This window comes from Schistocerca piceifrons, chromosome 2 (genome assembly GCF_021461385.2).
Source record: "Schistocerca piceifrons isolate TAMUIC-IGC-003096 chromosome 2, iqSchPice1.1, whole genome shotgun sequence".
Classification (NCBI taxonomy): Eukaryota; Metazoa; Arthropoda; class Insecta; order Orthoptera; family Acrididae; genus Schistocerca; species Schistocerca piceifrons.
In genome coordinates this window covers 495,331,655-495,475,833 of record NC_060139.1, presented here as the reverse complement: position 1 = coordinate 495,475,833, position 144,179 = coordinate 495,331,655, and the positions used below count along the sequence as shown (strand labels likewise).

The following is a 144,179-nucleotide window of genomic DNA, read 5'->3' as shown; positions in this document are numbered from 1 at the left end:
TTCAGACTGTACTTCATTGTAGATAACTGCCTCATTGGCATAAAGTCTGAGGTTGTTATCAATATTGTCCACAAGTTCAGTCTGTACTTCACTGTAGATAACTGCCTCATTGGCAAAAATTCTGAGGTTATTATCAATATTGTCCACAAGTTCATTAATATACAACATGAACAGCAAGGTCCAAACACACTTTCCTTAAGTACAAGCAAAGTTACTTCTACATCTGTCAATGGTTTTCCATCCGACATAACATGCTGTGTCCTCCCTGTCATGAACTCCTCAATCCAGTCAAATATTTCGTATGATACCACACGCGATCGTATTTTTTATAATAAGTGTAGGTGTAGCACTGAGTGAAATGCTTTTTGGAAATCGAAAACTACTGCATCTACCTGACTGCCTTGATCCATGGCTTTCAGGACATCATGTGAGAAAATTGCGAATTGGATTTCACATGATCTACATTTTCGTAATCCATGCTGGTTGGCACAGAGCAGGTCGTTCTGTCGAGATACCTCATTATGTTTGAGCTCAGGTTCTACAACAAACTGATGTCAAGGACAATGGACAGTAGTTTCATGGATAACTTCTGCTGCCATTCTCGTAGATAAGTGTGACCTGTGCTTTCTTCCAGTTAGTGGACACAGTTTTCTGTTCAAGGAATCTTCGATAAATGATAATTAACAGAAGCACTAACTCAGCCACGAATTGGGTATAGAGTCTCATAGGGATTCTATCAGTCCCTGAGGCGTTGTTCAACTTTAATGTCAGCTGTTTCTCATCGCCAGTGACACTAATGTCTATTTTACCCATCTCTCCAGTGGTATGAGAATTAAACTGGGGCAATACTCCTGGGGTTCCTTTTGTAAAGAAACATTTGAAAACAAACTTGAGCATTTCTGCTTTTGCTTTGCTGCTCTCAATTCCAGTTCCTGCCATTTCCATGAGTGATTCGATACTAACGATGGAGGCACCAACAGACTTTAATTATAACCAAATCTTTTTGTGTTTTGTGAGACTTTTTGACTACATTCTGTTGCAGTAGTCATTGAAGGCTTCATGCATTGAGCTCTTGGCTGCAAAACATGTTTCATTTAGCACCTCTTTGACTATAGCCAGTGCTTTGTTTTGTACCCACTAAGCAGTAGCCTCTGTTTTTTATGAAGTTTCTTTAAAGGGACTATATTTCATGGAGAATCTCTCCCATTATGAACTGTCCTACTGTATGGATAACTATCTAGTGCATTGTCATCTATTCTTTTAAACATTAGCCATAGTTCCTCTACATATTCCTGTCCTGAGCAAAAAGTTTCAAGTTCTTCATTGGAGTACGACACTATTGTTTCTCTATCCAGTTCGCCAAAAATCTAAATCTTTCTACTCGTTTTAGTTACCCTTTGTGTTTTGGTATTCATTGTTGCTATAACTTCCTTATGGTCACTGAAACCAGTTCTGCTGTGGACTTCCTCAAAGAGGAAGAGCTAATGTATCATGAAATGGGTTCTAAATTACATGTTCTAGGTAGTTTTCAGAGAAGACATTTAGTAATGTTTCATACGATGTCTTGTCATGCTAGCCACTAACAAAACTATAACCATCCCAATTGACTGTTGGACGATTAAAGTCTCCTCCAATGATTACACTATCATTAGCAAACTTGCATACTAGCGAACCGAGGTTTTCTGTATTTTTCAGTTACATCAGAACGTGAGCCTGGTAATCGATAGAAGGACCATGTTAATATTTTATTCCTACCGTCGATATTGACTCTTGCCTAAGCAACTTCACAAGCAGCTTTAATTTCTATCCCGGTGATCCTGAGTTTCTTGCCTACTGCAACAAATATACCAATTCCATTTCTCATTTCCCTATCATTTCTGTTTTTATTTAAATTTTCTCCAAAGAGTCAGTTACATGTTCCTTTGATCATTTCAACAATTCCTTTATGGAAATGATGTGGAACGAGTTACAGGATATGTACATATGATTAGTGGTAACATTAATGAACGCATTATCATTTTATTCTTGCTTATACAACTACACTTAAAAACGTTTTTTTTTTACTGGCTACCAGTTTTTAAGCAGAAATTCATCAGTGGAATAGAAGGAATGGCCCAAAAGAAATGTTTATAAATTAGATTTAAAACTTGATCGCTACCTGTCTGATATTTTATGTTTTTGGGCAAATAGTCGAAAACTTTTATTGCTGAATATTAAACTCTTCCCTGGGCCACAGACAGCTTTAACATGTGTACTTAAGTGTTGTAGGTATGTAGGTCACTGTTCGTCTCGAATTGTGATGGATTATTTATGATGAATTACATTAGCTAAAATATATATTGCGATGCCACAGTTAAAATGCCTAGCTCCTTTGAGAGGTAGCTACATGACATCCATGGGTGAACACTATATATTATTATCACTGTTCGCTCTTGTGCAATCAGTTCTTTGTTTCCAAGTGATGAGTTACCCCAGAAAATATGACAGTCAAGTGGAGAGTCATTCACATATATAAGAAATATGAGTGGACCCAAAATTGTAACCTGTGGGCATCCTTTGTGACATTGTCTGAAGTATTCAGCTCAACCTTTTGCATTCTGTTTGTCAAGTAAGATTCAAAGCAACTGTAGATAAAGCCATCAATTCCATAAAACTTGAGTTTTTATAAAAGAGTGTCATGATCTACACAATCGAAAGCCTTGGAGAGATCACAAAATATAGCAACTGGCGATATATAGTTATTTAAAGTATGCACTATTTGATGAGTGAATCTATAAATAGTATTATCAGTTGAGCAATCTTTCTGGAATCCAAACTGTGATGTGCTCAATAAATTGTTTCTACTTAAATGTGTGACAACTCTTGAGTACATAACTTTCCCAAATATTTTGGAAAAAGATGTCAGTAAGGAAACTGGACAGCAATTGTTTACGTCTGTATTGTCACCTTTCTTATGAAGTGGTCATATATCACTAACAACATTACTTATTAAGTTGGAACAACTTTTCAGAATTCTGCTTGAAATTCCAACACAAAAGAGATTTTATATTGTAGAGTTTTTATAATTGTATTAATTTCATCTACTTCTAGTTGCTCAAAATTTAGTGAATGACATTTTTAATATATTCTGCGTTTCCAACTGAACCATTCAACCCTATATTAGCTGCTACATTTAGGAAGTGACTTTAAAAGTACTTGCATTTGGTGAATTATCATTCATATGATTGTCATTTAATTCCATTGTTACGGAATCTTGTACACTGACTGGCTGGGCTGTCTCCCATTTGACAATGTCCCATACAGTTTTAATCCTATTATCTGCTTTATTTAATTCTGTCAGTATATGCATTCTTCTGGACATTTTAAAGATTTCCCTTAAAATAATATAGTATTTTTTGTAATATGAAAGCAATGTGAGATCATAACTTACTCTGTCCTATACATGAATTTGATCCATCAACAAGGATACGGGATTTCAACTGAGCACAGCATGGAACCCTGCATTGGCTGCTGTTAAATCACGACGTGAAAATCAAGATTCTTCACTAACAGGCCCATCATAGCACTGGCCTAGTACAGCCGTTGGTGAGTAAGGTCTGGCCGCACTTGCCAACCGCAGCGTATAGTACACGCACATGAGAGCAGCTCTGCTATTTTCGGCAGCGGGAGTTTGAATATGCGTGTTTTTGGTACTTGCATTGTTTAATTCATAAATTTCGGGCGTATTATAGTATTTGAGAGTTGTAGCATCGCGTTTTAGTACCTGAATAGTGTAAATTCGCGTAGTCGTTTGTCTACTGTTTTTGTTTTGAACGGCCAGTGTCGGTTGGTCAGTCAGTGTGCTCCCTGCCGCCGTTGGATAAGCAGCTGAGCAGTAAGTCGTATACTCCTAGCTCACTCGTTTGTTACATAGTTTAATTCTTAATTTCTTTGCGTGTTTTTGGTACTTGCATTGTTTAATTCATAAATTCGGGCGTTTTATAGTATTTGAGAGTGTAGCATCGCGTTTTAGTACCTGAATAGTGTAATTTCGCTTAGTCTCCTTCCGCCGCCGAGCAGCGTCAGCAGTGCGCAAGTAGCAGCATTACTGCATTTACTAGGCAATCTTGTATTTTAATAACCGTTTAAATTTTGTCGATTTGTTTGCGCTCTCTGTAGATTAGTTGAGACGTTTTTTGCGAAACAGTTTTTAGCATGGATAGGGACTGCAACTGCTGTGTTCGGATGCAGGCTGAGTTGGCATCCCTTCGCTCCCAGCTTCAGGCAGTGTTGGCTTCGGTCACACAACTTGAGGCTGTTGCCAATGGGCATCACTGTGGGGGTCCGGATGGGGGTTTGTCGGGGACGGCTAGCTCGTACCACGCATCCCCTGATCGGACTACGACTGTGGTTGCCCGGGGTACTGCCCGCATTGAGGCTGATCCCTCACCTGTGGTAGAGTGGGAGGTCGTTTCAAGGTGTGGCAGGGGGCGAAAGACATTCCGAAGGGCTGAACAGAAAGCCTCTCCAGTTTGTCTGACGAACCGATTTCAGGTTCTGTCTCAGGCTGATACTGATCTCCGGCCTGACATGGCTGCTTGTCCTGTTCCAGAGGTTGCCCCTCAGTCTGCAAGATCCGGGCAGTTGCAGAGGGTGGGCTTACTGGTAGTTGGGAGCTCCAACGTCAGGCGCGTAATGGGGCCCCTTAGGGAAATGGCAGCAAGAGAGGGGAAGAAAACCAATGTGCACTCCGTGTGCATACCGGGGGGAGTCATTCCAGATGTGGAAAGGGTCCTTCCGGATGCCATGAAGGGTACAGGGTGCACCCATCTGCGGGTGGTCGCTCATGTCGGCACCAATGATGTGTGTCGCTATGGATCGGAGGAAATCCTCTCTGGCTTCCGGCGGCTATCTGATTTGGTGAAGACTGCCAGTCTCGCTAGCGGGATGAAAGCAGAGCTCACCATCTGCAGCATCGTCGACAGGACTGACTGCGGACCTTTGGTACAGAGCCGAGTGGAGGGTCTGAATCAGAGGCTGAGACGGTTCTGCGACCGTGTGGGCTGCAGATTCCTCGACTTGCGCCATAGGGTGGTGGGGTTTCGGGTTCCGCTGGATAGGTCAGGAGTCCACTATACGCAACAAGCGGTTACACGGGTAGCAGGGATTGTGTGGCGTGGGCTGGGCGGTTTTTTTAGGTTAGATGGCCTTGGGCAAGTACAGAAAGGGCAACAGCCTCAACGGGTGCGGGGCAAAGTCAGGACATCCGGGGACCAAGCAGCAATCGGTATTGTAATTGTCAACTGTCGAAGCTGCGTTGGTAAAGTACCGGAACTTCAAGCCCTGATAGAAAGCACCGAAGCTGAAATCGTTATAGGTACAGAAAGCTGGCTTAAGCCAGAGATAAATTCTGCCGAAATTTTTACGAAGGTACAGACGGTGTTTAGAAAGGATAGAGTGCATGCAACCGGTGGTGGAGTGTTCGTCGCTGTTAGTAGTAGTTTATCCTGTAGTGAAGTAGAAGTGGATAGTTCCTGTGAATTATTATGGGTGGAGGTTACACTAAACAACCGAACTAGGTTAATAATTGGCTCCTTTTACCGACCTCCCGACTCAGCAGCATTAGTGGCAGAACAACTGAGAGAAAATTTGGAATACATTTCACATAAATTTTCTCAGCATGTTATAGTCTTAGGTGGAGATTTCAATTTACCAGATATAGACTGGGACACTCAGATGTTTAGGATGGGTGGTAGGGACAGAGCATCGAGTGACATTATACTGAGTGCACTATCCGAAAATTACCTCGAGCAATTAAACAGAGAACCGACTCGTGGAGATAACATCTTGGACCTACTGATAACAAACAGACCCGAACTTTTCGACTCTGTATTTACAGAACAGGGAATCAGTGATCATAAGGCCGTTTCAGCATCACTGAATATGGAAGTTAATAGGAATATAAAAAAAGGGAGGAAGGTTTATCTGTTTAGCAAGAGTAATAGAAGGCAGATTTCAGACTACCTAACAGATCAAAACGAAAATTTCTGTTCCGACACTGACAATGTTGAGTATTTATGGAAAAAGTTCAAGGCAATCGTAAAATGCGTTTTAGACAGGTACGTGCCGAGTAAAACTGTGAGGGACGGGAAAAACCCACCGTGGTACAACAACAAAGTTAGGAAACTACTGCAAAAGCAAAGAGAGCTCCACTCCAAGTTTAAACGCAGCCAAAACCTCTCAGACAAACAGAAGCTAAACGATGTCAAAGTTAGCGTAAGGAGGGCTATGCGTGAAGCGTTCATTGAATTCGAAAGTAAAATTCTATGTACCGACTTGACAGAAAATCGTAGGAAGTTCTGGTCTTACGTTAAATCAGTAAGTGGCTCGAAACAGCATATCCAGACATTACGGGATGATGATGGCATTGAAACAGAGGATGACACGCGTAAAGCTGAAATACTAAACACCTTTTTCCAAAGCTGTTTCACAGAGGAAGACCGCACTGCAGTTCCTTCTCTAAATCCTCGCACAAACGAAAAAATGGCTGACATCGAAATAAGTGTCCAAGGAATAGAAAAGCAACTGGAATCACTCAATAGAGGAAAGTCCACTGGACCTGATGGGATACCAATTCGATTCTACACAGAGTACGCGAAAGAACTTGCCCCCCTTCTAACAGCCGTGTACCGCAAGTCTCTAGAGGAACGGAGGGTTCCAAATGATTGGAAAAGAGCACAGGTAGTCCCAGTCTTCAAGAAGGGTCGCCGAGCAGATGCGCAAAACTATAGACCTATATCTCTGACGTCGATCTCTTGTAGAATTTTAGAACATGTTTTTTTGCTCGCGTATCATGTCATTTCTGGAAACCCAGAATCTACTATGTAGGAATCAACATGGTTTCCGGAAACAGCGATCGTGTGAGACCCAACTCGCTTTATTTGTTCATGAGACCCAGAAAATATTAGATACAGGCTCCCAGGTAGATGCTATTTTTCTTGACTTCCGGAAGGCGTTCGATACAGTTCCGCACTGTCGCCTGATAAACAAAGTAAGAGCCTACGGAATATCAGACCAGCTGTGTGGCTGGATTGAAGAGTTTTTAGCAAACAGGACACAGCATGTTGTTATCAATGGAGAGACGTCTACAGACGTTAAAGTAACCTCTGGCGTGCCACAGGGGAGTGTTATGGGACCATTGCTTTTCACAATATATATAAATGACCTAGTAGATAGTGTCGGAAGTTCCATGCGGCTTTTCGCGGATGATGCTGTAGTATACAGAGAAGTTGCAGCATTAGAAAATTGTAGCGAAATGCAGGAAGATCTGCAGCGGATAGGCACTTGGTGCAGGGAGTGGCAACTGACCCTTAACATAGACAAATGTAATGTATTGCGAATACATAGAAAGAACGATCCTTTATTGTATGATTATATGATAGCGGAACAAACACTGGTAGCAGTTACTTCTGTAAAATATCTGGGAGTATGCGTGCGGAACGATTTGAAGTGGAATGATCATATAAAATTAATTGTTGGTAAGGCGGGTACCAGGTTGAGATTCATTGGGAGAGTGCTTAGAAAATGTAGTCCATCAACAAAGGAGGTGGCTTACAAAACACTCGTTCGACCTATACTTGAGTATTGCTCATCAGTGTGGGATCCGTACCAGATCGGTCTGACGGAGGAGATAGAGAAGATCCAAAGAAGAGCGGCGCGTTTCGTCACAGGGTTATTTGGTAACTGTGATAGCGTTACGGAGATGTTTAATAAACTCAAGTGGCAGACTCTGCAAGAGAGGCGCTCTGCATCGCGGTGTAGCTTGCTCGCCAGGTTTCGAGAGGGTGCGTTTCTGGATGAGGTATCGAATATATTGCTTCCCCCTACTTATACCTCCCGAGGAGATCACGAATGTAATATTAGAGAGATTAGAGCGCGCACGGAGGCTTTCAGACAGTCGTTCTTCCCGCGAACCATACGCGACTGGAACAGGAAAGGGAGGTAATGACAGTGGCACGTAAAGTGCCCTCCGCCACACACCGTTGGGTGGCTTGCGGAGTATCAATGTAGATGTAGATGTAGAAATCACTGCGCATTCGCGATTTCCGCGGCTGCGCATTCTTCGCGCGCGTGTTTTAAAAACGAGGCGTCGGCGTGCGGATACCGTCAGTCGTAACTAGCCACAAGCAAGATTGAACCACCTGAAGGTGTCGGACAGTTGCGGCAAACCCGAGAAGACTATTTACGACACATCCGCCGGGAAAGCTAGAAGAGTCACAGTGTCCTACTATCTTGCGGCACACAAGTTGGAAAATTAGTTGATGAAATTGAATTCAAACACCTAAATTATAATTCTAGTTCATTTTTCATGTATGTATAGTTTTTGAAATCTTACTGAAATCTCCTGGAACTACTAACAGTTTCTTCTTGTCTGACAGGTGGTTCAATAATGCATCTAGATTTCCCATAAATAGATGGAAGATTCATAGAGGGGATCTGTAGACTGCTACAACTATCAGAGAAGTTTTCTGCAGTAACACACACACAAGCACACTCTTCTAGGTTCTCATCAGCAAAAAAAACTATTTGATTCGCTTTGTGTCCAATTTTTACTTTTATTGCAACATCTCTTTTCGCACATTTAGTATACATGAGAATGATGCAAGTCTACAATAACGGATATTTAACTTCTTGATCTCAGGTGTCACACTACTACTGTCAACTTCAGGTTGTACAAAGCTTTCTGCGCCTAATATTATCTGAGCTTCAGTTCATTTTAGCAGCACTTCAAAATCTCGCATTTTGTTACAAACACTTCAGTGGTTGACCACTACAATTGTAATAGGCCTACTCTCATCCATGGAAGGCCTTTCTTGGGGTCTTACATTGATTCTTCTGCGTTTTTTACAGCTATCGTTTAATCTGGATAGGATAGAGAGTCGCCTAATCTAAAAAAAACACACAGTACGCTACTTAGGTAACTGCCTCTGATACGTTCTCTCACTATCATTTAAACAATCTGTCCACCTATTTGGATAGGATACAGGTTGTCTGCCCCTTCACTTTGCGATGGTAGATACTGTTTTTTTTTGCCCCATCAGTCTACTGACTGGTTTGATGTGGCCCGCCACGAATTCCTTTCCTGTGCTAACCTCTTCATCTCAGAGTAGCACTTGCAACCTACTGTAGTGGGACGCGAAAATGAAGCGTCACCCATCCACCAGTGTCAGCTCAGTTTGCAGGTAAATATAAGTTTAATTTAGTTTTTGTTTATGTATTTTTGTAATATTTGTAATGGTTGTGAATTGTCTAAAGTTTTGTATTTATTTTTGTTTCATGTACGGAGAGGGCGGCGCAACGAACGGAGACAACATCTTCGCTGCCGGGACCAGAGAGAAAATTGCTGGCCACTTTACGTCGCGGATCGACAGCCAAAGAGCAACAGAAGATCCTGAAACCGAGTTGTTGCGTCGTGCTTCTAAAATTGAAAAAGAATAAGAATTTGTAATGTTTGTACAACAATGACGTCATAGAAAGTTAATCATGTTGAAAATGTTCAGTTCTGTTTTGTCAAGGCTCAGGTTCACGTCTATATGTAGGCAGATAATAAACAAGTGGATGCTACAAAAGTTTAAATTCGTGTTTAGAGAATTTATTTATGAAGAATTATGTTACGTAATTTATTTGACAAGATTATTAATTTTTGACAAAGTTCATCACGAGTTTGAATCTTGAAAGTTTATTAAATGTGGTTCCAATATCTATTAAAGCAGATAACTTGCATTAATATAATTTCTGAGGATAAACAAACGACATCTAAATTGAAAAAATTTGCGCAAACCAATTGGACTGAGTGACGTAATTTTGCGCATACGACTCAAATGACGATGTTTTAATTACAGTTTCGTTCAAGAACCATTTAGAGACAAATTTTAAAAGAATTTAGATAATTTTGAAGTGTGTTGTAACTGACGTAGGTGACGAAGTCTGCACATGGTCATATGTCAAAAGAAAATCATTTATACAAACTTGCGTCGTTACACTACACTACGTCCTCAATTATTTGCTTGGCGTATTCCAATCTCTGTCTTCCTCTACAGTTTTTGCCCTCTACAGCTCCCTCTAGTACCATGGAAGTCATTCTCTCATGTCTTAGCAGATGTCCTATCATCCTGTCCCTTCTCCTTATCAGTGTTTTCCACATATTCCTTTCCTCTCCGATTCTGCGTAGAACCTCCTCATTCCTTAACTTATCAGTCCACCTAATTTTCAACATTCGTCTATAGCACCACATCTCAAATGCTTCGATTCTCTTCTGTTCCGGTTTTCCCACAGTCCATGTTTCACTACCATACAATGCTGTACTCCAGACGCACATCCTCAGAAATTTCTTCCTCAAATTAAGGCCGGTATTTGATATTAGTAGACTTCTCTTGGCCAGAAATGCCTTTTTTGCCATAGCGAGTCTGCTTTTGAAGTCCTCCTTGCTCCGTCCGCCATTGGTTATTTTACTGCCTAGGTAGCAGAATTCCTTAACTTCATTGACTTCGTGACTATCAATCCTGATGTTAAGTTTATCGCTGTTCTCATTTCTACTACTTCTCATTACCTTCGTCTTTCTCCGATTTACTCTCAAACCATACTGTGTACTCAATAGACTGTTCATTCCGTTCAGCAGATCATTTAATTCTTCTTCACTTTCACTCAGGATAGCAATGTCATCAGCGAATCGTATCATTGATATCCTTTCATCTTGTATTTTAATTCCACTCCTGAACCTTTCTTTTATTTCCGTCATTGCTTCCTCGATGTACAGATTGAAGAGTGGGGGCGAAAGGCTACAGCCTTGTCTTACACCCTTCTTAATACGAGCACTTCGTTCTTGATCGTCCACTCTTATTATTCCCTATAGCTTACCCCTACTGTTTTCAGAATCTCGAACAGCTTGCACCATTTCATATTGTCGAACGCTTTTTCCAGGTCGACAAATCCTATGAAAGTGTCTTGATTTTTCTTTAGCCTTGCTTCCATTATTAGCCGTAACGTCAGAATTGCCTCTCTCGTCCCTTTACTTTTCCTAAAGCCAAACTGATCGTCACCTAGCGCATTCTCAATTTTCTTTTCCATTCTTCTGTATATTATTCTTGTAAGCAGCTTCGATGCATGAGCTGTTAAGCTGATTGTGCGATAATTCTCGCACTTGTCAGCTCTTGCCGTCTTCGGAATTGTGTGGATGATGCTTTTCCGAAAGTCAAATGGTATATCGCCAGACTCATATATTCTACACACCAACGTGAATAGTCGTTTTGTTGCCACTTCCCCCAATGATTTTAGAAATTCTGATGGCATGTTATCTATCCCTTCTGCCTTATTTGACCGTAAGTCCTCCAAAGCTCTTTTAAATTCCGATTCTAATACTGGATCCCCTATCTCTTCTAAATTGACTCCTGTTTCTTCTTCTATCACATCAGACAAATCTTCACCCTCATAGAGGCTTTCAATGTATTCTTTCCACCTATCTGCTCCCTCCTCTGCATTTAACAGTGGAATTCCCGTTGCACTCTTAATGTTACCACCGTTGCTTTCAATGTCACCAAAGGTTGTTTTGACTTTCCTGTATGCTGAGTCTGTCCTTCCGACAATCATATCCTTTTCGATGTCTTCACATTTTTCCTGCAGCCATTTCGTCTTAGCTTCCCTGCACTTCCTATTTATTTCATTCCTCAGCGACTTGTATTTCTGTATTCCTGATTTTCCCGGAACATGTTTGTACTTCCTCCTTTCATCAATCAACTGAAGTATTTCTTCTGTTACCCATGGTTTCTTCGCAGCTACCTTCTTTGTACCTATGTTTTCCTTCCCAACTTCTGTGATGGCCCTTTTTAGAGATGTCCATTTCTCTTCAACTGTACTGCCTACTGCGCTATTCCTTATTGCTGTATCTATAGCGTTAGAGAACTTCAAACGTATCTCGTCATTCCTTAGTACTTCAGTATCCCACTTCTTTGCGTATTGATTCTTCCTGACTAATGTCTTGAACTTCAGCCTACTCTTCATCACTACTATATTGTGATCTGAGTCTATATCTGCTCCTGGGTACGCCTTATAATCCAGTATCTGATTTCGGAATCTCTGTCTGACCATGATGTAATCTAATTGAAATCTTCCCGTATCTCCCGGCCTTTTCCAAGTATACCTCCTCCTCTTGTGATTCTTGAACAGGGTATTCGCTATTACTAGCTGAAACTTGTTACAGAACTCAATTAGTCTTTCTCCTCTTTCATTCCTTGTCCCAAGCCCATATTCTCCTGTAACCTTTTCTTCTACTCCTTCCCCTAAAACTGCATTCCAGTCGCCCATGACTATTAGATTTTCGTCCCCCTTTACATACTGCATTACCCTTTCAATATCCTCATACACTTTCTCTATCTGTTCATCTTCAGCTTGCGACGTCGGCATGTATACCTGAACTATCGTTGTCGGTGTCGGTCTGTTGTCGATTCTGATTAGAACAACCCGGTCACTGAACTGTTCACAGTAACACACCCTCTGCCCTACCTTCCTATTCATAACGAATCCTGCACCTGTTATAACATTTTCTGCTGCTGTTGATATTACCCGATACTCATCTGACCAGAAATCCTTGTCTTCCTTCCACTCCACTTCACTTCACTTCACTTCACTTCACTTCACTTCACTGACCCCTACTATATCTAGATTGAGCCTTTGCATTTCCCTTTTCAGATTTTCTAGTTTCCCTACCACGTTCAAGCTTCTGACATTCCACGCCCCGACTCGTAGAACGTTATCCTTTCGTTGATTATTCAATCTTTTTCTCATGGTAACCTCCCACTTGGCAGTCCCCTCCCGGAGATCCGAATGGGGGACTATTCCGGAATCTTTTGCCAATGGAGAGATCATCATTACACTTCTTCAATTACAGGCCACATGTCCTGTGGATACACGTTACATGTCTTTAATGCAGTGGTTTCCATTGCCTTCTGCATCCTCATGTCGTTGATCATTGCTGATTCTTCCGCCTTTAGGGGCAATTTCCCACCCCTAGGACAAGAGAGTGCCCTGAACCTCTATCCGCTCCTCCGCCCTCTTTGACAAGGCCGTTGGCAGAATGAGGCAGACTTCTTATGCCGGAAGTCGTCGGCCGCCAATGCTGATTATTTATCAAAAATTTAGGCAGTGGTGGGGATCGAACCCGGGACCGAAGACGCTACCCCTAGACCACAGGTATAGCTGACAAATGCAGCATTAGGGAAAATTCTACTAAATACCTACCATGGAAGGAACCACATAACTCCAGTCCTTGGGCAGTAACTGAAAGTTGGTTAAAATATCGAACATTCGGAATTCTTTTATGAGTCATTTGAAAAAATTTACAAAAATTCCATTAAGTTGGTTTATTGTCTTTAAAAGGAAAAAAATGGTTATCTAGTCTGTATTTGATATCCTGATATCAATTACACCATGTTACTGATTGTCTCTGTTATAAGTTCACACCCAAAAGTAACCAGACGACATATAGTCCAAGCCGATATTTTAAACAACCTAGCGCAATTTAACATAGGTGTCTTCCAGAAGACTGCAGCCAAGTGACTATCTCCAGTCATAGATGTGAGGCACACAGCCCTACTCAAATGCGCGGGAAACGCTGAAATCCTATTGGCTAGTATATTAAGCAGCCAATCGAATCATCTCAAGCATTTTTATACTCGCAGTATTTCTAATTCACCCAATCAGGTTACCACAAGCAATTTAGACTAGAAATCTCGTAATTCCAAAACCAAATAAAATTTAATGAAAACAAAATACGATTCCCTTCCACAAAATAAATTACTAGTAAATTTAACACTCAATGCCCCTCCTGGCTGCCATTTACAAAATCAAGCTTACTCAGACATACGTCACAAATACCCCTACTGCACAACAACTGTCTCACACATACACTTGCATAATTTTAATGAAATACCACGTTCTCACTTTATGTATGTCCTCCATTAACTCTTTCAGTTTTTTCAAAAAACATACACAACCAAAACATAATGAAACAATAATATTCCAAAGTATTTTTAATTAGTTCACAAATCTGTGTTAAATGAAACCAAAGAAAATTCCAGACAATTATATTATACGAACCTGTCCTCTTATTTGTAGTTTTAATTGATACTATATATGATTATATTACAGTTCCTAACTCAATTTCAGAATGCTAGCACGGTTATTATGTGTTTCAGGTAAAAATTTATGTCTCCAAAAGTATCGAAGTTATTGATTTGAAATTGTAACGGTATGGTTATCCATAGAATTAGGAATAAAAAGTATGAAAAAGATGGGAATTCGAGTCTGATGAGGAGCGTGTGTAGGTAGGTGCTGCAGAGAGTTGGCTGCTGTGTCCCGACAGTGCCCACCGTCGGAGGTTCGAGTCCTCCCTCCGGCGTGTGTGTGTGTGTGTGTGTGTGTGTGTGTGTGTGTGTGTGTGTGTGTGTGTGTGTGTGTGTGTTGTCCACAGCGTAAGTCAGTTTAAGTTAGATTAAAGTGTCTATGCTTTCATAAGTTCCTACTATAAATTTACAAAATTTTAAATCCAAAATACTGCATCTCGGTTCTTCCAATAGTGCAACAGGTGCGCACTGGTTAGATGTAACTGATGAGAGACTTCAACTCGGATTGTGGTTAAGGGCGAATCCCAAGCGCATGGCCACGAACAATTGGGAGCGGAAACTTAATGTCATCGGAACCTTGTTGATGGAGCATGGCACGCGATCGTTAGACCGACTGCAGAAAGTTCAGTTTATAAATACATACATACGTAGCAAAATATATCATGTCGTAGCGGTCTTACCGATACCACAGGTCACTGCACATAAAATATTAGCTGTAGCCTCATGGTATGTGTGGAAACAAAATATCTTCAAAGTATCCTCCCACACGGCGACCTTGCGCAGGCAAAACGGAGGACCTGGAATTAAAGACGTACTTTTAAACTAATACATGCCACTAAGACAGGCATTACGAAGCTTCTGTTCCACTCGTTAAATCCTGGGGATAGGAACGCTCCTGTTAATGTAGCATGCCAGCCTAGATTACGTCCGAAAGTACTATGGCGATTGGAGCTGTATAAGACTTCCACCAGCACAAACCAACACTAGAATCGTCTATAATTGTATTACCAGAAATCGTCTTCACAAACCAATTCCGGTAAATTAACCTACAAAAAAACTGGAGGAACGTCTGGAAAAATATCAACAATAAAATTCTACCAACTAGAGTCAGTGCCATATGGTGCGACGTTGTAAACGAAATCATACCCACAGCGGAACGATTATGGAAAATCAAATTGAGACCATCTCCTTACTACGACAAATGTCGGCTTGTAGACACTGTAGTGCACATCTTCTTATGTGAAAATAGAATCAGAATTTGGAACTGGACTAGGAAGAAATTAGCACTATCAACAGAACCGCAGAAAGTCATATACCGATAACTGAAGCTTTACAACCCGACTGGAAACGTTACCCGTCCGCTAAGAATAACAGTCATTCGTGGCTTCTGGGACAGTTTCTGTTTTACGTCGTAACAAACAAAACTTAGAACTTAGAAGAGTACATGTTTTATATTACAGAACAACATTTTGAGCTGAAGAAGAATAACAAATATAAGGAATGGTTTCAATTTTTTTTATCTATTGCTTTATGTAGGCTACAAAGAGGTGAACAGTTTTATTGGTTAGAAGCAGAATACTATTCTTTCACTTTTTTTTACTCCTGGAATATTCTTTTACATTGGTTCTAAAACCAGAACTGTTCTAATTGGCAAAACCCCTCCGGCTCCTAAATTTCTTTCATTTGTTGAAAAATAAATGGCTTCGTTACAGACCTCATATGCATCCAGTGCATAATAACTTAAACTGTGAATATATTTCTGAATGAATGTTTGCTATGTATTTTTCCGTCACCCTTTTCACTGTTATAAGTTATGTTCTACAAGGAACGCACGCCGTTGGAGGCTGCAATCTGTAATTTATTTTACCTTAATAACTACATCAATTTTGTTCTTTAATTTAAAGTAATATGTGGATGCAAACATGGAATACATGGGAATAATACAGCTGCTCAGTGATAGGTATGGGGGAGGCATTGTGGCTAGGCCTCGGATCTTCGACCCCTCCCCTCTTCGCCTCCGCCTACCTGGTGCTGAAAGTCTTCTCAACTAAAAAAATAGATAATAGTGCAGTGATCAGTACGTGTGTCTAGTAAGCAGGAGGTCCAGGTTCGAAGCCCAGTCAGTCACAAATTTTCATCTGCCGTCGTTGCTGTATTTCAACGCACTGTGACAGTGTGGACGTCGGTCCTTCAATGTTTAAGATGCAATTGTTTTTTGAGGCAATAGAGGTGATTTGCGAACATTTGTCTTGCCATCAGTGTAACGGCATCCAACCCTTAGTCACTGCTTTGTGCCAACGCTAGCCCATGTCATATATATGCGAATCAGATTGTAGTTCATATTTAGTCAAATAACGAATGGTCAGTGGACAAGTATGCCGGCCGGAGTAGCCGAGCAGTTCTAGGATCTACGGTCTGGAACCGCGCAACCGCTACGGTCGCAAGTTCGAATCCTGTCTGTGGCATGGATGTGTCTGATGTCCTAAGGTTTAAGTTAAAAAAAAAAGTGTGTGAAATGTTATGGGACTTAATTGCTACGGTCATCACTCCCTAAGCTTACACACTACTTAACCTAAATAATCCTACGGACAAACACACACACACACACACACACACACACACACACACACGAGGGAGAGAACTCGAACCTCTGCCGGGACCAGCCGCACAGTCCACGACTGCAGCGCCTAAGACCGCTCTGCTAATCCCGCGCGGCTAGGTTTGAGTAGCTCTAAGTTCTAGCGGACTGATGACCTCAGAAGTGAAGTCCCATAGTGCTCAGAGCCATTTGAACCATTTTTGAAGTATACAAGTATTTACGAACAGTAGAAGCAGCATTGCAGCGAATGATCACTTAACATAGAGTACCTGTGTAATGAGTCATTCCAGCTGCATAGCTGAGGGTAATATTTGCAAAGCAATTCATTGCAGAATTAATGTAATAACCCAACGATGATCTCTGTCGTCATACTGTAACATTAGCAGCCCGCGAATGGAGTACTATGTTCATTAAATCGGATTACTCAAGCTGAGGCCAAATAAAGAGAAGCGACGACGCCACAACACTATCTTTACTTAAGTAGGTAGTCAGTGCCAAATTATGTGCGCCGCCATTAACGTTACTGAACGCAGTTTGACAGCATAACACCACCACAACTACTGACAACCTGAACCATTTTCATCACGCAGTTGTGACTCGCAGTGATTACAAGTTGCTGACGTTTGTCAAGAATAGCGGAAAGCACCTCTGAAGTTCCATTTACATTACGACTAGGACGGAGAGAATCCTAAATAACAGTAATAGGTCACCCAGCGAAGAGAAGAGTCCACGTATTGTCTCAAGTTCTTGCAGTTTGATATTAATGCAGTTCCCGATGGTTTCACACAAACGGGTTCTTTTGGTTATCGGAATACTCATATGTGAATCACAAAAGTGTAATTGCTAGAACGCTCAACTATCTTAATAACACCTCATTCCATATTGAATACGACTCGGAAAACGACGTTAATTTGACGTTTCCATCCATCACCTGGCGTCTTACTGAATGAAGTCTGAAGTGCACGCAAAGTTGTGTTGCCTGCCGCTTGGATTCTGTGAAGTGTTGTGGCAGCTGGCAGTCATTGCTGAATACAGACATGTGCAAATATCCTCGCTGCTATAGGGGAACTAGTCTTTGTTGCATTTTTTCCATACAGTAATTAGCACAATAACACAAGGCTTATTCTGCTGAAGAACTTGATGCCCACAAGTCATTAAATAAGGATCTCCTAGCGGGAGTAATGCATGAAAGGAAACAGACTGTTGGACAAAAGAATGGGCAGCTCCCTGCTTTATACGTTTCCGATAGCGCCTACGATAAGAATCTGGTGTCATATGTTTCACAACCCTAAACTGTTTATTTTTTTTACTTCATACTAAAACAAAAGTGATGATATGAGAAGAGGAAATGACTTATATGCTTCACAGAAACTTTAGTTTTTCGTGTTTATTTTCTCACTTCATACTAGAACAAGGGCGTTAATATGAGAAGAGGAAATGAAATATACGCTTCCAAGACATAACATTTCCTTGTATGCTACTGCTGCATACATGAAAGCCCTGCAGTTAATTTTTGTATGTTGGATAAATCTTGATATCACCTCACATTCCTTTGAGAGAAGGTTCCAATTTTTTTGGGATTCAAATAGAGTGGACATTTCATCACTGGTTAATATTCTGATGATTAATGGCAAGATGCCCGTTGCAACTGCTCCATGGCACCTGTGAGTAGAGTCTCACGTTGGTTACTATAAGAACACGCAGGCAGTGATATCTGCTCACTGCAGTCAGAGCCAAGGTGATTTCTTTCTGTTTATGGCGAAGCGTCTGCTGCAGTGTCCACGCTCAGCCAACATAAACAAATCGCGGCGGCATTGGGCAATGCTAATCGCTGCACTTGTCGCGAGACAGGCGTCTAAAGCTAGCAAAATGAGGGATGCTCAACTACCGGACCTACCGATAGATGGCTCTACCAGCTGACTACTGTCGTCTGTATTGCCCGCCATATTCGAATTTGGCAAGAAGTTTCTCTCGGTCTGTACGGTGTATAAGGAATTACGGACTATCGAAATGGTGATTTCTTGTTCCGCTTTCAATTGTGCGAAGCGATGGAGTAAGGAGAGTGACTTACCATTTCACAGGTAATACGACTACCTATACAATACGATAACAATAGTGACTTAGTGCGTTTGCTAATTCGATGTTTTTGAACAGGTTTCCTCTAAAGCACCCAGAGCTACTAAAGACATGGATTACTTCCGTGAAGCGGAAAGATTTTAATCCTACGTCTTGGAGTTTTCTTTGCGGAAGCCGTTTCCGACAAGATGATTTCGTAGTGAGCCCTGGAACGTGGGAGAAACGTTTCAAACCCGAAGCAGTGCCATAGTTTTTGACTTTCCGACACATTTGATGCACCAAATAAACAGCCACGACGACATGTTGTTAGGATTTTGAGTGACAACGATGATTCTCCATTTGAGGTAGCTAATTACTTTCCTTGCTGTGTGTTGCGCTTTTTACTTTTGTGAATTTATTTCGTACGCTACATAGGTCTAAGCAATGTTGTAATACAGGTCCATATTTTTGTTTTTAGCGTTCTGTCATGGAATCTGTGCTCGATTTGCCCATTGCAGACGCTACTGATTGCGTGGAGAATGTTGTCAATGAGAATTCTTCCGTGGAAAGCATGTCCCACTTATCCAATGCAGAAGCTGCGAATTGTGTCGAAAACGTTAGTATAAGGATGTTTTCACACCCCCAACGTTTTCTTATAATATTTTTTCATCAAACCTTGAGTTATTTCAGTCGTATATAACGAAATTATTTCCTTATTTAGAGTGCAGTTGGTTCTTCAGTAATTGATTGTGGTATACAGTCGAAAGTATAAATGGAAGACAAGGCTACCGAAACTTGCATTTTTTTTTTCTCAGACATTGTGCACGAATTAAAACGTAAACTGAAGTGTGTCCGTGAAAAAATTCGAAGAAGAAAGTGTTTTCTGTGGATGACATCATAAGTTCATTTAAGGAGAAGGGGCATCTTCCTGAGAAGTTACAGAACTTCCTCAATCATCAGAAAGGAACACAAGTGGAATTAGTGTGCAATTTAGTGAACAACTCTCTCTCATCAAAGGGCAATAGATACACAACAAATCCGAAAATGTTTGCGATGACTGTGTACTTTTATTCACCAGCAGCATATGAATACCTGAAAAAATTAATGCCTCTGCCCCATTGATTTCAAAATAGGTGGCAAGTGTAGACTGTGAACCTGGCTTCTTAAAAGATGTTTTCAAGTACATTGTAAGGGACCAGTTCAGCGATTCATGTCTAATTGTAGACAGTGTGGCAATTAGGAAGCAAGTAGTTTGGGACCAAGGAACTAAGCAGTACACACGTTTTTTAGACTTTGGTGGGGAAGTGCCTCAGTAAAAGAAGTAATAGAGCCATCTGAGGCTCTGGTTTTCATGTTTGTCTCTATTAAAGGCAAATTTAAATGCCTGATTGCATATTTCTTTATCAATGGTGTACAGGCAAATAATCAGGCCACTGATAAAATCTGCTTTAGAGAGGCTGCATAGTTCTGGCATTAGGGTTTGGTGTGTTACATGTGATGGCTGTAAGGTAAATATAAGCACTTTACGTTCACTTGGCTGTACTTTAAATTTTTACAAGGGTGATTTTAAAAGCTACTTTCCTCATCCTGTGGAAAAATACAATGTTTAGTGTATCTTGGACATGTGCCATATGATTAAGTTTGCCAGAAATGCTCTACCAGAAGTATCTGCTATTGAGTCTCCAACTGGCATTATTAGATGGCATTTCATTGAGCAATTGAACAAGGTACAACAAGAAGAAGGTATGACATTTGCGAACAAACTATCAAGACAACATATAAGTAGTGTAAATAGAAAAATGAATGTTTCATTAGCTGCACAGACTTTGAGTTCTAGCGTGGCAGATAATATAGAGTTTTTGAGGAGGGTTTGTGATCCAAATTTTAAAGGAAGTGAAGCAACAGTAGAATTTTTGTATTATATTGATAGGATTTTTGATATTCTGAACTCTAGAAATCCATTAGGTAAAGGGTATAAGAGCCCCCTGAGACTTGACAACAAATCTTATTGGCTTGGTATTTTCAGACACTGAAAATTATATCAAAAGCTTAAAAATCATTGGTGTTCCATTGCTGCTCATGCTCAGGCGTCTAAAGCTAGCAAAATGAGGGATGCGAGCCTCGACCACAAGAGCGCACTGTCTCTGCTAACGATACTATGGAGTTAATACATCTTACTTAACGTAATATGCAGGACGTGGGTTGGGTAAAAATTCAGTTTGTAACTTCCCATCGCATTAAAATACTTTACAGTCATATTTGATGCAATATTTATTGTTGATTGTGTCTCTAATGTTAATAGTATTGATTCAGACTGTGCGTGAACACGAGAACACACACACTCTCCTCAGCTGGCGTTGAGTGGATGAGATTTTTCAATTACTTGGCATTGCAAGAATTGCAAGGAGGGGACTGAAAGTAAATGGACTTGTATGCTAAAGAGCTGCGACAAAGCAAAGCTTGACCGATTATCAGATAATTGTCCACATGGGTTTTGTGGACGAGTTTACTTTTAGTAGCCACCCCAAACACGATCATTACATAAGATTTCTCGAAGGCGTAGGGCCATTGATTTCATTAAGCCGTCGACAGTGTAGCATTATGGTTTACTTCCCACAATACATTTTCTATATTCGTCCAAAGGTCGCTTACATTTGTAGGTCCACATGGCAACGACCTTATCTCCTCTGTCCACATATTCTCTATCTGGTTGATGTTCGGTGATCGTGGAACAAATGGCAACAACTTTACCCTCTCTTGGCCCTGAAACCAATCTCGCACTGCTCTGCTGTGATGGATGGGGCTCTGCTCCTGTAAATAAACTGTTATCTCGTTAGTTCATATATTTATATTTAAATAACGTGTTTGTAATAAGAATATTCGATTATTATTTTCCACAGTGTTTAAGAATTCAGGCCCTGTCATAGATAAGTGATCTAGATTCAACAGTCCAATTAAGAATGTGGTTTACCCAGCCTATGATATGATGAGAGTCGTAGCCGGATATCCACATTAAGACTGACTGCCTGAATCCGATTAGAACGATCTGGGATCAAAATGAAATTACAGAAATCTGATAATTTAAACGTCTGTATTGCAACAATGCTGCGCACATAAATTCCTATGATGGAGTAACAGGTAGCAACTGTCTAAGAAAAAGTGAGAAACATGTCTACTAGCAGCAATGTAACTTAATTATAACCCATATGTATGTGATGGAAATACTGAATCGAACAATACACATCTATTTCAGTGGTGGGATGATACAGCATATCGGATTTGCTGATGACATAATAATAATAACAACAACAACAATAATAATAATAATAATCCCGTGTGACGGATAGGGGAAACGCTACCCCTTATGGGTGGTACCGAGGAAATTAAATACTGCCGGCCGGGGTGGCCGAGCGGTTCTAGGTGCTACAGTCTGGAACCGTGCGACCAATACGGTCGCAGGTTCGAATCCTGCCTCGTGCATGGATGTGTGTGATGTCCATAGTTTAGTTAGGTTTAAGTAGTTCTAAGTTCTAGGGGACTGATGACCTCAGAAGTTAAGTCCCATAGGGCTCAGAGCCATTTGAACCATTTTGAAATCAAATACTTGGGGTGAACCAAATACTAACACAATCCTGAACGGCTACTCAATCTGTTGAACCCAAAATCCAGACACGTCTGAGTGAAAATCACCGCTACTTTGGTCACCGTCTGTTAGCTCAATGAGCTCGGCTGCAAATACACTCCTGGAAATGGAAAAAAGAACACATTGACACCGGTGTGTCAGACCCACCATACTTGCTCCGGACACTGCGAGAGGGCTGTACAAGCAATGATCACACGCATGGCACACCAGGAACCGCGGTGTTGGCCGTCGAATGGCGCTAGCTGCGCAGCATTTGTGCACCGCCGCCGTCAGTGTCAGCCAGTTTGCCGTGGCATACAGAGCTCCATCGCAGTCTTTAACACTGGTAGCATGCCGCGACAGTGTGGACGTGAACCGTATGTGCAGTTGACGGACTTTGAGCGAGGGCATATAGTGGGCATGCGGGAGGCCGGGTGGACGTACCGCCGAATTGCTCAACACGTGGGGCGTGAGGTCTCCACAGTACATCGATGTTGTCGCCAGTGGTCGGCGGAAGGTGCACGTGCCCGTCGACCTGGGACCGGACCGCAGCGACGCACGGATGCACGCCAAGGCCGTAGGATCCTACGCAGTGCCGTAGGGGACCGCACCGCCACTTCCCAGCAAATTAGGGACACTGTTGCTCCTGGGGTATCGGCGAGGACCATTCGCAACCGTCTCCATGAAGCTGGGCTACGGTCCCGCACACCGTTAGGCCGTCTTCCGCTCACGCCCCAACATCGTGCAGCCCGCCTCCAGTGGTGTCGCGACAGGCGTGAATGGAGGGACGAATGGAGACGTGTCGTCTTCAGCGATGAGAGTCGCTTCTGCCTTGGTGCCAATGATGGTCTTATGCGTGTTTGGCGCCGTGCAGGTGAGCGCCACAATCAGGACTGCATACGACCGAGGCACACAGGGCCAACACCCGGCATCATGGTGTGGGGAGCGATCTCCTACACTGGCCGTACACCACTGGTGATCGTCGAGGGGACACTGAATAGTGCACGGTACATCCAAACCGTCATCGAACCCATCATTCTACCATTCCTAGACCGGCAAGGGAACTTGCTGTTCCAACAGGACAATGCACGTCCGCATGTATCCCGTGCCACCCAACGTGCTCTAGAAGGTGTAAGTCAACTACCCTGGCCAGCAAGATCTCCGGATCTGTCCCCCATTGAGCATGTTTGGGACTGGATGAAGCGTCGTCTCACGCGGTCTGCACATCCAGCACGAACGCTGGTCCAACTGAGGCACCAGGTGGAAATGGCATGGCAAGCCGTTCCACAGGACTACATCCAGCATCTCTAGGATCGTCTCCATGGGAGAATAGCAGCCTGCATTGCTGCGAAAGGTGGATATACACTGTACTAGTGCCGACATTGTGCATGCTCTGTTGCCTGTGTCTATGTGCCTGTGGTTCTGTCAGTGTGATCATGTGATGTATCTGACCCCAGGAATGTGTCAATAAAGTTTCCCCTTCCTGGGACAATGAATTCACGGTGTTCTTATTTCAGTTTCCAGGAGTGTATTTACTTCCAAAGCTTCAACACCCTCTGGTCCTGTCCTGTCCGGTCCTGCAATCACCCAGGCCAAACCAATGAAACACAAACAAACATGAACTGTGCAAGCAAAGTCAACTTTATCCTTGGTGGTACGCAACCCGGCTTGCGATAGGCGGCAGTTGAATTTTCGGATTCTGGGGAGTCCAGGCACGGCCGCCTGTATTAGAGGCCGGAGGACTGAAATGTGGCAACGTTACGTTAAGGCCTACCGTATGGCTGTGGCTATAAGGTAGCAAACGGAAGCAGTTGTTTACGTACTTTCGCGGTGTCTGTTTTATCCGACATTACAGTGTAATTATGCTATACCGGACGCTGCAAAAATTATAGCAAGTAGTCGTGACTACAGTCGAAGATATAACACAATGTAAGTATACAATTCCGTGAAGTTTGTAGCGTTTTTACATGTATATGTGCAAGTGTGCTACGTGATCGACTTTCATCTATACAACTGCAACAAAAGTTCTACTATATTCTAGATATAATTTGAAAATAAAGTTTTGAATTCATAAGTTTAGTATCAGAATCTTCTCCTAAGTGATTTTGTGTTAATATTGTGAATATTTCTACACATTTGATTCTATTTGTAGACCTGTGTTTCGTGATGTCCAAGCAGTAGAAAAAACCAGTCCACCCAAATTCTCATTTGCTATTTTTACATAATAGTATGTTGATTTAAGATGTTTGCAATTAATGCATCATTCTATTTGCAGATGCCAGAAAAATGTGTTCCTGGTTGCAACAGCAACTACAAATCCAGCAAGGAAGAGGGTTACATCTCAGTGTTCAGATTCCCTACTGATTCCCTAACAGATTCATGTCTCTGTGGAAGGCCACTTACTGATATCTACAAAAAGCTCGTTTCCATTATGTGTAACTTTTGTTAAATAATTACACCAAACTCCAAAATGATCATTTAATATGTTCCAAGAAGGAGGAAGTTAATAGAAAATTAAAAACATTACATAACTTTTGACACAAAATTATGAAACTTTTTTCTTACTCATAACCTCAGTCCTTAAATGCTCTTATTAGTACTGGCAAGGAGGAGGTGGCCACTATGAAATAAACTTTAATGCATTGATAAATTTCAGTCATGCTTCTTATGCAAATCCTACAGCAAGGTCCCCAGTCCATTCTGACTCAGAAAGATGTGTAGATTGTGTATGACCTGTGATTAAAAAAAATCTAACCTACTAATGAATAATACACACAAAAACGCTCGTTAAAAATATTGTTATTATGCCACCCTCGTATATAAAGGCGTGAAAGATATGTTGCAGCTGTCAGAAACTCTTATATTAGTTTGTCATTTATATAGGAAGGAACATGATAATATATTTCAAATAACAGACTGAAATAATTGCAAGTCTGCAAATAATGTTAGTAGGCATCTCACAAAATTGTTTGCTGAACTTGTATTTCCAAATCTCGGGTACGAAACGTCATAATATACTGCTATGAAGCACATGTGAGTTATTGTAAAGTTCATCGTTGCAAGGAAACGAGAATAAAATGCGTAATTCCGACATAAAGTCGGCGTAATACTGCGAGAAATTAGCTTTTCTAGGTTACTGTGTTACTTATAGGGACCAAATCTACAAAAAAGAAAGTGATTGTGTATTTATATCTGACACGTCGTCTGCAATCGACGAAATCTAAACTTCAGTCTCGGCCTAGCTGCTCACGCTACGGCCTCTAATACAGGCGGCCGTGGTCCAGGTCAACACGGCAGAGAATATCGAAGATATCTGGTAAATTTCCCTACAACAGAAAACATGCATTTGAAAACTAAACATCGATACATTGACCCAAACACGAAAACTAAATAATCTCACAAAAGAAATCGACCGACAAAAAATTCTCATCCTTGCTCTTCAAGAACCACGACTAATTGACAATGAATCCTTGCATTACGGAAACCATTGTATCTTCAAGAGCAAAATGCAACAAAAGGTAGCGAAAAGCGTACCAATTTTCGGCATTGCATTTCTCGAACGCAGATCTGTCATCAACTCTGTCAAAGAAATCACACCCATCAACAGTCGGTTTATGACTATGCTCATTCAGAGCCCCAGTAAAAAATATACACTCATCAATGCACATGGCCCCGCCAACATCGAAAATAAGAAAAACACCGGAAATGTCGAAAAATTCTGGAACACACTCGAAAATACTATGAGCAAAATTCACCAAGATGACGTGATAATACTAATGGGAGACTTCAACTCTCTATTTGGGACAAAAAAACGTATAGAAAAATCATTGGTACAAATTCAGCACGCCGAAACGCTTAGACCAACGGCACACGTCAGACTGACATCTGCCAACAATTCAACCACAAAAGGATATCTTTCCACTTTAGGAAAAAATCAGTTCCCAGCTAACATGCTTGGCTGCCAGGTGCAAGCTGCTTTCGTTCGCCTTTCGAGACTCGCTGAAAGCCAGAATTTTAATTCTTTTGTAGCCGAGCTACAAGCAGGCAAATAGAAACGCAATAAGGGAATCATAAGACAACGCTCTAGCAAAATTCGCCTTGCTACTTTCAGTAACCAATGGTGTCGGAGCGAAAACCGTACGCTACTGCCAAATTCATAATGTCACTTTTGTTTCGTCCGACATATTTTTTTGTTGTTGTGAATACTAATGGTTCAAATGGCTCTGAGCACTATGGGACTTAACTTCCAAGGTCATGAGTCCCCTAGAACTTAGAACTACTTAAACCTAACTAACCTAAGGACATCACACACATCCATGCCCGAGGCAGGGTTCGAACCTGCGACGTAGCGGTCGCGCGGTTCCAGACTGTAGCGCCTAGAACCGCTCGGCCACCCTGGCCGGCTTTGTGAATACATAATTTATCTGTGAAATGCCACATTTTCATAATACTTGCGAATGATACAGGAAATGACGTAAATACAAATCTTTACGAAGTCAAAAGTCGGTAATATCCTACTAATTCCTGTTAAAATAGGCTCAATCATCTTACTGACATTTAACGCTTTATTAAGATAGACTGCTGTCGTGATGTTTCTGTAGTAAGCTGAATTTGATTTGTATTAGTACAGTGAATATTTTAATTGCATTTTCCAATAGTTTACTAAACGCAACAGTAATCATCAAAGAGAAATTAATCAGCAGCAGAATTTTCTTTCACATTATCTAAAACAATCTGACAATGCTAAAGTTGTTTACAAATTCTACTCCCGTAGAATTACACTGGTTCTAACGATGTCATTAAACCAGAGTAGTTTTAAGAGTATTTTCATCTAGAAATGAATGGCCTCGACGGTTGATCGATCAAGAGCGGGAAAGGTAAAATTTTACGAATGTATGACGAGAGGGACAAGTGCTTGAGAGAGGACTTTCCTATCGATTCAAGTGCCTGAGAGACGACTTTCCTATCATTCTCCTGGATGTTGTTCGCAACAAATTCCAGCTGTGTAGCACACACCCCTTGGGGCAGAATTCGTAGCCAAAAACACACTTTTGGAACTATCAAATGTAAAATATTATGTTCACACTACTCTTTGCTCGAGTTTACGTCTTTTGGTGGTGCTCATCCTTTCATTTCTTCTTAGGAAGTTAACGATAAAGGCATCACAACACGTCACCAGTAACAGTACTGCATAGGAACGCGACCTGATGACGTTCAATAATAGTCACTCCGTTGATTTTTGTTGTTTCGAATTGGAGCATGCAGTATTCCTACACCAGACTTCTGAAATTTGCCTGTTGAATGCAAATGTCGCATCATGGTAAAATGGTAATCTAACACATATATCAGTAGTCGAGACTTCCTTAATGTGGAAAATCATTCATTCCAGAACGGTCTTTGGCGTGTTTTCCCAAAAGCACTCGCTCCAAACACAGTTCAAATCTTTCTAGCTGCCTCCTCTGCGTTCAACCCTCTTTTATACCAAAAGTAAACGTTGTGTCGCAGATGTTACACCTTTTTCCACATGCGACTCAATTTTACAATGCTTAACTGTAGTGTATGATTTTCAAGTATGCAAAATCCAATGCTTAACTGCAAGATGATAATTAGAACTTCAAATTCGAAAATGACAGTTGATACATACACTGACAGCGTCGCGCCGCGTTCACTTTGGCGGCGCCGGATTTCAGGCTGCGGGTGGCGTCTGGCCGGTGGCCGCTGCAGCGCGAGGAAACGCTCGAGCGTAAGCTCTTATGATCGCGACGCAGCCACGAGCTGTCCCGCGGAATTGTTTGTGGAATTCTTGTTATTGCTGGTGGGTAGAATGTTAAGCGTATTATCTTCCATGTTCAATCAGACTCATAACTTTAGACCGACATGTGGTTTAAAAAAGAAGTACACTGGACGCGGACATGCGACTACAAGTTTAGAATGCACGACGATTACCACTAGACCACGAGCTCACCCAGTCCGAGAACAACACCGAAGGAGACAACACTTCCTCCTAACACTTCCGCATCTTCCAGATTGTGCAGATAGCCGAACTTCGGAGTTGTCAGGGGCGGTCAGTTTCATTGGCCACCTTAAGTGTACGACTCGGACTTAGTCTCTGTGGCGCCCACTTTTTATGTCTAAGACTGTACATACGAAGTCTGTTCAAAAAATTCAGGGACATTTGTAATTTCACACCAATGGTGTGTTGGAGCAAAATGCAGTTGGCATCACTGCACACATCTGTGTTTAATGTTTAAATGCCAGAAGTTTCACTGTTGTATGTCTGTTATTGTTCACAGCTGTATTGAGTAGAATGTTGTCGCACAGTTTGTGAATTTCGATATGGCAGAGTTAGAGGAGCAACCCGTCTCCATTAAATTTTACATAAAAGAAAATTCTTGGACGGCACTTTGTGCGATCCAGCAAGATGCAGTACCTATTGTTATATCCTGCACGGTGTTTGTGTAAAAGAAAAAACTTTATCAATTGACAGGTGCTGCTGAGTAATGTACTATCGTCATACCTTTCTCATCAACGTTAACTGTACTTTTATGCACTAGACAGTTCCATGTCTTAAGAGCTATGGATTGGGCAGCAAAGGAAGTTTTAATTAATAATGAACATCTTTCCCAAGAGACTCAATTTCCTCAAATTTGTCTTTAATGTTTGTGACAAAATATAATGGTTTTGTCGCAGGAAGAGTATCCTCATCAGTCTGAGTACATACTAAGTATCGAGTGAAGCATCTTACTTCCAAAAGTCCGGCCCATTCCTCTTCCCAAGGCGTAGCCAGGGAAGGACACGATGTCGGGTCATATCTCTCTACATTATAATAATTTTCCCCATCATATGAGACTGCTGGAGTCTTGCAGCCACCAGCAGAAGAAAGTTTAATTAGCTTCACGCGTGAATCTTCCACCATGGTACCATGAGGGCTCTCCTCATTGGCACCACCCAGCCACGGCAACTGTTACCTGGCCAGTAAACCATTACCTGGAGTCCCCGTGCCTCAGTCATGATGTGCACATCCTCCTTGGCTTGCTGTGGGGTTTCCAGCTTGGGCACTATCAGTGCAATCTCTGCTTGGTTGGGGGGCCACCACTATGCAAGTACTTGATGACCATCCAACAAGATAATTGTTACGTGTACGGTTTTGGACATAGTACCTATGCAAGAAAGGAAGGGTGCAGAGAGAGAGAGAGAGAGAGAGAAGAGAGAGAAGAGAGAGAGAGAGAGAGAGAGAGAGAGAGAGGCACAAAAGGTGGAATATATGTAGAACTGGGTGACCTTCCCTCCATGATAAGCAGTTCTGTGACATTTTGAAAAGGATCCCAAGTCAAACCCAACAAGAGGACCATATAGTTCTGAATGAAAAGCTGTTGAATGCCAGAAGAGAAGAAAAAGTGTCCAAAATCACAAACCAGATCCAAGCACCAAGAAAAAATAATGACAGACAGATGGACCTGTAGCATGGAAAAGGGAAGTAGCACTGCAAGGGCTGGGGCCCCAGGATGGCCAAGGACATACTCACAAGAGAGAGATGAGCCCCCTAGGGGGGGAAATCTGCAGCCAAGACCATCACAGAATCAACAGAGCCTTTGAGTGAGACGTTCTGCTCAGCTCCAAACTGAAGATCCCTCATCAATTCTAAGAATGCTGCTGCAAACTGTAAGCTCTGCTTATGAGGCCAGCAGTCTCACCACTTCTGCAAGCTGACTGTATGAACTGAGGATGGCCTCAGAACCAAAGGTACAGACATCACTGGTGCTTCCATAAGCTGACGATTGCATCCTTCATGCTTGACAGCCACAGGTAGAAGCTCCTCCACATTTTGGATGAGGCCCCCCTGGCAGACATTCTGAGTGCCCATTGGATTTCTTTCAGTCCCCAACACCACTTCCCTAAAGGGCTCCACAACATGCTACCACTGGACCTTCTGATAACCAGTAACCCCCCTCCCACTGTTGTACCTGCTTGGAAGGGGCTGAAGGTGTCCCCATTCAGCCTGTGAATGGGCAAGGGCAGATGTCCATCTTCCACACTGACTTCAGCAATGCAAACACATTACAACCATCCACTCTCCCTGCAGTGAGCGAGGACCCTTTGTGACAGATACACTGCAAGTTGCCTAGGCAGCAGAGCCAATGGGCGAAACAAGCGACACCTGAGGTGTCCCATACAATGTGCCAGATGCTCTGCTACTGCTCCCCATGAGGCAGCAGTCAGCAGACTGGCGACTGACCATGGGCATAAGCATCTTCAGCTCCTCACATACTGTGGCCAGTTCCTCCTGCGGCCGCACACAGCATGCATACACCTTATACAAAAAATATGTTCAAATGTGTGTGAACTGTTATGGGACTTAACCGCTAAGGTCATCAGTCCCTAAGCTTACACACTATTCACCTAAATTATCCAAAGGACAAACGCACACACCCATGCCTGAGGGAGGACTCGAACCTCCGCCAGGAGCAGCCGCACAGTCCATGACTGCAGCGCCTTAGACCGCTCGGCTAATCCCGCATGGCACACCTTATACATTCTACTGATATTTTCTTAAGAATTAAACTATGAAAACAAACAGAGAAAGCTAAATATGTGACTTGGTACTCGAATGGAGGCTAGTGGCCAACTGTTGTGATCAATACTAACTATCCTTTCAGAACAAACGACAAATGCTCTACACAGTGGGAAACTCTACACTATGCAGATATTAAAATCTGACACCACCCTCTCTAATACAAAAACAAGCAAAAAATTTAAAATTAAACCATGCAAGCACACAAAAACAGCTTCCTTGACAGAAAACCTACTTTCACAGTATCATCTTCGGTGTACATGAAGTAATAACTAGAAAACTGATTTTCTGAACTGTTGCTGCAGACAGCAATGCTCCGGGTCAGTATATACCGAATCAATGTCAAATTTCTTAAGACAGAAGAAACATGTATTGCAAATATTCACACATTTTCATAACGTAGCATTTAATTAATTACTTTATTTTGATAAAACTTTTTTATTATTATGGTCTATGTCACCTCAATGACTCTTCCTAGATCATACTCTCGCACACAACTATCAGTCGAAGCTATAAACGGCAGACTAGTGGACATTCAGGTGCTGAGAAAGCCATTTTCTGTGTCTTAATTATTAAAGATATGCACACACATACATTACTAATATTTTTCCTTGAATACAATTGTTCTGAATTTTACAATGCACATTAGTACGAGAGAATACCCTTTCTCTCACAGGGGGAAAAGTGACATTACATTGTCAGTAAAGGAAAGGTTCTCAAAGGTTATAATAAATATAGGACAGCACTTACATTATTATACTGAAATCACTATTACAATGATTGTACAATGATGCTCATTTTATTAATAAATCAGTTGCACATGTTTATTTTGTCTTTTATTACTTGTGTTCTTTAAAAATACTTTGGAAACAAAGTTTCCACCGAGATGCACAAGAGTAAATAAAATAATTGAACTAGTACTGCATATCTTAGTGACTGATATGCCATAATCCTCACTCATGTCGCGCACCTTTTTTCCATTAGACCATATATCTGGCATTTCAAAAGAAAATTCACTGCACAAATAAGCACAAACAGAAATAATGCACGCAATCTGAGCTGTGTGGAATAATTTAACATACATATGTAGAATGCTCACAAAATGAATGCTGGAAGACTGCTACGGGAACTAGATTAAGTTAATTTGCACATGCACACACAGTCACAACTGTATTAAATCACAAATTATGTTACAATTACTCAACATTTATCAAACACATGCTTCACATCACTATTTTTTTTTTTTTTTTTTTTTTTTACAATATTCAATACAATATATAGTGTTACTAGCTGCTAAGGTTTCAACACGAACATAAAGTACACACTCCATTTGATCAGGAGCAAATATTTTGCTCTGCAGACAGTTTCACATATATAAATATTTAATGCAGAAGTAAAGTTACTACAATTTTCATTGCTTATAAATATGAAGAATTAAATAGTTCTGTCATGAATACAATAGAAAACACAAAATTCAACTGTCATTCATTAACTGCCTTGAATTTATAAAGTTCTCAGATCAACTTTGACAATGATTTTAGAATGTATTTCCATTTATAAATAAATTAATTACTTGCTACAAACACGGAGGCTAAACATATTTTGATTATGTCTTTGCATTAACAAGCATGTGAGGGTTCAAAATAATGCTAAATAATTTAATACACAAATAGAGCAGATACATCATGCTACACAACTGAGACATTACTTTTTTTTAAATAAACTAATACATTCAAATGGAAAATACATTAATGTGAAACATTAAAAAAAAATGAACCCATTGTGTGAGCAAGCTTAGCATTCTACTCAACAGGTTGTTAACCAGAAAACAAATTCACATATGCTTTTCAATGTCAGTTAACAATATGCATAATGTACATAACTTAAGTACTTAGATGCTGATTACATCACAATAGCAAGCACATTGTTTTCAGGATGAGGCAGATGACTACAGGTAAAATATAGAACAATCATTTTTCCAACAGTAAATGCATGATGAGCCAAAAATGTTATCGGTAGCCATCTTGCCTTCCTCCACCACCTCGACTCCAACCACCTCCACGTCCTCCTCTCCCTCTTCCACCACCTCCTCCCCCCTGGTAACCACCTCCTCCCTGATAACCACCTCCGCCCCCCTGGTATCCACCCCCTCCCTGATAACCACCACCACCTTGGTAACCACCACCTTGGTAACCACCGCCGCCTTGGTAGCCACCACCTCCGCCGCCACCACCTTGGTAGCCACCGCCTCCGCCGCCACCACCACGGCCACCACCTGCATTGCCTGTGTTCCAACCACCTTGTACTCTACCACCTCTGTCACCGCCACCACCTCCTCCCCTCCCACCGCCACCTCCACCCCCAAAACCACCTCGGCCTCCGCCACCTAAAAATTGAAAACATTTAAGTTTTTAATTGGGATTTTTAATCTTTTGTATTTAGGAAAATCAACTGGAGGAAACTATAAAATTGTGGGGCAAAATTACTTGCCAGTACATCAGTAAGCAAAATTTTTAGTACTGTTGACACAAATATAAAAGTACATGACACTATCGTACCTTTTGAAACTATTATTTCTTTCCTTGGGGAGGTGAGAGGGATACACTGGGGAAGATTGAATAGACAGACACCACGCGAGTCCCTCTCATCCTGAGGTCCGAGTGACCTGCCCTTCTTTCTTTGACATTCCTCAACCTATTCTGTGCTGCTTCCAAGGAAGGAAATAATAGTTATTCTTGTGAGCCAAAATATCACCAATCATTTCAAGCCTGTTTTATGTGTGCGACTGGGTCAGTGGCACCAATGATCAGCTGACCATGTGGAGTTATCAAACACTAAGTATGCAGCAGCCAATACATGGGCAGAAACGACATGATGGCATCATTCGTTAACATCAAAAGTTAACTACTACTCACCAAGCTCTCTCCTATTACAGTAATAGATTTTGTATTTTTGTGCCTCGTTAATTTTTATGTTGTTTTATGCTTTGTTTTCTCCACAGATTGCAAAGGTCGCCCAAGTGTCTGGAATTTTTGTGTTCTCCCAAACGGAGACAAAATATTTGAAAGCAAAAAAGTATTTACATTTTACAATACCTGGACAAAGGGAAAGCCTACACTATGCATGAGTAACAACATAAATAGATACATGTTGTTAATGATAAACCGTTTCCACAGCGAAAAAGTTGGATTTATTTAATGAGAAAAATAATTTTTTATATTGTTTGGCACTATGAAACAAGATAGAAAGGATAAAGTAAAAAGGCAGTGCTTACTACCTTTTAAATATTGCTTGATGGATTTGCAAGTAATATTTTCCCGGGCAAATAAATATAGATGTTTTGAACTGTTTGGACAACACTCTTCCTATTCCTCCACTCCTCACGAGGGTGGACAATTTACCATTTGAAGTTCGTCAAGAACATCTACAACGAATTTTGCTTTAGTCATTAATAAACTCTATTATTAATGTTAAAGATCAGGTGGCATGAATGAATAATGTATGAGGATGTACAGAACTGAATTGGAGAAAAAACAAAATTTACAGCCCAAATTGAGTATACAAAAAGAAAAAGAGGTCACTTGCTTAGACACTTCCCGAGGCATCAAGGAATAATCAGTCTGGCAACTGAGGGAGGGGAGGGGGGGAGGGAAGGGGGGGGGGGGAGGGGGAGAAGTGAACTGTTGAGGGAGAGCTAGGTATGAATACAGTAAGCAGGTTCAAATGGATGGAAGTTGCAAAACTTATGCAAAGATAAAGAAATTTTCACAGGATGGAGAGCATGGAGAGCTGCATTGAACCAGTCTTCGGACTAAAGATTACATCTACATCTACATCTACATCTACATCTACATCTACATCTATACTCCGCGAGCCACCTTACGGTGTGTGGCGGAGGGTACTTATTGTACCACTATCTGATCCCCCCTTCCCTGTTCCATTCACGAATTGTGCGTGGCAAGAACGACTGCTTGTAAGTCACCGTATTTGCTCTAATTTCTCGGATCTTTTCGTTGTGATCATTACGCGAGATATATGTGGGCGGTAGTAATATGTTGCCCATCTCTTCCCGGAATGTGCTCTCTCGTAATTTCGATAATAAACCTCTCCGTATTGCGTAACGCCTTTCTTGAAGTGTCCGCCACTGGAGCTTGTTCAGCATCTCCGTAACGCTCTCGCGCTGACTAAATGTCCCCATGACGAATCGCGCTGCTTTTCGCTGGATCATGTCTATCTCTTCTATTAATCCAACGTGGTAAGGGTCCCATACTGATGAGCAATACTCAAGAATCGGACGAACAAGCGTTTTGTAAGCTACTTCTTTCATCGATGAGTCACATTTTCTTAGAATTCTTCCTATGAATCTCAACCTGGCGCCTGCTTTTCCCACTATTTGTTTTATGTGATCATTCCACTTCAGATCGCTCCGGATAGTAACTCCTAAGTATTTTACGGTCGTTACCGCTTCCAATGATTTACCACCTATGGCATAATCGTACTGGAATGGATTTCTGCCCCTATGTATGCGCATTATATTACATTTATCTACGTTTAGGGAAAGCTGCCAGCTGTCGCACCATGCATTAATCCTCTGCAGGTCTTCCTGGAGTACGTACGAGTCTTCTGATGTTGCTACTTTCTTGTAGACAACCGCGTCATCTGCAAATAGCCTCACGGAGCTACCGATGTTGTCAACTAAGTCATTTATGTATATTGTAAACAATAAAGGTCCTATCACGCTTCCTTGCGGTACTCCCGAAATTACCTCTACATCTGCAGATTTTGAACCGTTAAGAATGACATGTTGTGTTCTTTCTTCTAGGAAATCCTGAATCCAATCACAAACCTGGTCCGATATTCCGTAAGCTCGTATTTTTTTCACTAAACGTAAGTGCGGAACCGTATCAAATGCCTTCCTGAAGTCCAGGAATACGGCATCAATCTGCTCGCCAGTGTCTACGGCACTGTGAATTTCTTGGGCAAATAGGGCGAGCTGAGTTTCACATGATCTCTGTTTGCGGAATCCATGTTGGTTATGATGAAGGAGATTTGTATTATCTAAGAACGTCATAATACGAGAACACAAAACATGTTCCATTATTCTACAACAGATTGACGTAAGCGAAATAGGCCTATAATTATTCGCATCTGATTTATGACCCTTCTTTAAAATTGGAACGACCTGCGCTTTCTTCCAGTCGCTAGGTACTTTACGTTCTTCCAGCGATCTACGATAAATTGCTGATAGAAAGGGGGCAAGTTCTTTAGCATAATCACTGTAGAATCTTAAGGGTATCTCGTCTGGTCCGGATGCTTTTCCGCTACTAAGTGATAGCAGTGGTTTTTCAATTCCGATATCGTTTATTTCAATATTTTCCATTTTGGCGTCCGTGCGACGGCTGAAGTCAGGGACCGTGTTACGATTTTCCGCAGTGAAACAGTTTCGGAACACTGAATTCAGTATTTCTGCCTTTCTTCGGTCGTCCTCTGTTTCGGTGCCATCGTGGTCAACGAGTGACTGAATAGGGGATTTAGATCCGCTTACCAATTTTACATATGACCAAAACTTTTTAGGGTTCTTGTTTAGATTGTTTGCCAATGTTTTATGTTCGAATTCCTTGAATGCTTCTCTCATTGCTCTCTTTACGCTCTTTTTCACTTCGTTCAGCTTTTCCTTATCAGCTATGATTCGACTACTCTTAAACCTATGATGAAGCTTTCTTTGTTTCCGTAGTACCTTTCGTACATGATTGTTATACCACGGTGGATCTTTCCCCTCGCTTTGGACCTTAGTCGGTACGAACTTATCTAAGGCGTGCTGGACGATGTTTCTGAATTTTTTCCATTTTTGTTCCACATCCTCTTCCTCAGAAATGAACGTTTGATGGTGGTCACTCAGATATTCTGCGATTTGTGCCCTATCACTCTTGTTAAGCAAATATATTTTCCTTCCTTTCTTGGCATTTCTTATTACACTTGTAGTCATTGATGCAACCACTGACTTATGATCACTGATACCCTCTTCTACATTCACGGAGTCGAAAAGTTCCGGTCTATTTGTTGCTATGAGGTCTAAAACGTTAGCTTCACGAGTTGGTTCTCTAACTATCTGCTCGAAGTAATTCTCGGACAAGGCAGTCAGGATAATGTCACAAGAGTCTCTGTCCCTGGCTCCAGTTCTGATTGTGTGACTATCCCATTTTATACCTGGTAGATTGAAGTCTCCCCCTATTACAATAGTATGATCACGAAACTTCTTCACGATGTTCTGCAGGTTCTCTCTGAGGCGCTCAACTACTACGGTTGCTGATGCAGGTGGTCTATAGAAGCATCCGACTATCATATCTGACCCACCTTTGATACTTAACTTAACCCAGATTATTTCACATTCGCATTCACTAATAACTTCACTGGATATTATTGAATTCTTTACTGCTATAAATACTCCTCCACCATTGGCGTTTATCCTATCCTTGCGGTATATATTCCATTCTGTGTCTAGGATTTCGTTACTGTTCACTTCCGGTTTTAACCAACTTTCCGTTCCTAATACTATATGCGCACTATTTCCTTCAATAAGAGATACTAATTCAGGAACCTTGCCCTGGATACTCCTGCAGTTTACCAATATTACGTTAACTTTTCCTGTTTTTGGTCTCTGAGGACGGACGTTCTTTATCAACGATGATAATGCCCTCTCTGGTAAGCCGTCAGGTATTTTATCGTTTCGCCCAAGGGGGGGTCCCTCTAACCTAAAAAACCCCCGTGTGCACGCCACACGTACTCTGCTACCCTAGTAGCAACAATACAACATTCCTTGTGCCTGCATTCTGTTACTACTGAGACAAAACATTTGCTTATGTTGAAGGGTCTTTAAAAACAATGTAAGAAGGAGAAGACAAAACCTGTCAAACACTTCAGCAATGATAAACTGATAAGGAGAGGTGAATGCAGTGGTGCCAATTTTGTTACAGGGGAAATAGGACAAAATCAAATCTACTTATTGTTGATATTTAAATCTGAGAAACATGATATTTCAAAACTTAATCTGAATTCTATATCAGGAAAAGGGTCTTTGTTTTTATTTCTTGATTGTGAATGAAATTCCAATAGAGAATTCTTTTCTTTACATAGTAATCAGTTTGTAGTTACAGGGCGAAGTGATTCCAATTCAAAAATAGCACAGAAAACACATTTGAAGAAGCACAATATTCTAGTCTTGAATATTTCTTGTGTATTCTGTTCCACAGCCTCATCAAAATGTATGAAACATATACTGTTGTAATAAGAACTGCCAGGGCTGCTTTTTGTTATTTTCCAAATTTGATCACATTTAATACCTGAGAATGAGCCTTCGCTCAACCTGTAGTGACAAATAAAATTTAAAAAAGCTGTCATGGTGGATCTTATAACAACCGTATGAATTTCATACAGTTTCCTATTCTCATTAAAGTCATTTTCGTTTGTATATGGCTTACGTAGTTAAAACAAGGGTAAGGCAACCACTCATTTATAAACAAACTGATGTGCAGTGCATAGATATGAATAATATAAAATATTGTTCGCACTAACTTTCAAGCTCTTGCTCTTTTCTAACAAACCATACATTCACACAACCACACAGACTATGTGCTATGGGTGAGTGGTTGCCTTTCTTTATTTTAGGTATTTTTCCATCCAGGAATTCTCATCATTCTTACATTATTTGGTTGATTGATTTTTGCCTTATCGCAAGCTTCACTGATTTTGAATCATGTTTCGCAAATACTGTTTTGATGTTTGTTCCACCAAACACCACATTTTTTCCTTTTCATTTATTACAGTTTAATACAACGGAAATGGTTCAAAATTGGGACTTTTTCAATACGATTGCAATGCAATGATCAATCTAAAAAAATCATACAAAGTGCACTATTGCCAGGTAATACAAAATTTAGTGAAAAGTAATATTAGCAATAACAGCATATTAATGTTACTGAGAAAAATAAAAATGTCAGATAACTGACATATTTCGCATAACATCTTCCACTACAGATCAAACCTATACAACTGAAATTTTCATTCAGGGAGAAAATTAACTAAAAAACTTAAGAGTGTTCAACACCTCCCACCCCTCCAACAAACACAGCGGGATTAATTGAATCCTGCAAGCAGTTTCAATAAATTACAGTAAATATCTAAAACAACCATTGCAGTTCAGTAATTCAATGGAAATTGTTGCAGACTTGTGAAGAACAGAAAATGGACCACACTTTAGAAACATTTTTACTTTTATTTCAGACTTGTATATAGTAAGATATGAATATTCTTTGCAATATATTATCGCAAAAGAAAAGCACAGTTTCTATGTTAAAACTTGTGCAGATGTTAAAGGAGGTCATCAGCTACCATAGAAAAATTACACCCTATTTGTGAGAAGTCAATTTGAACGGTTGAGAAGAAATATTCATCACTTAAACAGTTAGCTACAATTGCACAGTTCACACAAACTAGTCACTGTTAGCTGTGGAAGAATTGATTTCGTGGCTATTTATTGCTGACTTGAGCTTAGAAATTAGTGTTAAAGTAGTGACAAGTCCAAACAGCAACACATTGCAGTTTAGGTATCTAGAAAGGCAGCCCCGTCAATGCCTTGTGAAAGTTGAATTCTAAATTAAGGTACTGTTCTCTCTTGCATGTCAGAGATGTCTATTGGATGGCTACATGGTCTACCAAAAATTATGATTAATAAGACTACCATTACCAGGAGCATATAAACAAATTATTAAGAATACACATCTTTAACTGATAAGACATAAAAAAAAATTAAAAAAAAATAATAATGAAAGTTCCCTGGTCTCACAAACTACAGGATGATTATAATTAAACTTCTGCTGCTTAGAGGGCTCCCACAGAAAGTATCATGGGACAATGAAACTTTTTGGAAACATTTGTAGAGACATGTGGAAGGGAAATAACAAATAAATCATTGAAAGAAAGACACACTAATTTTCATATGAGAGGGTAACAATTGTTAATTGCCAACTGTCTTTACATCCTAGGTTACAAACGTTTTGCTGAATGTGATGAACATCTGCATTCATGACGGCCTGGAATAGCACTAGAGATACCGTTTCACAAATTTTGCAGCACTTTTCAAACGGTGACTACGGAACATTCAGCTGTTGTGACACAGCCTGAAGATCGTGCACCGCATGCAGCATTCTCAGCCATGGCAATAGTAACTTCAACACCTGGAGGCACAATTGGCCATCAGCCCGTGTGGAAAGAGGACATTTCCACACTCCTTTAATGCAGCGATACTCATGAAGAGCAGCAGCACTATTGCTGTTGTTCTGATAAAACAGCTTTACGAGTAGAACCCTGCTCACCTTGTCCAGACCCCTGATGACTCACTGCAACTGTAATACACACTGATGCTTGTGATTCAACCACATATCACTGCACCACTACTGGCAACTAATGGCAAGTCATGACGCTAACACTACTATCAATGCAAATTCTATAGTGCACAATCATTCCAATGAAGTTTAGTACAGATAAGGTGAATAGTTTTCTGCCGACAACTGGTCAAGCAGTGAAAGTTCAGTTATAATCACCCTGTATCTGCGTGATAAAAACAGATAAATAACTACGTAAATTATTGTTGATGCTAGAGAAAAGTTTCTACATGTTTTCAAAATTATTAAAGCTATGTTCAAAATCAATAATTCAACAGATTTGCATGCTACACTCCGCCACCATACAAACAAAATCTTGATATACACGCCAGTAATAATAGTGTAATTGTTGTCAACTGGCTCCTCAAAAACTTATTAACACTATAACAAAACAGTAAAGAATATAATCCAACCCCTCAACTTAATTAGTGATGCTATCAACAAGGCAATCACATTCAGGAGGATGTCATACAATTGTGCGTAATGTATTATCAAAGTATAGGGACTACTATCAAACTAAGGAGATTTTGGGTCAAGGACATTTCTGTTATTTAATGACTTCAAACATATTTAAAATTATCAGACTACACTGGGAATATGGAGGTTTCCATTGGGAACGTATCTGTAACTACAAAATGTGCAATGTATAAAAAAATTAAATGCTATCATCACAGATATGTTGCCTTTGTCAACTTACCATCAAACCATAATCTTCCAACATAACCTAAGACCTTGGGCTCAGCTGTACATTAGTCTGTCAACCTGACCTTAATTTTAAAACTAGTACTGATAGAGACACCACTCATCAAAGCAGAATGACAGTATCTCTAACTTCACCACATGCATACTAAACCACAATTTCCTCTGGAGAAGCTCTTTAAAATTAAGCAGCACATGCAAAAAATAAATTTAAAACCGAGACACCTCCATTTTTCTTGGTTATAATGTTAAAAGAAATAATCTTGATCTTCTAGTCTCTACAGATATTACTTACAAAATGAGCAATTCTGAAAGATGCAAGCAGATATTGTCATAACTAATATACAGCTTAATTGAATTTGTACTGGGAAACCCACATTGAACATTTTACGCAACTTTAAATATGGTAAATTGTCCATGTAGACAATTGCTCTTGAAATTATATTACAGTGGAATCTTGTTAACTGTATTAATTACATGTTTAACTGACTCATTTGTGTATTGTTCCTCCCTGCTTAGTGTGTTCAAATTTGACAGTATTAGTACTGTTAGGCCACTGCAACTTTTGACACAGATAGTTGAGAGAATGGTGGGAGTAGGGCATCTGCAGCTGCATTGGGTGGAAATGCCCAGAGAGAAAGTGTCATTCAATGCCAGCAACATTGCAAGTAATACAGATAATTTGTTTCTCTAGAAATGATGTGCGGAAGTACTTTGTATAAGTTAGCAGTACCTCTGACAACTTCAGACTTCTGTAGCTGCCAAACACACTGAACAGCAAGTAATTCAGTCACTGGGCTCCTTTGTTTCTGTTGAGTGTTTGACTTCCAGCCTGTGACTGTTTTTTGTGTTATACAGTACACCAGCACATCATGGGTGAAAAGACAGACAGTTAATAAACAAAGAAAATTGGAACATTATTCAGGGAGTGTACAAAAATTCACACATGAAGTGTGTTAACACTGCATGAAAACTGGACATTCTTCCAACACCATCAAATACAGTAAAGAGCAAGTAAATTGAAGTACCATATTGGAGGGGGGGGGGGGGGGGGGGAAATGGCAAATGAAAGCAAGTGTGTGACAGTTTACAGAACTGGAAAACGTGCTAATAAAGTGCATGAAACAAGGTCTAGCTTTGAACATTCCAACTGATGGTACTGAGAATTGCACCAAAGCAATATACTTGGCACAAAAGTTGGGACTTGCAGATTTCGAAGCACCCAACAGTTGGATCAAAAGGTTCAGTAACAGACAATTTGGTGTATAAATGTGTTCAAAGTGAGGCTGAAAGTGTGAACACCAACACTGTTCAGTTATGGAAAAACACTCTTCCATCATAGAAAAGTATAGCCCCAACGATGGTTTTAATGCAGAGGAACAGGCTTATGTTTTCACCTTTTTCCTGACAAAACTCTTGAGTTGGGGGGAGAAAAATGCCATGGTGGAAAATTTAGTAAAAGGAGGCTAACTGTTTTACTATGTAGTTATGAAAGTGGAACAGAAAAATTTGTGCCAGAAGTAATTGGAAAGGCGAAAAGTCCATGCTGCTGAAGGTATGTGCAGATATTTCCATGTAAATATACACCAAATGTGAATGCATGGATAACAACAACTATATTTAAACAATTCTTGCATGTCTCTGATGCAAGATTGGGCATTAGAAACCGGAAACACACCTTTTTTTTACACCACTGTGCAGTGCATCCCGAAGACATGTTGCATCTATGCAATAAAATGGTTCGAATGGCTCTAAGCACTATGGGACTTAACATCTGAGGTCATCAGTCCCCTAGACTTAGAACTACTTAAACCTAACACACATCCATGCCCAAGGCAGGATTCGAATCTGCGACCGCAGCAGCAGCATGGTTCCGGACTGAGGCACCTAGAACTGCTCGGCCACAGCAGCTGGCCATCTATGCAATATACGAGAAGTGTTTTTTCATCTCACCTGTACAAGTCACTTGACCAAGGTATTACAAAATGCATGAAATAAAAATGCAGGAAGATTCTTGTATGAGAGGCTGGCCTGTCTTCATACTAAGATGGTGAAGGTTATAAACTTGGATGCCATCCATTTTGTAAGAAGTGCCTGGCATCCCACACACAAAAGCACAATCTCAAACTGTTTCAGGAAAGATGGCTTTCATGAGACACTTAATAAAGACATCATGCCAGAAAACAAAGTAACTGCAGCCAAAAAATGGCAGCAAATAACGCGGCAAGAAGAAACACTGACTACCTTATCTTCTAGGGTGTGTCACAGTGTAGTTAGATTAACAAGATGTACAATATACTAATAGTAGTTACGTAAAATCAAACAATGAAAAATCGGGATGGAATAATGACAGCATTATGTAAAGCATAATTGCTACTCACTATATAGCGGAGCTGCTTAGTCGCAGATAAGCACAACAAAAAGACTACTTAGTCTTTCTTACAATTGTACATGGAGTCTCCATTGTTCAACTGCTTAGTTTTTTTTGTTGTGCTTATCTCGACTCGACATATCTGCTACATGGTGATTAGCAACTATCCTTTTCATAATATTGTCATACTAACAGTAGTGATTCATTAATGGAGAGATGCTAAATGAACAACACTCATTTGTTCTCAGAAATGTAATAAAAATTGTAGTTTTAGGGTATTTTTATTTTTTCTAGATAACATATAAAGTACATATTTTTGGATGCTACAGGTTATGCTTTTGTGTCACGTGACTTCCCTATATTCTAACTGGCTGATGGCAGAAGTGTACATTTCTGACATATTGATTTAGCCGATGTCACCAATATTTTTGCTTCTTGTTTAATAAGATGAAATTTTGAGTGTTTCTGCGTGTTATATTCTGAATATGATCTTGAAAAGGCACATTTTGAATTATAATTTACTGAGATAGCATGCCAGCAACTGAGACATTATGGTATTACATATTACTTCAAACACAATCCCCTTAAACCCTTTCACTGCGACAGACATGTTCTGCATTCCAAGCTGATGGCGTCTTTTGTTATGGCTGTACTGGTCGCGAAGACTGGTGCATGTGTATGAGACAGCATTCTGGTTGACATGAAATACTTACAATCCGATTCTTATAATACATTTGGCCAAAAACTTTTATTTTTGCACATCTTACAGATGTGCTTGATAAAGAGCTGAATTTCTATTCATTGAGTGTCATCCTTACTGACCTGCATCAAATTAAGTAAAACACTGTATGAATTTTAAAGAGTTTGCAGAGATAAAAACACACTGCAGAAACTGTGTATGGTTGATTTTGGCTCATAAACTGCAGTGAATGAAATGAAGTTAAGATATTGAAATTTTATTTAAAATTGAGAGCAGAACTAAATCTCAAATTATTCTCAAGTACTTGGGTTTATATCCGATATACGATAGCAGGCGACACGCCCATTCACATGCTTGCGCATCGCGAATTGTGGTCATAAATTGTAAATTTCACAAATGATTCAAGTTATTGAAACAAGGTTTTTGGCAAATGATAGAATGAAATGAGGCACATAAATTGTGCAATACATACTTGAAAGTTGTTTTTTTTATTTACTGAGGTATAGAAGTAAAATGTCTGCAGCAGTGACAGGCCAGCAGCTCACGAAGCATACAAACATCCATAGCATGGTAGTGAAACCCAAGTGGAACACATGTACATGTCCACAGCACCCAGGGAATTGCGTAGTGGGACGTGTATCAACATCCATGTCAGTTAAAGGGCTAGTTCTGCATTTTAACCACCAAAAAAATCGAATTATTACCAATGTAGGTATTTTCAGTAGTACATTTTCCCGCTTATGACATTCAAAATCTGTGGTCCTAAGAAAAACAGGAATAATTCTAGTGTTATCCTGGTAACATCTGCAAAATTTCTATGAGGCTAAAAAAATAAAATACAAGACCACTAACAACAAGTGTGTAGTTCGATACCTGCCCGGAAAAATTGGGCTCTATACCAAATAATAATATTTATCAACTACATGAAGGCTGTAGGACAATGAATACAAAACGAAAGTGTGAAGTTTTAGTAAGTACTTACAGAAATGAAATGCAGATCAGACAGCAATTTAAACTGGCAATTTTTCATTTTCATACCATCGAAAAATATAAACTAAAAATAAAAAACCTGCAAACACTTTACGATTGTAAAAACACCCTAAAGATGCTTACAGGCACAAAATGGGGATGTGCAGCAAATTTGAACTCCACATACGCACTGTATGTAAAACCTGTTACGAAAAACTACTGTGTGTTGCACTTAATTGCATCACAGTTAACCATTAAGAAATTAAAGTGTATTTAGAACCAATGATACCAGCTAACACTCTTCTTCATCATATTAAAAATATTGCTTAGTTCTGAAACGCTCAAATCTGTTTAGAAATTAGGTGTCACACACACAGCATACCAAATTTACTTTGTGACCACACATTACTAAGGAAAGAGGTTTTTTCCAGTAACTAATAGCCAAAAGAAAAGTTAGATATATCACCAGATAGCATGTGAGTTACATCTGTCACGACCTAGATCCAAAGCAATGGGCGAGTACAAAGTTAATTTTAATAAGCATTCCTAGTACCTGGACTGGAAACCATTAAGTTTCAATATTCACAACATAAATTACTACATTCTGCACTGGTATGTCATAAACAGACAAAAATGGAATGACTGGAGCTGCAAAATACTCACATATTTCACATTAGGAGGAGATCACACACTTCTTGAAGGAGAAGTCTGAGCCATACAATTGCTTTAACTACAATTACTTACAGGTAAGTGTCAACACTAATGCACTAATCCAAAGTGACTCAAATCAGTCAGATTCATGATCTCTAAGTATGTGGTGCCTTCAGTCAGCAGTACTGCCTGGCAAAACAATGGAAGGTAATGAAAGGCCTGTAATAATACTTGTTAGCAATGGATATTGTTTCATTATTAAATTTTATGTAATAAACTTGCAGATACAATGGGCAACCCAATACACTCAATACAATCCTGTGTGTCAATGCACCTGTCTGAGTGAGGTAATTAGTACTATGCTATCTTGAGCCTCAAAGGATAAACCTTGCAAAGGCACCCTCCAATCCAATCTTCTCGAATGGTCCAGAGAAGATGTTTCTGCATGATTTCAATGCACAACAGCACAATTGCCTTCATCTGCTACACTCCACTGACAATTAAAACTGCTTGCTCTGCTTGAGGCCTGATGTCACTGATTTTGGGCAAAAATCTGTCTCACTATGGGGGAAGTTGGGCAGAAATACAGGAAAGCAAGGGATATGATTATGAATTTGTAAAATTATTACTCTATACTTTGTTGTATCTAATATACCTTGAAGCATATTGTTTCTTTGATTTTATTTTATTTGCAACAGTCATGTGTCTTTTGTTTCATAAAAATAAAAACTGTGATGTTCACTAATGATATTTTAATTCTGTCGGAGATGGTAAAGGACTTGGAAGAACTGTTGAGTGGGATAGGTAATATCTTGAAAAGTGGTTACAAGATTAACACAAACAAAAGCAAAGTGAGGGTAATGGAATACAGTAAAATTAAATCAGGTGATGCTGATAGAATTAGAAATAGTCTGAGTGTTGGAATTTGTGCAGCAAAATCCCTCTTGTTGTCAAAGAAAAGAGCATATAAAATGGAGACTGGCACTGCCAAGAAAAGTATTTCTGAAAAAAAGAGAAATTTGTTAACACTGTGTAAATATTTAAGCATTTATAACTATTTTCCAAAGATATTTGTATGGAGTGTATCCTTGTACAAAAGTGACAGGATCATTCAGACAAGAAGAGAATAGATGCTTCTGAAGTGTAGTGCTACAGAAGAATGTTTAAGGTCTGATGGGGAGATCACATTTCTAATGAAGACTCTGAACTCAACTGGAGAACAGAAATTTGTGGCACATATTAACTAGAAAAAGGAATCAGTTGACAGGTCATACAGACCAATCAAGGAATCATCAGTATGGTAATGGAAGAAATGTGAGAGGGGTAGGGGTAACAACTGAAGGGGGAGACCAAGGTTTGAGTACAGTAAGCACATTCAATTGGATATCAGTTGCTACAGTTATGCAAAGGTGAATACACTTTCATAGCACAGACCAGTATTAAGAGCTGCATCAAACCAGTCTTTGGAGTGAAGGGTGCCACTGCTGGAACAACAACATTGTTATCATTTTCCCAGTTTTAGGCAATGAGATGCATCAATGCAACTGTCTTACATGAATAAAAATTTAGAAAAGTACTCTCTTTGTCAGAGGTGGTCGTGCGTGAGAGTTGATAACTAAATAGGTCACCATGATGTGCTAAAATTACAAACTTAAAATTTTTGTGCACATTGTTTTCTACGAAACGTGCTACATGGACTTACTTTGTATGTGTAAGTGGCTCAAATTCCACACTCTGACCTTTCTGCATAGGTTTTATTAATGGCTTATTACTGTGGAAGAGATGGATATTGCAAAATATGTGTAATATATGAGGGATGCCTGGGGAAAGTAATTACTGTTTTGGAAAAAACTCTAAAACATTTTTTCAAACTTTTTTTTTTTTTTTTTTTTTTTTTTTTTTTTTTTAACAAGAACGAGTACTTCGTAAACCATTTTTCTGCATAGTTGTCACCATTGTTTAGATATTTGTCGAAGTGGAAACCAACTTTTCTAAGCCCTTTACAGAGAAAGATGCCACCAATGAAGACTGCCACTGCTGAATACCATTTTTTTGCATCATCACTGCTGTCGAAGTGTCCTCCTTCAAAATGACACTTCAAATTCAAGAACAAGTGGTAGTCAGAAGGTGTGAAATCAAGGCTGTATGGTGGGTAATCCAACTGCTCCTAACCGAATTACTGAAAATATTTTCAGTGATCACTAACAAATGTAAAACAACACAAACAATCTGGCTGTACTGGCAGTAGTGGAAAGACAATGAACCAGAGAGACAAGTGTGAAAGTGGAGAAATGTTACACCAGTGCTATGGTAGCAGTAGTATGAAAGTGACTTTTATTAAAGTGTTTCTCCACTTATGTAACATATAGAAAATACATCAACTCAAACTAGCATTTCTTGAGATTCCAACAGCAGCTACTCCATGCATTTATTTAATGAGTGAATCATGATTTCTCACACATAACGAGGAAAAGTGATGTGAACCCTTATGGTAAAACTAAGAACACATGTTAGACAAGGACTTCTGTTCTAATAGTGATCAGTGGGACAGTTGTCCACTGGGTAGAAACTGTAGCTGTTTGTCATGACTTACGTCAAGAAAAGAAAGGAAAAAAATTTGCAACAGGCAATAGAACACAAGGAACATAAGAATTAACTTTTCATAATATAAGTTTTTTTTTACATAAGAGAGATTTGGTTTTGATAGCACGAAAATATGCACATGACTTAGGTAAAAAAGTATAGCTTGGACTTATTTCAGTAATGATTGTCCACATGCCATCATTTATTTAGAAAGTATGAAAAAAGAAAAACGGTGTACTCAGCTACTGGTAAAGAAATAGTAGCAACTGTTCAAACAAAAAACAAACCTATCTTGCAAAAGATACTTTTCTGTGCAACACAATATCAGAATTATACATAATCATAAAATGGTGTAAGTATTTCAAAAATTTCCCAGATAATTAAAGACAGTTTGAGACAGAGAGAGAACCAGATAAATGGATGATACAAAGACAAATGAAACAGCAGCTCCCGTTGCCAAATAAATCAAGTAAAAATGTGCTATTTCTATTTTTCAAGGGATCCCGAAAACAGTGGAAGGCCATATTCTGCCAATTCACACTGATTACTGTGAATTATGTTGCAATGAAGAGATGAAAATTAATTTAAACAGCTTTCATCAAATATATATGCTATCAACTTAAATCGTTTCTTACCTAATTAATCTGATAATGTACAAAAACTTTGATTTATTGATTTATGTACCTGGTTTTGATTGCTGCCAACTAGGCATCTCTGGTGGGGGTGGCTGCTGTTCGCTTGGGCGGCCTCCTCTATCTGGAACCTGGAGGACACAATAAAGATCAACCATCAGGAATGTTTGAGAAAGTATTAACACAGCACCAAAAATACAAGTCCCACAAATATCTGTAAGACAGTTATACAAATAAAAGCTGAAAATAGGTTTTTCTGACCTCTCACTTCAATAAAATATTTCCTTTTTTTTTGGGGGGGGGGGGGGGGGGGGGGATCGAGATTCATGAATGATTAATTCCAGCAAGAAACACAGGTTTTTATGGTCAATATATTGGACAGAAGGAATTCTGGAACATGTGTGAAATTAGACTGTTTCTTATTCTTTCAAGCACCAGAAACGAGCTGGAGCAGTGTTGATACACATTCCTTTGGGCACTTCCAGAAACACATTTGTCTGGATAAGGATAACATTATGGAATACAGATATGAAATAATCTCTCTATGTACTTGTACTGATTACATGTCCAACAACTTACAATTCAGTTTCCATTTAGTTGAAGGACTTTTCCTGTTATTTATAGTTATTTTAATTCCTGGCAGTGCTTGAAGGTGTATTAAAACAACCAAGCTACACATCTGATTGTAAGTTCCACATAGCTGGTTCACTGGGCTGAAAAGGGCAGGCAACTACCCTAATATGCACACATCAAAGGCTGAACAGTCACAGTCAAATTACTCTTCAATGATTTCTTTACTTTTAGCTAATATGAAAAAAAGAAGAAAGAGAAATGTTATCAAGCAAACCATTCAGGTCCAAGGAATTGTCAGCTGACCTACATAAGCTTTGTTTACTGTTAAAAACGCAGTATGCCTGTAAATCTGCCTTGTCTGCTAAATGCAACAACAACAACAAGAACAGATACTGAAAATTCATGAATTAAAATTTTTATATTTATACAAAATGAATGCTCAGACTTTTGTAAACTTCAATATATGCATTAAAATAATGAATTAATGTTAAAAATATTTCTAAGACAAAAATACTAAATTAAAATTAGATCTTTTTATCATAAAATATTTTGCACTTAAAACTTAGCATACAATACAGGAGACTATGATACCTGAATGTTATAGGCTTCTGTATGCATGAAGTGTAACTCACCCTGCCTATGATGACTTTATTGATAGAAGACTGAGTGTTCTTGCGGACTGAAGCACTGCTTGTCTTTTCGATGACTGCCAGGTCTTCTCGAGCTGCTAAAAGATCAGCAAGATGGACATTTGGCTCAGAGTCTAAAGCTTTCCGACGAACTAGAAAAATAGATGCAATCTCGTCCTCTCTACCACGCATCCGCTCTGACCACTGTCAATAAAATGAGGACTGTTAAACACTTATTTATTTAAGCAATTATTTCTGAGAAAAATGTACAATAATTTTAAAAAAAATATTTGGCAAACATGTTAACAGAACATGCACATGCGCACACGCACACCAGAAGAACATATATTTGTAAACATTCCTTTTCAGTTCAAATGGGAAGAGCTTTTTATATTTTTGTATGGTGTGGAGAGATGTTAATGCCTTTTTGGATGTTATAGCTGTGTGTTCAGCCTACTTAATGTTTTCTTTACTGATAGAGGCATATTTATATTTATCCCCATTTAGGATACCTAAAATTTCAGATTAATGAACCTAGAATGACCAATCATGTCTGCTTGGGTAATGGATGGACTGAGCTTTAAACCAAGTCACCAGCATCTATGTGGTATTTACACAGAACAGGTATGTCACTGATGTACAACGAGAAGAGTATTGGATCTAACATTGAACCCGAGACCTCTGGCGTAAGAGTCCGACCTCTAACCATCTAGGCCAAACGGCGCTTCGGCAATGGACTAACATTTTATACCCATAAGGCACCTAAGAAACTTTGGATAAATTTTTCTCGGGATTTTCTGAGTAGTGCGTCCTAATATTTTAACCACATGAGGTGTTAGGGGTCCTCTTCCACCACATAAAATTTCGGACAAATCCCCGACCCCATGGTCGTGCTGTCTCCTTGTGAGTGTTCACCATAATGTGACTGTAATTAGTCTAGTAGGCTGTTTGTAACTATGCAGTTGCCAAACAGGCCACGAAATATATTTTTTAAAGCCTTGGGCAGTACTAGAAGAAAACAAACCAGTCTGTAGTCAGAGTGCTGTGACGCCATCCGTCTTTCGGTGCCATTATAGACATCCAGTGAAGTGTAGTGAGAGAATACTATTTGCTCACATCATCATATTTACAATTTTTTAGCATTTGCTGAACTTATTGTTTAATTTTACCACATAATGAGTGTCAACAGTCATGCAGCTAATTAAGCTGTATCTAGCAGTAAAATAAAAAATTTAATTTTTTTTTTTTTTTTTTAGTTTGAGAATTATTATTGTGTTGCACAAGCACTGGATATAACATCTGAACCCTCCAGCAGGTCAGCAGAGTGCTTCAGATACAGACGTGTTTAATTGTGTGTGTTTCCATATGAAGAAGCAAAATTACATCCCTCTCGATAGTATATGTCGGTCTAATTAATTGTGCTTCATTTCCATTGTATGTGAAGTTTCAATGTGAAGAAGTTGATCATGTGATGAGGCATATGGGATTTTTCTAAATCTTAGTGTAGCTTGAACTGTCTTTTGGAGGAGGAACAGTTCCAGTAATAAATAATACATTTTGTGACCCATCACGAAATGTCATCAATTAAGTCCTTTATAATTTGTGTTGTAATGTGCTACTGAAGGAATTCATATGGGCAGCGAATTACAGGAAGGAATACATATGGGTGGCCAATTAGAGAAATGAATATGTACAGGTGTAATGTAGCACTTTCACAAATATCTGGTGATAGAGTCACAACAGAGCCACCAATTCAAAGTTCTTAAGGATGGTTGTTTGTCCTATTAATATCATGAAGATGGTGGTCGTAAGTGTGAGGTGTGCATGCCTGCGTGAATGAATGTCAGGGTGTATACGTGGACAAGGGGAAAAAAAAAATTCCCAGAGTTTTCCCGGATGACCCAGTTAAAAATATACTTTTTTCCGAGTAAAAATATAGTTTTTCTGTGTTAAGTGACAATACTTTCTCACAGAACCATAAAACTTATCCACCCTTTGAACGGTTAAGGTTTTATACACCAGCGTAGAACTTCCTTAACTTTAGAAAACAAACACTCCTCCCAAAAAAACCACAGGCATTTTGGAAAGATCTGATGTGCAGCAACATACACTGTATATTACAAAAGTAAATGATTGAATTCCACCACACACAGCACGTTAGTTTCCGTAGCATTGAAATCGAGATTGCTATGCACTTTAGCAAGGCAATCATAGCTGATGTCACGTGATCTCACCAGCTGATGATAGCTGATATTCAGGACATAGGACACGTGACGCAGTCAGCCAAGAGCAGCCAAAGTCACTGTTCGATAGTGCGAACACACAAAAAGGAAAGTTAATGGTTTAAATTAATATACATAGTGTAGCTACAAGAAAAGCTAAGCTTTCAGATATAATATTGGTCTGTTTTGCATGTGTTACACTTTCATGAGCATCACACAAATGTGCCAATAAAATTTTAAATACCTAAACGTCTACGCTCGAAATTCTTCTAAGTGGTTGGCCCTCAGAGTGTTAAGCTTTACATGAGAATCATTTAAGAAATTCAAAGTACATTTGCACATGTAACGTAATTCATCTGGCGTAAAATGAAATTTACTTTGAAAGTAACACTTTTCAATCACCTTTCATAATATTCTCCTGAAACCTGTTATAATCGTTTCAGCAGTTGTCAGAGTGCGCCATAAAATGGCGTTACTGCGCGTGCGCAGCTATGATAACATAAGAAGGCCACATATTCATACCTTTATAGCATTAAGAGATCTTGCATTACACCGTAAACGAAACAGAACATCATAGGGTACTCCAAGAGCATCTGAATTTCGTAAACCAGATCAAAATGCATAATTCGGCTGAAAGTGCACATTTGTATGTCCAGATTCACAAAGAAGCAAGCACCGACCTGATATTAAGCTTCTCATTGTGGTTTTAGGGCTGCAAATTTTATCAGAGTATCAGTACTGTATTCTCTCAGGCTTGGTTCTTTATTACTGCATAACGCCACATGTGGCATGTGATAAAAATGGGCACTTTTAATTTAGCAAACAGTTGACACTGTGGAATGAAACACTTCACTTCAAATACGTTGACTGCCTGTGTGGAAAAGATTAATATAAGCCAAATTTCTTTAGCAAATCAAGGAAAATAACTTTAGTGTTCTGCAAAGCAATTAATGCTTTACTTCCAAAAACCTGGGAGTAAAATAAGATCAGGAAACTAAAACTAATAACATATTTCAGCTTTCCATAAGTATGTCAATGTATTTTAATTCATTTGCTAGCTCTTGGATACAGAAATCCATTTTGTTTTCATTTGACATGAGAGTTGTAAATGAAGAAGAAACAGCAAAATTGCTAAAACTAAACACAGGTCACATGGAGATTATCACCTCTCTCCACTGCAACTTAGACTGCTCTGCGCATGTGCGAATCTGGCAGCTTGTGTTCACCAGAAGAATTTTTCTGGCTAGTATCTGGCTGCTTGCTGCTACTACAGCTAACAGCCGTACTTCAAGTAGCCATAAGCAGGAGGAGGTACTGCTCACATGCGACTCAATTGTGCCTGTGCACAAGTCCGCTGGCAACTGCTCAAAGGAAACTAATGTAAGCCATTGTGACGTCATGGTCACCAAAAGCAGTTTGTTGTTATGAAGTATTGCGTAGTCTTTGTCCTAAGGCCTTTGACACATTTTTGTGTTGGCACACTTATGTGTGCACTGTGTTTTGTTTTTGGAGATGGCGCATTTCCTTTGCAAACTCACGTTTATTTTGGTTTTCTTTCCCTTCTTTATGTTTTACTGCAGCAGCATTATTTTGCAGCAGCAGGCTAAAGTAAAATTTTTCACTGGAATATCAGTTCTTACCAGTCAAAATTACAAAAATTTAACTGAAAACGGAAACAATGAAAAATTCCTGGGTTTTGCCCGGTTTTCTACTAGGTGAAAAAATTCCCGGGTTTTTCCCAGTTGTTCCAGACTGTGTACACCCTGAATGTGTGTGTGTGTGTGTGTGTGTGTGTGTGTGTGTGTGTGTGCACGCGCGCTATGTTTGGAATTATGTGGACTTGTTCTTCCAAAAGTCTGATGGTGTATCACAAGACTCTCAAATTCTGATCACCAATGTGAATAGTTGTTTTGTTCCCCCAATGATTTTAGAAATTCTGATGGAATGTTATCTATCCCATCTATCCCTTCTGCCTTATTTGATCTGAAGCCCTGCAAAACTTTTACATTCTGCCTCTAATACTGGATTCCCTATCGACTTTTGTTTCTTCTTCTATCACATCATCAGACAAGTCCTACCCCTCATAGAGGCCTTCCATGTACTCCTTCCACCTCTATGCTCTTTCCTCTGCATTTAACAGTGGAATTCCCATTGCACTCTTAATGTTACCGCCATTGCTTTTAATTTTACCGAAGGATGTTTTGATTTTACTATGTGCTGAGTCGGTCCTTCCAACTCCTTCACATTTTTCATGTAGCCATTTCAACTTAACTTCCTTGTGCTTCCTATTTCTTTCATTCTTAAGTGACTTGTTTCTCTCTATTCGTCAATCTCCCTGAACATTTCTGTACTTCTTTCTTTCAGCAGTCAGCTGAAGCATTTCTTCTGTTAACCATCGTTTCCTCACAGTTACCTCTCTTGTACCCATGTTTGCCTTTTCCGAGATGTTCATTCATCTTCAACTAATCTGCCTACTGAGCTATTCATTATTGCAGTATCTATAGCCTTAGAAAACTTCAAGCATCTCTCTTCATTCCTTAGTATCTCTGCATCCCACTTCCTTGCACACTGATTCTTCCTGACTAGCCTCTTTAACTTCGCCTACTCTTCACCATTACTAAATTGTGATCCGAGTCTCTGTCTGCTCCTCTGTAAGCCTTACAATCTAATATCTGATTTTGGAACCTCTGCCAGAGCATGATGTAATCTGAGATCTTCCCCTATCTCCCACCTTTTCCCAATATAACTCTTCCTCTTGTGATTCTTGATCAGAATATTCACTATTACTAGCTGAAGTTTATTGCAGAACTGTCTGTCTCGTCTCTCATTCTACTCCTTTCCCTTAAACTGCATTCCAGTCCCCACTAGATTTTCATCTCTCTTTATGTTCTGAATTCCCCGCTCAATATCCTCACATAATGCATCTCTTCATATTATGCTTGCAACTCTGGCATATATACCTGAACTATTGTTGTCGATTCTGATGACAGCAAATATCTCAATGAAATGTTCACAGTGACTCAATGTCTTCCCTACCTTCCAATTCATAATGAATCCTACTTCCATTATGCCATTTTCTGTAGCGCTGTTGACATTACCCTATACTCATCTGACCAGAAATCCTTGCTTTTTTTTTCCCCAATTTCACTTCACTAACCCCCACCATTGAGCCTTAGTACTTCCCTTTTCAAATTTTCTAGCTTACCTACCATATTCAAACTTCTGACATTCCATACACTGAGCCATAGAACGTTATCCTTTTGTTGGTTATTTAACTTAACTGCTCCATCATGAACTTACATGTAGATAGGGCATCTATGAAGGTCTGCTGTCATTCAAAAAAATCTCAACTTGGAAACTATTAGAGAGAGACTCATGGTTTGTTATAAACCATTTTGCAGTTCTCAAAGGCTTTTTTCCTCTCTCTTCTGTTGCAGATTTTACTTGGAGTGCATGAAAATGGTGACAAAACAAGGAGAAAGTGCAATTTGTCATCTGGTATACAGAATTCAAGTCTGAGCAGTGGTACTGTAGAATTATTGATGCCAGTCTGCAAAGGCACCACTGGCAAAGCATGTATTTAAACAGTCTGTTTACATACATTTCCTGAGAGTTGGACTGATTGTTAGGATCACAATGTACAGCTCCCTGTTCTCTAGATGCCATGCCATTAGATTTATTTTTGTCTGGTTATGACAAGAATCATGTGTACACACCACCAGTCAATGACATTGCTACAGTCTGTGTATGAAGCAATGAGGCAATCTGAACTGTTGATGCTGCAATGCTGACTCGTACATGGACAGGACTCTTAATATCACCTCGATTTTCTATGGCTGATCTCTCGCCGCACACTGAAATTCTGGCGTAACAGAAAAGAAAAACTTTTAGAGCTGCTGAACATTTTACAATGAATCACAATTCTCTTCTCTAATTGTTTTCAAATTATGGTTTTCTGAAATGATACTAGAACTTTATGGATACCCTGTAGCTCATGTTTACATTTCTGATGAAGGACCTATGACCCAAAATGTATCTTAAGTGTTGTACAGTAAAGTTAACAACTCACCATTTACATTCCACAAAGCACGTTCCACCATATTTAAATGTTATAAGTAGATTTTTAAAAAATCAGATTTTTGACAAATTGTTATATACCTATCACTCCCTGATAATGACTAAGTAGTCTTCCAATATCATGTTTGTTATGTTTTATGTCACCAAGTTTTCAGCACTCAGTGATGTGTGAAAAAAAGATGTTTCAACTGCCAAAACTGGAAATTTACAAGCTTCAAATGTGTGGTGCAGTCCTACGTAACAACTAAGCAACGACAAAACAGATTAGTTTAAACTGTGTTGAGTAAAGTGACTGGTAATAACTTTGGCGCAAGATTGATGACTGTCTTCTTTCAGAATATATACTGCGACATGAAGTCAATAGTCATACACTAAAGTGAAGATAAAAGTAAAGAGTTCGAGCGCATTACACACAAATAGTACAGGCCAGCAGCAAATTTTGCTTTAATATGCCATTCCTTAAAGTATGGTTAACTTTCAAGATTTTGAAACATTCACAAGTGATTCTTGATATGACATTCATGATAATGATATGAAGTATTTTACAGTTCATTATGAAGCACAAATCTAGTAACGTATGTTAAATCTTATGTATAAAACTAATTATTTCTCACTAATTTTTACTTTCAATTATTTACGAACATCAAAATGAGATTTAAAAATTGAAAATAATCATAATTAGTACATTCCTCACTGTTTCTGTAGATATTAACTAAATTTAGATATAGTTCAGCTACAAACTTCATAAAGGAATAGTGCATTGCTCTTTATTAAAGGGAACCAACCTGAAATGACTGTATAGTCACATCTAATCTCTTTATTAGGAGTTCTTTCCGTACACGATACTCGTCTTGCATTTCAGACTGTAAGTTAGCTAGGATGTGCCACTGTTTGTCCGATAGAACACCTGTGAATAACGGCTTCCCAATTAATTCAGGAGATGCTTTCGCCAATACCTCCTTCATCTGTAGGGAAAGAAATTATGTAACTGCATGTACACAAAGAAGTAAATTCATGAGCAATTTATATAATTCATTGCTTCCATACCTACATTATTGTAAAACACACTTTGTTAACATCTTTGATTATACGTAAGTGCCAGATGATACGGAATGCTTGTAATACAATATGTTCTTTTAAGAATGAAAATGCGGTCCAAGAAGACTCTAATCTATTTACTGTCTGTTCTATTAGCTTATTTTGATTGTGTCTTTTCCAAGCACTTATCACAAAACTCAAGCATCACATAATATTTGGCTTAATAGCCAGTACATACGTTACGGCACATCGTTTTCATGTGCATATGTAGCATCAATACAATCCAGAAGTGCTGTATTGTATTTGTACTACACATGCACACGAAAATGATGTGTGCTGTTACATATGTACTGACTACTTAGAGAAATAATATATGAAGCTCGAGACTTGTGATAAGTATTTGAAAATGACCAATGGCTGAAATTAGCTAACAGCACACACAATAAATAAATAAAGGCCTGCTTTGGCCATGTTTTCGGTCTTAAACATATTGTGGTTGTGGACCCCCCCCCCCCCTCCCCCACAACAACAGATTGTAAAAACAATATTTCTGACACTCTTAAGTAATGTAGGTATAGAGGTGAATGACAGTCCCACAAATTGACATCATGGCATTCCTTTTACTATTTTTAGCCAGTTGTTATTTTAAGCTGTTGCCTGCAATCACTTAGATAACATAGCCATTTATCAAAGAAATGTAATCATAAGCCAAAGAAACTATTATTTAATGTTCATTATTGTGCCGAGTTTGTTTTTCATGTAAAGATTAGAAAACAATGATTCTTATCTGACTTATCTCTCTCTCTCTCTCTCTCTCTCTCTCTCTTTAACGCTTTGACCTGATATGTGAAAGTATTACCATAAAGAGTATCATTTTTCATTCAAGTAGTCAATCACCCCAAGTGAAGTGTTTTTAAGAAATAGTTTTGGTCTTAGTAATTTTACTAGCTGGCGCTTTATGTGAAATTGTGGACACTAATTGGCATTCTTGACTGATTGTAACTCAGTGGCTTCAAATGACAACCTGTTTTACTTATCAGTAGTATTAGCAGTCCTATGTTTATATAGGCGACATTGTATAAATTCCTTTACCAGTTTCAATGCTGTATTAAAGCAACCACACAGAGCACATGCTAATTTGGACCAAACTCAAGTAAATAGCAGAAGATAAATTCAGTCCAATATCAAAATATGCCCTATAAAGAAAGTTTTATTTAAACAAATGAGTTGTTTTTTCACTTCAATTACCTAAAGAGACAAAAATCCTGTTAAATAAACAAGATCAGTTTTTGTCAGATGAAACAATATAACTTCCCTTTTTGTAGTATTACTGAAAGAAATTTTAGCTATTTTTGCTTTTCAACCATGTAAGCTATGAATTAGGTGGGGGTTAGTTATAACATTCACAGCACATCTGGAACTATACATGGATGAACACTACACAACTGGTCTTGTAAAGTTTGATCCACAGTAATGTACTTAAGGCTTACATTTAGTAAGCACCTGACCCCTCAGGAATGGTGTTCCTGTCCTCCATCAAAAATAACAAAGTATCCTCATTGAAAGACATGGTCACTTTTCTCCTTATGTTCACTTCTCTGGTCAAACACATTACACACCTTGTCTATTGCACTTGTATCTCTTGACAATAGTACGTAGCTCATGGTCTCACAGTCGCGTTCTCGCTTCCTGAGCACAGGGTCCCAGGTTCGATTCCTGGCAGGGTTAGGAATTTTCACCTGCCTTGAGATGACTGGGTGTTAGTCTTGTTCTCATCATTTCATCATCATTCATGTAAGTGGAGATATTGGACTGAGCAAAGGTTGGGAATTTGTACGGGCGCTGATAACCGCGCAGTTGAGCACCCCACAAACCAATCATCATCATCATCATCATCATGACAGTAAAGTGAGAAGTTGCTTCAGCTTTCCTTGCATTCTGCCGGGAGCAGTCAGCTGAGTGACAGTTGCGGTGCACACAGATATTCAGGCAGTGAAGTGAGAAACAATGGGGAAAACAACAGGGGACACATGGAAAGTGTGTGTGTGTGGGGGGGGGGGGGGGGGGGAGGGACAGGCACAAGAAAGGAAAAAGGGGGGGGGCAGGTGGAGATTGTGGCCAGTATGGAGACAAGGTCAAGGTCTCCATAACCAACACCAATGCCAGCACTAAACGGAGGGTCTCCAATTCCAGAGGGAAATTTAGGTACTCAAACCTGGGACAACTAAACCACTTTCATGAAGGAAACTGAGGACAGACATAACTTTGTGAGGGTCATCTGCTAACATCTGGGACAAAAAAGGTAGGAGGGCATATTTAGTGTGAAAGGCCAAAAGGTGGGGTAGTGCAGCAAAATATGAATCACTTGTGATGGGGGCCCTGCAACTACAAAGGGGACAGCTCATTGTGTACTTAAAAACCAAAGACAGCCACATGGGGGAAGTCTTGAATGCACAAAGTTTAGTAGACAGAGGGTTGCAATCATGTTTTCACAATATACACTACATTGTGAAGTGATTTGGGGTATCAGAAGTTTATAAATTCATTACTGGTAGGCATGATACAGTAAGTTATTGGCAATATGAAGCTCATTTATGAATAATTTGTAATTTGAATGATTTTCATACTTCAGTACCTAAAGTGTCTGACAGGTAGATCAAGTTTTAAATCTAGCTTAAAATCATTTCCTTTAGGCAACTCCTCCTATTCCATGGACAAGTTTCTGTTTCAGAACTGGTAAAAAAAGTACCTCTAAATGTAGCTGCATGTGTAGAACTAAAAATTTCAGTAATATTAGTATTAGTACTTTATATCTCTTGTAATCTGACTTGTTCCACATCATATCGATAAAATTATCGGGAAAATGATCCACGGAACATAACTAAAACAAACTACTGTGAAGATGTTCATTAATTTACTGCCTGATTCATACAATAATGGAGTTAGTTTTCCTGAGCGAAGCAGCTCAGATATGAAAGGAGAATAGGCTATGCAACAAACTAATAAAGCTAAAACTAAGATCTTTTTTCATTGTGTGCTGTCTCATCAATCATTCAATAAAATTCCTGAACTGATTCTGTGTAGCTAACACAAATACATTAATGTAATTTAATAACATAATAAAATAATATAATTAAATGGATAGATATGCTCCTCCTGCACCCATCTCCCTACCCTATGGTTCGTACGTCTGTGATAGTCCACACTGCAAGACTTGCCCTATGCACCCTCCTTCACCACCTATTCCAGCCCTGTAACTGGCAAAACATATACTATCAAAGGGAGAGCCACCTGTGAATTGACAAGTCATATACCAGCTGTTATGTGGACACTGTTTGGCCTTTTACATTGGTGTGACTACCACCCATTTATCAGTCAGGATGAATGGATATAGGCAGAGGGTGCATACAGGCAACACACAATATACTGTTACAGAGCATACTGTACAACATGACAGCCATGACTTTGGTGCCAGTGTCATCATACACGCCATCTGGATTCTTGCCCCAGACACTAGCTTCTCAGAACTCCGCAGGTGGGAACTAGCACAACAACATGTCCTTGGTTCTCCCCACCCACCTGGCCTTAATTTAATTTCTTCCGTCTCAGCATTTATTCGGAATAACTCTCCTTTCTTCACACAATTTTAGTTTCCTAAATCTTTCATTTTTGACTAGTCTATTTTTCACTGTCTCCCTCCCATCTCTGTTACATACAATGCACTTAGCTTTTCACTCTTATTAACTCATGCATGATGTTTTAGTAGTAATCTCTGTCTTGCATATTACCCTGTCCCAGGTTTTCAAATCTCAACCTGTGCAGTCCCCAACACTCAGTCTTTCCTTCTCATCCCGTCTGGTAAGTCTCCTTTGTCTCAGGGTTCTGGGTGACTTCTGAACTGTACCCCTTCCCCTAAACCTCTCCAGTCCTTTTCCTTTGCCCCTTTCCTTTCCCTTCAAATCTGCTGCGAAAAGAAGGAGCCACTGGCTCCGATTCTTGTAAATGTTAAATCCGTTTCTATGTGTGTTCCCCTGCTGACACTTGGTGAGTAGGTTTTTTAAATCTCTTATGCAGTTGTTAAATAGCTACCTGTAGTTATCAGTAAGATAGCTTTGCTTATCTGATCCCACATTGATAGATGACTACATAAGTAATTACAGTGTTATAAAATGATTAGCGAATAAGGAAAACAAGAAGATTTGAAATAGATGCCACCTGTGGGCATTAGAAGTTCAACAATGAGCTCAGTTTGATTCTATTTAAACAGCAACAGCTACTTCAAAACAAAATATCCTCCTCACTGTAACTCTTCGGTTCTATCACAGGAACAAGTTTCTCAGTTTGGAATCATTAACAAACACAATTCTAATACTGTGTCAATAGTAGGTTGGATGACAGCAAACATATTGTGGGTCCTGTGACAGCAGAATGTTCAGGAATGTAAAGTCTTCTGTCTTAAGTGCACTGCTGACCACATAAGGTATATTTAGTTTTTTTAAATGTTAATTTGGAAAAAGTTGACATGAAAGATAAACAATCAAGAAACAGAAGGGGCAGTAAAAAACTTTAAGAGGAATAACCATTCAAAATCCAGGACTGGGCACAGCTGAGATGAGTGCATCTGTACTGCCTGTGATTTGAGTGTACTGATAACTGCAGCTGCCGAGAGAACCACAAAGCTGCTCCTCACTTTGCTGTCTTGAGACAACTGTCTGTACTCAATTCGGACAGCTTTATAATGTTGTCTTTCCCCTCTCCTTTTAATGAATATGTTCTCCCACTGATTACAATGGCATATCTTTCTTAAAAGATATGTTTATGATAAACATCTTTATGTAAAGCAAACAGATTCACTGTCTTCAGTGCACTATTTTTTAAAAGACCAGTTTAGACTTTACATGAACCATCTTCAGATCTGTGGCAATCGTAAAATAACTAAATAGCAAATACTCTGAAATAGAAAATGTTACCATACTATGCCAACATAAAACATCAAATGTATCAGAATCATACACAACTGTGTAGGTGAAGGAATAACCCATCCCACTATCAACAAATTTATGTGTTACATCACAAAATAATGGCTTTTTAGAATCTACGTTATTAAAATATTCCATAAGGCTATTGCTACCAGACTGCATCTGGTACAATTGTCACATTTGGATAAAACAACACCAACACTGAATTAAAAACAATTTTGTTCATTAGGTGAGAATGGATGTACTTAATTAAAATCTCAGGTTTGTTAGGGTTAAAAGACATTATTAAAAATACATGAATATAACAGAAAGAAACATTCCACTTGGAAGAATATATTAAAAAACAAAGATGCTGTGACTTACCAAACGAGAAAGCGCTGGTAGATAGACACAATAAAAAACACACAAACATACACACAAATTTCAAGCTTTCGCAACCAACGGTTGCTTCATCAGGAAAGAGGGAAGGAGAGGGAAAGATGAAAGGACGTGGGTTTTAAGGGACAGGGTAAGGAGTCATTCCAATCCCGGGAGCGGAAAGACTTACCTTAGGGGGGAAAAAGGGGACAGGTATACACTTGCGCATACACACACATATCCATCCGCACATATACAGACACAGGCAGACATATGTAAAGGCAAAGAGTTTGGGCAGAGATGTCAGTCGAGGCGGAAGTACAGAGCCAAAGAAGTTGTTAAGCGACAAATGATGTACGAGGGGGCGGCAACTTGAAATTAGCGGAGGTTTTGGCCTGGTGGGTAACAGGAAGAGAGGATCTTTGCCTCGTACTTCCGCCTCAACTGACATCTCTGCCCAAACTCTTTGCCTTTACATATGTCTGCCTGTGTCTGTATATGTGCGGATGGATATGAGTGTGTGTGCGTGCACGCGCGAGTGTATACCTGTCCCTTTTTCCCCCTAAGGTAAGTCTTTCCGCTCCCGGGATATCACACATCTTGGGCACAGCACACTTGTTTCACCGCACACTTTCTCTCACTAGTTGCCCTGGACATTCATGTGCAACAGCCTTGGAGATTCATGTGTAACAATCATCACATTAGTAAATCAATATAAATGTTGAAATAAGTACAGTGACTGAATTCTCTATGATCATTCAGTATTAGATTCAGTTCTTCCTTTTTGTGAGTATAAATCTCAAATTCCTCCAAGACATTAAGGAACCGTCCCTTTTGAGCCCTGTGTAGGATGTCGAAATTTTGCTCAACATTCATGACAGAGTGCTTTCATGTTGCACTATGTGCCCCAAATAATGTTTTGGTCCAAGAGTTTACGTGCTCCCTGAACCTTGTTCCAAAGCTCTTCTTCGATTGCCCTAAGTACTATTGTTGCAGTTATTGCATTTGATCCTGTACACGTCTGAATCCTGAAATTTGTTCTTACAGTTACAGATTTCAGGGCAGAACTTGAATTTTAACATGTCATTGTATGGAAACTAATTTTAAAATTTGCTTTACAAGAACATATCACAATTTTGTCAGAAGTCCTTCCATTGTAAATTAAAGCCAAATACCTTCCATTGTTGTTATTCTTAACTGTGAAATGACTTAAACCTACTTGTTTTAATTGCTTCTTTATTTTATTATTCATAACTTTTCAACATGTCCTTGCTCTTGTTCTCATTCGCCAGTCACTTGCTTTAAAACATTCAGTTCTTATTTTACATCCTGCTGGCCTAGCATCAATCTTAATAACCTGTACATCACTGCATTGAAGTACACCCACTAGCATCATGGAGGGTGGCATGAGTGCCCATTAATAACAACATCTACACATGTACATATCCTGACTAGGCTAAATTCATGTTTTCTGTCATTCTTTGTTAGGGTTAAATTTAAGTATTTTATGCCGTTATCCTCTTCAAAGTCCCCAGAGAATTTAATTTTTGGGTGCTGAGGACTCATTCTATGTGCTACATTTTCTCCTTTGTGTAATAAAATCTAATCATCCACATATCTCCTTTAACTATTTTTCCTTGGAAAAGAAATTCTATGATGAAGATCCTTATATTAAAGAGGAAATCATGATTACAGGGAGTATGGAGAGGATTTGATTTAATGACACAGAGGAGACAAAAATGAACTGAAAACAAAGTACATGAAAAGTTCTCAGTACCAAAAATTAAATTTACTTTGGACTGAGGAAGATAATCACAATAAATTACTTGGATTTAACACTAATAATAATAGAAAATATGAATTTAGCATGTTCAGAAAACATACATCTACAGATAGTATTAATGACCATTCATACCACACTCCATGCTACAATTGGGCATGCTGTAACGCAATCGTGGACAGGTTATTAAGATTACCATTACACCAGCAGGAAGCAGGAAAAAACTGAGAGCTCTAAAGCGAGTGGCCATAGAGAATGGCTAAAGGAGCAAGGACGTGGTGAAAATTTATAATAAAATGAAGAAGAGCACCTAAAACAAGTAAGCGTAAGTCACATTTCAGAAAAGAACAACGACAAAGGGTATACGGCTTTAACTTATTTCTAACAACACAGAGAGATGTTTCCATAACACAAATATCAAAATTGGTCTTCATACAAATAACATGTTAACATTCGAGCTCTGTTATATAATCTGTAATATTAGGAATGAGTTTCAGGATTCAGGTGCGTACAGGATCAAATGGAACGACTGCAGTAAACAGTATGTAGGGCAAATGAGATAGCACACGTACAGTTGGAACATTGAGCAAAATATGGACATCCTACATATGGCTCAAAAGGGATTATTCCTTGACGGTTTGAAGGAACTTGAGATTTCCACTCATAAAAGCAAGATCTGAATGTAAGCCTGAATAAGCACAATGAATTATATCACATGTTTATTTAAATATTTATTACTTACTGATGTTATGATTATTGCTTACATGTGTCTAAGTCAACTGGTGAGAGAAAGTGTGTGGTGGAACAACTGGACATGTGCAGTGCCTGACATTGGTGAAGGGGCCCTCCTGTGCAGCCCTTTGAAAATAGGGATGGTCAGCAGACAACTGGTCGGTTTGCAGCACAACACCAAATTGGCCATCACATGAGGAAGCAAGCCATGATGCCAGGTTTACAGCAACGCCAAGGATGTGGACACCCCCCCCCCCCCTCCCTCTTAAATTAGAAGTATTTCATAATTTTATTATCTCCATTCTTATCAAACAAACAAAACTTATTATTGACTCAATTGTGTGTGTGTGTGTGTGTGTGTGTGTGTGTGTGTGTGTTATCTAAATGTGACAAATATAGCAGATGCCACCTGTAAGCAGTAGCCTTATGGAATATTTCAAGAACATGGATTTTACAAAACCACTATTTCATTATGTGATGTACGTGTGAACTTATTGACAGAAGGATGGGTTGCTCTTGTAATTGATACAGTACGGTACATTCTGGTGCACGTGATGTTTGATGTTGGCATGCCATGGCAACATTTTTGCATTTCATAGAGTAATTTTACAGTACGTGCTGTCTTCTTTGTTTTTAGCCTCCTTTTTGCACTTGCAGATACGCACGATGTATATGTTGTTTAGTCTTTTGTAGCTGTAAGGGAAGTCTTAAGACCAGTGTGTTTTGCTTTATTCTAAAGTACCTTCAGTAGTTACTATAATAGTGTTTTTTCTTCTCCTACAATTCGGTTTTCTAGGGTCGTGAACAGTTCACATGCTTTACTTACTACTATAAACAGTGTTAATTCTCATCATTACCCATGGTTTTTTGTTGTTTACTTCCACATGTATGTGTTGGATTTTAGCACACATTTCGTATGTGTTAGATTTTAGCACACATTTCTCCGCTGTGAAGAAGTACTGTCATCTCGCCATTTCATGTGTTTTGTTTTGCTATTGCTGTAGTTGGAAAATATAAACACTCGCAGAACAATAGCAGACACTCCTGCAATTACCAAAACAAACAAAAGATGAACACACCCCACAGCAGCAAAACAAAACACACATAATAGCAAGCATAGTTTTCTTCACAACACAAAAACGTGAATATATTTAGTGCAGTTGAAACTGCTGTGCGCTAAGATCCAACACAGACATAAGGAAGAACAGGAAGTATGAAAGAAACAACAAAAAACAGTGAGTAAGAAAACGAATTAACACTGTTTATAATAGTACGTAAAGCGTGTAAACTGTTCACGATCCTAGCAAACAAATTGTAAGAGAAAAAACCATGATGTTAAAGTGACTGCTGAAGGTGCTTTAGAATAAAGCGAAATGGGATTGGTCTTATTAAGATTTTCATTACAGTTGCAAAAGACCGTAATTAATCAATACAACTCATCTTACTGTTGCCTACAGATCACAGAGGATGGTTCATGTTGAACTAAGATTAGGCCTTTTAAAAATTAATGCACTCAAGATGGATAATAATATTCCATTTAAAATCAGTAATTGCAGATCTGTTCCCCAAGAATGTTATGTCAATTTTCAAAATTTATGTAAAACTGCTGACATGTGAATGGAGGCAACTCTTACTGATTTGGAATACATGTCCTGGATAGGAATTTTGACCTGACCTGGAATAATTCAAACTGTATGCAAATACCTAAAAGATAACATGAGACACTTTATGAAATAAGTGCTTAACAAGAAAAGTGGGAAACAACAGCTGTTGGCTTACCCAAGTAGCTAATTTCCTTAATTGTGTAGACTCAATTAATAGAAAGCAAGTGAATTATTCATCCAAAACAAACCAGCTCATTGTTTTATAATTACAAGTGTGATCATTGTTTCACAATTAGAAGTGTGACTGACCTGTCAAAACCTGAATCTGCTTGTGATTATAATTACTGCTTTACTGCTGTTGACACTGGAGGGCACAGGAAAAATGGCTCTCTTCATTAACTCCTAGTTCTAGAAATATCATCTTAAAATTTAATTTATTTAACCCCTGTCCACCAAGCCAGATACACCATTCATGGTTGTTATTGATGTCCTCTGAAGTCTCAATGTATGAGATGGATCCTTTTGCTGTGCTCATTAATAGAGAGAGATTTCCAAGAAGTGTTACACATCCTGAGTGTGTGTTTTTCAATAGGTTTGATTTTTCACTGGAAGTATCAGTTTTGTCTTTCATATCTATGGTTCAATGTTTCACCTCTTGCACTTTGAGATTTACAGAATTCATATAACTGACAACACCAACTATAAAAGCCTGTTTAACAATACACCAAGGACTACAGAGATGCTTGTCCTCTTTTGTGGTCATCTCCAGAAACACTGAAAATTGCAAGAGAAACCCAACATACCACTTTTGTGACTGGTACACTAATGGCATTTCCATGAGTGTTCTTCCTATACATACTAAGCATTTTGCATGGTGTAACAATAAGGACAAGTCCATAGACAAAATAGTAAGGCCAACACACAATATAAATATTATACAGGGTGGTGAAAAAGTTGGTGGACAGTTTGTTACAATAATCAGACTAGTGAGTTGTTGAATGCGTGATCTGTGAGACACGTTTACAGTTGTAGTTTTCCTAACTGTCACGAAGTTAAAGAAAGAAGAAAGGATTTTTGTGTTAAACACCTTTTATAAGAGTGGTCCTACTGCAGTTGTTAATGATTGGGGATTACACTTTAGATCAAAACCACTGTCGAGACAAAAAGTGTACAACATGTGAGATAGATTTGAAGAACATAGATTAGTTATGGATGCACCAAGATCTGGCCAGCCAACAACAGTCACAGCAGAGGAAAATTGCCGGTACGTTTAACTGTGACCCAGTGAAAATCAATCAGACAATTAGCAACTGAGCTGGATTTATCACAAAGATCAGTGCAAAGAATGTTACCAAACAGAAGTTTAAAGTTTACATTCCACATTTACGTAATTATGACGTGCTGAAAACTCTCAAGAAATTTACTTTCAACACAATGGTGCTTCAGCACATTATGCCACTGCTGTCCACGACTGTTTAAACGAAACTTTCCAAAGAAAAGTGATTGGTCGAAGGGCAGATATTGACATGCCTCCATGTTCACCAGATATCACGTCCACGGATTTTTTCCTATGGGGTGTCACCAAGGACTCTGTTTATTCTCAATAACTCCCAGACCATTGTTGAACTGAAGATCTACACACAATGCATTTCACAATTTGGACAGTGATAAATCACTATGCCAAAGAGTATGTAACAGTACTCCACAAAGACTTCAAAGATGAATTAATGGAGATGGAAAACACTTTGAACATATAAAATAATTGTAAGTATTGTTTGTATTTGTAATGAAACCTAAATTCAATCTTGTTTAAATCAGTTCTCTGTGTCCAGCGACTTTTGTGCCACCGCATATACACCAATTCATATAGCCAGCAAACTTGTGAGCATGTGACAAGGCCACAGTATTCTTTCCCCCTCATCCTCTAGCCTCATCCCATTCCGCACATGGTGTACCAGACAGAAACATGATTGGAGAGCACAAACTAATGGAGCACTGTTTAGTCATGCCTTATCTGCAGCAACAGGTCGTAGTGAAGGTACACATTGAAATATATTTGTTAAGCGGTGAATTTTACAACAAAATTCCAATGGCTCCCTCAAGTTTGCACAAGGCATCATAATATGTTATATTGATGTGACTTACCAAACAAAAGTGCTGGCATGTAGATAGACACACAAACAAACACAAACATACACACAAAATTCAAGCTTTCACAACCAACGGTTGCTTCGTCAGGAAAGAGGGAAGGAGAGGGAAAGACGAAAGGATGTGGGTTTTAAGGGAGAGGGTAAGGAGTCATTCCAATCCCGGAAATGAAAAGACTTACCTTAGGGGGAAAAAAGGACAGCGCTTTCGTTTGGTAAGTCACATCACTTTGTTTTTAGATATATTTTTCCCTCGTGGAATGTTTCCCTCTGTTATATTAATATGTTATATTTTATTTCACAATTTTGTCTATGCCTGAATAGAGTGAAGCCTAATAGTATGTTTCAATGCAAAAATTTGCAAGTTACAGTTGGTTGGTTGGATGAAAAGAGGAGGAAAGGGACCGAACTACAAGGTCATCAGTCCCTTGTTCCAAATAAAACAATGCCACAGGTGTGAGAATAAAACAAGAGAGACTGACAACTCAAAATGGAATGAAAGGAAAAAATCGCAAGAACAATGAAGGGCAGCAAACTTGTAAATGGACAAAAGGGGACAAGAAAACCACAGAAACACAAGAAACGGGATGAAGAGATTAAAACAACAAAGCAGGTTACCATGGCTGGCTGACCATGAAAATAAAAATGGAGAAGCCAGCCACTCTGCAACACATTAAAACCTCCACCCTAGAAGGTGGATTACTTTATCAGTATACTTAGCTGCAAATGGAACTATTACTGAATTTAACTCTAACAGATTTTATAGAGCAAGGAAAGTAATCTGTATCTTATTTTGGTAACTTAGCACAAAAAGAATTACAGTTGAATGTATGTCGTATACATGCATGATAAATTCCTGGTTAAGAATAATAATTTCTGTTCACAAGTATTTACCTACAATTTCCCCCAATGTTGTGACAAAGTGTGAAACTTTTTTTACCATATATTCTAGATGGTTCAGTCTGAATTTCAGTATTTTGTTGTGGGACAACCTCTTGGTACTAGCTTACAATAAACTTCAGTGATGAAACTAATTGTCTAATAAGGGTCACTGCTTTTTCACACATTATTAGAAAACATGAGGACTTTGCTACTGACAGTCAACACTGGAAAGTAAACAGAGACATTGACTAATAAGCTACTCCACAGTTACAGAAACTAAGATCAGTGAGCTGTGTGTCAAAAAGACAAACAAGGTGCGGTGGAAAGAAAATTTCTGAGTTGTAATTTCCTGCTATGCCTTGCTCTTTTCTGGAACTGTATGAGACCTATTTTCAAACAATAAATAACTATTCTATTAAGAAGTTTTATTCATGAAATTTAAAATAATGTTGTTAAGTCTCATTAAGTCTGAGATTCTCTCAGAATGATAACATTAAGCATACATTGGTGATTGGAAACAACATGTATTAATGGATGCATTCTGTAAGCAAACTAATTAATCTCAATCTAGGCTTTGGTAGCTCATTGGCAACCATCAACCTCTTCTACTACTTACTTTCCATTGCAAGATTTATACATTAGACTGGAGATATGCTAATCTCTTCTGCCCCCCCCCCCCCACAAAATAAAAAAAACTTAGTCATGCAGGCATTAATATCCCTGATTTATATGGCCACTTGTGTAGGGGGTATTAATATCATTTCCATTGATCTAATTCAATTTTTATTTTGTTTAGGCGTATATTAAATGCGTGGCTTGGTAGATCAAAGGGTGCCAGGCTACAAATCTATACACTTGGGATTCAATCCCTGGTTGGCACAACAATTCCCCCCCCCCCCCCTCCCCTCCCCTGTCAGTTTTCACTTCTTCCACCTCTGGCAATGACGTGTATAGTGAAAATAGACAAGGCACTTTGTGGTTCAAAGTCCACTGAACTGTAGTTTCCCCTGCAACTGGCTGATTAATCATGATTGGAGCTAAGTAATGGTATACCTCTTCCAATTGAATCACAGCTAGCAAATCAACTTTCTGTTTTTCACTTTGCCTGGTAACAGTGATCGTATTTATGAAATAACATTTTCACCAGGTTAAATCCCTTTCAGTTTAATGGAGAATTGAACAGCTGAAAACTGACTGGCGAAACAGTAATAATGATAGCTGGTCACTGCACAAAATCATCATATTTAACTAATGGAAAACTGACACAGGGTGTATTAATACCAACTGAACAATACTGACATGCCTGTCATAACTGTTCAAAAAGTAACTGATATACAACCATCTTACAACATCCACTCAAGTAACGTGCAGACAAAAATTATATAAGAACTAAAGGTTCAATTTCAAAGAAATACCTTTGTTTCAACTTTTCCAAATAAAAGGGCTGGAGTAATATTTGCTGGAGGTTTCGGAAATTTTAATGCTATCAGCATGTTTTTCAGGTCACTTGCAGTGGAACTTTCACTCTGAAACAAAAAGTATTTGGTTCATTAATCCATTGGTCACGTATGCAACAACTTTTTACAGCAAACATGTTTCACCATATAAAAGTACATGCAAGCAACTTTCTTACAAGTACATAGATTAATTAATTAATTCATACACTCTCTCACATACCCATTATTTTCTATGGCTCCCTTCTTCAGGGACGGGAAGTATACATTGACTGACTAAAGCATATGTTAAACCTGTGTGTGTGTGTGTGTGTGTGTGTGTGTGTGTGTGTGTGTGTGTGTGGGCGCGTGCGCCTGCGTGCGTGCCTGTTTTATATTAGCCATGTTTAACATAGTAAAATAGGAGGAATGACTGTGTAGGAAAACCTGCTCCATCCTCAGTTACATTAAATTGCTGAGGTTCATCTCCTATTGCTTGCATTCTAATACCATCATTAATCACAGTAGTTACCTATCCATGACAACAATTGACAAGGAAAGATCCCAACAAGACCTCACATTTTGAGGAGAAGAAAGTAACAGTTGCAAGGTATTAGCCATATAAATCGATACTGCATGAAAATTTAGGCCTTAACTCTGATAATACACAGTTATGACTTCTGAAAGTACTGCTTTTAAGCATGCCCATGCATTGGTTGGCATTCGTTCCACTCCACTGCGCCCACTTAATATTGAAGCTTGAAGTACTGTACAGTGGATTGAGTAAGAGGTATGTGAAATATGTTTTAACACTTGTAGTCTACATCTACATCTATACTCCGCGAGCCACCTTACGGTGTGTGGCGGAGGGTACTTATTGTACCACTATCTGATCCCCCCTTCCCTGTTCCATTCACGAATTGTGCGTGGGAAGAACGACTGCTTGTAAGTCTCCGTATTTGCTCTAATTTCTCGGATCTTTTCGTTGTGATCATTACGCGAGATATATGTGGGCGGTAGTAATATGTTGCCCATCTCTTCCCGGAATGTGCTCTCTCGTAATTTCGATAATAAACCTCTCCGTATTGCGTAACGCCTTTCTTGAAGTGTCCGCCACTGGAGCTTGTTCAGCATCATAGTATGTCTTGTCTATTGCATCCAAGCACATGGTTTCTAAGTGTAGCTGTTTCCAGAGATCTCTCTGCACTGAATGTTATGTTAGAATCTACAAATGCAGTGTAGGTAAATTAAATGAACAAGTGTCACTAAAGATGTGGCGTCAAAGTATTACTAACATCACTGTTGTATATTATTTTCATTGGATTTTAAAGCTGGTGCTTTTGAACTGAAGCACATTTGAAGGAGATGTGCTATTCTTCAACATGATCATACATCCAAAATCATTAACTTTGTTTCATAATAATTCTTCAGTTGGTTAAGTTTATTCATTTTGATTTTGTGGCATATATCTGAGGTCTGATAAAAAAGTAACAGAAATTGTTTTTCTTAAAAAATCTTTATTAATCAACATCAACTTTTTCCCCTTCAAAGTAACACCGCTCAGATATAACACACTTGTGTCAGCACTTTTTCCAATCTTGGAAGCCTTTCTGGAATCAAATTTTTGTTATGGTGTTCATCTTCGGCAATTCTGTTTTTATCTCATCAATGGTGGCAAAACGACGTCCTTTTGTGGTTCTCTTCAGCATTGGGAATAGAAAGAAGTTGCAGGGCACCATGCCTGGTGAAAATGGTGGCGAGGGGAACATAATGGTTTTGTTTGTTGCCAAAAAATCAGGAACAAGCACTGAGGTTAAGCTGGAGCACAATCGTGATGCAATTTCCATGAGTAGTTTTGCCGCAATTTTGGTTGTTTTCTTATAATAGCTTCATGTAAATGGTGCATAGCTTCCAGGTTGTATTCCTTGTTGATTACACATCCATAAGGCGGGAACTCATGGTGTGCTATCCTATTGCAATCACAGAAAACAGCGATAAGAACCTTCACATGTGATCGAACTTGTTGAATTTCTTTTTGTCTTGGCTCTCCAGGCAGTTTCCACTGGGATGATTGGGGATTGGTTTCGACGTCATACCTGTATACCCATGTTTCATCACCTGTTATAATCTTCTTTAGAAATTATCAATCACTGTCAACCTCATGCAGAAATTCCTGAGTGATTTCTACACAATATCATTTTTGGTCAAAATTCAACAATTTAGGAACAAACTTTTCTGTTACATGTTTCATGCCCAAAAAACAGAAAAAATTGATTGGCACAAGTCAAAGGATATGCCGACCTCATCAGCAACCTCTCTGGTGGTGATTTTCTGGAAACATTTTTACTTCTTCCACGTTGTCTTTAGTAAATGATGTGCTAGGGTGTCCAGGGCGGTCGTCCTCTTCTTGACCCTCTTTGAAAAGTTTGTACCACTTATTAACTCTTTAACTCTTGTCTTACTCACAGTAGATTCAGCAAACGCCACAGTCAACATTTTGAATGTGGTGCTGCACTTATTCCATCTTTCAAGTAAAATTTAATGCAGATTCTTTGATCCTTCTTTTCCTAAACTAAAAATCCACTGAGCTCTCAAAACACAAATAACCTTTTTGACTGTCAGCAATAAACCAAACATTTAAAACAGCTGTAAATGCAAACAGTCATCAGAAACATGTGTACCAATACGATAGAAAAAAATTAAATCTGCAAAATTAAAAACAATTCCTGTTTCTTTTCAATTACATCTCATACAGCTGCAGAATATCAATATGAGAATGTTATTAAAATATTGAGGTTGGAATAATTTTCACATGGGATAGATTGCTGGAGCAGAGAACTCTTTTTCCTCCTTAAAATCTTAGTATAAGTGGGTGATGTTTCCGTGTGAGAGCTGTTTACAACTAACAATGTAGCTAAAAGCAAATTTCAACCCTTTAATCTACGTAAAGAGAATTTGAAGCTACCGTATTTACTCGAATCGAAGCCGCACTTTTTTTCCGGTTTTTGTAATCCAAAAAACCGCCTGCGGCTTAGAATTGAGTGCAAAGTAAGCGGAAGTTCTGAAAAAATGTTGCTACGTGCCGCCACAACTTGCCGTCGAATATATGTAGCACTATACAGGCATGCTTCGCAGGCACAAAGATAAATACTGGCGCCAAAACCTCTGCGTCAATAAATAAATAAAAAAAAGTGGAAGACGAGCTTTTTTTCCTTCACCCCGAGTTTTGACCACTGCATTTTCATACATTATCCATCGAAGTAAATACAAATTCCGTATTGTTCATCTTCGAATGTTGCAACGTTTCAATGTACTACGAAAATCCGACTAGCAAGACTGTTAGGGATGTTTGTCAATATGGCCAACTCTACGTTCTGAATTTTTTCCTACCTGTGAGAAGAGACGGTTGCTAATAGGAACTTTTAAGAATTTTGAATCACATGCAGTATTCTCTTCACCATAAGAATAATACGAATACAAACATTTTGCCATGTAGTCTTTCGTGTTTGCTGCTATCTCATTTAAATTCTGTCTGCCTAATAAACTACGAAACTAGAGTGAGACAACAGCAAATGCGGAAGAATATACGTCATGTTTATATTCGTATTATTCTTATGCATAATAGTGATACAGTCAGAAATGAAGCACGGCAATTGACTAGATTTTTAAATCTAAGATGACGCTAATTTCTGTGCAGAATGTAATGTACTAAAGAGGCGTCTGCAAAGATTTTCAAACGGAGAATTTTCGCTAAACTCTCGTTCAGATCTTCTATCTGTCATACGCAGTCTATTATTTGGTTCTTGTCGATCATTATCAAAGAACGCAGCAGTGTAAGTAACAACAAATAGCAGTCTCTTGCCATTGTTTCGCTAAAAGCGGCGGTAGCACGCACAAAAGCAAGCCATGACGCGAGCGGCGACAGGCCGTAAACATTATCAGAATGCGACAAAGCATCTTCAGCTTAGAGTGATGTCAACACCTATAACAAAGAGAACAGCACTTATCAGATCAAAGAAAAATATGCAATCAATTCAAACCAGACAAAGCACGTGAAAAAGGAAGGGTACCCGTATAAATACGGACGGAGCGCCTGACATGTAGCAGTGGCTACCTGGGAAAGCTTAACTGCTAAGGTTACGACTTGAACCAAACTACTGTAGCTGTATCGTCATTCATTCGACCTAAATTGTGTCTCATATTACAATGGACCAACATTGTTTCGATTTGAAGGTGCGGCCTAAAACTTTTCTCCCCCCTTTAATTTTGAGTCTCAAATTTCAGGTGCGGCTTAGATTCGGGAAATTTTTTTTTCCTTGATTTCAGTCTCATTTTTCAGGTGCAGCTTAGATTCGAGTAAATACGGTAAGTGACAAATATGGTATGATTTTAATTTTCTTCGGTTTGATTTTTATTTTTGCATAAACCTTATTGTCCTCTGAAACCTAGATAAGGAAGGAAAGAACAACCAAAAGACTTAAGACTGATTAGGGTTTAACGTCCTGCCAATGACTAGGTCATTATAGAGGAAGCTCAGACTTGGATTGGGTAAGGATGAACCTTCTTAGAATTTAGGTAAACCAATGAAAACCTAAATCCAGTTGGCCAGTTAGGGATTTGAATCACTGCTGTTCTGAATACGAGTCCAGTGTCTTACCTCTATGCCTCCTCACTCATAATGGAGTGATCAGACTTGTCATTTCAAAATTTGCCGTGATTTTTTTTCCATTTGTAGTTGCCACATACTAAATTTCAGTGCTGATATGAACTGGGAGTTACCTAAAAAATGTCACAACAGAGTAATTCAATGCCAGTTCAATACAGAAAACTAACATTTTCAATCTGACTATCCTGGATTTCTTCCAAATTCGGTGTATTCAATAATCAGATAAAAGACAAAAACTTTGCAGAGGTATATGACAACTGCGAATAAAGTTATTGTCCAGCTCTGTTCGGAACTTTTGTGAAATGTGCACATGTGTCTCAATACAAATGACTACAATTTGTGTGTCTAATCCAGATACAGCAATGAAACTTATATCACTGAAAAGCTAATGAGTTGAGCTTTATATAGAAATGTGGCATGGTAGGTTTCTAAGAATTTTCATATGTAAGGTCAATCATTGACATTTGATCTTGAATATCTCGAAACAACCCACTTTCAATTTCCCAAAAAAATTTTATTCTATTCCTCAAGGGTGTCACTATAAAAATAGTAAATATCTAGATGGCACACCACAGTCACCATGCCCAAAAATTTATTTTGTCTATATCACTACCCTTTCAAAAATTGGTAATTAGCTCATAAGTATGAACCAAATTATTGAAAAGTATAAATTGTAAGTAATGTTGTATAAAAATATGGTTTATTTCACTGCAATGTATTATTAACCATCTACAGTGCAGCTTCCATGAAGACACAATAAAAAGTGGCTACAAAACATCACACGTTAAATGGTTAATGTTCACTATATCTGATGCAAGGTGATTAAGTATCTTTCCAGTTGGTGCCATTGTATCGAACCTTGTGATAATGTCATATCTAATGGTAACACAAATGTCTGGTTTAGCGCGTAACACAAATGATGGTGATGGTCCTTGCAGATGGAGATGCTGGCCTGTCCATTTGTTCCTTTGTAAGTTTGTAAGACATGTGCAACCCACCAATGATTGTCATACATACAGGCAACAAATCCATGCATGACTGTTAAAAGCCTTTTGTTACCATAGTAATCACTGGCTCAGCTCTACTCATTAACGAAATAGAATATGCCCTCCTTCACTATACATTCGTTGACATTATTACGGCTTATGGGTACCTGGAATTGTCCATCTATGGTTGGAATTTTGGTTCAGCTTGCTAATTGTAAACCTGACTGGCTGTTTGGTACTATTAGACACTGGATCAGACAAATAGCTCGCTGTGGGCACTGTACAACCTGATATTACAGTGTCGCTAGCTGTAGAAATAGGAGCTGGTCTTACACTGTAGCTTTTAAGCCCAAATTGAAGCACTACATAACCATGAAGCCATTTTAGAAGTATCAGCAGTAGCTATATGAAACAACAAATAGTCAATAAATAATTAAAACTGAAGGTAAATATACGAGAACATAGGATGACAATGTGTACAACGAGCTGTTTAGACTTTTCATCGAAAGTTTATTCACAATAACAACACAATTGTATGTGAATGGTGGTCTCACATCAAAATGATAAGTTAACTAAATTTAAAGTAGCAAAGTAAAATGTAATTACATTGTGCAAGCAGAGCATTTACAGACAATAACAACTTCACGAAAGACCCATAACTCTGCTCAGCATGCTTATTTAAAACCTTGGTCACTTGACTACAATTTTAATCAATACATTGTCTTATAACATGACCACCTTTCAAGAAAGCTGTACTTAACCTTTACTTACACACATTTTACAATACATGACAAATATTCTCAGTCAGTTTGAGACTCTGTAACAAAATATTTAAATCCAGATTTTATACTAATAAAACATTAAGGTATTTACTCGCCACACCTGCCATTGAAACCCAACCAGTCAAAACACCAACTTTTACATACTAAGGCAGTGCAGTTTGATGCTAGTCAAAACAGTTTTAAATACAATGTAATGTCAAACTATAGTTGAACAACATAGAAATCAATGGAGTCAAACTGAGATTTCCGTACTAGTTTTAATTAAGTGTGTTTATGTGGATTAATCTTAATTGAGGCACATTTCTGCATATTATTAAATAAATTGTTTATAAATATTTACTAACTTGTTTGGCAATAAACACAACTTGTTATCTTCATTGCTGGTATCAAGAGCTTTTAAACAGTGCCGCATTCAAGTACTTTGCATGACTGTAACCATTTTTATGACTTTTGCAATGAGCTTGTCTCACCACAACAAATCATAAGGTGTCTAGTTTTCTCTTAGTACGTCTGTAGGACATGTTAAAATATTTTCAGTAAATATTACAATGTGGTTCATGGTGTGGGTTCCTGTAGTCATGTCCTAGTTCATGAACCACGGGCAACGTATGAGTGGCCAAGTAAGTGGTCCCGACAGTCGGGATACCAGTTACTTTGGAATAAGGCTGGGCATTTCGGACATATTCTGAGTCGTGGTCACCTTTGTGCTCAAACAGCAAAGACTATCAAATCCACCGGTTAGTCCCTTAGCTGTTAGGGGTAAAACCCAATGGGACTCGGGGCAAGTAAGGCTAGCAACCTGCTTCCCTGGTACTTTAAACATGATGCTGCCAACAATCAGAGCAAAATGCCTCGGACCTTTGGAGGTGACGGAGTCCCACCTCTAACTGACAAACCAGGGACTCCTAAGATATGACTTGGCAAACAAATGGTAATGAGATGGGGAGCTATTAATATCAATGGGGGCTACTCTGGGAAGAAGGTAGAGCTGGCAGAGGCTGCAAGTAAGATGGGGCTGGACATTTTAGCTGTTAGTGACATTCGGGTAAGGGGTGAGAAAGAAGAGGAAGTAGGAGAATACAAAGTCTACCTGTCAGGAGTCAAAGCAGGAATAGCACAATGGGGTGTAGGGCTTTACATCAGGAAAGAAATGGAACCCAGCGTAGTTGCAATAAGGTATGTAGATGAACGACTGATGTGGATAGATTTGACAGTGTCTAGCAAGAAAATTAGGATTGTGTCAGTATATTTGCATTGTGAAGGGACAGATCAAGATAAGATGGTTAGTTTTTATGAAGCACTCAGTGATGTAGTTGTTAGAGTAAAAGACAAGGACAGTGTTCTGCTCATGGGTGATTTTAATGCCAGGATTGGAAATCGAACAGAAGGGTATGAAAAGGTTATGGGTAAATTTGGAGAGGATATGGAGGCCAACAGGAACGGGAAACAACTCTTGGATTTCTGTGCCAGTATGGGCTTAGTAATCACAAACTCCTTTTTTAAACATAAGAACATTCACCGGTATACTTGGGAAGACAAGGGAACCAGATCTGTCATTGACTATATAATAACAGATCAGGAATTCAGGAAGGCTGTGAGGGACACTCGTGTATTCAGGGGATTCTTTGATGACACTGATCATTATTTAATCTGCAGTGAAATTGGGATTGTGAGGCCGAAAGTGCAGGAGGCCAGGTCCATATGTAGGAGGATAAGAGTTTAAAAACTTCAGAATAAGGAAATCAGGCACAAGTACATAACAGCGATCTCAGAAAGGTACCAGTTAGTTGAATGTAGTCAATTACAGTCATTGGAAAAGGAATGGACAAGGTACAGGGACACAGTACTAGAAGTGGCTAAAGAATGTCTTGGAACAGTAGTGTGTAAAAGTAGGATGAAGCAAACAGCGTGGTGGAATGACACAGTCAAGGCAGCCTGTAAAAAGAAAAAGAAGGCGTATCAAAAATGGCTACATACTAGAACTCAGGTAGACAGATAAAGTTATGTTGAAGAAAGAAACAAAGCCAAACAGATAATTGCAGCATCCAAGAAGAAATATTGGGAAGACTTTGGAAACAGGTTGGAGACTATGGGTCAAGCTGCTGGAAAACCATTCTGGAGTGTAATTAGCAATCTTCGAAAGGGGGGTAAGAAGGAAATGACAAGTATTTTGGACAGGTCAGGAAAACTGCTGGTGAATCCTGTGGATGCCTTGGGCAGATGGAGGGAATATTTTGAAGAGTTGTTCAATGTAGGTGAAAATACGATCAGTAATGTTTCAGATTTCGAGGTAGAATGGGATAGGAATGATGGAAATAGAATCACATTTGAGGAAGTGGAGAAAATGGTCAATAGGTTGCAGTGCAATAAAGCAGCTGGAGTGGATGAAATTAAGTCGGAATTCATCAAATACAGTGGAATGTCAGGTCTTAAATGGCTACACAGGATAACTGAAATGGCCTGGGAGTCGGGACAGGTTCCATCAGACTGGACAAAAGCAGTAATCACACCAATCTTTAAACATGGAAACAGAAAAGATTGTAAAAACTACAGAGGTATCTCTTTGATCAGTGTTGTGGGTAAAATCTTCTCAGGTATTGTTGAAAGGAAAGTCCGAGTATTAGTTGAGGACCAATTGGATGAAAATCAGTGTGGGTTTAGGCCTCTTAGAGGTTGTCAAGACCAGATCTTTAGCTTACGGCAAATAATGGAGAAGTGTTATGAGTGGAACAGGGAATTGTATCTATGCTTTATAGATCTAGAAAAGGCATATGACCAGGTTCCTAGGAGGAAGTTATTGTCTGTTCTACGAGATTACGGAATAGGAGGCAAACTTTTGCAAGCAATTAAAGGTCTTTACATGGATAGTCAGGCAGCAGTTAGAGTTGACGGTAAATTGAGTTCATGGTTCAGAGTAGTTTCAGGGATAAGACAAGGCTGCAACCTGTCTCCACTGTTGTTCATATTATTTATGGATCATATGTTGAAAACAATAGACTGGCTGTGTGAGATTAAGATATGTGAAAACAAAATAAGCAGTCTCGCATATGCGGATGACTTAATTGTGATGGCAGATTCGATTGAAAGCTTGCAAAGTAATATTTCAGAGCTAGATCAGAAATGTAAGGACTATGGTATGAAGATTAGCATCTCCAAAACGAAAGTAATGTCAGTGGTAAAGAAATATAAATGGATTGAGTGCCAAATAGGAGGAACAAAGTTAGAACAGGTGGAAGGTTTCAAGTACTTAAGATGCATATTCTCACAGGATGGCAACATAGTGAAAGAACTGGAAGCGAGGTGTAGCAAAGCTAATGCAGTGAACGCTCAGCTACAATCTACTCTCTTCTGCAAGAAGGAAGTCAGCACCAAGACTAAGTTATCTGTGCACCGTTCAATCTTTCGACCAACTTTGTTGTATGGGAGCGAAAGCTGGCTGGATTCAGGTTACCTTATCAATAAGGTTGAGGTTACGGATATGAAAGTAGCTAGGATGATTGCAGCTATTAGTAGATGGGAACAAGGGCAGGAGAGTGTCCACAATGAGGAAATCAAAGTAAAACTGGGAATGAACTCTATAGATGTAGCAGTCAGGGCAAACAGGCTTAGATGGTGGGGTCATGTTACACGCATGGGAGAAGCAAGGTTACCCAAGAGACTCATGGGTTCAGCAGTAGAGGGTAGGAGGAGTCGGGGCAGACCAAGGAGAAGGTACCTGGATTCGGTTAAGAATGATTTTGAAGTAATAGGTTTAACATCAGAAGAGGCACCAATGTTAGCACTGAATAGGGGATCATGGAGGAATTTCATAAGGGGGCTATGCTCCAGACTGAACACTGAAAGGCATAATCAGTCTTAAATGATGATGATGATGAAATATTACAATTCACTGGGGCCATCTTAACTCACTCAGTGGGCACACCACCTAAGTTCCATCAAAAAGATGGCTCTGTGCACTATGTGACTCAACATCTAAGGTCATCAGTCCCCTAGAACTTAGAACTATTTAAACCTAACTAACCTAAGGACAGCACACACATCCATGCCCGAGGCAGGATTCGAACCTGCGACCGTAGCGGTCATGCGGTTCCAGACTGTAGTGCCTAGAACCACTCGGCCACTCCGGCCGGCTAAGTTCCTTCACTACTGGGATTTCCCATTGCTGGCTTGCTGCTACTGCCACCACCACCCACCCTGCACTTAAGGCTTGCTGCAACCACCCGGCCACTCTGCCCAAGCCATGCCTGACTCATATTGTACAATCGCATCACTCATATTGTACATTCGTATCATGGCACCTTGCCAGTCACAGACAGCCGCAACTTAATGGGCTAGCTGCTTGGAATGTCCCACAATGTCGTCTTCATCATGGGAAGCTAATGTATGGAGGAAAACACTGAAGCAGTATTTTCTCTGCATCGCTAAAACAGTTGTCATGGTGTCAAGATATGCTTTTCCTGACGTCACTTGAGGCTGGTTAGTGCCGCTAATCTCTTTACAGTCCCTGCATCCCAATAAAGAAGTCCTTAACAATGTGCTGTAGCAAATAAATGGCATTCTGTGTAACATCGAAATCTTCCTGGTGGTGAGACAATTCACTAAATTCTTTTTGTTTTTGTATTTGACAATACATCCATCTGAACAGCAATATATGTGCTTTGGAGTTGGAAAGTGTCATTTTAAGAAACTGATGAAATCATGCTGGAAAGAACACACAGAGTTAAGTAAGTGTGCCGCCCCCAAAACACACACACACACACACACACACACACACACACACAAATGTGTGTGAAGATTACGTGATTTTCAAAATGTTGGTCTAAGTTTTGGACACACATTTAAGTAGTGTAGGAACAGTTAGAACCAACAAACACTAGACACTGCAAGTTGTGGATTCATTTATGTTGATAAAACTGAATACAGTTACATTTGTACAGAATCTTTACATGATAGTACCCCATTTAATGAACTGATAACCTTGAAAGAAATGCCAATAACCTTACCGGACAAGGAAAAAGCAGTGGTGTACTGAACAAAAGGTAAGAGCAGTACAAAACACCAACATCAGAGCACTGTTCAAAAGGAATTTAACTTTGTTTGTTCTGAATGTGAACTGTAAAGATGGAAAAATGAAGTTGCAGTTGTAAGACCAATTAGAAATTATGATGACATTAAATGTGTGCCTTCATTTTTTTTTTTTTTTTTTTTTTTTTTTTTTTCTGAAGGTAGATTAAAGTCATTTGGTGCCAGTGATAGCATCTTGTGTGGCTGGGCTTTACTAACAAAAGATGTGAAGAAGAATTAACAGCTTGTCAGAGTTGGATTAAAAGCTTCAAAAAATTAGCATTAAACTTCACAAGAAAAATAACTTTTTTCAAGAAAATGAAGTGATTCAAGCTGAAATGATTGAAGCTCTTAAGGTCAAATGAAGGCACAAATTTGCTAGTTTTAGTGAATTTTGCATTTACAATGCAGAACACCAAGTTTTGAAAACGAAATGTGCACTAAAATGACACTGCCATTCAAAATGGAAATGGATACAGAAGCATGAGCACTCCACTCCTGCATTATCAGCTTTATACACAATAATCACTCTGGACGGTTTACTGTTACCTATGGTACACGTTTGTATTAAAGAATCGAATTTTGTAAGAAGATCAATCTTCTTCACCAGGTTATTCCAATGTTGCCCCCGTGGGGCAACAGTGGCCGTGCCCGCCTCTCACTGTGCTCACTGACAGGCACAATAGTGTAGGCTATCAACGAGAAAACCATATTGCACGCATTCTGCACATGCACAAGTTGGCTGACCACACCGGCCATTTGCCACAAATCCACAACAGTACCCCTATCTGGCCGGCTGCCTGTCAGTGGGCACAAAAGTTGGGACAGCTCATTCTATACAGATAATCTTGAGGTATCTACATCACAGTCTGGAAAATATGGGAAATGAAATGTTACATTTTCAGGTGTTATACTTTGCTTCCATTTTGTGTTAGTAAACTGCTTCTTCTTCTGGATACTCCATCTGGCCAAAAATATTCTGAACAGCCACATTTCAAGCTCACCATGGCAATTAAGTAGTAGAGACACTACAGATTCCAAATAATACAACAAAAGTAATTAAATTGTCAGGCAGGTAAATTTTTCATAAGACAAAAGCATTCTACAGGATAATTATTTTGATTTTGGATGGAACACTGCAGTTTCCATTCTACCACCATGACAACATTCAAGTGTCAAATTACCTAGTGCACTAACAGTTTTCTTGTGTTCTCCAAAATCTAATAATTTGATCAAATATATGTAGCACTTCTAAAAGTATGCTGAATAAGGCCGATTCATTCCTAATTCCTATTATGTTGTGAGACTCGAGATTTTTGTTATAAACACCAGTTTCTGGTCAAAGCTTTGGAATAACTGCCTTTCTAACCTCCTGGGATTCTAATCTGATGTGTATTTCTAGAGATATTTTTCAACAGTTTTTAACCCATTTTGATTTCTGTTCATTAGGTCACCACCTTTCACCCAACGAAAAATGTTAAATGTTTTCCCGGAGATTCTGAATGTGGTGCCCTATTTAAGATTTCAAAGTTGAGCCCCTTTCCACTCCCTGGGAGTGGTACAGGAGCTCGAGTTTGGTATCCTCATTAGAGATGAATAATTTTTCTTACAGCATTTTTTAATATGATTTGTATTTTTCCAGATATTTCCAAAAAACAGTATTAAATGCGTCACCCTGTGTATAGTGACATTGAAAAAGCAGTACTACATTACTGATTCTTCCGTTTTCTGCATTTCAGTCAGCTGGCACACTTGACTTGGCGCATCTGCTGTTACCGTGGTAATAATGAAATTCCAATTCTGTACAATGAAAATGAAGTTGAAAGAACACAGCGATAAAAGAAGGGGAAAAAAAATACTGAATTTCACGTAACTGTAAAAGAATGAAATACTGCATAGCTGAGGCACTGGAAATACTGAGGCTAAAGGCAATAGTCCTGCATGTAGGTGGTAAAGGTGTTCAATGCCAGAACTGTAGAAAAATGCCGCAGGGAGATCAGCACAGGATTGACGACTGATGCTGTAAATCACACTCAAGAACGAATCTCCACTTTCTTTCAAATGAGAGATGATTTCTTTCTTAGTGGAAAGGTTTTCCTTTGAAACACTGTCCATTTCCGTCAAATGAAGTCTTGACTTGAGCTGCTGTACAATGCGAAGAGATATGTTAACTAGCTGCAACAAATTTGCTGTAACTGTGCATAGTTTTTAATTAAGCAGCAAATTGACAGTGCGTGTTATGCAGTATTGTTTCTTCAATGCTGATAAAAAAGGAGTTTAGAAGAAGTTGGAAATTATAGACCACTATAACTAATCTCCCTGTCTTCAAGAAAAATACTTCTGGAGTCATAACATGAAAGCTCTAAGAACAATCATTGCTTCTATTAGATTCTTTCTCTTCAAAAGAACTGGAATCTTCAGCTACTGGTGGGGTAATTTCTGAACTCTTTTAGATGCATCATCAGTGGTCTTGTAGTGTAATGAAACAAAAACAATAAGTCCAAACTGGAATTGTTTTTATATTTTTATAGTATGGTAAACTGTTTCAAAGACATCAGCAGACCAGTAATTCTCCACTGGTGACGCGGAGACGAAGTGCAGAGTTGTCGTTAACTGCAAGAAGCACCCGCTGACAACTGCTCAAATGAGGTACTATTCTAGAACACATCACCTCTTCAAAACTTAAGGAAAGTGATGTCAGCAGTGAAACAGGTTTGTAGTTGTCGATATCACTCCTATCACCCTTTTTAAATAGGGGTTTAACAGCAGCATACTTCAATTTCTGTGGATAAATGCCCAGAGCTAATGATGCATTACATATTTCCGATAAGACAGGGCTTACTATTTGGCAAAAAATGTTTAATAATCTGTTTGAAACACAATGAAATCCAGATGTTTTTATTTTTTATCATGATGATTATTTTGGAAGCAAGACATTCAACATCACGGTCATCACCGTCCTGACGAAAACTCAGCACGTCATTCTTGTAGGGTTTGGTGGGAGAGACTCCTCACATGAAGAGTAGTTTTTATCCATTTATTTCCTACCCAGCACTTTAATGATGAGGACTGAGTCTACAAAATTTCAGAACCCGTGTAACACTGCTGTCAGTGTCGGCAAGGATGGCTGGCAGATCTCCAGCCAAACATGGCATTGCTCTGACGTTAGCACACAAGACACACACAGCCAAAATATGCTGAACCAAAAGTAGCATACCACAAACTTCACACAGTGGTCAATTCTCCCGTCAGAGGAGGAAACCGTGTCATACGCACATTAGCAAGGTTGGCACAAAGTCCATCATGCCTGTGTGGTCGAATTGGGTGATTACAGTTTGATTTCCAACACCTCCAACCATTCAGTTTTCCACTGTTGCAAAATTTGTCTGTCAGATTATGAGAGGACGGCATGCAAGGGGACAGCACACAGACATGCAGTACCATCCCAAAATGCTTCGTTGGCTGCTTGTCAGCTATGTCATTTCCCTGTATAGATAAGTGTCCTGGTACCCAGCAAAGGACCACCTCCTTCCCATAGCTTTGGAGCCACAGTAAGTAGTCAAAGATGAGCTGAATCAACTGGTCTACCAAATACATTTTGTGGACCACTTGTAGTGCAATAAGCGAGTCAGAACAGAAGAGATACCTTGGTCTATGATGCCTATGAATCCACTCCAGTGCCATCATAACATTATATAACTCAGCATTATGATTGTAAGTTATCCCGGAAAACCGAATCAGGGAGAACAGCTTAACAACTGAGGGCATTCTCTTGCTGGGATCCATCCGTATAAACAAACATAAAACTGTGGTAACAGTATGTACTTAAAAATGAAAACACAGTTGTAAAAACATAATCTGCAGTCCAACTTTTCTTGTACTGTGTCAAATTCTCGGGTTTTTCAATACGTCAAGGTGTAAATTTGTTCCATCACTAGCCATCTATTCAGATGTCTGATATATTTAGATTCTCGATTCAATCAGTAGCACGTATTCTGAACGGGATGCTTGCATGGGGACAATTCCCGAACAGCTGCTCAAAGTTGGGGTGGATCACCACACTAGATGCCAATGACAGGCAACACTGGGATTTCCAGGGTGTCAAACCAGAAGAAGGTGCCACTGAATATAGAGCATTGGTTCACCAGCCTCTGCACACGAGTTTGCAGACATAGCTGAAAACACTCCAATCAAAATATGAATGCCCTCGTGGCGGACAGCAACTAACGTCCTGAAGTATGAAATACCGGCTGATCCATAAACCACACTACCACAATCTAACTGGATTTGACAGGCGGGATTTGTTGGTTTCCCAAGCCTTTCTGCAGAGGCATTTCAAAACATTCAATGTATTGAAGCCCTTTGTTCATAGGTCTCTCAGATGCAGGAGCCAGGATAATTTTGAATCAAATAGTGTGCCCAAAACCTGCACATTTTCCTCGAAATGTACAATATTGTCCCCCTTGTGAGCTCTGGTTGGTTGAAATTGTGACAAGCATGGTAAAAATTGACTTGCAGTCCTCTGGTGAAAATCTAAAAGCAGTTTTAGTTTCCCAAGCTTCCCGCCTCCCGGTTTTCAGCTGTAGCAGTCTCACTGTCGCCTTAAGGTCGAAGGAAGAGCAGAAGATTACAAAGTCATCCACTAACAGAGAGCATTTAATATGGTTTCTGAATGTGGAGGAGATGCCACTGATAGCAACTGCAAACAGTGTGACACTGAGTACACTGGCTCGGGGGACCCCATTCTCCTGAATATAGCGATAAGACGAGGCATCACCGACACGATACCTAATGCGTTCTCCTCAACAAAGGATCAGGTGAGAACTAGCGGATGTCCGTGTAGTCCCCATTCATGACTGGTGAAGGACCGTGCACCTCTTAGTGGTGCCATATGCTTTTTGAGGTCAAAAAACACACCAACCATACGGTTTTCAAGTAAGAAAGAATCCTACATCACTATCTCCAACAGAAATAAATTGTCAAGGACAGAACAATAGCATCTGAAACCGTACCAGCAGTGGCACAGGTGACCTCGGGACTCGTGGACCCAGACGAAGCGGCGGCTGACCGTGCGCTTGACAGTCTTACCCGACAACTGATAAAGGATACACTTGGGGTAACTATTAGGGTCCTTGCCTGGTTTCCACAATGGAATATCCAACTGGGGGACACTTTCCATGAAACGAGATCTGATGGACCAAGATAGGAGCTTTCCTTTGACTCCATGACACAGATGACAGAGAATGGCATAATGAATCTGATCCATTCCTGGAGCAGTGTCTCTGGCTGTGCAGAATGGAAGACCACCTCATTACACAAGGAGAAGACTGACCAACTCAGCAGTCTCTGCTAGGTGGGTGCAGGCACTAACTGATGGTACACTTGTATCATATGTAGTAGACCGAATTGAGATCGCTCCACAGGGATCCACCATGTGCCGTAAGTGACACAAATTTCGACCCTGACAGATACCGGCGTGCCTGAGCAAATCTTACACAACTAGGGATTGCCCACTAAAGACTGTTTTACCTAAACATCTACTCACCTCATCAGCACATAACACACCTTTAGGTTGAGGGTTTGTTTTCTTTTAAGAGGATGTACCTTCCTTGTGGTCCACACTGTGAAGAATAGTGCTCAGAGTTTATGTCAGAAGAGATATAGCAGCACAACCCAGTTCCCAGCTCGGGAAATCTTGGGACGCCACAACCATACCCGACCACTGGTGGTGGAGTTCCGTGGGAAAAATAGAGTCCTTCATTCCCTAAGTTGTGGGACAGACTTCATAAGGCCCCTCCAATGAGGCCTGTCTGGCTTGGATGACCCTGACTGTAACTATAGTACAACCAGTATAGCACCATTGATGCACACAAAGCTCAGCACTGAGGATGTGTATGTTAAAGCAGTTTACATACCTCAGGAGAATTAATTTTTGAGAGAATATATAATTTTGGAAGGAGAAGTTGATGATATGTTCATACACTGGATTTTATGAGATTTGTCTTTCAATGTACTGCCATTATTTCTCTCTCTAATCATTTGTCCCTATATTTTTTTACTACATTTACGAAATAATTATTCCACATATTTGCTGCCTGTAACTCATTTCTAGCCCTTCAATAGTGATGTTTTACAGATGTGTGACTGGCTGCTCTGTCTCTTGTTTCATGCCATAACAATAATGTTGATTTTGATTCAAAACTAAAAACTCTAAACCACATTAATGTTGAAGTAACAGATGGTATCTCTTTACCCAGCTGTCAAAACTAGTGTCCATACGCATGCTGAAAACGGGACCATGGGACATTCTATGCCTATTTTGAAATATGAGGTTGTGCTGCAGACTTTCATAATTAGAAGTACTGCAGCTACAAGAGAGTGATAAGGATTACACAAACCTTAGGGTCAAGAGAATTTTGTCACGAAGGTTTCGTGCAATGCAGGTACTTCACTCCATTTGCTGTACCTGCATAAATTTATCACTTTCTTTGTCCATAAGAAAACTAAAATAAAAGATACATGAAAACAAAGCCAGGTCCTACTACTTTTTTATTCATCAAGGAACTTTTAAGTAAGTAGGCTAAATGTACTACGTATATGATCACATCAGGTCCAAATGTAACTACCTCATGCTAAGAAGAAAAAACACAAACTACTGACAAGAGTCCACACATTAATAGGCTCATATGGTGTAAAAAGTTGCCAGTCTCTTAGATAACAGGTAACATGAGACTGTCTAAATCAAAGCTAAAAAAAACTTTTTTTAGTTGTAAAATGACTTCATCTGATTGAAGAATTTTAAAGTGTGAAATAGCAAGTACCCACTGGTGTATCGTAACAATATAAATGTAAGCTAAACATGTTTCAAACATTTTTTTGGACAAAAAAAAACTTTTACAAAAAATTATAGTTGTCTGCTGTGAACTTAGATCATTTAAATACTACTACTCATATGTACGATGATTTCAAAAGTCACTAAAAGAATTTTAAGATTAATTACGCTATGTCATATCTTGCACTGAACAGTAAGGGGTGTGTGATATTCGATATAAATGAAAGCACTGATACATTCAAGTGAGTTCCATTTAGCTAGAAGAACTGTTATATTCTTAAACATCCCCTACATTAACTACTACACAGCCATGACATAATGAAAATTACTTTTGCATGATGTGTGAATGCATCATCTCAAAATCAAACTTACCAACTCAACTTGCATCGTTTTAGAGTCATCTGGTTTATTGACTTGGATCATCCGTGCTGCCTGTAGCTCAGTCAGAAGAAAGTCCAGAAGTAACATCCGATTCTTCCTCGATCCCAGTCTTTCACTCATATGTCCCCCAGTAAGTTGGCTATATGCGCATCCTATTACAGAATGCAGATACAGCATTTTTATGAAATTCTTATTGATGTAATACATATTGAATTTGACAAATCCTATCCACAAGAGCAGTTAAAACTTCAAAGAAAATTATGAAGCTAAAAATACACTATTCATTTGTAACTGCTTTATGTAAGCTGAGTAGTACGTATTTCTAACCTTTTCTGGTAAAAACTATTTTGACTTCCTACCTTAATTTCAAACTTTTGTTGTAACTACAGGCCTACATTTCTACAAGTATTTTCTAGTTAAGAACCAGGATACCACAAAAAGTAACATTTTATTGGTAATTACAGTTACTTCGCAATCACGGTTGCGGTACAAATACAGAACCACCATCAAATGGGGAGAAAAATGTGTGAAAGCAATGAAAATTATACAAAACTTAATTATTAAACTGTAGCTTGACAGCCAAGAAATGCTGAAGTCACTTCCCGGCATTAGGGAAGCATCCAATTCCACCCATCTGCTTTGACCCATGTCATCAATATGGTGGAAATGCCTACTTCCACTGTATACAAAGTGGCAATGATACCGTCACTGCATACACATGCCAACAAACGCGAACAAAAATACAAACGACACAAGAATGTCTCATTTCTCTTGATCTATACAGCTCATATGCTGTCCTCGATACCAAAAAACCAACACCTAAAATTTCAGAAACAGGAAATGGACACTTCGCTTGACCTACGGAGCTCAAATGCAGTTCTTGATACCTACTGGCAAACCATAAATAAAAAAAATCACAACCACAAACTTCACACACCTACATAACCCGCAAAACACCACCAAATCCAAAGCCCTAAAACCCTCAGTCACTAGTTTCACTGAAACACCATAAATATAAAACAGATAAAATATCAGAATTACTACACATGAAATCAAAACAAAAATTACTTACCAACAAAATCACTTGGGTTGGCTGCCAACAACAACACCAACAACAACAACACCACACACACACACACACACACACACACACACACACACACACACACACACACACAAAACTGATCACACCTAGCAAAAACGCCACACACATAAACAAAAGGGAAGAATCCATAACTCTCAAAACAAAGCAGACACTTCCAAATCCATATTATGACTACCAAGACTCAAATGAACCAACATTATGAGAATGCTAATCAAGACTCAAATGAACTAACATTTGACAATGCTAACCAAGACACAAATGAACTTGATACCACACATTAAACTCAACACATCAACATTCACCATCAGAGGGTGCCGACAAATACAACACGACATCCACAAACACAAACCAACTCTAAAACACTGCACCACAGTGACGCCACACACCATGACACCATTATGTCATAGGTCAAAGCAGATGGATAGAATTCGAAGCTTATAATGACCCCACTGCCCTCTATTTCACTCTTGAAATGAAGAACTTAATACTGTCTGTCAACACAGGGAAGATGTCAGCACAAGTAAGGGAACCCTAACACTCTACACCAGGGGTAGTCAACCTTTTTTACCAACTGCCCACTTTTGTATCTCTGTTAACTAGTGAAATCTTCTCACTGACCACTGGCTCCACAATAATGATCATTTATAAACTAGCATAGTAACTCTACTTAATAAAATTTATAAAGCAGAGTTCCTCAAAGTTTATGTATATAACAAAAATAACATACCAAATACTTTGTCAAAATTTGATTAAACTCTAAAGAAAATACTTTTAAACACTAACACCTCACCACCCATGATGAAATTTGTAAGTTCTACTCGTGGGTGGTAGGGATCTGGTTGACTACCAATGCTCTACACAATACGATGCAGCTGAGTTCAAAATTAAGTCCTCCCGTTCTCCGAACAAAAACATTGGGCCTATAAGTTTTTAAGAACATTGAAAATTTAGTAAAAGTGCATTTACTGTGGCAGCAGCTTTCACATTGCTGCTCAGCTAATTATGGGAAGCGATGACAACTAATCCTGAATTGAAAGAGTAAACAAGATGGCAGAAAACAAATATTCCTTAAAATTTATACTGTTCTCTTATATTCCTGAATCACAACCTCAGAAACCAGGGCATCTCGGTTAATGCAAGGCATAGGTTTTGAAATAAGTCATTAGATGCAGCGATTCTCACTGGCTATGATACAGCCTATCACCACCTAATCAGCTACGATCAACAGAAATGAATTACTAACTACAGCCTGCCACCTTAACCAAACATTTATACATACCAAAAAGTTATTTTTGTTATAAAGATGTCCTGCAATTATTTACATATCTTGGTGTGAATATTTTGCATTTCATGGTGTGAATATCTTTCTGACAATTGCCAGCTAAACACATCATAATACTTGTACGACACTGATGAGAATTTACACTGTATTTTCTATAATGGAGATTGACAGAAAAGGCAAAAATAAGATAATCAAAATATGTTTCATATAACAATAGAGGGCTCCAAAACCATGGTTGTGGTGACATTTGTGGCACAGTCCAAGGTCTAGGTTGAGTTGGGCAGTGTCAATTTGATTTGGAGTCTGCAATTCAACGACTGTGAATCAGAAATAAGAGTTTCTGGTAATTTACTGCAATACACTCAAAGTCCCTCGACGTAGAAACACAGGAGAACAAGAAATAAGGAACCATTGCTTTGAACTGAACACTGAAGGAAATATTTCACTTACAGGATGATGCCACTTTAGAAGGGTAATTCATGGTAGTAATTTAATTTTCTTGCTGCTGATACTGACCACTGCAATGCGCACAACAAAATTTGCTCTCCGTATTTAAGCCATTAACAATATGTAAAGTATACATTTTGTACAAGTTGTCTGACATATAACAGCTTCTCTATGCTAGTACTTGTTTTAACTTTCTAAAAGAAAACTATGCGATGAGATAGGTGCTCCCAAATCAACTGACTTCGCCACTCTTACTATAAAGTATCAGTGCAGTCTTTTGGATACTTTGTGTGATAAATGTTCCAAATGAAAGGAGCTTACCCAACTCCTTCAAGAAACTACTGAGTTCTAGCATGAACGAACTAGAATCCTCTGCCGTTGTGATAGCGTTAACGTGTTCTTCCAAATGGTAAAGTGTCTGGAGTTCTTTTGATATCCATTCCACAAGGGCCGTGTACTCGACGGATTTTGGGCCACCATCTAAAGCTTTTTCCAAGCAGGAATCGTCAAGCAGTGGACCGGTGTACCTACAAATTGCATAACAATTCATAATATTGGGTTGGGTCATCAATGTCACATTAGCATTTTTAAGTTACACATTGACAATAAAAACTGTTACCCTAGATCTTCTAAAGAGTCTAAAATATCATTCTCCATTTTTAACTTCTTCGAATTACAAACTCTAGAGACTCAAAAATATAATGAATCTCCGTGAAAGATTTCGCATGCCTACAACACATCACATACAGCCGGCAACCAAAGACCTTTACTGTACTGTCAGAAAAAAAAATATATCTCAGGAACTACCAAACTGTTTCTCTATATTGTGTACTGACATAGACCATAGATATATACTGGCTACTTGGGACTACTGAAGAACGGGATACAATCCGTCGGCTTTGAGCAATAACGTCAGACTTTGCCAGAGATGATTTATTACACAGATTTAACAGCATGGAGGTAAGAATAGAGGGAGACGCCGTGACGTCACAGCTGTGAAGCTATGTGAAGCCGAGGGTAGCCATCTCAATCCGACCAAAACATTGCTGCTGTAAGCTTGTGTGCATAGGCTTGTCGCTCGCTTTTGGAAGGATTTTGCGCTATTATGGTGACTTTTGTGGTGTTCGGATGTACGAATCGTTCTGATTGTGATGCGAAATCGAGGGGAATAACATTTCATGTGTAAGTTGTCTCATTAAGTGTGATTTTACAACTTCATTGTGAATGAACATGTGCTACATCGGTACTTGTACTATAGCGTGTTTTTCTCCTGTATGATTTTAGATTTCCTAAAAATGAAAGTCGGAAAGCTCTGTGGGAGAATGCCGTGAGGAGGAAGAATTGGCGTGCGTCTAAATGGAGCACTATATGTTCTCAGCATTTCCGAGAAGAGGATATAGACCGAACTTCCCTTTCAACAGTAAGGCTCCGAGAAAATGCTGTACCATCAGTTTTCCCTTCACACCCAAAACATTTGCAAAAGGTATGTTAATTCAAAGAATTAAATTCTTAGTTTTCAGGATCACGTTTCAGTATAATACGTACGTATCGTCGATAATCGAAGTGTTGAGTAACTCACTTTGTCTTCATCATGCACCAAATTAAAAGCTAACACTACATTAACTGGCGTAAAGTATAGGCCTAAACAGGACACTGTGTAGATTTGCCATTCTATGTACCGTATTTCAGTAAATATTGGTGGTAATGAACAGTGTTTCCCAGTAGTGTAACGTAACTGAAATGTCCCAGTACGTATTACAAACAAGATGTATTTATGGGGCTTCGGAGGGAGGGTATAGCTAACTTAGTTTTCAGTTTCTATTATTTAGTTTGTGATAAAGTTTATTACTGAATTAACAAAATTGTATCGTTTACATTGAAGGCTAGCTATTCGTAATATTACATTAAAAACTATTTTTAATCAGAAGAAACGAGGAATTTCGCCTTTACGAGATTTTATTTTATACAAAAACTTTGAAACAACCAATCTGATGACGTTACATGCGTATATGGTGCAATTAGCGACTGTAATACACGCAGCGCTATAGCACACTGGCAATGTTTTGGTCAGAGTGTCATGGCAGCGAGCCACGCCCCCATGGCTTCAAAAAGTAGTACGGCTGGGATACGTAGCGCCATCTCCCCTTATTCTTACCTCCATGTTTAACAGCAAAGACAAGTGTTCATAAAGAAGGGAATGCAGTAGGTAGAAAACGGATGGTAGACATATATCACGTGTGTTAATATTTCGAACATAATGTTAAGGATATCGCTTGTTTGATTCCTAGTACTTCTGTAAAAAATAAAAAAAAGGATACAAGTAACTTTAGCATGAAATATTTCAGTTGACATATATATGAGTTGTATCTCGAACTTCAGTCGATCTGTATAGGTTAATTGCAGTACTGGATACAAATTTAACGTACGTCAATTTCTTCATTTTCTTTAGCATTAGTATCCTATTCTTCATCTGACCTGTACATAGATCAATTAAAGTACAGGATACAAAATTTTCAGGTATTTGTTTTTTGGCCTCCGCTACTACTAGCATTCTGTTCTTAGATAGACAGTATTACTAGCGAAGGCGGAAAGACCGCCATACGTAAAATTTCTATCCCATACTTTGGCTGGCTCTGAGCACTATGGGACTCAACTTCTGAGGTCATCAGTCGCCTAGAACTTAGAACTAATTAAACCTAACTAACCTAAGGACATCACACACATCCATGCCCGAGGCAGGATTCGAACCTGCGACCGTAGCGGCCACGCAGTTCCAGACTGAAGCGCCTTTAACCGCACGGCCACACCGGCCGGCCCCATACTTTGGTTGACCTGTGTAGATCAACTGAAGAATAGGATAACAGTGCAAACGAAAACGAAGAAATCGATTTGCTTAACATTGGCATCTTCTACCTGAGTTGAACTATGCAAAGGCGAAAACAAAAGACACACATAAAATTTGTATCTCATGCTCCAGTTGACCAATATAGGTAAAGTGAAATATGGGATACTTTCTTTTTGCTTCCGATACTAGTAGTATGGACTGAAAATTATTATAGTCTTGCTAGCAACGACAGCAAAACCGACAACACTAAAATTTCCGTCCCATTCCTCAGTTGAGTTATATAGGTCAACTGAAGAATAGGATACTAGTACTATCGAATGGGAAAATAACGACATCCTGTACTTCAGTTGAACTCTAAGTTCCTCGTCTAATTAAGCGCTACACCTCCACATGAACAAATCGTACGACAAGCAGACACGCTTATCAGGCGCATAAGTTCACCGCACTCGCGACATGAAAAGTAATCAGCAAGAAGACCAGGAATTTGCAAAAATCGAATGGTTGCCATCATGCCTACTCCCAAAGCCTGCTTTAAGTCTTCATCATTCATGGGAATAGAAAAATCCGTAACTGCAAACGAAAATCAAAGACTAAAAATTCTTCTAAATGAAAAACTATTCTTCCAAATTACCTCAAACTCACTAAGAATGAAATTAAGTACCGAATGAATTGGAAAGAACCGATTATTTAAATCAATGCAAACGAAAAAATATCACACAATGTCTAGTGCTGTCTTTTAAAAACATTCATTAATTTCAATTTACAATGATGGCGCTTATCCACAGCAGACAACCGATTTATTATCTATGGCTCGACAGCAAAGACATTAATAACTATGAGAAATCTATGACATAATTGGTCAAAGCCGATGGGTTGTATCCCGTTCTTCAGTTGACCTGGTGCTTTTATTCATTTGTTTGGCCTTCAGTGTTGATACGCTATTTCGCCACAAATAATTATTCTGTTTTGCCTTCAGCCATTAACAATTACAATAAAACTGATAATTTTTTAAAAGTAAGATAATACACCACCAGAACTAGATTACTATTAAAGCATTCAGAAACGGGAGTCTGAAATAGGTAAGAGTTAAGAGTGAGTTTGCAGCTGACCGCACCACATACGAGAAACGTCCACTTTGTGATCCAGCAGATTATTGGTAATGCAAACAGCAAGTGCTGTTAAAAAAATGTTTTGTTTTTAAGAAAATAAATTACACTGTTGTTTTTAAGAAAATAAATTACACTGTAATCACTTCACTTTGGATCACAATATTTTTCTTATTCTGGAAGTAATCTACATCTACATCTTTACTCTACGAATTACTGTGAAATTCGTAGCAGAGGGTATGTCCCACTGTACCAATCATTAGGGCTTTGTCCCGTTTTGTTCACGTATAGAGCAAGGGAAATGCCTCTGTGCATGCTGTAATTAATCTCATCTTATCCTCATGATCCCTATGGGAGTGATACGTAAGGGGTTGTAGCATATTCCTAGAGTCATCATTTAAAGCCAGTACTTGAAAATTTGTTAACAGACTTTCTCAGGATAGTTTTCGTCTATTTTCAACAGTACACCAGTGTAGTTCTTTCAACAGCAAAGACTGCATTCACAGAGGCACCGACAAAGGTTGTCAGACACCGGCCCCAGAGGTCGTCCGATGTCATCGACCACATCATGGAAATGAGCGTTTGGCGTCATTGGCCCGGAGGCCCCTTGTAGGGCAGGTCTGGCCGCCTTGGTGCAGGTCTTATTACATTCGACGCCACATTGGGCGACGTGCGCGCCGGATGGGGATGAAATGATGATGAAGACAACACAGCACCCAGTCCCTGAGCGAAAAAAAACTCCGACCCAGTTGGCAATCGAACCCTGGCCCGTAGGACGGCAATCCGTCACGCTGACCACTCAGTTATCGGGGCGACAGCCACATCATGACCACATAGCGTCCGATCTTATTCGTCAGTTTTTTGGAGGGGGTGAAGGTTAGATTAGGTTAGACTCTGTTATTGTGTCGCAGGTTTGGGTGGGATGGATACCATGACGCCTCTGTGCTTGGAGACAAGTGCTACATAGTGGGTTTTGCTATTAAAAACACGCTGCTTGCATATGAATGAGGGTTTCTCTCTCTAAAACAACATGGTGGGTACTGTACATTCTGTCCTCCATTATCGGAATAACCAGGTAACTTTTACAAACATTACAGTGGGCGGAAGAAATGTTCAGTTATGTACTCGAGATAACTCGTAGTGACCTTGAAAAGCAAGCTATAAATACTTTGTTTCGCTGTATTTATTTAAAGTTGTACATACGTAGGTCAATTAACCTTCAATTACTGTTATTCATCACTCCTGTAAAAGACAAGCACAAAGTTTAGTATAACTTATCCTGAACACCTAAAGCACTAAAAAGTGCAAAAAAATATCGTTCAAAATGGTTCAAATGGCTCTAAGCACTATAGGACTTAACATCTGAGGTCATCAGATCCCAAAAATATCGTACAATCACATTTGCACACTACCTTATATTAATGAAATCGCTACTCTATTGGCATTAAAACACCAGTAAGCAGTAATAATAATTTGTAGACAACAAATACCAACCTACCACAAAAAGATCCAATACAGTAGCAAAAAATATGTGGGGATACAAACTCTATGGACTTCCGTCCCCAGGAATATCACTGCAAAAAATAGTATCTCTGGACATTGGGCAGTATGCTCTGAGACGCCAAGTGTTTAGGTTGTATCTGTCCATATAATGTGTATAAATAAATATTGTGTATGTGAATCAGTAACATTGACAGTCATTACAGATCATGAGCATCGTGTTCATTACCCAAATCCTACATTAGTAACCCCAAATTTTTTGACAATCGCGTCGCGACATTTTCGTGTGACCCATTGCTCCACCTGCGCCCTACGTGGGAATCCAACACCTTGCCAACGTGGATCCTACACATGTCGATGGTCAGCTAGCTACAGTCAACGATAGCAAGTGTTGTGAGTGTTTATCTAACGACTTCTCGCTGCTACAAGACGGAAATTGCAATACTTTTGTGTTTAATACCCACACAACAATGCAACCATAGTCACATCAGCACACACATAAGGACTATGATACTGAAATTCCATCGGCCACAGTGCCTTTAACAAACACTGAAAATAGTACTAAGAGTGCTTATGTGGACACTAACATCGTTAGACTACATAATGAAGGGACAACGACGATCGGCGGTAATGAACAATGGCGCTACCCTGCCGCCCGCGCCATTCTCGAGTGCAGTATTCCAATTGATATACATCCAGCTAGTACTAATGCTTCTCATAAGTCTCACTATCAGCCGAGTGACTCTACCATTATCGAGATGTCAGGCATTGACAGGCTAATTACAGACACCAACCACAGTGACATAACAAAGGCCGAACAATCAGTGACAACAAACCAACATGTAGGCCAGTGTATTTGGTGCTCTCACAGTCAGATAGTGCTGGTTAACAGTGATTTTGAACAGAATGGCAAATTTCTGCAAACAGCTTTCGTAGTCACATATCAGGTGGGTGACATCGCGGCAGCCGTGCCACATACCACAGTACATATCGGGCGTGGCGTCACGGGCTCGCCAGACGCACCACTCACCACACCCCAGCTCGAACCGGGATACGCTGATGCCCGCTGTGTGCTGGTATGGACGCAACACGACCATTTTACAACGACCACACATCAATAGCTACCAGGATGCAACAACAGATGCATCAGCAGCAGTTTGACCGTAAGATGGATATCACAATTACAACCTGACTGCTACACCATCCACACTGACAATGAAGGGCGTCAAGTTCGAGCCAGATATCACCACCATGCCTATAGTGAACCCCATACCGAGTGGGCCGACGATCTACCACGAATTTATCCAGCTGATGATGATTACACGACACGCTGCCAATCCCATGGGCATGCTGCACAGATCTCCAGCATCACGATGGTCTCTGAACAAATGTGACTTAATCCCCTCTACCGCGACACGCGTTACAACCGATGGGTGTGATGCTATTAACACGGACTTACTTGCTACAACACCCACCATGTGCTACATTTTGTTACACCAACACCACATTAGCAACTGCAATGTCCATGACGCGACTAACGGAACAGTGTGTACAGTGGACACACGGACTAACATCACCAGAAAACTGTGATATCCAACAGAACTATTTTTCTCTGCAGTCTGCAGATGCCTCTATACATCTCACAGGTGACGGCACAGAGATATCAGCCATGCCACGACACTCGCCACTCTATGGGCATGACGTCGCCGCCTGGCTGGCCGCGCTACACGCCAGACCCACAGCTCCAACGGGAATATTGCACCACATCATGCCGACAAGTGCAACAAACAGTGGCCATACCTCATCAGGCCACCACAGTTGGTCCGAACAACGCCATGCAACTACTGCACAGCAACAACACACTGGGACAAACACAAAATGAACACAACAGGAACCACCCATCATCTATCAAACTCCACCTGCTGCCCCTTCACCCAGACTCACCAGAAGTGTGGTTTGCTTTATGCAAATGTATGATGAGGACAGCTGGGATTGAACACGACTAGAGCAAGCAGTTAATACTTCTCAACAAGCAGATCCCGGCAGTGATCTACTGCTAAACACTCCAACTGCACACAAGTATCAGACAGTGAAGTCACTAATATTGCAACGATTTTCACGCACGCCAGAGCAACAACTGCACTTCACCATAAATGAGACAATGCTGGGCAATGACACACCATCAGCATTATGGTGCAAACTGAGTATGAAAATTGAAAGCAACCTACTACCAGACTGTTTCCCTATGGTCACTGTGGTTACTCAAGCTCCCAGAGCAAATACAGTCACCACTTCTAGTACATGCAGACACACCATTGGAAACGTGCCTACAACTGGCCGATGCTGGCGCTCGCATGCCACCGAACACTGATCAGTGCAGGACACCTATCTACAACTGCCATGCCAGTGATGGATATGGCGTATAACAGACAAGGACGGCGAGAGCGGCAGACACAGCACAAAACACTATGTGCAGTCCCTGGGCAACGTCCTCCTCCCCCACAGCTGGATCCCAGCCACCTTGCAGGCCGCGGCCGTTGCATCGCCGCAACAATCACGGCGCACAGACACAGCTCCTGCTGGAAAAAAACAAACAAGGGAGACGGTCGACATCTGGGCCACCACAACTCAGCCGGCCGTGGTGGCCGAGCGGTTCTAGGTGCTTCAGTCTGGAACCGCGCGACCGCTACGGTCGCAGTTTCGAATCCTGCCTCGGGCATGGATATGTCTGATGTCCTTAGGTTAGTAAGGTTTAAGTAGTTCTAAGTTCTAAGGGACTGATGACCTCCGCTGTTAAGTCCCTTAGTGCTCAGAGCAATTTGAACCATTTGAACCACAACACAGCCCAGCCAAAACAAAACGATAAACGACTGCTGGTTTCACGCGCGATTCAGCATTGACGCATGCTGCTGCCGACAGTCATGTGGCTACCCAAACTACACCGGCGGACTGGCCTAGGCGCACCAGCCCGCTCCCTACAACAAGCTGCCTTCCTACTACAGATACCAAAGCACATAACAAGCCACACAACAGGCAGACGGCGCACGACTGTTTGTTTATGACTGCTGGATACACCAGTGCCTGCTAGTCGATACAGGCACAGACATCAGCACGGTACCCCCACATCTCACCACAGAAGATTACAAGCCCTCAATCATACAACTCTGAGCGGCAAATGATTCAATAATATCGGTAATGGGGACAACCTCTGGAATGCTCTGGCTAGATGGCCACACACCACGTCCATGGACGTCCTTTGTGGCCAAAATGGTGGAACCAGTACTCAGAGCAGACTTCCTCTGTTATTACAGCCTCATCTCACTAGAGCTCTGTTATTATAAGGTGACGGACTACACACTGTAGGGGGCATCTGCAGTCAAAGTCTGCCATCCACCACCAACCCTCCCTCTCCACCTCTAGACATGGAGACCACAGCAGATCTTGCATTACAGTGTGGGACACTGTGTGACAAACTCCATGAAAAGATCATGGCCTATGAGAACATCTGCAAGGAGAAAACAAAACATGTACAGAGAACGAGCAGGTACTCAGCCACCATCATGAACTGGACAGCCAACAGCAACGAATCTGGCAGCAACTACATGGCCAGGCTCACTCGGGAGCCACAGGATAACTGTACAACCACTATCAAAAATACACAGGTTAGTACAGTGACTATTATACCTGGTGACGCAGCTCTTGCAAGTGGGTTGAACAGTGACAGTGTTTACACTCTTGGGAGCAAGTCGAATAGCGACAGTGTTTCTGCTCTAGCGAGCTAATTACCCACTCCTGCAGACAGATCAGACAACAGAATTCCACCCCCGGACCATCCCCACCAAACAAAACAGTTAGCATACTTACAGATTGCACCGTCCACAGAATTAATACGACTCTTAGACTGCCCGTATGCCACCGCCTCCAGCACCTAGCCCCTCAGAATCTCAAGACGGCCAAGGCAGCCATTGAAGAATTTCACCAGGACAGTATAATCAGACCTTTGCACAGTGAATGGACATCATCTATCACTACAAGACCATAGAAAGATGGTACATGGCGCTTCTGCGGCGACTACCAGTAACTCAACGCCATTACGTTTATAGATAGCTACCCGGTCCCAAATACTCAAGATTTCACACACGAGTTGGCAGGGGCAACCATCTTTAGCGTACTAGACTGTAAAATAGCGTACTCCCAAATATCTATGGCCCTGGAGGACGTTCACAAAACGCCCATTATCATTCCATTCGGTTTATATGAATTCTTATCCATGGCGTTTGGGTTGAAAAATTCTGCACAGAGTTGGCAAATATTCATTGATGGGTTGTTTTTCAATGTGCCACACTGTTACTACTATGTAGACGATTTAATTATATTCTCAAAACCCACAGAGGAACGGGAACGACACCTGCATTGAGTAACGACAAGCTGTCACAACACAGGGTGGAAATTAATACTGACAAATATCAACTGCGACAGCCTTTCATCACGTTCGTCGGCCATCTAGTCAACGGAACAGGCATACAGCCCACACAGGACAAAATTGAGCAGATTACTAACTGGTCCCCTCCCACAAAATACCAATAACTATGTAAATTTCTCTGTGTTGTCAATTTCTACTGATGGCACCTACCCCATGCAGCTGAAGCTCTACTTCCTATCACAGAAGCTCTACAGGGGAAAAATACATAGGGGGAAGAGGAAGCTAACATGGACAGCCAAGACGTACATGGCATTTGACAACATTAAAGCTCAGCTATCCCGCATTGTCACACTCACAATACCTTCACTGGATGATCATCTTATTGAAACGTCCCCTTTGAAAAATTATGCATGACTGTGCTTAAACTGACACACAATATTTTTGGCGCAACGCAGTCTGACTTTCAGTAATCCCTACAAAAGAATGGCCCAGACTAACATTAACCTATACGTTTCACAAATCACTTACCTCACAAAAATCTTCGTTACTCGAAATACTGCAAAACAGCAAGCGCCACTACTGCCAGCTAAATAAAAGATTCAAACTACGGAAAGCACTAACTACTGATAGGCATAGTTAGCAAATGAAAGATTTTAATAGAGAACAAAAAATGTATTTACCTTAATAGTCATAATATATATATAGCAGTTCATGACATCCATTCTTACAAATCTACTGTTTCTGGTGGACACACCTCCAGATTATCCATTCTCAAAAATCCGCCATCTCACTTCCCCACATCCACCACTTCTGGCGGCTCACCTCCAACTGCGCAACGCTACGCGCTGTTCACATCCAGCTGCCCAACACTACAATGGCAGACAACAATGCAAACTAGCCACAGACTGCACACAGCACAGCCAGTGATTTTCATACAGAGCGCTACGTGGCGTTACCAATATAAAAACCTAAACAGCCTACTTACATAGCCCCCATGCTCCCCACAAAAAATTTTACAAATTGTTTTGGGCAGTGGCCAATACAGATTTGAAAAAAAAATTTCATAAGTACAATAACAAAGAAATCAAATGCACACACTTACTGATACAATGTTGGTCAAAAGCTAAAATCTTCTCACAGTCCATAAAGACAGTCCTGATCATTCATCACAGTAAAATTGCAGTGTTTTTTTTTCTCAAAGCCTGAGTAGTAAAAGAAAATGTACACGGAAGTAGTGGATTTCCATGCAGTGCTGAAGAAATAGTGTTGTCCTTCCAAAGAAAAGACAGTGCTAACTCTTGACATGCAGACAGGTAATGGGCCACAACGGAGCAAACCCACAGCAGAGTCAGTCGAAGTTTTGAAGAATATTCGTAGGTAGGTCATCACAGAGCAGACCCACTGTAGTCCTGGTAGAGAGTATGGTATTGGTGGGCCATCAAAGGTGCAGACCCACTGTAGTCCTTGTAGAAATAATGGTATTGGTGGGTCGTTAAAGGTGCAGACCCACTGCAGTCCTTGTAGAGATGGCCAGCAGCCATCTGCTGTGACTGTGCAGGTGCACAATCACCATCGAGGAGGCTTGTGGACAATATAGCAAGTCCATGAACCACCACTTGTGCACTCACAAAATTTTTTTTTGAAATGTCCTTAGAACCAGCAATGCTGTTACCCAGTCCCCTGCTGACTTATTAACACATGTGCAAACACTATCAGTCCCTGCTTCTCACATATTGTGCATATAGCATGACCAACAGAAACATGTGCAGTGAAATGTAACTTACAAGTTATTTAATTTGATGAACTGGTGTCAATTACAATTTTATAACATAAGAATACAATAACAAAGGTACAAAATACATCATTAAAGAACATAACAATACAGATACCATTTGTGGTAATGCAGGCTTTACAGAAGAATCGAAATAACATATACATCAGTGTTACAGGAATTATGACATAAGTAAATACATAAAAGATCAGAATAACTTTTGAAACATCAACTTCACACATGAGCATTAAAACAAAACAGAATAAATAATGTCTAAGCATCTTTACAAGGTAAATAATATATTATCAGAAGAATTCTACAACATAAATCTTATTAGCTAAACACATACAGACAGGAAAAACACAAATTCACGTAGTGTAATAACACAAAAATATGGGACAGGGTTTGTTTTCAGTGTAACATTTGGTACTGCAGTCCAACCCAAAACTTCACTCCATAGATCTTTCGTCTTATTTCAACATTTGTTTCCACCAAAAAAAATCCTATCAAAGCATGTTTTCTGTATTTATATGTTCACATATTTCTTACCTCATTATTTATTTTCCATTATCTTACCTCATCAATTATTTCCAAGAAAATCCTGCCTAAACCTGTTGTCCCTAAACCCTACTTTTTGTTCATATCCTCTTTCAAAATTCTTTTTTGGCCAAACCATTTTCTTATAGCTTCTCAATGCATTGCTTTCCATTCATCATAGTTAGTTCCTTATATAGTCTACCCCCTCTTAAGCTAACTTAAATCTACTGAGCTCAGATGCTAAACTAAGGGACGAGGTAATGCAGCAGCACAAAAGAATTAACACAAACAGCAATGATAAAAAATGCAAATTGGCAAAGCAAGCAGCATAAATTAGCAAAGCAAATGCAATATTACATCTAATATAAGGCAATGCGCAGCAAACAATAAAAATAAATCATTAGTAAAATTGGCTTAACAGAGTAATGCAAAAGTGAAATTCAGTAGCACTATGCCTGGCAAAAAGCAGCAGCAAGTGCAATAACTTATATCTAAACATGACATAGGTCAAGCAGAAAAAATAGTACACTAAAGACAACAATGCAGATAAGGGAAATGTATATTCACATCTTAATATCTATGTCATTAAAGTGGTGCACCACAACTTATTCTACAAAATAAATTACCAAGTACTTGAAAAGAAAATTACGTATGCAGTTCCTGTGAAGGGAAATTTCATTTTGTGCTCCCTCGTTTTTTTTTGGAAGTCGATCGTAAAATTATTATTTACTGGATCTGTAGGTAGAAAATATTTATATTAGTAAATCTATTAAATTTTATTTTAACCAATGCTGCAGTGGAGCTAGAAAATAGATATTAAACAAAATAGGCAAAGCAACGCGTGAAGCGTCATTCACTAGCCATATGGCATCTCCAAAGGCAGTAAAAAATCTCTCAACTAGAAAGACAATAGATATAAAAATGTTTCTCATCATTTCATTAGGCAATTTAGTAAATATCATAAATTAAGAGCTCCACAGTGTAATCATATGTTTTCAAGTTTGGGCGTGTCGTATTTGCGATGCTTTCTACAAAGAAATGTCAATAGCGAGGATAATAGCCTCTTTCTTCTCCACCTAATGGCTTTTTCTCAAGGCGGCTGGCACACCTGGCCGCTCACAACGCATTACGTCACAGTCACTTACCTTTCTTACCTAAATATTTACGACAGCAGTTTCCGCTACAGTGACAGTCTCACATAAAAAAATTTCACAGGTCGAAAATTTGCGTTACAAATGTGTAGAAACAAAATCCTATCAATATAACAGAGTCCAAAAAATTTTCGGCGGCATTGTGATACATTCACGCATGTACACACATTTCATAACTCTTTAAAGTACAACTCTCAGCTTATTGATCATAAACGTACCTCAACAGCATAATACACATCGTCATCGCAATAGTAACATCATAACAGATCAATCACATCTCAGAATTGTCGCAGCTTCTTTCAATAATTTCAATACCTTCAATAAAGTCATCTACCTCAAACGTACTTCAAAAATCATGATCCCTTACCAAATACATCATTCTAAGCTCTCATATTATCACAATGGTTCCGAAAAAATATTAACAGTTCACAAAGTACAGACAAAATACAATTTCATAACTGTGAAGTTATCCAATGGTGTAATTGCGTAAACATGTGTCACTGACGTAGTAAAAATATGTTTGTTTCTCTGTTAAATAATCAGATAGCTGTGTGATTTTGTGTTAGAGAAATATGGTACCGATGTGTAAAGTTGTATAAGCAAATACCATATTAGCTAGGGCTCCTTGTGCTTGCCAAACACATGGTACACAAAGTAAGCGTGTACCCCCCTGAGTATAAATGTGATTATACCCTCAGGTGTTACAGATTACAGCAATGGAATGAAATGTATCACGGAAAACTTTCTTTGTAATTCAAAGATCTTGAAAGATAAATGGTTTAAGTAAAAAATTAATCACTCAAATGCGTGTCCTGTAGCGCTAAATGTGTGTCTTGCTGTAAGATAATTCTGTGGAACTGTCGTAGTTATCGTTCTCTGTAAGCAAAGTTCTGCTGAAGTCAATGTACTTACCTCATCATAAACGAAAGTAAAATGCTTTGTGTATAGATATCGTAGTTACTACGTACCTTAACGTGATCAAGAAAGTACTATAATGTAACATATTGTTGTGCTACGAAAAAGGCTGTCTCATTGTAGCTATACCACAAAAGTTACTACTAAAACATGTTTTACTTTCCAGAATAATACAGAAAAACTGAGCAGATATAAAACAGATACAGCACAAAAGAAATAATATAAATTGTGTCACTCATTAGTAGCGTCATGATATAATTGTGTAGCTGTCGAATAAACTAACCACTGTGTCATCTGATATCTCTCAGAAAGTACTTTAAATCCATAATGTATTTTCAAATAAACCAAAATGTTGCATTAAAATCTCATTAGCAGTACCGGTACATGTTCTAAGTATGTGAGCCATATGGTTGTTACGTAATCGTGCCACTAACAAGCAAGAATGTACACACACAATTACACTGTGTCGTCTGTTCACTATAACAGTGCATTCGCAATTACTGTCTAAATGTGTTCCCTGGGTTATAGACTGGATAGTTTATTTTAAAACATAGTTACATGTTGACAGTTTCTAAGTGTGACAAAGAGTACTAGTAACGTGAAGTGAAAAATTAATAGTAAAGACTAAAAAAAAAAAACAGATTATCTCTCAATAAACGGTTTTGCATGTGAAATGTGGTGCAATCCTTTACTCTCCCTAGTACGCAGAGTTTCAACTTCAACGTAATTATCATGTGGTATACGTCGGATTCTGTAAGGTCCATTGTAAATCAGAAAGAATTTGTGACTCAAGTGTTTCTTCTTATGTGACAATGAATGAGCTTTAATGAGAACTTTCTGACCAATATATAATTTCTTTGCATTTGCTTTACCGTGTTGTTTTTTCTTTTGTCTGCTGCAGATTTTATATTTTTAATAGCCAAATCAATTATGTCTTTGTGTCGAAGTTTACATGTATTCGGCAAAGGTACAAGCTCTCTGATTCTGCTCGGTGGTTCTTCATTCTTCAGTACAAGAGTAGGTGGTAAAGCAGTGGAGTCATGAGGAATTTCATTCAGCACATTTTGAAATAAGTGTAAATATCTGTCCAAATGCTGATGTTTTCTGTGACAATAAAGTCTGCAAAGCTTATTGATTTCTTTCATAATCCGTTCAGACGGGTTACAATGTGGTGAGTACAGTGAAATAAAAACAGGTTTGATTTTATGGTTCCGAAGCATGCGTGACCAAACAGCAGATCTGAATTGCGGTCCGTTATCTGAAATGACTTTAGCAACGTGGCCAACTTCACGTAAGAAATATTTAACAAAGGCGTTGGATACAGGCCGTCCAGTGGCTTTACGTAATGGAGTGAAAGAAACAAATTTTGAAGTATGTTCAACAGCGACTAGAACGTACGAAAATCCATTCGATGTTCTGACAAGGGGTCCCAAGAGATCAACTGCAGCAAATTCTTTTAATTTAGAAGGAATGATAGGAAACAACGGAGCATGATGTGAGATAGTAGATGGTTTCGCCTTTTGACAAAGTTTACAGATAGACAAGACTCTTCGAATTCTCTTCTCCATATTGTTAAAATAACAAGTCGTTCGAAGAATATGATAACATTTTCGTGGACCAAAATGTGCGTAGCTGAAATGAATGTACCAAATGAGCTTATTAACAAAATCGTCTGGAATGCAAAGTACCCATAGCTTGTCATCAACAGTGCAGCGTTTGAAGAGTATGTTGTTTCTAACCAGATAATAATGCTGAATCTGAGTGTGCATCTTTTCATGCCATTTACTTTTGATGTCTTTCCAAATCGGATCTTTATCTTGCTCATGAGCAATGTCCTTTAAAGATGTGGTGATGAAGTTTTCAAAGGCGACTTTCTGAATGTAAAGATTACTGAAATTTTTCTCGAGGTTGCCTTCTGTGTTACTTTTCTCAAGCCCAGCCGGTGCACATGACAGTGCGTCCGCAACAATGTTCTCCTTGCCGGGAATGTAGACTACTGTGAAGTGGAATTCTTGCAGAAACAATGCCCAACGTTTTAACCTGTCATGATTTAATTTTGAAGACATAAGAAATTGTAATGCACGATGATCACTGTATACTTTTACGTGCTTACCAGAAAGAAAGAAACGGAATTTGTTAAATGCCCAAACGATAGCTAAAGTTTCTTATTCAGTAACGGAATAATTTTTTTTCAGATTTAGCACTCGGCTAGCAAAAGCAATGGTTTTCTGAACAGTAGTGTCATTTTCTATGGCTTCTTCAAATGAATGGGCACCAAGACCGACTTTAGAAGAATCCGTGCTAAGGCAGAAATCTTGTGACAGATCTGGATGAGCTAGTATTGGCGCGTAAAGTAGCTATTCTTTCAAAGAATTGTATTCCAACTGTGCTTGTTCGTCCCAGTTCCAAATAGTATTTTTTCCAGTGAGAGAACAAAGTTTTGGCGTAACAAGAATCTGCATATTCAGAAAACGACGGTAAAAATTTACGAGACCTAGAAAACTGCGGACTTGTTTTTTCGTGGATGGAACTGGAATGGCTCTGATTGCTTCTAACTTTTCAGGATCCGGCTGAATGCCTTCAGAAGAAATAATATGTCCCAAAAACTTCACCTTTGTCCTACCGAATTCAGACTTTTCCAAGTTAACTGTAATTCCATATTCTGCAAAAATATGTAACACGCTGTTGAGGATGCGATTGTGTTGTTCCCATGAGGCTTCTGCTATCAGAATATCGTCCACATATAAGGTGATGTGACGTTTTAAGAACTCAGGTAATTTGGAATTTAGCCCGCGAATGAATGCTGCCGAAGGAATGTTCAAACCAAAAGGAAGTTTCCGAAACTGATAACAAACGCCGAAACAAAGGAAAGCTGTGTATTTTCTACATTCTGGATGAAGTTCGATCTGATAAAAGCTGGATCTGAGATCAACAGAAGACAACACTTTTACACCATTAAAATTTTGAAGAAGTTCTTCCATCGTTTGCGGCCTGTCTGTTTCAGGAATAATGATAGTATTGATTTGTCTCGAATCTAAGACCAGTCTGATCGATCCATTTTTCTTCTCAACAATATGTAATGGATTGTTGTATGAGCTTACTGCAGGCTCAATAATGCCCTCGTCAAGCATAGATTGTATTTCTGTTCTAACACGGTCCCTATAATGTGCTGGAATTATTTATGGTCTAACACAAAATTTAGTATGCTCACGAACACGAAATTGGTATTGAAATCCCTTGATTGTTCCTGTTTTGTGAGTAAAAACTGTGGAATGTGCTTGTAAAATCTCAAAAAGGTCTTGCCTATCAGTGTCATTACAATTCTCAATTGTTCGAATTTTATTCCGAATTAACTCATTAGTATCAAATATGTCGTCGATATCATCCCTGTCAGTACCTGCAGAGTGATTGTTAGTGTCTAGTTCCGTAGAAAATTCCGAACTGTTGTCTAACAGAAGGTAAAGCCGATTAATTTCCTCGTCATGGTTTGAGAGCCAATCTTCAAATTTCAAACCTATTGACTTACCTTCTTTCTCTAAACTTATTTCAGCATCGTGAAAGTTTAAGATTGCTTTGTATTCATTCAAAAAGTCTACTCCCAATATAATTTCCGTCGACAATAATGGAACGATAAGAAAGTTCATAGAGAAGCTATGGCTTTGACAAAAGAATTCTACGTTGGTTTGTTGGCATACATCTACACTTTTTCCAACGATCGCACCTTGTAATTTAATCTTACGTAACGGAAGTGTGGGGCATTCGTTCGATTTGTTGCATTTGCTAAAGGCTGTTTCACTAATTACTGAAATGGGACTGCCAGAGTCAAGTACTGCCGTAAATTTTACGTCATTTACTGTAATGTGAATCACAGGATATGCAATGATGTTATGTTTTACGTCGTATTCCTGGAGTAAGATGTCCCTAATGTCTTCTTTTTTTACGTAATTACTAGCTACGACAGCTACGTCGTCAGTTTCAGAAGTACGTTTTGTGGCTGCCAGCGGTATGAGTCATTGCCTATTGTCTCTTTGTTGGTGCACGTCGTTATTGGGATTTGGAGACCTAACTTCTAAAAAATTCACCTTGTCGAGAGGGCTCCGCCCTGTTTGAATCCCGCCAGTTCTGATGCAATTCAGGTCTGTCGTTACGATCATATCGTCTGTCGTCATGTCGGTAGATTCCATAGTTTCTTTCTTGTCGGTCACATGGTGAAGAATTTCTCCCTGAATCGTAACTGCGCGCTGGACCGTTGCGTCTAAAGTTATTCTGTCTCCCTTGATAATAATTATTTTCGTTCCCATATTGTCTGTTTCTCTGATTGTCTCTGTGATAGTCACTACCGCAGAGAGGTGATCTTTCCCTGTAATTATTACTACTCTGCCAACGGTTGTCATATGGGTGATGTCTGTTTTGATCACGATTTGTGTTGTGAGAATAGCCTTGTCGTGTCCAGTTATTATGTCTTTCATCGCGGAATTGCGACGGATGTGACCTGTAATTGTTGTGTTCCTGTTTTCGCGTTCCACGATTGTCAGTGTCAATTTCTAATTCTTGTAAGAGTCCCTGAAAAGCTTCAATGTCGTCTTTGCAACGTCCTGCCAAAATAATATGTCGTAAATGTTCAGGTAATTTGATTAAGCAAATGAGTTCTGAGGGGCTGCATGGGTTTGACACGTACTGATTCTTGTGCAACATGTCTTCAAAATATTTCACAAGACTGGAAAATTCAGATTGTTCGAAATGTTTCATCATTATGATGCTATGTTTTACTCGGTCCTGTGTAGCTTGTGACCAATATGCTGAGAGGAAGGCATGATAAAATTCTCCTTCACTGTGGCAATCGTGAATGACCGATCGCATTTTTACAGCTGGTTCATTCTCTAAACAGCCACACATAAATTCTAATGTATGCTCTAATGACCAGTTGGGGGGGAAACAATGAGAGAATTGATGAAGCCACGCTTGTGGATGAATGTCTTTGCCAGAATTCTTAAATGTTTTAAATTTGCGTGTAGTAATGAACAGCTTATAGTCAAAATCATCGTGTCGGTGAGTCGCATGTCGGTCATTGTTGCGTCGTTTCGGCGGTTCCATTTCAAAATTCGGTGCCCCTTGCCAATTTCTTTCATAATTTCCAAAATGCGCTGTGTTATTATTTTGCGGCTTTTCCGTATTTCTAAGTCCCTCTTCCCGTGTTGGAGCACGAGTGTCCTCTGAAATACGTAATTCTTGTATTACCTGTGTCAGCTGATCTTGTACTTCCCGGATTTCTCTTTGGTGTTGTGTATTAATTTGATTCTGATTTTGTTTGAATTTCCTAATTTGTTCGTACTCTTCTGTGTCATTAAAGGCTACCAGTCTTGCGTCCTTCAGATTATCATCTACCTTCGTAGATAAATTATTTAGCTGATCCGAAAGTTCCACTTCTTTCTCTGAACTAATTTCCTCCATGTGTCTTTCTGAACCAATTTTCAGAGTATCTACTGTGTCCTTTAAGTTTTCCTGAGTTTTTGCAAGTTGCATAACCGAATCGGTACATGCAACCGAGTCAATTTTAGCTTGCAAGGTCTCATGATTTTCATGAACAATAGTTTGCAGTTCTTTTATGGCTGCTTCGTGATTCTGTAATGCATTTTCATGCTGCGAAAAAAATACGTTGAAAATGCTCACAAATTTGTGTTTTTACGTCATTACAGACTTTTTGACATTTCGATTCAATGTTATGTAACTCAGTAGTTAAATCTTCACGTGTTTGTCCAAGTGTGGTGTCTAACTTTTGAAGCTTTTGCTGTGTTTGTCTCTGGTGTTGTTCCATTGTGTCTAACTTTTGAAGATTTTGTTCCATTGTGTCTAACTTTTGAAGATTTTGTTCCATTGTGTCTAACTGTTGCTGTGTTTGTCTCTGATTTTGTTTCATTTGCTGCATTAATTGCAATAATAATGTATTAGTGTCTGGAATCTGTTCCTCTATGCTTTTCGGCAGTGCATTTGCACCGGCAACATTTACATTTTGACGAGCAGAAAATGTGTCTTGACTTATTTGAGAAAACGGTGAGCACCCAAAACCTGAGCCTACAGTATTTGCAGTATTGTGTTCTGTCATTTTGGATTCCTGAGGCGAGCTGTTGTCGACCGATCGATCGATAATGCTTCCCTGTTCACTACTTGTTTCACTGTCTACACCATTATTTGCCGCCCACTCCATTTCCCTATGCACAGTTACCAAATTACTACTTTGAATGTCTGGTGCTGATAAGCTATGCTCGTCGTCACTATTATTTCTCAGTTTACTTTGGAGCCTAGTGTTACGTTTTTCACACGCCTTTATTGTCACAATATTTCACACGATAACACAGAAAAGCACAATTTGAAGAGCAAAAATAAGAGAACTCATTAACATAGCACTGAAAAAAATACCTAGTGAATTGCAAGCGCAACTGCGAAATACTTGGTGCAAATTTACATGCATGCCACAACTGTTTTACTGTACAACAATGAAAAACTGCAGCTACAAAGGAGATTCTCTCTACAATTACGCGCTAGCAATAAACTAAAGCTACACTAATTACACAAACTATAAGAAAAAATCAGAAGATTCCAGTGAGGTATCCTCGGCTAAGGGTCGACATATGAAACGTCCCATTTGAAAAATTATACATGACTATGCTTAAACTGACACACAATATTTTTGGCGCAACGCAGTCTGACTTTCAGTAATCCCTACGAAAGAATGGCCCAGACTAACATTAACCTATACGTTTCACAAATCACTTACCTCACAAAAATCTTCGTTACTCGAACTACTGCAAGACAGCGAGCGCCACTACTGCCAGCTAAATAAAAGATTCAAACTATGGAAGGCACTAACTACTGATAGGCATAGTTAGCAAATGAAAGATTTTAATAGAGAACAAAAAATGTATTTACCTTAATAGTCATAATATATATAGCAGTTCATGACATCCATTCTTACAAATCTACTGTTTCTGATGGACACACCTCCAGATTATCCATTCTCAAAAATCCGCCATCTCACTTCCCCACATCCACCACTTCTGGCGGTTCACCTCCAACTGCGCAACGCTACGCGCTGTTCACATCCAGCTGCCCAACACTACAATGGCAGACAACAATGAAAACTAGCCACAGACTGCACACAGCACAGCCAGTGATTTTCATACAGAGCGCTACGTGGCGTTGCCAATATAAAATCCTAAACAGCCTACTTACATTATCATTACATCAGACATGAGCGACTGAGCGATAAGCGCTGTATTTATAGCAGGAAGTGCCAGGGATGACACAACTTCTCTGTTTTTCCTCAAGGAAACTGACAAACTCTCAAAGGAAGTGGTCGACCTTTGACTGCAAACCACTGGCCATATACGAAGCGGTATACTACTTCCACGACAAAATTGAACACAGACCACTTACTATCTATACAGACCATCAACCATTAGCTGACGCAGTAAAGAATCCGTCTGCCAAGGCCACACCATACCGGTTTAGGCACTTGAAGCACATCTCACAATTCACAACAGACGTTCACCACGTGTTCGGAGCAGACAATATGGTTGCAAACTACCTGTCCTGTCTAGTGGTTGTGACCACTCAAGTGGATATCGATAATCTCGCGGACGCAAAGGCACCAGAATGGACCTGGAATGATTCTTGTCAGGCAGCGACACAGGATTACAACTATGACAATGCACAGTGCTCAGAACCAACAATCTATTTTGGTGCGACATGTCAACGGGGAACACCAACCTTCCGTCCCTGCCAACTATCACTGAACAATATTAGACGAGCTCCATAACTTAGCTTACCTCGGAGTGCACCCCACAATGAAACTAGTTTCGGAGCATTGTGTGTGGCTGAATATGAAGAGGGATTGTGCCACTTGGACACGAGTGTGCATTCCTTGCCAGAGGGCGAAGACAGGACGACGCAACCCGCCGCCGTTAGGGAGCTTTTCTGTCCCAAGGGGCCGTTTTTGTCATGCACATGTAGATTTAGTGGGCCACTACCTGAATCTAACGGATTTCGTTATATCCTATCAGTCATCGACCGCACGACTTGGTGGGTGCAGACGGCTCCTCTCAGGGACATATCAGTGGAGACAGTGGCGAGATCGTTCATCGACCTATGGATAGCGAGGTTTGGCTGCCCTGAATCGCTAACAACCGATCAGGGCAGACAATTCGAATCGACCCTGTTTACGGAACTGTGCCGCCTCTGCGACTGCCACTGATTCCATACCACAGCCTGCCATCTACAGTGAAATGGCCTAGTGGGACATTGGCACCATACACTGAAAGCATCTTTGATATGCCAAGAATGGTTAGAGGCCCTACTCTGGGTGCTGCTTGGTATCAGAACGACCCACAAAGAGGACCTCGACACCTCGCTAGCAGAGATCCCCTATGGCAAAGCGATTAGCCTCCTGGCAGAATTTGTCACACAGACAACGTACGAATTCAATGAGGACTCCCAGACCTCATACGACAGGTCAGAGAACGGATACGCAGCATCAGAGTCCCACCGCCATCGCACCACACAACACTGAGTGTAGTTGTGCACAAAAATCTACAGATTTGCATTCATATGATGCTATGCACAGATGCTGCCAAGCCAGTGCTGCACCCAGCGTACAGTGTACCATATAAAGTACTAAGATGGGGACTCAATACATTCGAAATCATGCTAGCCAGCAAACCCACTGCTGTGTTCGTCAATAGACTGAAGCCAGCATGGACTTCAGTGGAGATACCTCAGAACAATACCGACATTTTGACCTCACGCCACGACACAATCCCATTTTCCGCCACAGTCGATGTCAAGCACTTCCTTCCAGAAGATGTCACAGTGTCTCTACATGACACGATAATCATGGTATCTGCCACGTACGAAAATCGACAGGTCGACAAGAGAACGATGTTGCGATCTTTGTACCATTCAACACTGATACCACAGTCAGTCGACACAGTTGAACTGTTACCTACGCTATCCAGGGATGGCATCCTACATGTGCCAGCCCCAGACTACAACATGGAAAACCGGACCAGAATCAGCCTACAGCCACACCACAGGATCACATAGAACCACCGGCAGGTGACCTAACGATAGCACCTCCAGTACCACCTACTTAGCCAGTACTGACGGTAAGAACAGGCAGATCGCTGCACCGACCAAGACATCTATTTGAGTTCGAACTAGACAACAACTCCAGAGACGACCAGCACCACACTGCAACACAACTTCAGCACTCCGTGCCTTGAATATCGCTGCAAAAAAAAAAAAAAAAAAAAAAAAAAGTATCTCTGGACCATGGGCAGTGTGTTCTGGGACACCAAGGGTTTAAGTTGTATCTGTCCGTATAATGTGTATAAATAAATATTGTTTATGTAAATCGGTAACGTCGACAGTCATTACACATGCCATTACACATTACACATGAACATCGTGCTCGTTATCCAAATCCTACAAGTTCCTTAGATACACCACCCCTCTCACTTAACAAACTATTTTTTTTTTGAGGCTATAATCTATGCCTAAAATTTCCAGTAAAGGTTTTGCCTATTTGTGGTTTCCAATACATCTGCGATTTCAGTCCACAGATCTAAAATTATATCCTGATTATGTTATTATTAACCTCAGGATACCACAAAGTCACTCTTTTTTGGACTATACTTATCATTTTCTTTAGTGCTTGATTTGTAAAAAAAGGGGGCTCCAGTACTGTGAACTTTGTATTATTACTTTTTATTTCATCCTCTTTTGTATGTATGAACCGCTTGTGAAATAATTCTGTAAACGATTATGCACCTGTACTCTAAATTTACGCATTTACGTGAGTGTATCGACTCCTAAAACTTCACATCTAATCACTGAAGTCTGCTGTGCTCATTGTAAAGATTATTATGTAAATGACAAGTTTTCTTGATATAGTATGAAGTTAAAGTTATTCTGCCTTTAATTTCTAACAAAAACCATGTCACTTTTATATGATTTTTAATTTGTATGATGTGTTTTCAGAGGATTGCGGCTAGAACAGAGGCGTCAACGGCACATTGTTAATGAACATTAATGACCGAACACTTTTCGTGTCCAGTAACTACTTTTCATTGCGTCTTACTCTACACGTCCCTGAGATACTTGGAATTGTCATTTTATTTGTATCTTGCAAGATTTTCACGCAAGCTATGCGGAGAATGTTTCTGTCATTTTTCTTGTAAAAATGACGTCGTTGTACAGCCTACACCAGTCGGACACAGACCCGATGGCCAGTTAAAAGTTTTTGGTGGTGGTTACTTTTCCTTATATGTTGCGTCCCCAGCTTTATGCCAAACTCGGTACGAAGCATTAGCACGATGTGCCGTAGATACTGTGGACGACAATATGCCCAACCACCATCTGGTGACACCTACCCTTTCTTTATATATGTTGTTGTGGTCTTCAGTCCAGAGACTGGTTAGATGTAGCTCTCCATGCTACTGTATCCTGTACAAGCTTCTTCATGTCCAAGTAACTACTGCAGCCTACACCCTTCTGAATCTGCTTAGCGTATTCATCTCTTGGTCTCCCTCTACAACTTTTACCCTCTACGCTACCCTCCAATACTAAATTGGTGATCCCTTTTTCGTCCTACCTACTGATCCCTCCTTATAGTCAAATTGTGCCATAAATTCCTCTTCTCCCCAATTCTATTCAGTACCTCCTCATTAGTTATGTGATCTATCCATCTAATCTTCAGCATTTTCCTGTAGCACCACATTTCGAAAGCTTCTATTCTCTTCTTGTCAAAACTGTTTATCGTCCGTGTTTCACTTCATACATGGCTACACTCCATGCAAATACTTTCAAAGAAGACTTATGGACACTTAAATCTATACTCGATTTTAATAAATTTCTCTTCTTCAGAAACGCTTTCCTTGCCATTGCAGTCCACATTTTATATCCTCTCTACTTCGACCGTCATCAGTTATTTTGCTCCCCAAATAGCAAAACTCATCTACTACTTAAAGTGTCACAATTCCTAATCTAATTTCCTCTGCATCACTCGATTTAATTCGGCTACATTCCATTATCCTTGTCTTGCTTTTGTTCATGTTCATCTTATATATATATATATATATATATATATATATATATATATATATATATATATATATATATATATATACAGGGTGTTTCAAAAATGACCGGTATATTTGAAATGGCAATAAAAACTAAACGAGCAGCGATAGAAATACACCGTTTGTTGCAATATGCTTGGGACAACAGTACATTTTCAGGCAGACAAACTTTCGAAATTACAGTAGCTACAATTTTCAACAACAGATGGCGCTGCGGTCTGGGAAACTCTATAGTACGATATTTTCCACATATCCACCATGCGTAGCAATAATATGGCGTAGTCTCTGAATGAAATTACCCGAAACCTTTGACAACGTGTCTGGCGGAATGGCTTCACATGCAGATGAGATGTACTGCTTCAGCTGTTCAATTGTTTCTGGATTCTGGCGGTACACCTGGTCTTTCAAGTGTCCCCACAGAAAGAAGTCACAGGGGTTCATGTCTGGCGAATAGGGAGGCCAATCCACGCCGCCTCCTGTATGTTTCGGATAGCCCAAAGCAATCACACGATCATCGAAATATTCATTCAGGAAATTAAAGACGTCGGCCGTGCGATGTGGCCGGGCACCATCTTGCATAAACCACGAGGTGTTCGCAGTGTCGTCTAAGGCAGTTTGTACCGCCACAAATTCACGAAGAATGTCCAGATAGCGTGATGCAGTAATCGTTTCGGATCTGAAAAATGGGCCAATGATTCCTTTGGAAGAAATGGCGGCACAGAGCAGTACTTTTTGAGGATGCAGGGACGATGGGACTGCAACATGGGGCTTTTTGGTTCCTCATATGCGCCAGTTCTGTTTATTGACGAAGCCGTCCAGGTAAAAATAAGCTTCGTCAGTAAACCAAATGCTGCCCACATGCATATCGCCATCATCAATCCTGTGCACTATATCGTTAGCGAATGTCTCTCATGCAGCAATGGTAGCGGCGCTGAGAGGTTGCCGCGTTTGAATTTTGTATGGATAGAGGTGTAAACTCTGGCGCATGAGACGATACGTGGACGTTGGCGTCATTTGGACTGCAGCTGCAACACGGCGAACAGAAACCCGAGGCCGCTGTTGGATCACCTGTTGCACTAGCTGCGCGTTGCCCTCTGTGGTTGCCGTATGTGGTCGCCCTACCTTTCCAGCACGTTCATCCGTCACGTTCCCAGTCCGTTGAAATTTTTCAAACAGATCCTTTATTGTATCGCTTTTCGGTCCTTTGGTTACATTAAACCTCCGTTGAAAACTTCGTCTTGTTGCAACAACACTGTGTTCTAGGCGGTGGAATTCCAACACCAGAAAAATCCTCTGTTTTAAGGAATAAACCATGTTGTCTACAGCACACTTGCATGTTGTGAACAGCACACGCTTACAGCAGAAAGACGACGTACAGAATGACGCACCCACAGACTGCGTTGTCTTCTATATCTTTCACATCACTTGCAGCACCATCTGTTGTTGAAAATTGTAACTACTGTAATTTCGAAAGTTTGTCCGCCTGAAAATGTACTGTTGTCCCAAGCATGTTGCAACAAACGGTGTATTTCTATCGCTGCTCGTTTAGTTTTTATTGCCGTTTCAAATATACCGGTCATTTTTGAAACAATATAGGGTGTCCCAGCTATCTTGTCCACCCAAAATATCTCTGGAACAATAACAGCTATTGGAAAACGACTTTCACCGGTATCAATGTAGGGCTGGGGCCCATGAATGTACATATTTGGAAACATTCTAAAACGAAAGCATATGTGTTTTTTAACACAAACTTATGTTTTTTTTAATGGACCTCCAATATTTTTTCTTCAGCAATCCATAGCATGACAAAGCACATACACAATGGCGTTGATTACATCGCAATATTCCCATTACATCCCGAGATATTAAGACGCGAAGTTGACGCTTGAAACACCCGACATGCGCTGCTAGCGCACGTCCTGAGGCTCAGTCGTGAACCCCATGCTGCCCGTAATCGCGGCAGACCGTATTATTCGTTTCGGACCTCTTGATAAGTTTGGAGGTGTGATTACACATGTCAATCACATCGCGATTACGGGCAGCATGGGGTTCACGCCTGAGCCTCAGGACGTGCGCTAGCAGCGCATGTCGGGTGTTTCAAGCGTCAACTTCGCGTCTCAATATCTCGGAATGTAATGGGAATATTGCGATGCAATCAACGCCATTGAGTATGTGCTTTGTCATGATATGGATTGCTGAAGAAAAAAATACAGGAGGTCCATTTAAAAAAAACAAGTTTGTGTTAAAAAAACACATATGCTTTCGTTTTAGAATGTTTCCAAATATGTACATTCATGGGCCCCAGCCCTACATTGATACTGGTGAAAGTCGTTTTCCAATAGCTGTTATTGTTCCAGAGATATTTTGGGTGGACAAGATAGCTGGGACACCCTGTATATAAGATGAACATCAACAAAAGCAAAACAATGATAATGGAATGTAGTCGAATTAAATCGAGTGATGCTGTCAGGCCTCACAGTGAGTGTCAGAATGACACGTTGCAACCCTATATATATAATTGAAATTAGTGTTTTTGATTCTATTTAAGGGTTGCAATGTGTCATTCTGACACTCACTGTGAGGTCTGACAGCATCACCCGATTTAATTGAAATATATATATATATATATATATATATATATATATATATATATATACATGTATATATAATTGAAATTAGTGTTTTTTATTCTATTTGAGGGTTGCAACGTGTTATTCTAACACTCACTGTGAGGCCTGACAAAATTTCTATTGTACTAATCTGTACTGTGTTCTATGTTTCATGTACCATATTTCGAGAGCAAAAATGGGGAAAAATTGTTATAATTGGAAGAAATCGGATCATTGATTAGAAGCTGCTTGGCCGACAATAAAGGAAAAACGAATATTGTAAAATTCTGGGCTTTCAAAATTACACATTTGTGGAAAAGGTGAGGGAAATCAACGCACTTACCCTGTTTTACATGTTTGATGGCTTTAAGCAGTTGCTCAGTAGCTTATGTTTTGGTATATTTTTAAAGAAGTTGTGTAATAAGTGTTACTTTTCCTTATAAAGTCAATTTTCAGTATTGCCAAAAGTTGTCATACATATCTACCTTTGCACTACACGTGACAAGGTGGCATACTTATTTTTCTAATGTTTCGCTCTGTATTATTGCAGCTGCGCTTAATATTTAGACATCAATACGTTGTCATTACGTAGTTTAATTTCATCACCATTTTTAATATCAGTTTTAATGTCATTTCTATTGTAAATGCCGAAATGCGGAACAACATTAATACTGAAGATGAAACGCAAAGACAAACGCATGTCGATGGCGACAATGCTGCCGATCCAATAATGGGGAGCACGGATTGCAAAATGTATGTTTCGGAAACGAGATCCACAAAAACATTTAATGTTTCCATCGAAATATCAAGCCGTCTCTAGAAATATACATGTGAATTTTAATACTGTGGTGACAGACTTAAACGGTCAATTAAATGCGAGTCTCACGCAGATGAGAACCGAGACCACGAGTCTGACGGTCACATAACGTGAAGTTCCTCTTCAAGTTAAAAGGCTGTTTGAAGATGTAAGAGTTGAAAGATACTCACACCTCTGCGCGACAAAAACGACACATTTGACCAAGCAGAATCAATTTTTTTTATTAATGGCTTTCTGAGCGCAATACGGGCATACTTCATAAAGCGGAGAAGGAAATATGGTCCGCGTTGCAAGCTGTCGGTGCGGAAATATTGTCCGAACCGGGAACATCAGGCGAATCTATTCGCAATGATCTCGACCAGAGGCAAAATATTTTAACAAACGAGCTTCCAGGCTGGCGGCAACAAGTCAATGAGTTGAAACGGAAAATCCGACAGATACAAGAGCCTGACACATACAAGAGTCACCGCTTGTGGCAACATCTCCACCGTCGCTTTCGCATGATAATTCGGCAGGGACGAGAGAAAGCACATACTATTCTGCAACATATTGGAACTTACAGTCTGTATGGAAATTCCCCCCTGATACCTGTCCAGGCAGCAACAACTTTAAGCGCGGTGTTGTTGGAAGAAGAATTACTGAATCACCGACAAGTTCAGATTTTCATTCCTGAAAAGATATTTCCACACTCCATTGTCTTTATAAGAAGTTTTAGACGACTGTTGCCTACATCATGGACAGATCACCAGAAATTACAATTCAAGCAGCTTATATGCAAGGCGAATCTGCACTGTGGGCCAAAGCAACAGATGAACAATATTTTACATACGATCGGTTAGAGCATGCGTTCTTGGTCAAGTATGGTCACCGCACATACAGGCCCACCTATGATGGAAAGTTTTCAATCCTGAAATGTGCCACACTAAGCAAAGGAGCCTTTGAAAATATTTCGAGTGGTACATTAATAAGACGCGATACTGGGATAATCCCTGCGCACCCAAGGATATGATCGGAATACTAAAAGGCAAATTACCTGTGGACATAAGTGAAAAGTCAATCCACGTGCTCGAAGATGACATTGAGTGTTTTCTGCCTGTTGTAGAAGCGTTAGATTTAATCCATGACGACACGCGATACACGAACGGGAACGATGCGCGCCAGCAGCGCATTCCTGCAGCCATAACAACAAGCTCATACCAGTGCTGGAGTCCAGCGTAGAAACCGGAATAATAGGTTCCCATTGGTTACCAGAATGTTAGGAACGGGTCACACGCAGAGCAGTGGTCATCACGCAGAACCATGGTAACCAATCGAGACAAAACCGTCCACAGAATAAGAATCCGCCGAGCAGAAATCACGGTTGGAATCAATCTGTTTCCGAGTCGAGACCACAAACCGTACAAAACAAGACAATACAGACTGTGGAAGGCGTGGATGACCGACCTCTACAAACGAACAATGCCGGAAACTCAATGGGAATTAATGGTGCCAGTAGTTCTTGTAATCCGATGAACATGCTTCGCCATAATGATAATCACGATAGTAGTAGGGCAACAAGGGCGTCACCCCAGGACGGGCGTCACCCCAAATAGGTCACCCCAGGGGCGGCGTCACCCCAAATCCGAGATGGCGGCCGTGACGCAAGTACGTGATTTCACGTGACGTCAGATGATGACGCAATTGACGTCAGCTGATGATGCGAGTACCGTTATCAAAAAATGGGGGGAAGATAGGTCAACTGGGCTACCTCCACTAACCTAAGCCACCCCATCCTACGAACTCATGAGAAGTTTGAATTTTGACAGGAAGATAGGTCAATTGAGCTACCTATACTAACCTAAGAAAATGAAGGGAAAGAAAGGGCAGTTGGACTACGTCCACTAACCTAAGTCACATCGTCCTAGGAACTGACCGGAAGTTTGAATTTTGGTGGGGAGATAGGTCAATTGGGCTACCTCCACTAACCTAAGAAAATGGCCACAAAGAACGGTACTCAGGCTACCTCCACTAGCATAAGCAATCTCTTCCTAGGAACTGGATATAAGTCATCATTTAAACAATTACAAGCAGTACCACCATCAATTTTGTTAGCCATCCTCTTAGAAAATTTTGTTGAGCAGAGTTGGTATGGTGTCTCCTACACCACATTTCCCACGCACATTGAGGGACGTATGTCACCTAGTTTATTACGCTGATACAAAACACTCATCCTGCACGGTCTGGAGGGAGGGCAAATAGGTGTGAAAAACGAATCAGCCTGTTCTGGGCTGCTGGATAGAGGAAGGAGTGTACTTTATTTATCTTTTGAACAATTTATTTAGCTACGGATATCACCAAATTTATTTATTGCGCTGATGCAAAATACTCACCCTAACGTGCTTGGAGTCACAATATACAGTTTACAGATCTCGAAAGTACTCCTAAATAATGCATTACACTGAGGTGTAGAGACGCAAACAACTGGTAAATTACGAGGTCACACTAGACTCGCATTTGGGACGACGACGGTTCAAACCCGCGTTCGACCCCCATCCTGATTTAGGTTTTCCGTGATTTCCATAAATCGCTCCAGGCAAATGCCGAGAGGGTTCCTTTGAAAGGACACGGCCGACTTCCTTCCCTGTCCTTCCCTAATCCAATAAGACTGTCTGGTCTCCCCCCTCAAACAACCCAACCGAAATACTCCAGTACACACACAATGCATGCAAACACGCTCACAACGTTTAAACACCTGAAAACAATTCAATGTACAAACACTCAGTGCAAGTAAAACTTATCAACCATTCGAACCCCCATTCCACTGGATGGAAAGCGTAACGTATGGAAACTTCCCAGATGCGGGAAACTGACCCAAATATCCATCCTAATTACATAATGAATCACAAAGATCGGTCCTAATTAAACAACTATGTGCATAGCACTGCATAAGGACGGCTTAAAATAGCAAAAACTAACTACACAACTCACCTTATCATGCTTTAATTACACAACTATATGCGTAGCACTGCACAAGAACCGCAATAATGTGCAGAAAACTGACTAATCGTGTTATCCTGTTTGGGAAAAAATTGTACCACTCGAAACCAGTGACAGAAACTCTCAAACTCTACACTAATCCTACAAGCTAGGGGAAAACTCACTAGATCCTGCTATTCGACTGAGATGAGTTCAAAAAAGTCTATTAGCTCCAAGCATATACCATCTATCCCTGTTTGACATCATAGTTCACTACACACACCTACTAAAAAATCACCCTAACCGAAGCCAGCGGGGATCCTTGTCTGAAAAGACTGCCTTCTCATCCATATACGTATAATCACAAACTACGCGATCGAGCTACTACGCTAACAGTCTCATGGCACCTGCCTCACCGAAATGCCTCACCGCGAAAGCCCCGCTTTCACCTTCAAGTGCATCCTGTTCGTCCTTAATACCCACAAATCATCGCTGGCACAACTCCACAATGCCTCGTGCTCACAGACTTTGTTTTTACATCACATAGTATGCTCGAGCAGGGCCGGACGATAGTCACCGTTCGATTATTATTTATTTAACATCAACTTCGGTCCTATAATAAAGCAAAACATTTCCGATCACAATAAATGTCCTATTTTTCACGAAAATAGACAAATCCAGCTTTATGAGGAAAAATCTATATAGTTTTTCACGTTCGACTTAGAAACTCATCACCTCTCTGAACACATTTACGTCTAAAACGATATTTACACTCACGAATAACAAGTCATTCTACCACTAATTCTGTAAACAGCACATCTGTCAGGCAAATGTACACACAGGGCGTTGCAGTACCTCACAAGCACCTATCGCTAACTTAGTTGAAGCTGAAGTCTCGATTTTACACCCAAGATGCGACAGGGGAGGGGTGAAGTACATCACATAAATCATAACTCGTTTAGAGGAATGTGTCACGTTTCATCACACATGAGATGGAATTCATCTGATGCAGGATAGGTTTACAATGAACGATTGTAAGTAGACAGCTCTTTAAATCATATACAGAGCACGCGGCTGTATGTGAGTCGAATGCAGGCTATGTCACGTGACCACAGATGCATTTAAGTTTATAGATAGATGGTTCTCTGTTTTCCTGAAAATTGTCAAATACGGTAGTCAACCTGCATGTAGCATTGAGACCTCAATAGACATACATTATTATGCTACCTCAACAGACAAAATTTACTGCTTCCCTTCACTTCCATGTCGACGTTTTCTTGGATTCCTCTTGCTGCAGCGTACTTGATCCGATGTACAAATTGTTCTGCACCAACCAGAAGATGCGCAAGTACTTGCTCAATTTCGCAGCATTTATGTTCTGTCAATTTATACCTATTCCCCCATCGCTTTTCGCAATTCTGTCTATTTTATGGCAGTTCTATCCATGCAATCGTGTAATAATCTCTCATTCTGTTTTCTAGAATTGGTTTTAAAATTACTACAGCTGCCAACACGTAGCTCAAATGCACTGATCGGGAGTCATAGTATAGCACAGTACTCGATTGTATCTAGTCACCCACACATTTGGAGAGCGTTTGCCCTGTTTTCTGTATGACTGTGTACGTGCATGTGTCACAGAAGACCTCCAGGATCCGCACTAGAGCAGAGTTGGCGTTCGAGTGTGGACCCGCCGCGTGTTACAGGGCTATTACAAATGATTGAAGCGATTTCATAAATTCACTGTAGCTCCATTCATTGACATATGGTCACGACACACTACAGATACGTAGAAAAAGCCTCACTTCAGGTTTCTGCCGCCAGAGCGCTCGAGAGCGGAGTGAGACAAAATGGCGACAGGAGCCGAGAAAGCGTATGTCGTGCTTGAAATGCACTCACGTCAGTCAGTCATAACAGTGCAACGACACTTCAGGACGAAGTTCAACAAAGATCCACCAACTGCTAACTCCATTCGGTGATGGTATGCGCAGTTTAAAGCTTCTGGATGCCTCTGTAAGGGGAAATCAACGGGTCGGCCTGCAGTGAGCGAAGAAACGGTTGAACGCGTGCGGGCAAGTTTCACGCGCAGCCCGCGGAAGTCGATGAATAAAGCAAGCAGGGAGTTAAACGTACCACAGCCGACGGTTTGGAAAATCTTACGGAAAAGGCTAAAGCAGAAGCCTTACCATTTACAATTGCTACAAGCCCTGACACCCGATGACAAAGTCAAACGCTTTGAATTTTCGGCGCGGTTGCAACAGCTCATGGAAGAGGATGCGTTCAGTGCGAAACTTGTTTTCAGTGATGAAGCAACATTTTTTCTTAATGGTGAAGTGAACAGACACAATGTGCGAATCTGGGCAGTAGAGAATCCTCATGCATTCGTGCAGCAAATTCGCAAATCACCAAAAGTTAACGTGTTTTGTGCAATCTCACGGTTTAAAGTTTACGGCCCCTTTTTCTTCTGCGAAAAAAACGTTACAGGACACGTGTATCTGGACATGCTGGAAAATTGGCTCATGCCACAACTGGAGACCGACAGCGCCGACTTCATCTTTCAACAGGATGGTGCTCCACCGCACTTCCATCATGATGTTCGGCATTTCTTAAACAGGAGATTGGAAAACCGACAGATCGGTCGTGGTGGAGATCATGATCAGCAATTCATGTCATGGCCTCCACACTCTCCCGACTTAACCCCATGCGATTTCTTTCTGTGGGGTTATGTGAAAGATCCAGTGTTTAAACCTCCTCTACAAAGAAACGTTCCAGAACTGCGAGCTCGCATCAACGATGCCTTCGAACTCATTGATGGGGACATGCTGCGCCGAGTGTGGGAGGAACTTGATTATCAGCTTGATGTCTGCCGAATCACTAAAGGGGCACATATCGAACATTTGTGAATGCCTAAAAAAACTTTTTGAGTTTTTGTATGTGTGTGCAAAGCATTGTGAAAATATCTCAAATAATAAAGTTATTGTAGAGCTGTGTAATCGCTTCAATCATTTGTAATAACCCTGTATATACGGACCGATGCTGCAGTGCGGACATACTGCACAGTCATCTACCCAGATTCGCAAAAGTGGAGAAGGGGTGGTTTAGCTATGATACGTGCTCTCACATTACTGGTTGGAGTTGAAATTAATTCAGAATTGGTAAAATTGTTCATATAATCAATTGTAATGCTTATTGTTTGAGTAGATCGGCGGTGTCTTTGTCGTCCACTGGCACATTGTTGGTTACCACATAATGATTGACTGACAACTCTTGTTATAGTTGGAGAAACAGTTTTCTTGAGGGGCGACACCTTCTGGGGAATGTTAGCACCGAAACAGTGATCACGTGCCTGACTGCAATATGAGGAATTAGTCGAAATGGAACGCATAGCAATCAGATTCAGACTGTAGTTTGGAAACCCAGGCAAAGGCGGTAAAGCTATTCCAATTTCGTTATCTTGCAAGTGAATTTTATTTAAAATCATCCAGTGTGTGTTATAGTAACAATGGTAAAAAAATTATTTACACCGTGCGAATTGACCTATCTCACCTCCAAAATTCAAACTTCCCACAAAGGGGGGTTTGGCAGGGTGGCACAGCACTCTCCCGTGATCTTGGTTAGCATTACTCATGCCGACAGCTGATGTCAATCATGTCACTGGGGGAGGTCTAGTTTTCTGCGAGAGGCTGTGTTAATGTCAGTTTAGAACTTGACATAGACTTCGAAGTCATGGAGGGGAAAAATAAATAAAATGTTTGACAGTGTACAAAGCATGTTAGAGCAGAAAAATTAATGTTTCAAACAATGAGACAGGGTCACAGGGTGCATCTCTTGCGACTTACAGTATAGTCATCGGGACACGACCATTGTCCTACAGTACAGATGGTGAAACTTTAAACTGAAGTGTGCAGTTGATCAAGACATGTATATTTAATAGGATCATCACATGTGCTCGATGCCTGCAGGCATGCGGTATTTTGTTTTTGACATATGGTAGGAGAGAGATGTGGTGAAAATCTTATTGAGTTGCCTGTCAGATGAAGTTAGTGGAGCTTTTATAGTTGGTAATATTTCTCTGTTGGATGGTACAGAACAACGATGATAGATGTGAATGGATGTAGACCTGTGGTACTTATATGTAGTTGGGAGGGAGGGGGGCCACCGCAGTGCGGTAGGAAAAATCATTGTCCGTCTAGCAGTTCCGGTTTCCATCGAATGGTTAAAACACTATACTGTCGCAGAAACGCAGCTTAGCCTGTTTCTACATGGGTTGCAGAAGATGGTAGAGACATTTTCCCCCAACTCCTACTCAGTTTCGATTTAAGTTGGAACGATAGATTCGTAAAGCTGGAGAAATGGCAGCACTTGCATGGGGGCTAACTAAAACTGTAGCAGGTCGGCTCGAGAAAGGTGAGTCGTTTCGAGATACGAGAGTGTTAGAAATATGATTCATTAGCGGCTGTAATAAAGGACTTCTCCATAGGATCCTACGCAGGTATGTGCTTGAATGTGAGGACTTGATTCAAAATCGGATACTGCATTTCTAGCGGATAGCGTAGTACTAGAGATCTGAAAAGCTAGTGTACAATTCTTACGACATCATCCACTGTTTGTGATCCTTCTCAATCGAGCATCGCCTATAGCCCAGACAATATATCTCGGAACCTCTGACATGGTATAGAGAGAGAGAATGCTTTACAAATACTAGATAAACATCTAGCTGCGGTGGCTTGAGGGGGTTGAAAATACCGGTTTCATAGCAAGTTCCTTAGCAGAATTATTTTCTAAATTGGGAGCATCTGGTTTATAAAGTCTGTGCTTATGTTCTGAGATGTGTGTAAACGATATGACTATGTCCAGTAGTAAGGAAGGCTTGGATTTGACATGGAATACTGTGATAGCAAAGGGTAGAGTATGTCAGTTGATAAGAATGGTACAGATTTGGTACAGCGTAATGCATTATTTAGGAGTACTTTCGAGATCTGTAAACTGTATACTGTGACTCCAACCACGTTAGGGTGAGTGTTTTGCATCAGTGTAATAAATAAATTAGGTGAAATCTGTAGCTAAATAAATTGTCCAAACAATAAATAAAATACACTCCTTCCTCTCTCCAGCATCTCAGAACAGGTCGATTCGTTTTTCAGACCTATTTTCCCTCCCTCCAGAGTGTGGTGAGTGTTTTGTATCAGCGTAATAAACTAGGTGACATCTGTCCCTCGATGTATGTGGGAAATGTGGTTGGATGACCTTGAAAAGTAGTTGAAAAGTAGTTGAAACTAGGTAGCTGAAAGTGTAGCGAACCCCTTTTCTTATCTTTGTAAAGCTTTGTGGTACTTCGGCCTCACGTAAGGCCTGCCCAGGTGGGCCTGAGTTTTCTTAGAGAAAATGAGAATGTTTGTGTTCGGCTGACATCAGCAGGTGTGAAAGTAGGCTAGTCGGCTGTCGATCGTATTATTAGCTAGCGACACACACATAGAGCCTGAGGACAACGTGACATATCATGAAGTGCAGCCTCTTGTTGTGGTAACATGACACTAATGCTGTAGATAGTAAATTTTTTAAAAAATATATTCGAGTTGAATGTAAGCTCTTAGAGTAAAATTGGTGAACATTTTCTAAGAACAAATTGGTGAACATTTTCTAAGATGATGGCGAGCACACTTGATGGTGGTTCTGCATATAATTGTTTAAATAAGGAATTATATCCAGTGCATGTAATACAGCTATCGATACCTCAGCCTCTTGTGGTGGTAACAAAAAAAATTGTAGAAATTATGCTGGAATTGAATGTAAGGTCTTAGAGCAAAATTCGAAATTTCAAGAGGATGGCCAACACACTTGTTGGTATTAGTGCATTTAATTGTTTATATAAAGACTTATGTCCAGTTCGTAGGAAGAGGTGACTTTGGTTAGTGGAGGTACCTCAAGTGCCCTTTATTTCGCGCATTTTCTTAGGTTAGTAGATGTAGCCCAATTGACCTATCTTCCCGCCAAAAGCGCAATCTTGGACAACAGACACACTTGATTGTGGTAGTGGTTCCAGCTATTTAAATAAAGACTTATGTCCAAAGCTGAATGAGTGTATGTAATACAGCTATCGATATCTCAGCCTCTTGTAGTCGTAACACGAAACTAATGCTGTAGGTAGATAATAAATTTAAACAAATTTACAGACATTTAAAGAAATTTAAACGAAGTTAAAGAAATTTATAAAAATTATATTCGAATTGAATGTAAGCTGTTAGAGCAAAAAACTCGAAATTCGAGTAGGATGGCGAACACACTTGATAGCTTTACTGTTTGTAATTGTTTAAATAAAGACTTATGTCCATTAAATGTAATAAAGATATTAAAATATTGAGAAACTGATATCTCGACCTCTTGTGGTGATAACACGACACTAATGCTGCAGGTAGATAATAAATTTAAACATATTTAAATAAATTTAATCAAATTTATAGACATTTAAATAAATGTAAAGAACTTTTTACAAATTTAAACAAATTTATAGAAATTATATTCGAATTAAATGAGCAGCATCTAGTGGAGCGACACCGTACTATTTCTGCTCAACTAAATTTTCCAAGAGAATGGCTAATATAATTCATAATGGTACTGCTTGTAATTGTTTAAAGAAAGACTTATGTCCAGTTCCTAGGAAGAGGTGGCTTAGGTTAGTGGAGGTAGGCTGAGTACCGTTTCTTTGCCACCATTCTCTTGGGTTAGTAGAGGTAGCCCAATTGACCTGTCTCCCCACCAAAATTCAAACTTCCAGTCAGTTCTTAGGACGATATGACTTAGGTTGTGGAGGTAGTCCAACTGCCATTTCTTTCCCACCATTTTCTTAGGTTAGTTTAGGTAGCTCAATGGACCTATCTTCCCACCAAAGTTAAAACTTCTCATAAGTTTGTAGAATGGGGTGACTTAGGTTAGTGCAGGTAGCCCACTTGACCTGTCTTCCCGCCATTTTTGGATAACGGTATTTATATCATCAGCTGACGTCAATTGCATCATCAGCTGACGTCACGTACTTGCGTCACGGCCGCCATCTTGGATTTGTGGTGACGCTGTCCCTGGGGTGACCTACTTTGGGGTGATGCCCACCCTGGGGTGACGCACTTGTTGCCCTACTACTGTCGTGATTATCATTATGACGAAGCATGTTCATCAGATTACAAGAACTACTGGCCCCATTAATTCCCATTGAATTTGGCGCATTGTTCGTTTGTGGAGGCCGATCATCCACGCATTCCACGGTCTGTATTGTCTCGTTTTGTAGGGTTTGTCGTCTCGAATTGGAAACAGAATGATTCCAACCATAATTTTCGTTCTGTGGATTATTATTCTGTGGACAGTTTTGTCTCGATTGGTTACCATTGCTCTGTCTGATGACCGATAAGCCTTGCATAAAGCTGCTTGAATTGTAATTTCTGGTGATCCGTTCATGATGTAGGCAGCAGTCCTTCTTATAAAGGCAATGGGGTGTGGAAATATCTTTTCAGGAATAAAAATCTGAAGTTGGCGGTGATACAGTAATCCATTCATAAAAAAGCTTGATTTAATAATAATGATTTGATGTCATGTAGGGAAGTCTGGCTAGGTCAGGTACAAGCTGCAATGAATGGTGTAATTAGCGGTATTCCGGTCATCATAGTGAGTGTCATCATTCTAGTAAGAGTGTGATGGCCACTCATTTCTTAAAAATTATTTTGGAAAGAACTAAGGTTCTGACTTTGCTGTGACAGAATTGTGTTGCGTCAGGAGCTACTGGTGCCTGCACACATAGAGAGGCAGGTATTGGTTTTAATAGAATTTGAGAGCAGAGCCACTGAGTGCATGTTCTTAGAGGTTAGGGGTGTAACCATACTTTGCTTGGTGGGGATGGAGTTCCTAATATGGAGGAATGTGTATGTCAGTCTACAACTCGGAACATGCATCCTACTTGTTAATGAGAAGGAGCTGAAATTACAATCAATTTGTACCAAGGAAAATCAGGGTAGATTATACCATCGCCAGTCAATCAGATTAGTTGGTGTAAACGTGCTGGGTGTGGACAGTCATTTTACCAACACCAAAGCAGACCGGTGTCAGTCAGTGCGGAAGATGATGTAATGGCTCAGGAATCTGAATGCCTTGATGTGCAGCAGAAGAATGAATCTATGCATCTTTTGAAGACATGTGTATGTGTTGTCTCTAAGAAACCTGGTATTGTGAAAGGATACGTCTATCACATGAATGTTGCTTCCCATGACACTATTTGTAAACAAACTTATGCCATGCCATGGGCCAGGAAGGAGGTGGTGAAACAAGAATCACGGAAGATGCTCGCATGGGACATTACCGAGACCTCATTCCAGTGGCGACCGTTGAGGCATTCCATCGGTGATGCCAAAAAAACTTAGTTTCGTAGCATCGAAAGTATTACGGAATTTTGTCGATAATTAATATATTTCGTAAGAAACTACATCAAACAAAACTTACAGAGAAACAGAAATAAACACTTATTACAACAGTGCCCTTCTTATGCACAGTAAGAGATTGATATATTCCTGGAGAAAATGATAGCAAGTGTTTGTATAAGAGAGAGAGGTTTCTTTAGCTATCTTTTTCGCGTGTATGCAAGAGATATAAAACGTAACACAACTCCGAAAAATCTCTCTCGGACACACAAATGCACACACGCGCGCACATATCAACAGCACAATTATTCACTCCTCACAGGGTATGTTCGGTTACTTTTAAGTGGCAGTCGTAAGTAGGGGGTGTTTTGATGTATAGCTGCTTAAGATCGGGCCTGAACTACCAAGTAACGACACCGCCAACCTCAGCTAACAACTGCGCTATAGCCGTTACCAAATGATTTATGTGCTCCACTTTGCTTTGAGTTGTGCTTGCTGGTTGTTTCCTTTTCTTATTTTGAAATGAGTGCAGAGAGCAGTATTGATCTGTCACAGGGTTCGAATAAGACTTTCATACCAGATGGAATCAGCGATCCATATGTACATTATTACATAGATTCTGCCTTTCCAGGAGCACATAGCATAGACGTAGGTTGCCAGCTCTGTGAGAGGGAGACTCCACTCTTCTCCCCTCGGCAGCCCAGTAGAAACGATATTTTAAATCGATTCGTCGCTCCCTCTTATTGGCAAATAAATCTGCCATCTCAGATTGAAATCTTCAATTTTACACACGAATGACTTTTCACAGGATAGCATCCCTAACGCACTCAGTCATTCTTCTTTCATGGTGTTTCGTAGGAACGTTTTAATTCTCTTGAGCATTGAAAAGCACCCCTCAGCTTCTGATGTCGAGCTAGGTGTCGTGTACTTTGTCTCGTCGAATGTGTCACGAAGTTCATCCTCTGGAATCAGCGAAAGAAACGGAACTGCGTCAGCAACTGCTCTCAACACAGGTCTAGCATAGAAGACTTCAACTACCTTTTTTTCAGAAATATGTATGTGTATTTATAGTGCGTTTAAAATTAGTTGCGACTTTTGACAGACAGGTCAGTAAGGATCGAGAGGAGGGAAGCGTAGTTGCCAGCTCGTGTTGAACGTGTCAGCGTGCGACGTTCAACGTGAGGCCTGGTCGGCGCGTAACCAGTCGGGCGCGCAAGCTGGCCCATTCTGCAGTCTTTCTCAAACGATTTTAGAGAAATTATACGGTAATAAACTGTGAATCTTGCACATATTAAAGCTTCATTCGTAATCTTCATGATCAATTTCTTATTATTTCGTTAATGGTCGTAGTTATAGTGATTTTCGGCATTAGCTAAACTGCCGCGAGAAATTCTTGAAGTTTGTAGTGAAAAATACGGATCGCTACGAATTTGCATTTGGTGTGTGTTAGGTCATATGTTGCACTATATCAAATTTAGATAACATATTGAATTATTCATTAAACCTCGAAGGATATCGCTATCTGTCTCCAATGCCCAGAAAATGGAATGTGTGTAAAGGTTTCCGTCACGAACGCACATGCCAGTGAAAAAGCCAGAATGAAATATTCATAAATCCCTTGTGTCTCATAAACGGTCTGAGATACCGAAACAAGATTTTGGAAAATGAGAGCACACAAAGAGCACAGTATTTTGCCATATGATTAACATACGAAACTTCCATACCTACCATGGTATTCAAGCAACTACATATGTCTTTAAGTGAAATAATGTCATTGTGAGGGAGCACCAGTAGCTTGTAAAAAGAAAACTGCTGTGGGTTTTGCAACAATATAAATGAAGAAGCTGCACATTTATTTTTACACCGAGAATGGTCGTTCTCATAACTAATGATATGTCTAGCCCTCTGTTGCTAGTTTAATAATACGATGTTTTAGGACTCTGCCACTATTTCAACTGCAGTAGAATGTTAATGAGAAGTATATCTGTAAATTCTGCTGTGTTTAGGCAAAGGAAGCAGTTGCTAATACAGCAACAAGAGAACTCACGTATTACTCAAAACTCGACACAGTCCTTCATGAATCCATGTCTCGTTAAACACATTCTTGGTATGGCTGACAACATGAGACCAGTCCTGTAATGTAACATTTGCAATGACTTTTTTTGTCAGTATTTCAACCTCAATGAGCGTAAATTTCTTGTTTTTGCCACATTACTTTTCACTTGGGCCCATATATTTTCAGTCGGATTTAAACGAGGGTGATACGGAGGAAGCCTGTTTAAATTGTGCCCTTTAGCGTTAGCCTGTTCGTCGACCTCGTAGCGTGGAGATTTTGGTTCGTACACTGCTACAAGTTCCATTAACTTTCACCTTTACACAAGCTAGGTTCTACTTTATCCAATCGAACATTTATTTGTACCCAGAGAAAAACAGCCGCTTTCCTCCACTGCATTGCTGGTGCTTTATCAATCACAACTGAGTGGTATTGCGCATTGTCCATTGCTTTGTCGAATTCAGAGGAATACTTTGTAGCAGAACATTATCTTCACAGCCGATGACCGTCTTCTTGGACGACCACTTTTGTTGCGAATCTCGTGTTCAGACGTGCTGCAGTGTTATTATTAATGCAGCGCCACCACGAAACACTCGTTCACAACACCTGAAGACTGTAGAACACTTAAACACCAGAAAATATCACTTTACAACGAGAGCTAATGGACGTAGATGCTTCTAAAGCGCGACACCACATACTACTGTTTATCCACGGCGCGGCAACAGGTGCGCTTGGAAGTCGGCTCGCCGTTGGTGTTACCTGATCAACGGCGTCATGTCCCCAGCGGTGAGCCAAACGTCAAAGTCGCAAATAATTTTAAATGCACTACAATTTCACAATATATGTCTGGTAAATCTATGATGTATTTGTCAAACTAATTTACATCAAATACGTTGGTTGCAATGAGGTGTCCAGTGAACCGAAAACGTAATTTTATTTCAGAAAGGATGGCATCGTACACTTCCAAAGCATCTCTTTTTTTATGTCCATCAAGAATCCGTTGCATCTTGGCAGGCATCGTTTCGTCATTTTCGAAACTAATCTCGTTAAGGATGGGGTCAATGTCACCTCTGATGTTTTACATTATCGCTTCATAAGTTCTCATTGTCTTGTGTTGTTGTGGTCGGATCGGTTATCTTCTTCTGAAGCTGATTAATAAGTACGTCTGCATGAGGCATTGTCTTATAGAAAAATAGTAGCCAGAAAATGAATTCGTTATCTTGCAGTCTTTTTCAGCAGTAAAAGATAGTTTCATGCTCTCACTTGTTTCAGTGAATTCCATAACTGTAATAAGATTTTTCTCTGTTTTCAAAAACATCTATTACTACTTGCAAATGGTAATTCCATCTCATCACACACACGGGCAAGCTTTTTTGAATAATGCTATGCAACACTTTTGATCTCTGTGGCGAGTTAGAAAAGAAAGAAGAATTACCTGAAAGGTGTGCAAAAAAGACGTGGGCTTTGCGATTAACAGTGGCTGCTGTAGACATAAGGTTGAACTGAAGCGCATAACAATGGATGTAGTTTACATTTGGATATTTGTCTTTAGTTAATTTCTGAACCTCGTTCGACTTGCCACTCATACCGTATGCACCATCGTAACTTTGAGCTGTTAGTTTTGCTTTATCATCGCCAATTAATGGTTCAATTTCTTTCAGAATACTCTCAGCTACAGTATGCGCATTCTGACTTTCTGAATTAACAAAGTTCCAAAATCTTTCAACAGGTTTTCAAATGGTTCAAATGGCTCTAAGCACTATGGGACTCAACATCTGAGGTCATCAGTCCCCTAGAAGTTAGAACTACTTAAACCTAACTAACCTAAGAACATTACACACATCCATGCCCAAGGCAGGATTCAAACCTGTGAATGTAGCGGTCGCGCGGTTCCAGACTGAAGCGCCTAGAACCGCTCGGCCACATGGGCCAGTGTCAACATGTTTTCCCTCAACAACATAACGCAAAACAATGAGCAACTGAAATTCGCAAGACTCATATGTGCTTTCATCCGCGATTATTGCAACATAATCGGCACATTTTGTTTCTTTACGAACTTCATTATAGTACACTTCCAGCGTTCATTGTAGTAGTTCGTTCTGAACGGTCTTAGAAATGCCTTTGAACACTGATGCTTGAATTAGATGAACTTGAAGATCTTTATCCAGTTCTGTGCTGAACTGAATTAGCTGGCGAAAAACCTCCTTATTTTGAGAGGCATCAGATTCATCATGGACCCTGAGAGTCAGTTCCAAAGCACCACAGAACCGGATACAGTTTACAATTAAATTCAATATATATCTGTTCTTTTCTAGACATTTGTTGGGACTGTCAATTTTTTTTGTCTATATTACAGATCTAATTTCTGATGAATGCTGGGTTTGCCTAGAAATGAAAGACTAAGCACATTATTCATGTGTTGCTTTGACATGTCATGTACTTTCATTTTGAACCATATATGCCCAATATCAGTTGCTCCAGCCTTACACGATTGAAGATCTCGACTAAATAACACACAAGGGAAACAAAAAACAGCGTTGCTTTCTTCATAACCACAAATCCATTTCTTGTTTTGGTAAATTTCTGGATTGAACTTACAGCATCGATTTTTTGTTTGCTGCTACAGATTCAGATTTGTGAGTGGTCTACCTAGTGTCTTCTATCTGAGAGTCCTGTCACTAAATACCGTTTTTAATAACTAATTTACTTTGTTCATGTTTGCTATTTTCACAGTCAGCTGAATTTTCCCTTGCAGATAACACTGTTCAGACAGCTATCTAAAGTCAATTACCCAACCTCACAATAACTACAACGTGTTTGTACAGAACTGTATTACACGAACGTAATGGATATAAACAGAGATACCACACCTTTGTTTGGAAAACAGATGCTCAACAGGTGGTGTATATGTTAATTTTTTTGTTCTGTAGCGATAGCCCTGCTGTTATGAAATATACCATATTGAAATAATACCTCTTAGTTATAAAATATGAGGCCATAATTATATTCAGATTAGATATAGCTATTTGTAACGATATTTAACTGTATTATTTCTGTGTTCGATTTAATTAAACACCATTTAGCGTTTAGGGATGCATTAGCATTAACTTGGAGAAGGACTGTAAAACTGTATTCCAAGAAATCTGACCCCTGATGTGTTCTAACATGATCACTAGATGGCAGTTAGTGCTTCTGTAGGTCCTGTACTTTACTGCTCTCTAGCGAAAGGAACATAAAGCTCCGAGTCAGACTAGCTGTGGCACCACCTAGGCCATAACAGGCGTATAGAAACCAACGGCCAAGCCATTCACACAGTGCTTATGAGGCCAGACGGTGCCAATCTGCAGTTGGCTTCAAGCTTGAGAAAACTACCGCGAGAGCGCGCGTGGCGAAATGCGTCTCTTCAAATCAGAAAAAAACATACTCTGAAACAATGTTTTAAGTGCAGTTTGCATGGACTTCTCTTTCTTTTTTTATGCAAGTGATGCCACGGCACAACGGCAGTACTACAGAAGCTGCCCGCCTCATTCTCTCCCTACTGCAGTCCATTGTTAGGCATAGTGAGTATTAGGCCAACAAGAACATGAGCAAAATTTGTCAGTGCAGGTTGCCTACATGAGGGGCAAGTATACATTCAGGACCAACCTATTGTTCTCTTTTGACCGACAGGTTCTTAACCTATTGTTCTGCTAAGAGGATTATGATCCCCTGGATATAATCCAGCCTTTTGATTGACAGCTTCTTAATCTATTGTTCGGTTAAGTGGTTTACCGAGAGACCCCACATCTCCACCTCCCCCACCTCCTCCCCTCACCCCTCCTCCTCCCCTGTGCCACCTCCTCCCCCATCCCTCCGGATAATCCCCTCGCCGATAGAAGCACTCTTTGATATCAATTTGATTAATTAATTAAATAGATCAATTAATTAACCCCTGTCCCTCTGCAAAAGTGATCCACAGATCATGAATGGAATGAAGTGCGTTCACCGTTTGTGGTCTCACATGCATGTGTCTATCGTCAGGGAGCCGCCACAATGTTCGAAACTGCCAAATGTCCTAATTACAGATCACATTACTAAGTCCCAGGAGTCAGCTGCCATGGCACCCATCTTACAGACACTTTGTGAAACTGGAGCACATCATGCACAATGTGGTGTGCTGACCCATGACTAATCTGTAAACATGCTGCAATGTCATTCAGTGTCACTCGGCGGTTTTCCGTCACTATGGCTTCAACTGCTGCAATGTTCTGTGGAGTCACAACTCGTAGTGCCTGACCTGGACGAGGAGCATCTTCCACTAAAGTCACACCATTTGTGAACTTGCTACTCCATTCGTAGACTTGCTGCTGTGACAAACATGCATCACGGTACTGAACATTCATTCGTCGATGAATTTCAATAGGTTTCACACCTTTACTACGCAAAAACCGAATAACAGAACGCTGTTCTTCCCTGGTGCAACTCGCTAGTGGGGCAGCGATCTTTATACTGATACTGCGACGGTATGTGTGCATCTACACTATGCTGCCACCTACAGGCCATTCTGCACGCTGTTTGTAGCACGCTTACCAACTTACAGGATAACAGCGCGGAATTTCGATTTGTTATTACAAGTTTAAGGTTTTCATTTGACTCACGCTCGTACATTCAGAAGGAGGGAGGAAAGGGTCTACCACGTGATAGCACAGAAACAACAACTACCACAGCAATGTATTGAGAAAGACGATCCATTCATGGCTAGATGTCTGAGATCCCTGCAAACACTCTTACATCCCACGTTCTCACGGCCCAGACGTCAACACTCAGTGCACCATGCCGCAGCACAGAACTAACGCTCAGAGACAGGAGAGAACTACCGCCATAAACGCGGCCCGTGGCTGCAGCCATGGAAGTACGTGTCAGCCAGAGAGGCCCGTCAACTGTGAGGGGGCCGCCTCAGAAGGATCTGAGGGTATAGTCCGTTGATCATAAGAATAAATCTGGTGTAAACATTGCACTATGTATTCTTCTGCATTAGCTGGAACCTCATTGGATTTCCATTCCAAGTGGGACTGCAGCCAAGCTGTCTCGAGTACTGTCAAGTACGATAAAAAGGATACGTTTTGTGCTGTGCAATACGCGCACATCGACTTGGCGATAATAAGGGACAACAGCTTTACCGGAGCACTTAACTTGGACAGCACTGGCCGGTCTGCTGGTACGGCTAGCCTGCAGTGACGTGGCCAGCAGCAGGTCACACGTAAAAAGAGACGAGCAGAAGGGCAATACAGCTTCGAATGTCATTTAATTTCTAAGCAGAATGAAAATCTACCGCAATCTGCAAATCTCCGACAATACTCACCTTAGACGACTAGACGAAAACCGCAACACGTTATCGTTTTTAGCTAACGCAGTATTGTAATTAAAAATAAGAATTCCTGACTTAACCACAGGGTAATATTTCCGCGTGAGCTGTGTGTAACATAAGGGGGTATTGAACGATTTCGCCGTGTAGTTAAATATTGAAGCCACTGAAGGTATTACTTACAGTCTGGTAATCTCTTAGCTCCTTCCTTATCCGAATCCGAGAAATACACTTCAGTTCTGGAAGTGTCAGCTGCCACGTTGATAACTAGCCTATCAACAACAGAATCCACGAAGCCAACCAGGCGCAGCATTTTCTCTTATTCTTTTATGTTGAGCCGTTCTATATTCCACCAGCGTTCAGCAGTGATGTATGAAAAAGCTGCGTGCATTAGTTCTAGTACATCTGGCATTTAAGTCTCGTTACTTCTAGGGCCAAATATCGCGGCTTGGCTCCAAATCAGTTCTGTTGTCTTCTTATTGTAATGGTACAGCAGCAAATGCAAAAATGCAACATTTGTATGATGTGCTCAATGCTGAGAAAATTATTATTTTTCATGTTTCTACGATACTTATCTACCTCTGTGATATACAGCTATGGACATAGTTCAAATAAAGAGGATTTGGTTTTTCATTATTGCCTTGAAAATTAAATCGTTATGTTTTCTTAATTTAAACAACCTTTATGAACAGTTTCTTTTATAAAACATCGATAATTAAGAATTTGTATTTGAAATGGAAACAGGAATTTCGCGTCCAATATGTAATTAGAAAGAAGAACACAAGCATCATTCATAAAAATGACGATGAGTTTTATAATTACGAGATGTAGGTATTCAAGTTGAACGAGAAAAAAAAATTATGCTGTGGAGATTTGAACCAATTTACAAATAACGGCACAATGTTCACGTTCCATTACACTACCATCTGCACAACACCTGCTTTGTTTGTCTGTTGCATTATATACTACTCCACGCAAACTTCAAAGCCGATTATTTCCATTAATATTATGGAAAAAGTTGAGAACAACCTACTTCTCAGCACCTTTTAACCGTGTTCCACGCGTGGGTTTCACTACGGAACAGAAAGCAGCCTCAGCCATTTTCATACTGAACTTTAACAGCGCGACAACCAGAGCAGAACGTTGCAGATGCTGTGACTGTACACGATTTTTGAAATAAAAACTACATTGCTGAAGTGTGATTAAGAAAAACGTTGATGGCTGTTAATAAATTTGAATATCTTGAAGTTTCATGTAACATAACTTAGTAATGATATACCTAATACATAAGCAGGACCTACTTCCAAGAGCATAATATCATCAGTGTACGTGTGCTACAGCTACTGACCGATCATCGCGTTTGTGTTTGCTTACACCAGGTTTATTCTTATGATGAATACATTATAACAAACAAAATCTTTGTATGATGCTCTAATAGGCTCTTCTGTTTTTTCTTAGCAAACTCAGTTTTGCCAGCTGCAAAAACAGATCCGCCTTGTGGTAATCCTCTTCCTGCTCCAATGTGTTAAAGAAGTACGGTGGTTAGCAACAGGAACCTAAAATGTGCTTAGACTCGATACAGAACAGTTTTGCGGTTTCTCCACCCATTTGCTTGGCCCCTGATAATTAGTTCTGAATGCATGTACTCCAGCATACAGGGTGAAAATTTTAAGGTCGTGGTCCATGAAACTCTTCAGCTCCTAACGTTTCGTCCAGAGCTGCGCTGGACATCTTCAGAGGGGTGTTTCTCCTCCGGCGAGTCTTGCCGTCGTCTGAAGATGTCCAGCGCAGCTCTGGACGAAACGTTAGGAGCTGAAGAGTTTCATGGACCACGACCTTACACCCCGGAAGGTTTACCAGAAGATATGTCATCCGGTCGTGAAAGCTTTCATACTATGAAAATTTTAAGTTGATCAATCAGAATAACTCGGAAATGAGCTTTACATGAAAAAATGTGAAGAACCCAAAGTTGATTATTTTCGAGGGGGACATCTGCTGCTGCTAAAATGTACAAAACGTAAGAAACAAAACAAATGTTTAAGACAAAATGTACGTAGTTTTTCATGTAGATTCGGATCTGCAATAAAAAATGGGAGTTCCCATTTGAAATTTTAAAGTTGCCTCCCACTCCACCCCCAGGGGGCTGGGATGGCGGGCTATTTTTAGCACCAGCAGATGTCCCCCTCGAAAATAATTAACTTTGGATTCTACACATTTTTGGTGTAAAGCTTGTTTTTCGAATTGTTCTGGTTTGTCAACTTAAAATTTACACCCTGTATATTGCACTCGCAATGATTTCTTAGTTAGTGGAAATTTGTATGGTCTGGGTGGTAGGTAAGTCTACGAGATCTATGCAAGGAATGCACTGACACTAACCCCAACTTGGCGGTCTGAATATATATAAGATGCCACTGTGTGTTGGCTGGATTTATAAGTATCAAAAATACGAAAAGGTTTCGTGGAAGTGGTGAAATAGACAAAATAAAATAAAGAAGCTAGGGCTTTTTAAAATTGTGATTACATCCTACTGGGCAGTGCAAAAACGACACCCAGCTGGTGCTATCATAATTTTTTATACACCTATAAACGATAGTCAGAAATTTTATGCTGCTCCAGCGTAAAGGTACTGTGGATTATGTTCCGACATATCACCAGATGTTTATGGGAATTAATCAAATTACTATTCATGTGAAAAAATTACTTATGTCTAGTCGTAAGGGGAGGCTAGATTTAACGTGGTGAATTGTGATTTCAACGCATTGAGGAGTATATCCGAACGTAAGGGGTGATATATTCATTTTGCAAACAGCTGCACCATATAGCAATGCAAGGGTTCAACTGGATCTGCCATAGTGTACAAACAGGAGGAGCAATATGGCTGTAACAATGAATACATGGAACGTCTCCTCATCGGCTCCACTAAGTATACCCTCTCGTTTTCCTTGTTGCACTATCGACTGCGATGTTGGTTACAGATCAGCAACCCATATCGGTGATGACTTTCCTACCCTTTCGTCCGCGGGAGCGTTGTTGATTATAATATAGTGCCGGACGCCTGTGCTTCACAACACTTCTTTAAGACTGTCTTGGCAGGAGGCAGCACCTTCCAGAAGCGCTGACTGGAAGACTTAAACGTCAAATAATTTCCTATAATTTTTTCGCTTGCTGTACGCATATAAACGACAATTGCTCTGCTTGTTTGAAATGTGTATGTGTTGCAGTGTAAAGTTACAGTGGCTTATATTCAGCCACGTGCAGAGAAAATTACTGTACATCTATGGTGAGGGAGGTATAGATTCCACACATGGATAGCTGTAAGGGCATGAGAGAGATTTGACGTGGAAAGTTATATGCGCTATAAATATTAAAATTTCAACGAGAGATTCGTTCCATAACCACAGCCATCAAGAGCAGACATTTCCAGTACATCCCTCAGTGTCAGACTGCAGCAGAAATAGTATATTTAACTGTAGTTACACTGATAAATATGAGCCTGGTTCCCAATATTCTTGTGAGTCTGGAGAATGCAGCAGAAAGCATAGCAGCAAGCAAGCAGGTCGCGGCCGGAAACAGTA

The 144,179-nt window shown here is 39.9% G+C and overlaps 2 protein-coding genes across 2 annotated transcripts; one reads left to right on the top strand and one right to left on the bottom strand.

Moving 5' to 3' along the window:
* Positions 1-32,911: 32,911 nt before the first annotated feature.
* Positions 32,912-93,942, bottom strand: LOC124775512 (protein FAM98A-like). The gene is made up of 9 exons (XM_047250345.1): positions 93,667-93,942; positions 93,369-93,574; positions 90,205-90,365; positions 71,485-71,595; positions 57,336-57,515; positions 50,255-50,455; positions 49,102-49,180; positions 33,112-33,390; positions 32,912-32,952 (listed from the first exon to the last, which is right to left on the bottom strand). Exons 1-9 carry the CDS (start codon positions 93,702-93,704, stop codon positions 32,912-32,914), a joined length of 1,296 nt encoding a protein of 431 aa, XP_047106301.1. The 5' UTR covers positions 93,705-93,942.
* A 21,960-nt stretch (positions 93,943-115,902) lies between these two features.
* On the top strand, positions 115,903-116,394 carry LOC124775511 (alpha-crystallin A chain-like). Its single transcript, XM_047250343.1, has one exon. The coding sequence runs from the start codon at positions 115,903-115,905 to the stop codon at positions 116,392-116,394; it is 492 nt and encodes a 163-aa protein (XP_047106299.1).
* The last annotated feature ends 27,785 nt before the right edge of the window (positions 116,395-144,179 follow it).

What these genes read in the sequence shown, in the direction of transcription:
- LOC124775512 (XM_047250345.1), bottom strand. Translation starts at nt 93,704, where the DNA reads ATGGAGAATGATATTTTAGACTCTTTAGAAGATCTAGG. An exon ending in ATAAAGTCATCATAGGCAGG is followed by an intron (nt 49,181 to 50,254) that starts GTGAGTTACACT and finishes TGTGTCCTCCAG; the next exon opens with GTTCCAGATAGAGGAGGCCG. An exon ending in TTGGCAGCAATCAAAACCAG is followed by an intron (nt 33,391 to 49,101) that starts GTACATAAATCA and finishes TTCAATTTTTAG; the next exon opens with GTGGCGGAGGCCGAGGTGGT.
- LOC124775511 (XM_047250343.1), top strand. Translation starts at nt 115,903, where the DNA reads ATGCTATGCACAGATGCTGCCAAGCCAGTGCTGCACCCAGCGTACAGT.